Consider the following 126,663-nt stretch of genomic DNA (forward strand, 5'->3'; position numbering starts at 1 on the left):
CAGCCAGGTTTTTCTGTCGAACCCTCTTTCACTAGGCCAATAGATCTCTCCCTTTCTCTGTCTCTCTTTCCTTCTCCCCTTTTTTAAAAGCTCACTATCAACATTCTTGCATTTAAATCCTTAATTTTAAGAATTATCTTTAAGATTTCATATTCTATCTCTGGCGCTATAGTGGGTGAGCAAGCGCTCATCTGCCGACGGCAAGGCTCAGCCACGCCCAAATATCGCCGCTTCCTTTCTCGTTTTAAGAATTATTTTAAGGTTTCATATTCTCTTTCTGGTGCGATAGTGTAGAGGAGCAAGCGTTCATCTGCCAATTGCGAGGCTCTGCCACGCATGTATATTCCCCTACAGCATGAAATATTGCTGCAACGTTGCAGAAATATTGCAATAGTGCATAATATAACCAATATTGCAGAAATATTGTAGCAATATTACAAATATAATATTCCCTAGCAAATGTTGCACAATATTGCAGCAATATTACAAATGTAATATTTCTTAGCAGATGTTGTGCAATATTGTAGCAATATTACAAATGTAATATTTCCTAACAGATATTGCACAATATTGTGGCAATATTATATTGCAACCGTGCAAAATTTATTTCCGTATAATCCGTATTTCTTAATCTAGAACTAACAATAAGTAATATTTTACATAGTTTTAAGGGACAAATAAAAAAATAGAGCAGGATATTTTTATTTTAAATTTTTATGTAAGATTAGAGCTAAAAGATACATAGATGTGCAACAAATTCTGTAATCACGACAGCGTTGCGTCCCATACTAGATTGAGTGAAGCAAGTCCAGAAGATGTTCACTCTGACTTATACATATATATAATACATTAATTAAACATGTGTGAACCATACATGCATGTGTAATTCTAGCGTATAAATTGATCAGGATGGGCATTTTCTGGACTTGCTTCATTTTAATGCTTACTTAAATCTAGAATGGAACGATATTCGATATCCGTTGATGTATGTTAATTTAATTAATTACTTTTTTAATTAATAATTTTTTAAATTATTGTGCCGTAACGGTATGACAATAAATTCATTTTCCGTTTTTCGTATAATACACATCTTACATATTATTTGATTAATTTAACCACCTGCAACATTTCCTTCATATTGCGCATTAACGTTTCAGAAATATTACAGCAATCTTACAAGAAATATTGCAGCAATATTGCTGAAATATTACAGAAATCTTACGGGGAATATTGCAGAAATATTGCAGACATATTGCACAATATTGTTTTGGAGCGGACATAGGAATATTGCTGCAATATTGCAGCAATATTTTCTGCAATATTCCAATCTTGCAAAATAATATTTCTGCAACGTTGCCGCAATATTTCATGCTGTAGGGGTTGCCGCTTTCTTTTTAATTTTAAGAATTATTTTAAGATTTCACATTCTATCTCTGGTGCGATAGTGTAGGTGAGCAAGCGTTCATCTGCCAATTGCGAGGCTCTGCCACGCATGTATATTGCCGCTTCCTTTTTAATTTTATAAATTATCCTTAAGATTTCATATTCTATCTCTGGTGCGATAGCGGGTGAGCAAGCGTTCATCTGCCAATTGCGAGGCTCTGCCACGCATGTATATCGCCGCTTCCTTTTTAATTTTATAAATTATCTTTAAGATTTCATATTCTATCTCTGGTGCGATAGTGGGTGAGCAAGCGCTCATCTGCCGACGGCGAGGCTCAGCCACGCCCGAATATCGCCGCTTCCTTTCTCGTTTTACGAATTATTTTAAGATTTCATATTCTATCTTTGGTGCGATAGTAAATGAACAAGCGTTCGTTTACCAACTGCGAGGCTCTACCAAGCACGAATGTCGTTGTTCCACATTAACTTTAAGAAATTACTAGTCAAGCCACTCAATATTGATCTTAAGGCCACAACTTTCTTTCTCCCGCTTCCTTCTGTCTTTATCTCCTCTTTGCCCAAATAAATAAAAATGAAATAAAACAAGATAGTTGCAAACACCATTTCCCCCAGATTTAATTTTCGAGCCGATACTCATAATTGTTTCCCTCTTTTCCTTATCAATGTAGATCAAATGGCTACAACATCCTTTAATTCGTCCAGGCTATTGACGCGAAGCGTCGCCAAGTAAGGACTTAATTAATTAAGTTCCGAGAATATCAAAATATTTCCTCTCTTCCCTCAACAAAAAGGGTTGATGAAAATCATTCCCCTCAGTAGACGCGCAGCAAACCGCGTATCATCAAGGTCCTTAACAAGGGAAGAGCTTAAAGATTTTGACCGAGAAATCCAAGAGTTCCTCAATTTGGAATTGCCTCCTCCGCCAAACGAAGAGGTCGAAGAATTTCACACCTCGCCCCCTCCCACTAAATGATTGAAACTTGCTAACACTCTCAAATTCATACCCACGGATATCTACAGTTTTGAAGACAGTTTTTTCCCAAATTTAGATAAAATCCCTGATATAGACGATCCGACCGTTCCTATAAACTTTTTGATATCCCCCATAGACAAACATTCCCGACCCTTAGACGATCCTCTCCCAGCTAACCCTACCAAACCCCGAACATTAACGTACCCCTTCAATCCGCAAATTTTTACCTTAGAGGAAATAGATGAGTACATCGAGGAACAACTGCTCGACGAAGAAGTGGAGAACATCTTGAGGAACGCGCCTCCACCAGGAAAATTTATATTCAGATAATCATTATTCGTCATCTTCTGTTGCAACTCCTAGCACCGCCATTATATTAAAACCCATATTATCAATTCATAATCTGGCCTTATTAGGGTTACATAATTGTCAATTTTCTGTTATAATTATTGTTATCCAATCATTACCTCCTAATTATTGGTATCTATGATTCTCTACTAAAGGAACCATAATTGCTGATTTTGTTACGATTGTCATTATTATTCCCAGCAAACACCAATATATAACCATTACATTGCTGCAATAAAACGGAATGTAACAGGTAATATTACATGAACGTTACATGTAACATTCCTGTTAGTTATAATTTCCTACTCATGTGATGTTGTAGTTACATAACATAAATATAGCGTAGAACTGAACTGTTATATAACTATAACCGAGATGTTTTGTAATGGCAATATAAACTATTATATTGCTGTTATAAAAAATAATTACAGTGTTGTTATATATGTACATGTATATATTTTAGCACATAATTCCCAGGAGGTTAAGTACTTAAATTAAGTTTACATAAAACAAAAAATACTTTTGAATGCAATTTCGTTGTTTTATGTAAAATTAATTTAAGAACTTGACTTCCTGAAAATTGTAAGTTCTAAAATTATAAAGGATAGATATAATTATAAAGGAAAAAGATAACATTAAAAATAGTCTTTTCAATAAACTTCTTAATATATTTAACACATATATTTATCAACAAAATAAACTTATATCTAAACAAATGTATACATATTGTAAGAAAATTTGTAGTGTTCAAACATCGCGCCTATAATGTTACAGCGCTTGGCGACTACTCTGCTTCACTAACAGCGCCACGTGTCGTAGTTGTTTTGATCGACGCTATGCGAACGAGGCGTCGCTAGTTTTTAACTAGGCCCTGCGACGCGAGGCCCTGTCTTGTCGAAAAAGGCAAGGCGAGTAGTATCACTCCTACGAACGAGACGTGTGTAAAGCTAGCCTGCAAATAAAAAGCAGTTTCTAGCCTGCAGCAAGAGTGATTATTAGCCTGGTATCTCCTCCTGGACAATTTTCCTTCAGTTTGAATATCTCGCGGGTCACGCCTAAACCGGTCGTTTACAATATCAGAAGTGGGATAGATCCTGTGGATAATTCTGAACCGTATGGAATCTTAACCAGGATCCTAGTGGATTATCAAGGATTATACATTTATAGCTGTAATCAAGAAAACTACTCACAGAAGCGCGGAACGACGAGCAACGCCGATTGTTCGTTCTAGAACTTTCGGATCTGCCGCCATTTTGATAGTCGACGCGCATGAGCTTGTTCGAACAGGTCAGCCGGTTTACGCAATTCCGACGCGCGTTTTACGTTTTCACAACGGGATACGCTCGAAATTATTCATCTGTGATTTACGTGCCAGCGATCCGGACGTGTAATACGCCAAGCCGTCTAGCAGCGTGATATAGTTTTGCTGCATTTGCCAATTGCGTCATTGTCTTGAAACTGAGCTGTTCAGAGCTGAGGACCAGATTATATCGAAGCAAGCTGTATAAGATGGCTCCAAAGAAGACACCGAAGAGGATTTGGACGAGATCCATCGCTTCGGCTAATAAGCTGGAATCTATGTCGATGCAACAATTACAAGACGAGATTCGTACTCTTGATCTGGCCTGCAATATAACAGACAGAGACAAGTGCATAGAAGTTCTTACTCAATATTACGCGCGATCCGAGATGGAACAACCATTGGTGGATTTATCTGACCCGGGTCCGAGTACCTCCGTCGGTAACACGAATTTACATATGAATCAGCCCGGTGTTTCTTTCACGGCTTCTTCGACACATCAGCTTGAAATTCTCTTACAAACGGTAATGCAACTAAAAGACAGAGTTGATTTACTTTATCATGACAACAACAAGCCGTGTGGAGTATTTCCGGTGGAAGCTGAGTCAACCAGAAGTCGACCTCGATTGGGAATGCAACCGACGTCATCCCCCCGACACTCAGTGGATCCGGTGCAACATTCTACGCTTCCTAATGAAGATTTGAATATATCCCGTCGCACGGCGATTTCATCGGTATCTCCAGCACAAGCGGTACAACTGCTATCCTCGCAAATATCCGAGTTCGGTGGAACAGAGGACGAGGACGTTTATGTATGGATTCGCAGACTCGAACGAGTGGCGGCTATCCACGAAGTTTCGTCGGAAGTTACCTATTTGGCTGCTACAAGTAAGTTAAAAAACTCAGCTAAAAAATGGTTTCATTTATGTCCAGATTCAGTTATCGAGTCGTGGCAAAGCTTCAAGACAGCCATTCAAGAGCGTTTTGATCGACCAATATCACGGCATGCCACTATCCGCAAAGTGGAAGCTCGTCTATGGAATCCACAAAAGGAAACATTCCACGACTACGCCACGGATAAGCTCGTGCTCATGCAAAGTTTGCATTTGTCGGACAGCGAAGCTATTTCTTATCTAATTACAGGAATTGCTAATCGCTCGCTGCGTGGCACAGCTTCACTAATAGAGACGGACTCTATAGATAAGTTTTTACAGAAAATGCATCGCGTGGTTATAAATATTGGAGACCTCAATAAGTCCCCAACTCAAACGCGTAAATGGGATAAATCTAAACTTAATCCCTCTTCTCCAAAGAAAGATCGAGTCAAGGATCCCCAAGGAAAAGATATCTTCTGCGCATATTGTCGACATAAGGGACATTCCAAAGAAAATTGTTATCGCCTCCAAAGGAAGGGACAAGCGGCCGCAGTAACAACACCGTCAAAACCCATTGCTGCCGTTGAAACTACAACACAGCTCCAGAACAAAGAGGTCGTGCCAGATAAAGACGTCCCACCAACTATTGTTGCAGTTACGGGAGTCGAAACTTTTGGTTCACGTAAGCTGCAACTTTGCGAGACCGCTATTAAAATTAATTCATTAAATAACGACCCTTGTAATCTGACAGCGCTACTCGACACGGGAAGTCCTGTATCATTTATCTCTCCTAAAGTTTTTGAGAAATATTTTGATTTAAAGACTACACCTGTTAACCAACCAATATTAACTTGCAGGTCCATTTCAGGCAACCCAATCCCAGTAAGGGGTGTTGTTACGGCTAGCATCATGCTTGAACTACTACCTCATTTTGTAGGGGATATTGATTTGCTGATTTCGCAGAATGATACTTTATCAGTTGATTTAGTCATTGGGTGTGACTTCCTCGTTAAACATGATATTGAAGTTCGTTTTCGCCCTGCTAATAATGACTTGAACACCAAAATTCAGTTATTTAATGAAATTGCTTATGCTGAAATTACGGATATTTCTCAATCTAATGACCTTACGAAAATTTTATACGTTGAAACAGATTTTGGTCCTGAAGTGAACTTGGAAGTTAAAAAATTATTAAACAAAGTCTCTAATGTAGAAATTACTCCGGTTGAAGATGATCATTCTGTTAAAGTCTCTTTAAAGGATACGTCAATCTACTCTTATTTACCGCGACCAATGCCCTATCGGCAAAGAGTGGAAATTCGCGAAATAACCGATGATTTGTTAGCTCGTAATATTATTAAACCCAGTACATCTCCATATTGTGCGCGGATTGTACCTGTGCGGAAACGTAATGGCGCGCTGCGTTTATGTGTGGATTTGCGACCACTTAACCAGCGAGTTAACAAACAGCGATGTCCATTTCCGCTTATAGAAGATTGTCTGACCAGACTAAAAAACAAGTCCGTGTTCACAACTATTGATTTGAAGGAAGGTTTTCATAATATCAGAATACATCCGGATCATACGCATTACTTCTCGTTTGCTACCGCGGACGGACAATTTGAGTTCAATAGATTACCCTTTGGTTATTGCGAGGCACCGGCTGAATTCCACAAACGTCTCACATACATTCTTCAGCCGTATATTAGACGTGACTTAGTCATTGCCTATATGGACGATATCTTAATTGCTACACCTACCATTAAAGAAAATTTACAACTTTTAGAAGAAATTCTTATCCTACTTAAAAGGTATTCTTTGACTATTAACTATGAGAAATGTTCATTTTTAAAAATTAAAATTGAGTTTTTGGGGTATATAATTTCACCAGACGGTATTACAATGAGCCTAAGACATACAAACGCTATTAACAATTTTCCTAAACCTACTAAAATAGTTGAGCTGCAGCGTTTCCTAGGCCTCACTAATTATTTTAGGAAATTTGTACCTAATTATGCTAGCATAGCTAAACCGCTACATAAACTTACCAGAAAAAATGCACCTTTTGACTTTGATCAAGATTGCGTTAACTCTTTTGAAACATTAAAAACTCTATTAACGTCCTATCCGGTATTGCAATTATATAACCCTCAGGCAGAAACGCAATTGCATACCGACGCCAGCTCGATAGCCATAGCAGCCATTTTGTTGCAAAAACAAGATAACAATAAGTTCGCCCCTGTTGCTTACTACAGTCAAGCCACCAATGAGGCAGAATCTCGCTATCATTCTTTTGAGTTAGAGGCGCTAGCGGTAGTCAAATCAATCGAACGTTTCCATATCTACCTATACGGAATTGATTTTACAGTTATCACTGACTGCTATGCTTTAGTATATGCTTTAACGAAAGCGAATCTTAACCATCGTATATCTCGTTGGGTACTCCAATTACAAAACTATTCCTTTAAAGTCGTTCATAGGCCACACCCAAAATTACAACATGTCGATGCTCTTAGTAGAGTGGTTGCGTTAGTGTCTGCGTTACCATTGGAACGTGAACTGGAGTTCCGTCAGCTGAAAGACCCAGCTATCAAAGACTTAGCGTCATCCTTACAAGAGACAGATCATAAAAAATTTGAATTGATTGATGGACTTGTTTTTAGGAAAGGTCTAGACAAACCTAGGTTCTATGTACCCGAATCTATGATAATTCATATTATGCGTATTTATCATGATCAATGCGCGCATTGCGGTCCTGAAAAGACTATACAAGGAATTATTGCTACCTATTGGTTTCCTTCGTTACGAAAGCGCGTACACTCTTATATTGATAATTGCATTGTTTGTTTGTTAGCTAATATAGCTACGAATTCTCGAGAAGGAGAAATGCAGTTAACTGAATCCGCGAGTAAACCAATGGAAACCGTCTATATGGATCATTTTGGACCTATCGATCTGACAGAGAAAGGAAATAGACATATTTTTCTAACAGTTGATTATTTCTCTAGATTTACGTGGCTGTATCCTGTTAAAACCACGGCATCTGGTGAGGTAATCAAGCAATTGGCCACTCTGTTTAACATTTTCGGAAATCCACTACGAATTATTTCAGATCGAGGAAAGGCATTTACTTCTCAAGAATTTGAAACTTTCTGTAAAAAGCGGAGTATTAAACATGTACTTGTTGGAGTTGCTGCACCATGGGCTAATGGTGTTGTTGAGCGAGTTAACCGATTTATGTCTACTTCATTGCAAAAAATAACGGATGAGCTACAGGAATGGGACGAATGTTTAGAGACAGTGCAGTATGTTATTAATAACACATACCACGCGTCACTTCGGAATACTCCGTCTAAATTACTTTTAGGGTACGATCTTCGTAATCACCCCGATATTCAATTAGTTGACTATTTAAGAAATATTGCCAAGTCCGAACTGACATGTGAAGATCAAAGATTAACCAGTCAGCAATTAGCTTCTCAGGCTGCGGTCCGAAATGATTTCATGGCACTTACAGCGCTCAAGGCGCTCACGGCCGGTCCGATTCAAATATGACGCTATAGACACTTTCGTTTCGGACCGGCCGTAAGCTCACTTACGTGCTATGTAACCTAAAATACTGTTTGGTTTATTAAAAATTATATTGTCAACATTGTCTAGAAGCCTTAAATCTTAGTATAATATACGAAATGGAGAAGAAACAACAGAAAATAATATTGTCGCAATATTTGGAATTTTGTTTGGAAAGCGATAGTGATTTAGAATTTGCAATTGATATATCCTCAAGTAGTGACGACGAAGAGGAAAAAACACAAAATTTTATACAAATAATGTGTTTGTATTTAAATGAACGAAGAAGTAAAACCCATATGAGACCTCGCATCAAGGATTACATTGAAAAAATTGTTCCCAATTATACTGCAGAAGAATTTAAAATGCATTTTAGGTATGTAAAGTTTTGGCTTAAATTCGAAAAATATTGTAATTGGAATATAAATATCAACTCTAGCGAGTGTGAAATATTATTTCTTTCTTTACAGATTACTACCTGAAACTTTTCAATTTTTATTGGAATTGATAGGACCTGCATTAAGTAGCACAAGGTCAATTAGTGGTAGGAAACCAATATCTGCACAAAAGCAGTTGTTGATGGCTTTGTGGATGATGGGAACACCAGATTCATACAGGTATATTATTATACCTAATTATTAAAAGCATTATACAAGCCTTGCATAAAACGTCGAATTAAAAAGAATTAAAAAATATTGACTTTTTGCAAAAAGTAGAATTCAGAAGATATTTAATTGAATATTCTAAATTCTGAATTGGATTCTGTTCTTTGAGGATTCAATTCTTCGCATTCAATCGCAATAAGAGGCATTCAAATGAATGCGAACCCTCACATTAAAAAAGATTTATTTCTTCTGCTAATTGTTATCGGATTCAGAGGCAAATAAGATTTACTGATTCTATTCTCAATATCGCACTGAAAAGTATTGACCACGATCCAATCCGAGATTTCTGCAAAGCAGAATTTATAATAAAATCTCGTGAATGCAAAACACTATGTTTGAATAAGACATTTTATGCAAGGAATATTATGGGACTTTTTCAAGAAAGTGAAAAGAGAAAATTGTCTTAAATTGTAACAGGAATTACATTAAGTCTGACTTGCAGATCTGTGTGTACAAAATTTAACTTGGGAAAAGCTACAGCAATTCGTACAATGAGAAGAGTTGCTTATGCTTTGCACACTCTAGCTCCTCGATTTATTAAGTGGCCTGTGGATGAGAGAGCAGCTAAAGTAATGATAGAATTTGAAAAAGCCAGTGCATTTCCTAATGTTTTAGGAGCCATTGATGGAACTCACATTAAAATAAGAGCTCCACAACAGGATAAACAATCATATGTGAATCGTAAAGGATACCATTCAATCCATGTGCAAGTAAGAATATCAAAATATGTCTAAAAAATAATTAGACACTGTTTTTGTTTCCTTGTTATGCTTATTTTTGTGTTTAATTTTTTTCTTAGGCAGTTTGTACTCAAAACTTGCTTTTTACGAGTGTCTTTGCTGGAAATGTTGGATCAGTGCATGATGCACGTGTTTTTCGACTTTCTCCTGTCAGTCAGTATGTTCAAGATCCAGAGATCTATTTTCCTTATAATTCTCATCTTGTTGGAGATTCTGCATATGGCATTCATCCATGTATAATGGTACCTTTTAAAGATAATGGCCATTTGACGAATAGACAGAAAAATTTTAATTTTTGTTTATCCTCTGCGAGAATTGCAATTGAGAGAGCCTTTGGGTTATGGAAAGGACGATGGAGAAGCATTTTGGATTGTCTACCTATGGTCACTTTGGAAAAAATTCCAGAATACTTAATAGCTACTTGTGTATTACACAATATTTGTATCTTGAAAGGCGATTTAATAGATTTCAATGAAACACATGAACAAAACAGACACCGTGGAACACTAATACCCGGTAGAACAGAGGATGGTAATGTTAAACGACAAGCAATTATGAATAATTTAATTATAAGGATTAATGGTGCTATATAACTATTCTATATCTATCTATATATGTATGTACATTTACCTTTTTTATATTTTTAAGCTAAATAAATTTTGTAAATTAATTTTGTGACGTTTTAATTTAAGAATATATATCCCTTTTTAGCAATAAGGTTAAAGTAAAAATAATTAAACACTTTGTTACAAGTGATATTTATTTATTAAGATTTCATAGTTTGGTAATTGTATTGTATAAATAATATAAATTATCTGCAATATCTATATATTTGTATAACAAATTTAAACTATGTTTGTACTATAGATAATACAAATATATATTAAATTTTTATTTAATATGTGTAAATAACAAATACCTTTTTTTTTGCGTACCTTTACAATATCAAAATTTAATCAACTTAAATATAAAACAAAAATAATGTTTTTACTAAAAATAAAACAAAATAATATTATTTAACTGTAAAAGTAATATTTTAAGTAATATTAACCAGTCTTTCAACAGCAGTATCTGCTTTTCTAATGGATTAAACTAAACTTTCCTAATGGAATAAACAAAAAATTAATTCTATAATAAGCAATACAATTAAATAAATGTAATTTAAAAAAAGTAAATAGAAAAGAATATAATAGAGAATAAGATTTTTTAAAATCGTTGCAGAAGTAAAAACTAAGAATTTAGAATATTACAAGAATAATTAAATTACTTCTTGTTAATGCTTTCTAATAACTTTTGCATCAGTGTTATTTTTTCCTGGTGTTGTCTTTCTCGTTGTTCCTTCAGTTCTTGAAACCATCTTTCTTTAGCTTCTCTCTTTTTCTCTTTCTGTATTTTTTCCTTTTTTATCTCTGACATAAAGTCATGTAAAACAGTCTCAATTTTCCTTTTGGGTTTTCTTTTATTATCATCATTCGCAGAAGAATCAGATACACTCGCCTGTTCATCACATGGTCCAGCTTCTGAAGCAATAGCTTTAGGAGTTGCCCATCCTGTTTTTCCAAAAATTTCATGCATTCTCTGAAAAAAAATAATGACAAAAAATATTTTGTGGATCTTCAAACATAATTAAAAATTGTAAAAATTAATATTATGCACTTACTTCAAAATATGGCCACGTTTTTCTGTCATTCCCTGACACTGAATTATAGTCCAATATTTTTTTGTATGTTTTCTTTAAACTATTAAATTTTGATTGACATTGTGATCCACTCACAGTATATTCAATATTTATTTTTTTTATTTCATGAGCAATAGCTTCCCAAATTTTATTGTGACGTTTCATACCTCCTGTAAATTCTTCTTTTCTTTCTTCATATTTTTCAAGCAACAAGTATATACATTTAGATGGCCATATAAACAATGACTTTTCATTCACTGTAATTATTAGGTTTTCAGGAGGAATAAAAATTTTTAATTATAAATAATAAAAATCTAACTAAAAAACTTAGGTGCTTTTCAGCAACGACACTGTGGCTGTTTCCAAATTGCTGTCAGTACTGAAAATCTATAGTTTCCGTTACGTACATTATAGATTTTTAGTACTGACAGCAATTTTGAAACACAGCCCACGTAACACAATAAATCATTTTATTTTTTTTTACATACGGCAAACAACAAAGATAAAATAATCACTTTATTACGGTGTTGCTAGAAAGCATTGCTTGTTATATTTCCTTGAAACTCACCTACATCTTTAAGATCATCTTCATCAGAATCTTGTTCTGGAGATGAAGTATAAGATTTATCATTGCATGAAGACTGTTGAATTGAAGTATTTATATCATTATTTGTCGAAGTTTGTACATTCAATTGACTATTTAATTTTTTACTTCTCTTTTTATATATTTCATTAACGAGGCTTGTCATATAATTTATATCTAGAAATAATTATAAAATTACTATAATTATTTTATATTTTTCTTATATACTTCTCTAGTATAATAACAAATAGTTTATTATAAAAATAAGTATACAATAAATTCTAACCTCATCATTACACAGACATTATTTCTTCTTACCTGTATTCACTCTCTCTGCATCTTGTGGCGAAATTTTCAGTATTAATGTCTCATTTGCATCTTCCACGAAGACAGGAACAGATATCAATTTATTCGACATTATAATGCAGTTTTTTACTTTTAATTGCTATGTCCTTTTTTAAATCCTCACTTTTTCGCGCATTCTGACGTCATGCGGCTACGAGACGCTCACAGTGACCCATCTTCCATCCAGGGTCACCATGAGCACTGAAACGTCACGTATTGATAACGTCATTATGCTCATGAAAACACTGCAAGCGTGAATCGGACCAATCGTGAGCGCGCTAATAGCGCTGTAGGCGTGTTTCGGACCGCAGCCTCAGATTAGCGACAAAATCAAAAGCTATAATAAGATCTATTACGATAAACGTCATTCAACTCCGTCGCAATATAAAGAGGGAGACTATGTATTAATACGAAATTCAATTGCTCCCGGTTCTTCTAAAAAGTTTCAGGCCAAATACAAAGGTCCATACTTAGTGTCTAAAGTATTAAATAAAAATAGATATGTAATCACCGACATTCCCGGTTTTAACATCACTCAAAAGCCATATGATTCTATTTTGTCGCCCGATAGGCTTAAACCATGGATAAAACCCGTTATTAAATAAGCTCTAGTCTACGATTAGTGTTACTTTTTAGATATTAAGAGCATTACTTTGTGTCCATTATGTATCTTATTTCCTCTTAAGTTAGGTAGTGCTCGTATTAATTTTTATATTTTACGATAATCATAGCTATCCATGCTTAGTTGTTTTGTATTTTATTATTCATTCGGGTCGAATGAACTCGCAGGATGGCCGAACTGTAAGAAAATTTGTAGTGTTCAAACATCGCGCCTATAATGTTACAGCGCTTGGCGACTACTCTGCTTCACTAACAGCGCCACGTGTCGTAGTTGTTTTGATCGACGCTATGCGAACGAGGCGTCGCTAGTTTTTAACTAGGCCCTGCGACGCGAGGCCCTGTCTTGTCGAAAAAGGCAAGGCGAGTAGTATCACTCCTACGAACGAGACGTGTGTAAAGCTAGCCTGCAAATAAAAAGCAGTTTCTAGCCTGCAGCAAGAGTGATTATTAGCCTGGTATCTCCTCCTGGACAATTTTCCTTCAGTTTGAATATCTCGCGGGTCACGCCTAAACCGGTCGTTTACAATATTATACTTTATGATTATTAGTAAATATATTTTAAAAATCATTTTTAAAAACATAAAAAACGAGGGAAAATAAGAGAAAAACATTAAATAAACTTCACGTAATGTTGAACTAAATTATAGCTTTGCTCCAGCTGTCAATCACAATCTCAACGTCAATCACGTCTCCTATAGTTTTATAAAATCCGAAATTGTCAGGACATGATAGTGACATGAGTGCAAGCGCTTCCATTTGAGTTCAGTTTTCTGTAAAAAGAAAATAATAAATAATATTATATAACGCTCACCAATACACTAATTCATATATAGAACATTAAATACGTATTTAGAATATTCGAGGATTGGTACGAATAAACCGTCATGCGCATGTACGCATCTCGCTATTTTGTACGCTGGTGCACGCGCAACCGACGCAACGCCGCAACATGATGACGTGCGCGAGGTTAGCAGCGAGTCAGTTTTTAGTTTTATGCATAATTTGCATATTTTACATCGTGAAGGAAAATACGACTGTGCTTAATTTGAAGTTTAGTCTAACACAATGGGTTGTATAATCAGATAAGTCTCACAAAATTTTTATTTTTTTGTATGGAGTAAGTATTCTGAGATAAGATTAATACTTTGTGTTATGTTTTATTTTTAGTTATATTAAAAGCAAGAAAGGAAGAAACACTTTATTTGAGCGTAAAGTAGAAGAAAGAATAGACGAGTAAGGAAAGAAAGATATAAAAGAGAGATTAACCTCACAGCTTGGAATTTACAGTGTGCCGAACAGAATATGTGGACTTTGAAGGTATCAAATAACATAATTTTACCAAAAAAGTTATAGGATGAAGTGAACAGTTTATTTTTTTGTGTGAGAAAATATCTATATTACAATCTAACTTGTTTCGAGAAAACCTTCGCAAAAGATTTAATAAAGAACAAGCAATTTGATGAGATTATCATTATTATCATATTTATTATTCAAATTTTAAAGAGAAGCAGTAAGAAATTTTATTAATACATTATTAAAAAATTGTTGGCTGTTACACCAAAATTCTCTTTCTTGTAAGCTGGTGTATGCTATTGATAAAAAATTCACCGAAGTTTGTCTCTGTTTAAGCTTAGCGAACCATTATATAAAGAATTGGCAGAGCAATTCATATCAAAAGGATTATCCAAAGGTGTACCTCCTAGTTTTTCAAGTATGTCATTATCTTATGGCAGGCTAGGTAAGAGAATAATGACAAATGTTATAATTTTATTTTAATATTGTATTGCAACTATGTGACTCTTAAAGGTATCGTACAACCATCTTTTTTAGATTACTGAAATAAATAAAAAGCGAAATCTGATCTGAAACAATTACAACAAAGTATACAGACTAATGTCACTCAACTAACCTGCCGATGATGTGGTCGCAGGCTGTAATATAGGAAATATGTTTATGAATGTCAAATATTATCTGTAGGTCTTAGTCATTTAGTAACTGTTATGCATTTTGTGTCAGCCAGATATACGCCTCAGAATTATACTGATAAAGCTCTTAATTACATTAAAAACTAAAAAGTAAGTATTTAAATACTCTGTTGTTCCCAAAATAATTTATTCTAATTAATACAATTCTTTTCATACATTCACAATGATCACATTCAGAATTTTTATTTATATTTTTGATTCTCTAACTTAATTGTTTGTAAATTGAGGCATATATAAGACGAAAGACTACAAAATAGGCATATATGAGACGAAAGACAAAATAAGATATTTTTATTTATAGAATAATTTAAGAATGACCAGTGAATGTGCGTATGATTATTCTGGAAATGTGCACAAAAGTGGAACTTGAGAAGGAACATTTGATTATTCCTATCTCTAATTTGCTGGGTTTTATTCTAAAAACATATAATGGCTATAATTTATTCTTACCTGTTCTAATCCTTGTGAAAATTTCTTCAACTTTTATAAACTTCAGTTATTCTTTGCGTTCTTTTAAATTTTAAGAAGAACAGTTGTCCGAATGATGTAAGAATAATTGGCAGAATCCTGTAATATAAAATTAGTTTTAATATGATACGTCTTTATAAATTATATTTATAAGTTTATAACTGCCTTTATATATTGTATGATTTACACATATGCTATGTGACTTTTGCAGAAATGTATGTAAAACTAGCAGCCCGAATAATAAATTATCTTTAAATTTACTTAAGAAATACATTATTTAAATATAAAAATATGTAGTTGTGCAGATCAAAACAAGAAACATATCGCTATATATTTTGTCAATAATAGATTTGATAATATACATATCTGTTAGTTTTAACTTTAACGATAAATTTATTGCTTCGCAAGATAGAGTAGAACTTTTATCTGCCATACTTTTTTGTTCATTTTGTGCAAAAATGCATCGAATAAGCAGCGTATACAATTTTATCGAAATTGTATGATGGATCTAAATTGTATAATTATCAATGTACCGTCAATTCCAATACATGTTGCATCGAATTAACATGTAATATTAAAAATAAAAAATATATAAAGGCGGTTATAACTTATAAATCTACCCACCAAACACCAAGTTACATGTAACGTACCTGTTAGTTGTAATTTCCCACTCAACAATGTAATTGTAATATAACACACGTGTTATATTGCAATTACATTGTTGAGTGGGAAATTACAACTAACAAGCACGTTACATGTAACTTTGTGTTTGCTGGGTATATTGTTGTTGCTGACTAAACATAACCTACAAAACATGTAGGAAAGATTATAATAAGTTATCTATGATGTATGTTATATATAAGAAAATTAATATATGTTAATTAAATGCAGCAACATTTTCTACACCTTTTTATATAATCTTTAATAAATGTTGACTTAAAAAACATAAAGGATTACCTGATTAAAGTCAAGTTGCAAGAAAACAACATCTCTCTTTCGTCATTATAGCATCCACTAGGGGAAAGCGCGCCTAATGCACGAGATGTACGTTGTGCGATTGAGGTTAGAGTCTCACAAGATTCAAATTTTATAATATTTATATAACATAAGTGAAACAATTGTTGTGTAACCACGCAACATTGTGGTTACATCACTGTCCGGTTATTGTAACATACAAATAACGAAGTAATATTATAGCTTCATAACTTTGTTACATCACATATATGTAGTAAAGTTTCGTAACTATAATATAAATAGAGTGTAACGTCTGTTATATTACATGTTACTCTCACGTTATATTGCATTTATATTTGGTGTTTGCTGGGTTATTACTATTATTGTTTCCTTTTTCTAATGAACTCTCTTGTCATCATCACTATTTACTATTTCTCTAAGTTCTTGCAATTGCTAACTTCGTTACTATTATCATTACTGCTGTTCAATTATTATCTTATTATTATTATAGATTTACAATTTTATTATTATAGATACTAACTTGCGGTTACCATTATTATTATTATATTATCAAACAGTTATCTTATTGACATTATTATGGCTAGTTCTGTTACAAGTATTATCATTACTATTTAATTGCAATATTATTATTATTATTGTTTTACATTATTATTACTGAATTATCATTATTGAAGATACCAACTTTCAGTTATTATTATTATTATTATTGCTATTTGATTATTATCTTATAACTATTGTTGATTTATAATCTTTATTACTATAGTTGTCGACTTTTAGTTACAACCATTATTGTTCGACTACCAACTAGCTATTTTACTGCCACTATTATTTATGATTTTACGGAACTCTTGTAGTCGCTAATTTCGTCGCGATCATCATTATTATTTAATTATCATCTTATTATTATTATTGATTTACAATCCTTATTATTTAAGTTATCAACTTTCAACTATTATTATGATTATTATTCAACTATCAACTAATTATTAAATTGTCATTATTATGTGTACGATCTTACTAAACTCTTGTAACTGCTTCCATACAGCACAAAAGCTTGCAGCAACATTGCTGCAACGTTGCAACATTGCATATTGCGATGTAATATTTCAGAGATATTGCAAAGACATTATTTTACAATATTACTTCAGCAATGATGCAGCAACATTTTAAAATATTATTAAAATAGTGAAAATAGATAAAATTAATATTCAATACAGTTTGAATAAATTAATATATTACAGTAACTTTTCAAAAATAATGTAAAAGTGATTGTTCTATATTATTTAAAATTTTTCATCTATAGAGATACATGCATTCTGGAGTAGTTTTAATTTGTGTGTAAAACTTATTATGTAGATTTGTGTATAATAGAGTACAAGGTTATTCAAAATTATTTTAAATAACTGTATTTTTTAATTTAACAAATACAGAGTGATTATAGTGACATTAACTAAACAATCATCCGATTAATTCATTCGGTTTTAAATAACTATATTTTGAATTTAACAACAGAGTAATTACGTCAACTAAAAGATAAATTTTGTAAGTTTTGTCTCTCATCTTATAATGTACTTACCCCTACAGCATGAAATATTGCGGCAACGTTGCAGAAATATTATTTTGCAAGATTGGAATATTGCAGAAAATATTACTGCAATATTGCAGCAATATTCCTATGTCCGCCCCAAAACAATATTGTGCAATATGTCTGCAATATTTCTGCAATATTCCCCGTAAGATTTCTGTAATATTTCAGCAATATTGCTGCAATATTTCTTGTAAGATTGCTGTAATATTTCTGAAACGTTAATGCGCAATATGAAGGAAATGTTGCAGGTGGTTAAATTAATCAAATAATATGTAAGATGTGTATTATACGAAAAACGGAAAATGAATTTATTGTCATACCGTTACGGCACAATAATTTAAAAAATTATTAATTAAAAAAGTAATTAATTAAATTAACATACATCAACGGATATCGAATATCGTTCCATTCTAGATTTAAGTAAGCATTAAAATGAAGCAAGTCCAGAAAATGCCCATCCTGATCAATTTATACGCTAGAATTACACATGCATGTATGGTTCACACATGTTTAATTAATGTATTATATATATGTATAAGTCAGAATGAACATCTTCTGGACTTGCTTCACTCAATCTAGTATCCCAGACAGCACATGTAGATTATGAGAACGATAATAGGATATTGCGAAAGTATATTGCAATATTCGTATAATATTAGAGATACGTCTGTGATATGGCGAGTATATACTCATAACGTACTATGTCCGCGTTGCCTTATCCCATAGAATTTCGCTGGCAGTTTATGAGAATATACCGAATATATCTTAAGAATGTTATACGTATGTCTAAAGTATATCTTCAGTATATTCACAATATGTCTACAGTATGTTCACATTATATGGGCTCATGCATAATGAGAGGAATAAGGAACAAGGAATTAAACATACAGAATTAGCAAGAAGAAATAAGAAGAGGAATTAATCATTTCGCACATCAGGAAGCTATCGCGAGAAATGAAGCGTAATATCTGTTGAATACGCTGGGGTGCTTTGGGAAATTATGCTCAGATAATTGTAGGTTATAACCTAAATAATATATGTATATATATATATATATATATATATATATATATTATTATAGTTTACGTTACTATATTATATCTTATGTGCATACCAGAGTTATCTGGGCGTAATTCCTGAGAAAACCACGTTGTCCGTGAGTTCGTGTTTGCACATTCACACCCTACACTTCACCACGTGTCTGCATCACACGGCAGACGAAAATGCGTAACGTTACAGATCATAGATAGCGTTGACATGATTCACTTTTGATATTACGCGGATATTTTGGAAATATGTGATAGATATACATGAGATATATCATAGGATATTTTACGGACGTTTTGAGTATATTAGATATAATCTCAGTATATTCAGTAGGAGTTGCGAAGTTCAGTCGCTATATTCTAAGTTTATCTTGAGGATATATTAAAATGACATTCTACTGAGACGTTATATGAATGTTTTACGTATATTCGGTACGATCACAGTACATTACGTATGAGAGTATAATATTCGTACGATATCTGGTGCTATCTGGGTATGGGACGCAACGCTGTCGTGATTACAGAATTTGTTGCACATCTATGTATCTTTTAGCTCTAATCTTACATAAAAATTTAAAATAAAAATATCCTGCTCTATTTTTTTATTTGTCCTTTAAAACTATGTAAAATATTACTTATTGTTAGTTCTAGATTAAGAAATACGGATTATACGGAAATAAATTTTGCACGGTTGCAATATAATATTGCCACAATATTGTGCAATATCTGTTAGGAAATATTACATTTGTAATATTGCTACAATATTGCACAACATCTGCTAAGAAATATTACATTTGTAATATTGCTGCAATATTGTGCAACATTTACTAGGGAATATTATATTTGTAATATTGCTACAATATTTCTGCAATATTGGTTATATTATGCACTATTGCAATATTTCTGCAACGTTGCAGCAATATTTCATACTGTAGGGATATATAAGATAAAAGACAAAACTTGCAAAGTTTATCTTTTGGTTGAAGTTTCACTAATCACTCTGTATTTGTTAAATTCAAAATAGTTATTTAAAATCAGATGAATTATTTTGAATAATCTTTTTCTGAATAATATTGCATACATATTTTACTGCAATATTGCTACAATATTACGTAACAATATTTCTAAAAGCGGACATTTTACCATTGCTGCAATCTTGCAGCAACCTTGCAGCAACATTTCACAACGTTTATGCAATCTTGCGTTGAAATGTTGCCACAATGTTGCTGCAATCTTTCTGTGCTGTATGGGCTAATTTTGTTGCGACTAGCTTTATTATTATCCAACCACCAATCAATTTATCTCGTCATTACTAGTTACAATTTTATTGAGCTCTCACAATTGCCAACTTCGCTATTATTATTATTATTATTATCGCTATTCAACTGTTATCTTATTACCATTACGGCCTTATAATCTTTACCATTGGAGTTACCAATTTTCAATTGTCATTATTATTATTCAACTATTAAACAGTTATCCTATTGATATTATTATTTATAATTTCACTAAGACTTTGTAACTGCTAATTTATTACAATTATTATTATTATTATTATTATTATTATTATTATTAGTATTATTACTCAATTATCAGTTTATTGTCATGACTATTTTATAATCTTTATTAAAAGGTTATCATATTGTTGCCAGAATTATCCATAGTTGCTACTACCTTACTACTATTCTGATTTTATCGCCCTTATTACCACTCTTGTTACTCGTAAGTGACGTAAGTCATTGTCACTCTTGCTACTATAGAGTAAGCTTACCCAAGACCTTTGAGTAAGAACTCCGCATAGAGGAGTAAACAGTTATTTTGTCCAAATGTCTTACAACAGCTAATAATTGAATCAACCCTAGCTCTCATATCCCAGGGTATTGCCGGCCCAGCAGGTAGCCCAAAAAGAGAGAGAGCGCCCCTTTATCTACTGCCGAGGTAAGTGGAATAAAGGAAGGTCCGTCGTCCAGGGCGCCGATTCTTGAATTCATTCGCAAGAGAAACGTATTCGCAAATTCTGTTCTTACAGAAAAGTTGAAAATTTATTGGCTATCGTATGGCTTTCAACCAATAAACTTGCAACTTTTCTGTTAGAGCGGGTATTTGCGCATACGTTTTCTTGCGAATGAATTCAAGAATCGAGCCCCAGGGGCCCGATTCTTGAATTCATTCGCAAGAAAACGTATGCGCAAATACCCGCTCTAACAGAAAAGTTGCAAGTTTATTGGTTGAAAGCCATACGATAGCCAATAAATTTCTAACTTTTCTGTAAGAACAGAATTTGCGAATACGTTTCTCTTGCGAATAAATTCAAGAATAGAGCCCCAGGGCCCCTATTCTTGAATTCATTCGCAAGAAAACGTATGCGCAAATACCCGCTCTAACAGAAAAGTTGCAAGTTTATTGGTTGAAAGCCATACGATAGCCAATAAATTTTTAACTTTTCTGTAAGAACAGAATTTGCGAATACGTTTCTCTTGCGAATGAATTCAAGAATAGGGGCCCAGGACGTTACAACGCACGTTCTATTCCGCAGCTCTATTCCGCACCATGTGATTTCGGCCTAAAAGTATCATTCTATCCTTGTTGCTCAATGAATGTCAAAGAAAGATGGAGCACGTTCACAGCATCAAAAGCGTGGTCTCCGAACCCAACCCATGTATAGAAGTATTTATGGTTATCTCAAAGAGTGTTGTCAAACATCAGGTTATGTCGCTCAATGTCGCTCACGTCGTGCCGTATACATATACTTTGATGCGTACATCAATGTAAATTAGTAAATTAGGAAATCATTCCATCGCTCCCTCTAATGTAGAGTGAAACTTCAACGAGATCTCATCGCTCGACGTGTCGACTGACTGGGAACTTATTTGTAACGAAAGATACGAGATAACATATATAAAAAGGTATTGTATTTATACAATATTTCATGTTATTGAATTGCAATCTATATATCGGCATGTATTGTATCACATGTTATAAAATGACATCGTTTACAATTTTTCCATTGAGTTTTTTCTCGCACAAAATTTAAGTTATCCTGCAGAATATTCAACTAATTTTTTTTTATTTTACATGAAATTCAAATTATATGTGAGTCTTATTCCAGTGTATTTTTTTTTTACTAAAATTCATATTATGGTAATTCTAGAAAGCAAATTTTGTATTTAGCAAACTTTATATCATTTTTGAAATATTTGCGACATGTCGCGAACTCACAAGTTGTTCTTTCAAGTAGTAATTCTGATTAATTTTGGGATTCTATTTTATAGAAAAATATATGAAAAAAATAATTATACTTTTATATTTTTATCATTAAAATTTTGCTAAACTTTATTTAAAATTACATTTAAAATTAATTGAAATAAAATTTATGATTTTTATCATATATTTTCTAAAAAGAAAAAAATCTCACTCATAAAAAAAATTATAAAAAAATTAGACCGATTTTCAGGAATTTACATGATGAATTTAGGGTGAATTTCATCCAATAAAATATATTTTATCACATCGAGATATTCTATTGTTGAAGTTTTATAATTTTACAATTTTTTAGTTGGGGACATTTTCTTATTTGTGTTAGTAAAAAGTTTAGTTAAAAATAAAAATATATAGATGAATGAAATATCGAAGTAAACAGAATTGGTAACAATTTAAAAAGTTTAGAAATTAAATAATAAAATTGAAAAATTTATTGTAATTTATAATTTATAAGGGAACCTCTTAGGCTGAGTTCGGGAAAACGCTGTTAGCACTAAAAGTATCATTCTATCCTTGTTACTCAGTGAATGTCGAAGAAAGATAGAACATGCTCACAGCGCCAAAAGCGTGCTCTCTGAACCCAACCTTGGATGTTGTAATGGATTTTTTGATAAAGCTTTTGTGGATAATTAGGACTTTTGTAAGAATAATTCTAAGCTAGGAGAAACTTCTATATGATTCTTAGTTTATGAGATATTTTATGTTTTATGTCAAAATATGTCAGAATAAATTGTAAAATATCTTGCAAATTATTGATTTGTCGACAATTTTACTTTAATATTTTTTTATGCAGAATAATCAGAGAAATTTTATTATCTAAAAAAAATCATATAGTTTTATTTAAAAAATAGCGATGACCCTGATCTTAAAATATAGATTTTTTCACATTTATCTGGGATATCTTAACATAAAGCATGAAATATTTAAACTATAAATCATAAATCAGAAGTTTCTCCTAACGTAGAATTATTCTTACACAACTCCTAATCATCCACAAAAGCTTTATCAAAGTGTGTTACAACACCTAAGAGGTTTCCTTGTTAGTTATTTTCAAATAAGTTAATTTAACTAGTTAACTTTAACTAATTATTTTTAATATTTAGACTTTGTAATTTATTAATTTTTTCTAATAAATTAATTTTTTTGTTTTTTTAGCTCATATTCTTTCTTTTATACAACTTTGAACATTAAACGATGTTAAATAAATGTCTGTCAGCTTTCATGTATTTCATGACTGTCATTACATTATGTTTACGGCCATATAACTTTATTACTTTGAATAAAAAGAAACAAAGATTTTATTAGAGTAATTGTAATAATTTAAAAGGAAATCTAAACGATAACAATTTTGCAATAATATTGTTATTAACATTCAATATTTATAACATGTATTTTATGCAAATTATAATTATTTTTATATTAATGCTATAAATAATTTTTTTCTACAAAATTATATTTTTTAATTATTTTATTTATACCTCATTTAAAAATAAATTATTAAATTTATAATACATTCCATATTATTTTTTTATTATGTTTTATTTTATAATAAACCTTATAATAAAGTTAATTACAAAAATTATAATTAATTATAATTATTTGGATTTAAATAATACTTTTTAAAATTAAATTTTATAATTTAATTTAACTTTATCTTAATTTTTAAATAAGTTAATTTTATAACTAGCTTTAACCTTAATTTATTGTTAGTTAGGATAAAACTATCTTACTCGATTTTAAAAGTAAGTGCATATGATTTATAAAAAATATTAATAATAAGAAATATTTTTATTGTATATTTTGCGATTATAAAATTTTTTCACTTTATTATATTTTTAATTACAATTAATTCTTGGATTAACATTTTGTATGAAAAGTTTAATTTTAAAGAATTTTGAGTATAGAGTTAAGAATATTGAAAAAATTATGAAATTATTAAATTTTATAACGAGAGCTTTACATGCTCGTCAAATTTAACGTAATATTAAAATTATATAGGGTGATTTCTAAGAAAATATAAAAAAATTCAAGGAAAAATCTGTTTTATTTTATAAAAGAAAGTATATACACTATGAACAGTGTCCCAAAATGTTTTGTTAAGATAAAAAATTGCAAATATTATTCTGAACATTAATAATATTAATTCGTAAATAACTGCAAATAAAAAAACCAAGATACAGTTATTTTAGAATTTTAATTTAAAAAAAAATTAAACTTTAAAAAATCGTGATACGATTTTTTTTTTAAGACTTAATGTGATTACTTATCTTAATGAATCTAAAAATGTTTTATCAATATTGACAAATATTTTTTAATATTATATATATACTAAATTTGAATAAAATATTTTTCAATATTTTCTAGAGTTTTTAAATTTATCTTTTTTTTCTTAACTGTGACACCCTTTGAAAAATAAAGCACTTTAAAATATATGTTTATAGAATTTTTTCTTTATGAAATAAACCAAGATAAAACTTTTATTATTTTATTTACTTAAAAATTACCTTGTATGTTTATTATATAACTTTAATAATTAACTGATATTGTATTATTACAGAAAAAGAGGAGTAATTGAGTTCTAATGTCAGTCATTGGAAACGCAGAATGGACCAGCCAGAAGTAACAGGGATTATACTAAGATTGTGCCTGCTGAACATTCTAACGATAAATTGGAGCAGCGCAGCTGTAATAAATCCTAAGGATCAGTATCAAAGTTTGATTAGTCTTGGTGGTCCTGGCTTATATAATGCTAGCGACGACGTAGTAATACTCAATGCCACAAATTTCAAGGCAAACGTTTACGAGAGCAGTAGGAGCTGGTTAGTCGAGTTTTATAACAGCTGGTGTGGCTTTTGTTATAGATTCGCACCGACGTGGAAAGCTCTGGCGAGTGACATTTTATGTAAGTTATCCATTGCGAGCAAATACTTAGAACAGACTATTTATATAAATTATTTATTAAACTATACATCTCTCTAAGTGATTCTCTTGAAGAATTAAAGGTCTTTTCCATTTCAATGCGCAAGAGAAAGAGAAAAAGAATTGTTTTTACGAATATTTTTTAACTACTAATGGATCGATTTCAAGTTTTGTATGTTTATTGCATCTTTGACAATATATAAAATAAAAATTGTTAAAAAATATCAATTTGTTAAAGATGTAAAATAATGATAAAGACGCTTTTAAAAAAACTGCAAACGCGATATCTTAAAAACTTTTGGACCAATTAATTTTTATGTTATCATATATTTCAGTATGTTTACCTAAGGTATAAATCCTGAAAACTTCCAAATTTTTAAAAATATAAATATTTTTATCATACAAACTGTGATAAAAACTTTTTTTTAAATGAAAATATGTCAGTAACTTTAAATCGACGCACAGTGGATCGAATCAAGGACATGAAGTCATCAGACTAAAAAATGAAGTCATAAATTTTCTACTCAAGCTATGTACAATGTATTGAATGATTCAAAAGACTCTTTGAATGGATTAACCTTTTTTTATTAATTTTTTTTTCCATCATCACTCAAACATGAACAATTCTGTAATTTTAAAATTACTGATAAAATGAAGAACGTTACTTCTGTTTGCCTTAAAATAATACTCTTATCTATAACCTTCACTTTTTATGCACGTTCAATTTAACACATTTGATATTTTTCGTGTATAGTTATAAAATCTTTTTGATATATATTACTTGTGCGCTTATCCTATTGAAATAGAAAAACGTGTCGTCTAATCGTAACTTTTTTGAACGTAAAAATTGTCCACATTTGATCAAATAATTCAAGCATGAGTATCATTATATAACTTTTTACTTCAAGTTTCTGTAAAGATTAAAAATAAAATATATAATTGAAAATTAATATCTTTAACCATTTTAATCATTTTTTATTGAAAATTAATATCTTTAACCATCTTAACCATTTTAACCATTATTTATTAACAAATTTTTGTTGCTCCCAAAGAAACTTTGGACTCAATTAAATTCGTGACTTATATAAATGTTTTATGAACACATACGCATACCTATAATGCTATAATATTGTATTATATGTATATTGCTGTAAATTCTTTTTGTACAATAATCATCTCTGTGATAATCAAACTTGGATGATAACATAAAAATTACAGTTTAAAATTAAATAAATATTGAATATTATTGAGTTCTAAATATAGATACACATATCTACGAAAAAAATAAATCATAAAATAATCACTGTCTAACAATATCACTGTCTTAATCATTTAAATATTAATAGTGACGTGAACATCCATAAGTTTTAGCGATCTTTAATAGTGTCTTGTCAGTGAATATAATAATATAATATAATATAATATAATAAAAATAAAGAAAAAAATAGAAGAAATACCATAAATAATAACTTACTTGCTTAGAAACATTCAAATCTTCTGCAGATTTATTCATATTTATATAAATAATAATCTAATAACACCACAATATGACAAATTTCAATATATGATAGATGTTAATCCATAGATTAAACCTAATTTATTATTCCCGCTATTATCAGATATCTATCTCAACTATAAATTAATAATACTTCCAATACAGATGTTTAGGACGAATCTTATTGGTAAACCATTTTGATTTTTATAATCACTCGGCAATTAATGGGAGATTGTATAGACAAAATAATATTATTTATCATTTTTTATTTAACAAAATAAATTATGATAATTATATGTATACTATAAATCTTCCTTAGCCCTTTGATTGCTTAATTAAATTTTTTTTCAGCAAATTTTCTTGAAACTTTGCATATCTACGTTTTTTGAATCGCTGATTCCGAATCTATAAAATTCAGATTTTGTAAATTTAATATGATATACTATGATTTCAGATTAAGCGTAGGCGTCTTAATAAAAAAAGATACACATTAGTAAACATTTCGTGTCTTAAAAGAGCAATCTGAAAAATTTTTTTTAATTTTTGGTATGAAATTCATTAATAAGCTGATATTAATACATAAACTTTAATTCTGAAAAAGGATTTCTAAATCTATAAAAGAAATACATACAACATTTTGTTAATGACGTGCACAAATGACTCTACATTATCGACTTCGATCAAGTTTGATGATGAGCAGTTTGAGCCACCGCACAAGCTTTTTCGTAACACGTTACGTTACGTTAAGTGCTCCATAAACCTAAGTTTGTACTTAAAATTAAACTTACATCAACGCACAAAGAAACTTTTAACGTTCTTAAGTTCTTACGTTAAGAATTTCTTTGTGCGTTGATTTAAGTTTAATTTTAAGTACAACTTAGGTTCGTATGGAGTACTTAACGTAACGTAACGCGTTATAGAAGAGTTTGTGCGGTAGCCCTTTAGCATCAGGAGGATGCTAAACAGCCCGTCAAACTTGATCGAGGTCGATAATGTAGAGTCATTTATTTATCCTTGTTCATAAAAATATTTGCTTCAAAATACAAGTTATGTAGGCTTATGACCTAGTTTACACCGAGCACTTGATACGCGTAGTAAGTGCTCGGTGTAAACTAGGTCTATATCTACAAATGAATGGTACACCGCAGTTCAGAATAGATTGAGGAATAAGGCTATATTAGTTAAATTACGATTATAAGCCGTAAAAAAGTTATTTTTTTTATCAAATTTTGTTTTACGGCGCTTTACTATAATACAGATTTCTCAGTGAAAGCGCTTAAATGAACAAAATTTGATCCAATAAATAACTTTTTTAAAGCTTGTAATTGTAATTTGACGAATATAGTCTTATTCCTCAATCTATTCTGAACTGCGGTGTACAATAATTTGTACATATAAGCTACATAATTTGTATTTTAAAGCAAATATTTTTATGAACAAATGAACATTAAAATTTTTTTTGCATTTTTGGTCGTGATCTAATCGTTTTCGAGTTTATTTGTGTACGTACTTTAAACGTATAAAAGGATTTTCAATTCTGTAAATTCAATTCGAAACTAAATGGTTGAATGTCGGTAAAACAGACGACTTTATATAAAGGATCCCTTTAAGAACGATACATTTAAGCGAAATATTATGAAAGAATTTATATTGTAAATTTTGTGTAGAATACGACTATATTTTTCTAAACTTAAAATTTTCAGTTTTTAATATTTCCATCCACCGTGTTAGATCCGCCATTAAAAAATTTTGACTGTCAGACATACAATCTTAGACAAAAGTGCATGAAATTTGAAATACTTAAATATCTACGCCTAACGCATTGTAAATCTAGATGTAAGAAACTTGAACGATAGTTAGAGTCTTATTTTTACTCTTACAAAGGTATTTTTTACGTATTTGCGATTTTTTTCACTTATGAGTTTAAACTTTTGACAGTGAAAATGCACAATTATCTCAAGTTATATTTTATTTCTTTAAAATGGTGTAGTGAAGACAATTGAAACTTGGCAGATATTTTCATCTATTCATATACTAGATGTACAAAAAAATGCAAAACATTGGTACTATTTCTTCTATATTTTTTTAGCTGTTTTATCCGTCAAGATCGTCCTTTTCCATAAGATAGAAAAGGATACCATGTAAAATCAATGAAAATTAAAATAGTTATAACTCAGCAACCGTTTAGTGGATGCGTTTTCAATTTTTTGCAGTACATTAGGGAAACTAAAAGAACAATTTCACAAATTTTTAGCAACTTTGTACCATTTTGAACTTCAGTCCGATACATCCTTAATAATCAGCGACCCCAAAAACTCTTTATAAAATAGTTAAATTTAATATAAAATTTGAGGAGAAATTTTTTTTGAAAGTTGCTCGTTTCACATTTAAATTGTTATAAACAAACACTAAGTGCAAAAAATTGGAAACATGTAAATTAAGTATTTTTGTACTGGAAAAGTCGAACATTATTATTATCCTAAAACAATTTTTATAATCTAAAATAAAAGAAAATAAGTGAGAAGTATACTTCCCATTGGCGATGAAAAGGTTAATTAATATTAAATATACAAAAGATGATATCAAACCATGCTGTAGTTATCGAGAATTAAGGTAACTACTGATTCGAGCTTGGTGAAACATATACTCCCTTCATTTTTTCATGCCAACCTGAGATTGGCAGCAGTCAGAAGTAATAAATATACAAAATTTAAAATCGTTCTATAACATTTTTAATTAAAATACGTACATAAAAATTAACCTAATATTTACGAGTCAAAAAAGAAATACCAGTCTTTAATTTGATTAAAATAAAAAATAATTTTGACGAAATTAGTTACATTTAATTTCTTTATTTACGTACAGAGAGAGATTGTAATAATTAGATAAATAAAAATGTTTCAGCTTGGAATGACATCGTCGTCGTTGCGGCTATAGATTGTGCCGACGACGACAACAATCCAATTTGTCGCGAGTACGAGATCATGCACTATCCAATGTTGAAATATTTCTCTATAAATGCACATCCACCGTCATTAGGTATAGTGATAGAAAAGGGGGATAGCGTTGATTCAGTAAGGCACAATTTAATTAACAGGCTCGAAACGGAACAACAAGAAGGACGGGGATTTACATGGCCTAATATTGCACCGTACAGGTACGTCATAAATTTTGCACAACCAATGAACCTTCTTTTCAAAGTAAAGTAAAATTAGTATTATTAAATTTAGAACAAAACTTTGTTCTTTTATAGTTTAATGAAGTACTAAAGTACTGTTATTTTGATAATAATTTATACAATAGGTATTCATGATAATGAAATATATACGTCTCATGAAATAAAGCCATGCAATTTAAAAACATCACTATTGTAATTTAATTCACTTTGAATTCGAACTATTCGTATAGGTACCTCTAAATTCATTTTTTTTATAATTTTTGTGATTTACAAGTTAAAATTAAAGACAGATTACACTATAAAATTTATTTGTAACTCCTTGTTTATTACAGTCCCTAACATATATTATCAGACACAGAACTATTTAATGTTTGTAAACAAAACAAATTAATTTTTTCCAAAAAATATTTTTTTAATGATTATAAATTCGTCAAGAAGTTAAACTAAATTGCTAAAATGTTTACCAACTATTTTATACTAATGTCAAATTGATAAGAAAAAAATTGATGTTTTTTTATTAAAAATTTTATTGAAGACTATTTTTGTTATATTTTTAAAAATCATTTATGATTTACCACTTACACATATACATATACGCATACAATAAATAAATAAAATATATACCATTAAATAGAAATTTTTCTAAAAACGTTAATAGAAATTTTGATTTAATTTTTTAGGAAAAATCTGTAATAAAAAATAAACTATTTTGATAAGATGTAAATACATTTTTTACACACTATTATTTAGAAACGCGTTATTTATTATTTATATATTTTAGTTTTGCGTTACAAAAAATACTTTAATACACTTTGTTGTAGAAACGTCGAAATAACGGACATATGGAAAACGGCATCTAATAATGTAAAGCATTTCTTCCTGATCTTCGAGAGCACGAATTCACATTTGGGCGCAGAAGTCATTCTCGATCTCCATAAGATCAGCAGCTTACAGATACGGAGGGTGACCTCTGATAATGAACTATTGTGCGTGATGAACAAGGTTACTAAATTTCCAACTTTAATAGTCTTCGGCCGCAACGAGTCGCAGAGAGTCGTCAGCATAAGAATCCCGACAAGGCAGGGAGTTCGACGAGTCATCAAGGATTACGTAATTGCAAGAGGAGTTAATATTGACGAGGTGAGCACGACACTGTCCCGCGGCATTGTACAGAATGTAGGAAACGTACATCAAACAACGATCGCAACGGTTGTGAAGGAACGTCACGAAGCGATAGAGGAACAACTACAATCGTCATCAAAGAAGACTGACGATGATTATTTGTATCAGCTCGATCTCGAGAGCGCATTGCGTTATTCGATCAATCACGAGATACCTTTAATGAAATTAATGGACGGTGAGAAAATGCAGGCGTTACAAAAATACCTCGCGGTATTGGCGGCATATTTTCCTCTGCAACGTAACAACGTATTGGAAGTGATACGAAATGTCATCGAGAAGAAGAATACTATAACCGGTGAGGAATTCAGCCAACTGACGAGGACAACGGAGGAGGAGATGTCACCGGTGTATTCGGGAACACCTCGTCACTGGATAGGCTGCAGGGGCAGCAAGGACTTGTATCGCGGATATCCTTGCGGACTGTGGACCATGTTTCACATGCTGACAGTAAATTTCGCAGTGGAACGCGACAAAGATGTTACCCGAGTTCTCTCGCAAGATCCCACGGCGGTACTGCGGGCGATGCACGGCTACATTAAGAATTTCTTCGGCTGCGCCGACTGCGCCGCGCATTTCGTAGAAATGGCCAATAGGAATAGGATATTTGATGTGCGCAACAAGGACGAAGCCGTGCTCTGGTTATGGCGGGCGCACAATCAGGTGAACGCTCGGCTATCGGGTGACAACACGGAGGATCCCGAACACAAAAAGATACAATATCCCGCGGCCAAGCACTGCCCAGCGTGTAGATACGTTAACAATAGCTGGAACGAGGACGAAGTTTTACGATATCTAAAAACGAAATATAGTTACAGTAACATTAAGTTCGACGGGATCAGCACTTCTGACGATATAGGTGTGAGCAATAGCAACCATTCGAGAGTGAGGCCAGAGAGACTCGCCAAAGAGACGAAGCGCTCTACAGCTTTCGGTTGGGACTTGAACATATTTGACATTAGTATCTGTGTAGTGCTATACGTTACCTCAGCTGCAATACTCGTACTAGTATGCATCAAGTTTGCCGTTAAAAGGACATATAAGAAAAAGGGTCACATTAATCTACTGCCCAAAGTATAATCTTCCTTTCATATACGGGTTAATCGTACGTAACATTCCTGGACCAGCAAATATAACTCAAGCATTTGAATTCTAATCGAGAGAACAGTAAGTCTCAATTTTTTATGTCGTGATAGCTTCCAATTGTAATGATTATTCCAACGAAAATGAAAGTTGAACTTGCATCTGAGCGAATGCAATTTAAGAATGTTTCTGCATAAAACCAGTGGCGTCAGTAATGATAGAAATAGTATCAATAGTATCCATCAAATCAAAATGAATTTTTTAGATAGATAAAGCTTTTAGATAAATTGAAAAACATTCGATTTCAAATTAAAAAATCTTTAATTAAATTAGATAATTTTTTTGTAGATTATAGTAATTAATTTTTTAATAAATAACAATATTTATTTTTATGTTGAATATTCGCAAAGCGGAGATATATTTTTTGTGAGTTTTTTTCAAATAAAAATTTAATTCTCGAACTATTGTAAAATGTTTCCTCAAGTTTTGAACTAGTGATTTTATTTTGTAACGTTTTCTTAAACTTATTTTAAAAAATATCTTTATTAATGAATTCTATGAGAGATAATTTCTATTAAAAAATTCGCATTGTCTATTAAAGGATGTAGAAATATAGATGTTTGTCTGATAATATATATATATATAGATGACAAAGAGTGGATCAAGTAAAAATACATTTATAAGATAAGATACATTCGCTTGTTTAATAGGCTTCTTTTTTTAGTTGATTTTCTTGTATTGTTTCTTTTCTCTTTTTTTCTGGGAAGAAAAGAAGAAGGAAAGATAAACTATGAAAGTTCAGCTAAAAAGAATATGCCTAATATATTCCTATATGCAGAATAATGTTCGCTCATTATCTTTTTGTGGCGCATCAGAGAATATCTGCATTCATAATCATCATAAAATAAGGCATCAAAGATAATCGGGATGTTTATGTATACTACTACAAAAACTAAAATTTTTAGGGGAATTTTTTCTTTCTTAAAATCATGGATTTTCATAAGATTTTATTGATATTCAGAGAATTTTTTCAATTTTATTTTTAAATTTAATTTAAAAAAAACTTTTTTAATAATTATTTCTTTGATTATTTTTTAATAATAATAATAATAATAAATGTAAAATGTTAATAATCTGTTAATAATAAGTATAATTGTTTAAAGTTAGTATAATTGGATATACATTCGCATATATTCAATATTGTTCAAAAATTTGAAAATATCTGCAAAAGTTAAGTATTTTAGTAAAAAAATCGTAATTTTCTCAAATGCATAAAAAAAAAAGAAAAATAGAGCTTTAAATACATATATCTTTTAATCTTATATTTTGTTTATACATAAAATCAATATTTTTCCCAACTCTTTTTTTTTTTTTTTTTTTTTTTTTTTTTTTTTTTTTAAGCACTGTAACTTGGTGATTTATCAGGCAAAAATTAATAAAAAATTATTTTAAAATAGGCTTTCTCTAAACTTAAAATGCTGTTTAAAAGAAATTGATGCAATAATTTTTCGCAATATGATATAAAACTTTTTAAGGTGTAAAACTTTATTACTTATTAAATGTTTTTTTCTACTTTGAAACTAAAAATTTATAGAAGAAAGAACAAAGAAAAGATATTGATTATAATATACACGATTCGCAAATTAACAAAATTTTTTTAAACTTTTTGTACTTAACTTTTCATGAAATATGCGAGAGAACCTCATATTTTTGTTCCCAAATTTATGAACGATATTTTCATATTACGAATTTTTATTTAAACAAATTAAGATGATACTAGAAGACAATATTATACTGTAGAAGGCTTTGCTATAGATTTCAGCTTTAATTACAAAAAAGGATAAATATAGTTTCGTGTGAAATCCTTGTCTTTTATTAATATATGTATGTTTATTTGTACTTTATACTTCTACGTATTTCAAAATTCTATTAAACATTTCTTTAATCTTATGTGGAATTTGGAATAAAAAAGTCTGGAAAATCCAAAAATTTTCAAGAAATTTTTAAGAAAATAAATAAACACCTCCATAATATAATGTACAACGCAAATATTTAGTGCTTCTTTATCTGATGGCGGATTACGACACGACTGAAATAATTTTCTATCTAAATTATATAATTGTTATTATTATAATATTATTATAGATTGTATCGAAAACTCTAAACAGTATAAAATCACAATACAATTAATCAATTATCATAGGATCAAGTATTATGAAAGATATTTTCCTATAATTATTTTATTCTATAGCTTCACATATAGCTGTTTTCTGAAATATTTGCATACGCCTTCCTTTTACATTTTATACAATTTTTTAAATACTTTTACATACTATATACCGTTTGAGGTGTACTATAGCGGCAGATGTTCACACAGATGAGGAAAAGAATCGTACATCCAATAATTGTTGATATTTAATTAAATATTAAACAAATGTTAAATCACATAAAGTATATTGTAATACTGTGGTCAGCACATCATAAATTGCAAATTCGAGAAGCCAGAGAGATTGTGTGAAAGATATGGTTGTGATCATCCAATTACAAATATGCGCCAATGAAAGTCAATCTTTTGTGGATATTTAATTTGTAAATAGGCACCTGAAAAAATTACTCTTTCTTGTACTAATTATGTATATTATATAAGCCACTGTCTTTCTTACATATATGTACAGTTTTTTAAATAAGATATGTACAATTAAATGTATAAATTAAAAAACAAATCTTAAATATAAAATTACATTTTTTTCGAAGAGGAGAATTTTATAGATGCTTGCATCAGAATCATCAAATTGCTCGTCAATTTAATTTGTGATATTATATATTCCAGCTTTAGGTAAGAATCATGTTTCAAAACCAACTATGCGGTGCGCAGTTGGACATTTACACAAAAATTCACAAAAATTATTATCAGGCACCAAGAACTGCCTCGATCAAGAAATGGTACTTTCTCTTATTTCTTGTATTAATAACATATTAATAACATATCAATTTAATATTCTTAACTTCAACTTGTTATCATTTAATATAAATTAAAATTGTGTTTAAAAATAGGAACAATCGATTTCAAAAAATATTTTAAATAATTAATCAAAATTTTTTTAATAAATAAAACATCGGCTAATTACTGAAGTTCATTAGCTTAAAAGAGTCACGTTTTTTCAAAACTTTATTTATTAACCTTTTGTAATAAAAAAACTTTTAGTATTGATATTTTCAAAATAAATACAAATTAACAAAATTTAATTAAAAAACGATAATCGTTATGTTTAAATATTTTTTATAACATTAGAAAATATTAATGTGGAAAAAATTTGTTTATGATTTAAATATAGAAACGAGTGTTTTTGTCACATTTTATTTTGTCACAATTTTCATTAATATAATGAGAATTGTATATAATTCAAGAATGTACTTTTACATGAAATAATAAGAACTTTTATTTTTATTTCTAAAATGTTCTTTATAAATATATTTTTTCTTACGAATAGTTTAAAAAAATTTTTATATTTTGCGATAGGGGAAAGGAGGATAAGACGAAATGGGTGAAACAACGAATTGCTAATTTCTCTAAGCTGATAACAAATGGGTTGATATTGAACTTAAGACTTTAGATAATAGTAAATCATCTGTTGTAGTTGGATTTCAACCTGTCCACAAAAATGTATGATAAGAAATATATTTTCTGCATTCATATGTAATTTTTTGGTAAGACTAATAATTCAAATAATATGTCAAGGAGAAAATTGCCAATAAGAGCCAGCCTGGATATTAGTGTATAAGAAATGTATTTCATATAAGTATTTATTATAAGCTGATGTTAAATACATTGCAACACGAACACAAACGAAATTATGTACATTGAGTATGCAAACGATTTGGCTCACAATTTGACTCCTCCTCAGTGCAACAGTATAATATCGCAAAACTGTCTGTGGTTGTAGTTTGTGTCATCTTCTGTGTAAAAATGAATATCAAAAGCTCTTCTTCATAAGGCTTGTTCTTGGTAGCTGTACTGCTGTACTGGTGCAATAAGTTAGAATGAGAAAAAAATATATTTGTCTCATTCTAACTTATTGCACCAGTGCAGCAATGCAGCGACGAAGAATAGGCCTATGGTCAATCAAGAATGAAAAATAATCCGACGTCACAAAAATAAAAAATTTAAAAAGGTGTAAAAAGAATGCTACACTAACATATTCATATTTTTCATTTCTCATATTTGCAACATTTTTATAAAATATACATGATGATTGTGGGTAAGATGACATTCTACATAATTTTTTTTCTAATTGTGATATTTAGTTTTAATTCTAATATTATTCTTATAATCTTATTCTTAATAATTAATTTTTTTTAATTTTCTGTCACAGTAAATAAATATTTTTTTATTACATATATCTATGTCTAATTATTCTATATTTTTATAATAGTAGACATCACAGATGCGCACATGCTATTTGACATATTTTTTACCTTTTAAAAATAAATTACAATGATAATTGTATATAAATAACTATCTATACAAATTTGGCAGCTGTCAAAATTCAATCCCAATAATAGTTACTCTCGCAACACGAAGTAAGTATGGTAAGAGAACCAATCAGCATTACAGAAAACTCAACAAAATCATCACAGAAATTTGGAAAAATCATCAAAAAATCTTATCTTTTGTATATATATAATCCTCTTTTTTCCCATTTTTATATTTTCCTTCTCATAAGACTCAATGGCCTTGTTTCCACCAATCGTTTGATATGCTATCAAATAGTAAATAACTAGTGAAGTATCAAACAATCAATGTAAACAAGGCCTATGCTATTTTAGAAAATTATATGTAATGTTAAGAAAAGTTATATAGTTGAAAAATTGAAAAAATTAAAAATGTCTATAAATCTATTAATCAAGAATTTATATATGAAAAGACTGAAGAATTTCCTTAAGAAATTTAAAACATTCTTAACTACATTTATTTAGCTTTAACATAGACAATATTTATAATTGATGCTAATTTTAGATGTGCCAAAGAAATATACAATTTCTATATATATTATATAAAATTATATAATATTACCTGTTTTGATATAAATCTTATGTACAACAGTTATACAGAAGAAATAATATGCTTGATAGTAAATTATTAATTAACTCGACTCTAGTTCTACTGATTAAAAAAGTGTAATTCTTTCAGCTTGAATTAATCCTTGTTCTTTGGTTATTGAGATGTCCAACAATACTTTTTAACAGACAAAAAGCTTGCCTCGAGCATATTTCACAGTTCGAGAAGAGTTAGGGCAATCAATTGAAGTAATTCAATCTTTCTTCGAAGACAAGTGATCCCACAAGACTCCATCGTGTGGTAACTGCGATTTTATATAAGGAAGCAACCACGTCAGGTACCACCGTTCTCCAAACACTTCTCTAATATTGTCCTTCCAACCCATATCATACGTGAAATCCTTCTTGTTACTCTCGTTCCCCACGACGCCCCTGAGAATCAAGTTAAAGTGATAAATGCATAATATTCCAGTGTACAAGGTACCCACTGCTGAGACGTCATACAACATCAGATAGAATTGATCCATGGACATGTCAAATCCAAAGAAGATCACTGGAAAGAGCATCTTGAGGATCGACATTGGGAACTCGAAAGGTATTCTGTTCCAGATGAAGAGGCTGCCGTAGCAGAAGGCATATGCTGCTCCAAAACACAGATAGCATAGGAACATGACAAAGTACCTATGGTTATAGTAACCCACACAGCAACCAGTGAACACGCAGTGATGGTCACGTTTGAGAATGCAGGTATCGCAGGTACTGCAATGCCAAGAACGCGGCGGCGCCAAACATTCACAGATTGTGCACAGTCGCCAACCGTCTGCTACCTTCGCGGTGCTCACCGGTATGACGCGCCCACTGCCACTAGTACTAGTGTCGCACAGCACCGTGTACGTAAAGTTACCTATAATGTTCAGCATAATAAAATTGCCGAGAATGAAGTGGAACGCGTACAACACGGGGTACTCATCGCCGTACAATCCTGGCAGTACTATCCATAACCCGAACCAGTACAGGAGAGGCGATATGATTAGAACGAAGACCATCGACAGCACATCACTGACAGTTCGTGGCCACACTTTCTTCCGGATTATCATTGTTGCACGTTCGCTGCTCTCGAGTTATACAAACCGCCGCTTCTTCGCCTTTATCATCAAGATTTTATTATCTTTTTGGAGCTGATTGGCTAAGTTTACGTGAGCGAGGTTACGCCATTTTGAAAACGCGCCGTTTGCGACAGCGATGGGTACGTTCGGGGAGACACTATTAAGGGTGCGTTCCACTTAAAGCTCGCAACGACCGTGGAATCATTTCATCCTTGTTGGTTATCAAATATTAAACAAGGATAAGCAACGCTCGCGAGCGTTGCGGGCATTAAGTGGAACGCACCCTAAGAGCCACCGCACAAGCTTTTTCGTAACACGTTACGTTACGTTAAGGCCCGGTTCCACAACTCACGGTTAAATTAACTGGCCGATTATTCCATTGGAATTGACCAATCGTATTTGTTAAGCAAAATTAACAAATACGATTGGTCAATTCCAATGGAATAATCGGCCAGTTAATTTAACCGTGAGTTGTGGAACCGGACCTAAAGGACCATCTACAATGGAGAGTCGTAGGCCGTAGCAGTAGTCGTAGAAAATGTCTCCACTTCGTATTGCTTTACTGTTTACAGCCTACAGCAGACATTGAGCCAATTCATTGCGTGCTTACGATGAGCGTTTTGGGGCATTCGGGATTAGTTTTTGGTCGCCTTTCTTTGATGGCCGGCTTGTATGTTATTGCTACGTCGTTTTTATTCTAGACAGCATTGCCGTAGTTTTATGCCCAGTCTACAATGAGTCGTTGGTCGTTGGTCGTAAGAAATTTAACCAATCACAGTTGATCTTAGAGAAAAATAACCGAACATAATTGGTTAAATTTCTTACGACCAACGACCAACGACTCATTGTAGACTGGGCATTAGTGCTGTTACGGCTAAAACACTCCATTGTAGATGGCCCTTTAGTGCTCCATAAACCTAAGTTCGTACTTAAAATTAAACTTACATCAACGCACAAAGAAACTTTTAACGTAAGAGCCACCGCACAAGCTTTTTCGTAAGGGCCACCGCACAAACTCTTCCATAACGCGTTACGTTACGTTAAGTACTCCATATGAACCTAAGTTGTACTTAAAATTTTACTTAAATCAACGCACAAAGAAGTCCTTAACGTAAGAACTTAAGAACTTACGTTAAAAGTTTCTTTGTGCGTTGATGTAAGTTTAATTTTAAGTACGAATGGAGCACTTAACATAACGTAACGTGTTACGAAAAAGCTTGTGCGGTGGCTCTTAGCTGGTGTTGGAAAAAAAGGTTAAGTTGGTAATATTGAGAATTCCCAACGTTGTGTTCGTTTTCTCCCAGCTGGAAGAATAGTTGGAGATCGATCGAATAGGTGCATTTAATGCTAATGGCAACGAAATATCTTGACAAGCGATAACGTACGCATGTGTTTTATATAATTAACTTATACCTACGATTGTTGAAATTTAGCAAATTCAATCCTTTTTCTTTGTTTAATAACACTTAAATGTAAAATAAAGTAAATGTAAAATAACATTATTAATAAATAAAAAGCAAGAAATAAGAGGAACATTAAAATTCTCTTAATATCTTTTATTGTTATGTGTGGTTGTGACGCAGCATACAATTTAACAAATTACTTGAAATAAAATATTTTCTTAATGCAAATTCATAAATTATTACTTTTTGTAAATTAACTAATCAATATAAAAAATTACTGAATATATAAGTAATTATTTAATATAATGAATTTACAGGCTCTTTCTTTTCGTATTGTTGAACAAAAAACAAAAGTCAATAAAAAGAATATACAAATTTAATCAACATTATTATTATTATGGAAAAGTTATTATTGAAGAATATTTTACTCGAAAACATGTTTGATTCTTCTAGTATAGTTTATCGTCTAATAACAGTGATGACGACGATGAAGAATTACAAAATATCTTGTTCAGTAACAACATAGATGAAAAGAGAAACGTACCAAAAATAAAAAATTATTTGGAACACATTGTAGCAATTAAGTTATAATACATGAAGAATTATCGAACTATTATTCGCATACGGTTGTACCTTCTATTTTTGCTACCTGGGGCTCGATTCTTGAATTCATTCGCAAGAGAAACGTATGCGCAAACATCCGCTCTAACAGAAAAGTTGCAGTTGCAAGTTTATTGGTTAAAAACCATACGATAGCCAATAAATTTCTAACTTTTCTGTAAGAACAGAATTTTCGAATACATTTCTCTTGCGAATGAATTCAACATCGACATATAGAATGGACTGAGCATTGCGATGGGCAAGCGCGCGCCTGCTTTGAAGTGAGAGGTACTACACCTGAGGCCTATGTTTGTCTCTCTTGCAAGCTTCTGATTTGTTATTTCGTCCTCCTCCGTGAATGGAGGGGGACGAAATAACAAATCAGAAGCTTGCAAAAGAGACAAACATAGGCCTCAGGTGTAGTACCTCTCACTCTAAAGCAGACGCGCGCTAACCTATCGCAATGCTCAGTCCATTCTATATGTCGATGGAATTCAAGAATCGAGCCCCTGGGCAACCATAGACCTAGACGGCAACCATACATTATAAATAAAAAATATTAATAAAATTTAATGTTCCTTTCATTCTTTGCTTTTTATTTATTAATATAAATGTTAAATTTTATTTTATATTTAAGTATTATTAAACAAAGAAAAAACATTACCTTGAATTGACTGATAAATTTTGGTTATATAAAACATATGCATACGTTATCGCGCCTGACATAATGCTCTAGTTTATACCAAGCACTTGGTACGCGTATCAAGTAGTGAATTAAACTGATCAGCCAATGATTAAACACATTCACTAGTTATTTACTATTTGATACTCGTACCAAGTGCTTGGTGTAAACTAGGTCAATATTTCATTGCTATTTGCACTAAATGGTTACACGACATTTTCCCGAAAACTAGATGAGAAAATGTTGGTACTAACCAAATTCTCTAGGCAATACACCGTTTCAATTTCTGCAGGTTAGTAACACTGTTAAAGTAGTAAATCCAAGGTTTGCAGAGTCGGTTTTGACGTATGCGCGCGTATATGTCAAACAATAAATATTATATAAATGATTTATGACATTTGATTTAATAAATGAATAAAAATTACACAAATAACTAAAAATATAGTGCATAGAGATGAACAAGGTGAACAAATGTTTTATATATTTATATGCAAGAGAAGAAATTTTAATATAATATATTAATATATTAATAAACTATACTAAATTATATTTTTATTATATTAAATTAATTAGTAATATAATAATTTTCAGTTTCTTTGATGTGCCTTGACAGACAAGATTTATGATTGAAATCTGGTTTTCCATATTAAAATCATTGTCAGCCGAGAAACAAAATCTGTGCAAAATAAAATAGAAACATAAAGAAGGAAGAGGGAAAAAAATAAATGGAGAATAAACAAATATATATCAGATAAGTAGCTAATATCTTTATAAAAAATTATGTATTCTATATGTGCTTTTTGTAGATGAACCGATTCTTTTCTTGAATTAATTTTTTGTTTCAGCTTCTTAGCCAATTGTAGAATGTTGACAGCTGGACCACCAGAGAACAATTTCTTGCCGAATAAAGCTGTCAAATTCTAAGCCTGCTACTTCTTCGAGTATGTCAAAATTGTGAGCAAAAAAGTTGAAATTATATTGTAACATCAATTAGATTTATCAATGGTGGAGTAACAGATTGATACAACAAACTGAGAGCAGGTTTGTCGAAATTGTTTGTTCTACAAAGCATATGTGCTGTTTGTCTCAGCAATGTACCGACATTATTTAAACTAAAAGAGATCCCAGATAGCACGGAGAGTTTAAAAAGAACTCAATTGTACGTCACCAATTATGTTACCAATTATGAATTCTTTTTGAATCTCTGTGCTATCTGGGATACTATTGTGTTTATCGTCAACCTGTCATGAACGCTTTCGATAGACCTGCTCATTGTTTACTGTTATTTTGTTATATAGTCTGCTGATCGGTATACACCTTTTATCTTTCAGCAAACAGAAAATGTGCTACCTACATTGGCTTTTACAAGAATGGGTTTAGAAGTAGCGACGGATGCTTGTCCAACAATCGAAGATCATTTCATAAGTGAATACACTATTTGATGTAAAATAAACCAAAATTATCTTTTTAAAAACGATAAAAAAGACGCCAAGTGTATGCTGTAGAAAACACCTCTTAAATCTAAGATAGTCTTCATCTAATTCAACCCAAGTAATATCACGAGCCTTCTTATACTATAACTAAAATGTAACTTTAATTATTAAACTAATAATTATTTTAAATGAATTATACTCACAAACACACACACACACACACACATTAACTACAAAAATAATGATATCAAAATATTTCTTTAACGATAATTTGTTTTACTCCAAATAGTATATGTTTACTTACGAAATGATACTCGATGTTACAATGTGATATCAACTTTTTTGCTTACAATTTTGGCATACTCGAGGAAGTAGCAGGCTTAGAATTTGACAGCATACTCGGCAAGGAATTGTTCTCTGATGGTTCAGCTGTCAACATTCTACAATTAGCAAAGAAGCTGAAACAAAAAATTAATTCAAGAAAAGAATCGGTTCATCTACAAAAAGCACATATAGAATACATAATTTTTTATAAAGATATTAGCTACTTATCTGATATATATTTGTTTATTCTCCATTTATTTCTTTCCCTCTTCCTTCTTTATGTTTCTATTTTATCTTGCACAGATTTTGTTTCTCGGCTGACAATGATTTTAATATGGAAAACCAGATTTCAATCATAAATCTTGTCTGTCAAGGCATATCAAAGAAATTAAAAATTATTATATTACTAATTAATTTAATATAATAAAAATATAATTTAGTATAGTTTAATATATTAATATATTATATTAAAATTTCTTCTCTTACATATAAATATATAAAACATTTGTTCACCTTGTTCATCTCTATGCACTATATTTTTAGTTATTTGTGTAATTTTTATTCATTTATTAAATCAAATGTCATAAATCATTTATATAATATTTATTGTTTGACATATACGCGCGCATACGTCAAAACCGACTCTGCAAACCTTGGATTTACTACTTTAACAGTGTTACTAACCTGCAGAAATTGAAACGGTATTGCCTAGAGAATTTGGTTAGTACCAACATTTTCTCATCTAGTTTTCGGGAAAATGTCGTGTAACCCACTAAATGCACCCATTTGATCGGTCTCCAACTACTCCCAGTTCCCAACTGGGAGAAAACGAACGCAGCGTTGGAAATTCTCAAAACTACCAACTTAACTTTTTCTTCTAGCACCAGCGAAAGCTATTTTCGAACGCACCCTCTATAAACGTTTCGAAGCATTCTTTGATTGGTCAATTTGTAAAATCTTTGTTTCGATTGGTCAATCAAACGCTTCGAAGCATTTGTAGCGTCAAGTGGACCGCAGCATACTCTAGGGGTCTGTTCGCGTCACATGCTCCGACATGCTCCTATTCACCCCAACGCACTCCAATACGTTGATTCCGATGACGCCAACCTATTAGAATGCGTTGGAGTGAGTAGGAGCATGTCGGAGCATGGCGACGCGAACAAACCATAGTTTACACCGAGCGCTTGGTACGCGTATCAAATAGTAAATAACTAGTGAATGTGTTTAATCATTGGCTGATCAGCTTAAATTCACTACTTGATACGCGTACCAAGTGCTCGGTGTAAACTAGAGCTTTGTGTGTGACAGCCCTTAAGGTCAAACCAATGGTTTGTTCGCGTCGCCATGCTCCGACATGCTCCTACTCACTCCAACAACGCATTCTAATAGGTTGGCGTCATCGGAATCAACGTATTGGAGTGCGTTGGGGTGAATAGGAGCATGTCGGAGCATGGCGACGCGAACAAACTACGGGTCTGTTCGCGTCACATGCTCCGACATGCTCCTATTCACCCCAACGCACTCCAATACGTTGATTCCGATGACGCCAACCTATTAGAATGCGTTGGAGTGAGTAGGAGCATGTCGGGGCCTGGCGACGCGAACAAACCATACAAGTCAAACATAGGATGAGGTTAATTCAAAGTTATGAGATTTTGGCATGTCAAATAAAAAGCACATTGCCGGATATCAATAAAATTTAACATTTTACACTCAACATGCACAGGTAATGTATTATTTTGATTCAAAATTTTGCATAGCATTTTGAGGTTATCGAAGTTACGTAACGCGAATGATATCGGGTGCTTTCCAGTAACGTACACAGACAACATTAATACTGTGCACGATTCATTGTCAATATTTTCCACTTTTTCTGGGCCTTTGCAGGACGACTGATTTATAATTTTCGGACATTGTTTTATGCTTTATATCTTTGTTTTTAGTAACGCACAATAACTGTCTTGTACTTAAACTAAAAAGAATTTGTTAAAACTTGAGACACAAGATAGTTCCTAGATAGCCAAATGTCTTGATGTTGCAGTTGTATTGCCAACAATTGTTGCAGCAACTAATTTAGACTAACTTGGAACAAGGTAAGACAGCATTATGTCTGTCAGGTTGAACTCATATGAATTTTATTTTTAACAATTTCTATTTATCAGTTTCATTTTCTTATCAATTATTTGTTGTTGTCATGATGCTGTTATATTATAAACAATATAATGTATTTATTGTTGACTGTTTTCTTTTTAAAATGTCTTTAACCAATAGTATATATAAGTAATCGTGTTGCTAAATTTGTAATATGTTTTATTTCAATATCAACAAATATATATCAAATCTATAACAATACATGATTACATGTGTTGTTATAGATTAGTTTGCCCAAAATGTTATCATGCTTGATAATCATTGTAGATTACAAAAAACAAAGATTTAAAGCATAAAACATTGTCTTGAAATCATAAATCAGGTGCTCTCTTAAAATTTTTTTAAGCTAAAAGGTAAGTCTGCTTGTAATTTAAAATCTTGAAATGTAAGACAATTATTATGCATTACTAACAAGGGAACCTAGCAAACTCAAAATTCTGATTTTAATAAAACTTGGCATAAATGTAGAGGGGTAAATACATGAATTAAAAAATTTTTAGTTGGTGCTTATAAATGGTTTAAAGGGTTGAAACCATCCTTCAAAAATTGAGGATTTTTGCCTTTTCTCGATATATCGTAAACTAAACAAAATATCAAAAAATGTTTTATACAAAAGTTTTACAACTTTAATACTTCTATTTAACTATGCTGTTCATTAAAAAATTTTTTTTTTAATTTTTACCTCTTTTTATCTCTCCTATGTTGAATATTTATTGCATCAAAATTTCAATTTCAGTGAAATTCAGCACAAATGTAGAGGGGGGCAATACACGAATTCAGAAAATTTTAGTTGGTGCTCAAAAACGAATTAAAGAGTTAAAACCCTTCAAAGATTGAGACATTTTTACCTTTTTTCCATATATCTTGTAAACTTAACAAAACATCAAAAATGTTTTATACAAAAGTTTTACAGTATAAACCTCCATTTAATTGCGCTATTCATTTTTTGAAAAAAAATTTAATTAAAAAACATTTTTTTATTAAAAAAATGTTAAATAAAATTAAATTTTATGTATCCAGCATTTATAAAGTAATTAATTATACTATTGTATACTACGTATTACTTCACGTATTACTACGTATATCATCTTTGTGATACATTTTTTTGGTGTAAGCAATATCTTTGTCTCCATCATTTCTTTGAGCAACATCATGATTGCAAACATTATGAGGAATAAAAATAATGTAAGTATCAATAGTAAAAATATTTGAAAAAAGATACGAAGATAGATAATTGTAATAAGTTATTTAGACAATTAGATATTTATAACAACTACATTTATGTTACAGAAAAAATCTTCAAATATGTGGCATAATATTTCTTATCAGCACGGTGAGAATGTCAGTCATAAAATGCATGCATATATATATATGGGCAAGAAAAATATTTCTACACATGAAAAATATTAATATCAGTACAATATTAATGTGAAAATGACGCGTCATCATTTAAATAGGTACCAATCTTATATTAATACGTGATTTTCATTTTATACAACATATATGATTCATACGTAATATGAATATAAAACATGAATGTAAAATATGTGACATTACAGAGAATGGACATTATGTGAAAACAATGTGACTACTCTAATATTGCGCACTGTCACATAAAAAAATACATACAGGAATGCAGTTAATATAAATATATAGTATTATAACAGATAATATACACATAGATGATATAAATAATACGTAGTATGCGATAGTTTAATTACTTTATAAATGCCAGATACATAAGAGTCAATTTTATTTAATATTTTTTTTAATTAAAAAAAGTTTTTGATAAATTTTTTTTCGAAAAATGAACAGAGTAGTTAAATGGAGATATTTATACTGTAAAACTTTTGTACCAAACATTTTTTGATGTTCTGTTAAGTTTACAAAATACACTGGCGCAAAAAAACGAAACAAAATTTTCGACCGATTTTTAGGCAATCTTCAAAGTGATGCAACTTTGCGAAAAATTATCCAAATTACATGTACTTTTTTTTAAATTAAAGGGCAAAGATTCTACTTTGAGAATCCCTACGCAAAAGTTTGATTTGTTAAGTGCGAACCTTTTGTATCCCATGAAAACCAAACATGTGTTTTTTAATTGAAAAAAGTAAAAGTTTGTTATCATTTTGCACAAGTTTCTCGTTAAAATCTTGCTAATATTAATTCAGATTCTTAAAGTTGATTCTTTTCTAAGCAATTTAAAAAAAAACATGTTGATACGATGTTTATACGTGAGTATGTATATATGTATGTTTACATATAGATGAGTATAGATGAGTATAGATTCTATACTCATAAACCCACACAGACACGTAAACATACATATATATATACACATACTCATACATAAAAAATAAAAGTTCAAATTTTATTTTAAAAAATCAGCCTTTTCAAGGCCACATGATGTACAAAATCCGATCGTCATTCTCCACGTGGTGCAGATCGGGTCACTTTGATGACAGCGGTATGATTGAGTTCAACACGAATAAAATCAATGTGCAATCATATTGATATTCAAAATTCATGATATTCAAAAAATACCGTATTTATTCGCTAAAATACCTTAAAGTGCAGTGCAAATTTCAAACTCGCGTGCAATCAACAAAAAACATCGTATCGACATGTTTTTTAAATTGCTTAGAAAATCAACTTTAAAAATCTGAATCAATATTAGCAATATTTTAACGAGAAACTTGTGCAAAATGATAACAAACTTTTACTTTTTTCAATGAAAAAACACATGTTTGGTTTTCATGCGATACAAAAGGTTCGCACTTAACAAATCAAACTTTTGCGTAGAGATTTTCAAAGTAGAGTCTTTGCCTTTTAATTTAAAAAAAAGTACATGTAATTTGGATGATTTTTTGCAAAGTTGCATCACTTTGAAGATTGCCTAAAAATTGGTCAAAAATTTTGTTTTGTTTTTTTGCGCCAGTGTATATCGAAAAAAAGGCAAAAATGTCTCAATCTTTAAAGGATTTTAACCCTTTAAACCATTTTTGAGCACCAACTAAAATTTTCTAAATTTGTTTATTGCCTCCCTCTACATTTGTGCCAAATTTCACTGAAATTGAAATTTTGATACAATAAATATTTAATATAGGGAAGGTAAAAAGGGTAAATTTTTGAAAAAAAATTGTTTTTTTTTTAATGAACAGCACAGTTAAATAGAAGTATTTATGATGTAAAACTTTTGTATAAAACTTTTTATATTTAGTTTACGAGATGTATCGAGAAAAAGCAAAAACTCTCAATTTTTGAAGGGTGATTTTAACTCTTAAACCGTTTGTAAGCACCAACTAAAAAATTATAAATTTATGTATTTACCTCCTCTACATTTATGCCAAGTTTCATTAAAATAAGAATTTTCAAGTTCGCGATTGTCGCGAACTTAAAACATTGTCTTGAAATTATAAATTAGTTGTTCTACTAAGGCCCTAAGATTTGAGACACAAGATAGTTATTGTGTGTTACTAAAGACAAAGATTTAAGTCATAAAATTTGTCTTAAGATTGTAGATCAATCATTCTGTTAAGTTAACACAATTAAAACATGATGTGATTATGGCAAAATTTTATCAAATTTTATTTCAAGATTATCTCAAGTAATGTTTTAAGATGCTAATATTCTCTTGTGATTGGTTGATGTTAAGATATTACTTAATATGATTTTAAATATAAAACTCGATTATGAGTATTGATATAATCCTATTATGTTGTTTTATATTATTTTCCATTGAACACAATTATAATAATGTCCTAAGGACATTGTCATGACTTAAGCTGTGTTTGCTTTGGTACTTACAGTTTTAAGCATTATTTCACCCTTGTTGACTAAATATTAAAGAATATAAATCAAGTTTATAAATACTTGAAAATTTCATCTTTGTTGTTTATGAAATGTTAAACAGGGACAAATGATGCTTACAAGAACTTGATGATATTACGATAATAAATCTTGACTTATTCTTTAATTGTTTGTTATTTGATAATATAATATGAATGATATTCTTATGATAAAATTATGATATATATATATGATTTCTATGTTCTGTCCAAGTCCATGGATATTATCATTACATTTTTAGTGGTAAAATGTAATGTTGAAATAGAAAAGTGAAATAAAGAAGTTAAGCAGTTAGACAAATTGATACTGTGTTACATAGTGGATAATTGTGTTCCATTACTGGAAAGTATTCACTGAGAATTTTCCAACAAGAATTATAGAAAAATATAGTGCAATATAGTTATTTTGTTTGTTTGTCAGTGTTAAACATGAATAAAATAATTTATTGTATTGCACTGTATCTTTTTGTGTTTTTTGTTAGAAAATGCCCTATCAAATAAAATTAAAATTTAATTTTTTTGTATCACAAATGAATAATTATTTCTAATATATTTTTGAACACAAATTATTGTTCAAATTTGAATATTGACTCACAATTTTTAAAAAAATGATGTCAAAAAAACAACGAAAAAAAAGAGTTAGAGGGTTATCATAACGTGCACTGGCAGCATTTTTCTAAAATTTTGTTAATACCATGTGAATTATTAATTTTTATCTTTAAAATACATTCCGTTTTGTTTTGATGATTTTTGTATGTTTTAAGATACAATAATTTGATAATTTGATAGTTTTTTGAAATAGCTCTTTTAAATATATATTATTTTTTATTATTATGTATAATTTGTATAATTTATAAAATTATTTTAACTAAATAATGTTTTTTATTGTCATATACAGTTTATTTATAAATATAAATAAATGAAAATATTTTAAAATAAAGCAACTCTGGAAATATTTTGATAATAATTTTATTGAAAATCTTTCAATTGAAATTTATTAAGATTTATTAGAATAGAATCTTTATACACTTCAGCATTGCACTTGCCAAGAAGAGGACTTACTTTACAATCTTTTTTAGCACACTTATTTCTCCATCCATCCATTTAACTATCTTTCTATTCTAACTGGTGCGTCGCATGGCTTTCTTTAATATTATATAACATAACATATCTTATTGCTCCACTACAATTGCAAGAATCCTACATATATAATAATCTCTATTCTGTTCAGTACACAATAGCCAAGAAGAGAATCCTACATAGAATACACTATAATCCTATATAAACGTTTTTTCTCGCCACTATCTTTCAATCTTTACTCTGTTTAGTTTTTTTTCAACTTATACTTTTTTTATCTATATATTACTATATATTACTTTATCTATTAACCTTTCTACATATACCTTTTCCTCTACTTTCTACAACCTCTATTTCTTTTCTCTGTCCTCCCTCTTTTCTCTAAACATTCTTTCTACCTTCCATTATTAAAATTATTTCTACAAATACTAACTCTTAGACTTTATACCATGTTAGTTGCCTCCTTTCTTTTTTCTAGCATCTTTAACATAACATAACATAACATATTGCACCGCATCTTATCGCACCGCACAAAGCCTACCTATAATATAATCTAATCATATCTCATTATTTTTCTTTCACTTATCTTTCCATTTTTTCTCTGTTTACAATATTTCAACTTATAATTATATTTCTTTACTATATTGTCCAACCTTTCTATTTAAACCTTTTCTTATTTTCTATTATTTCTACTCTTTTTCTTTTCTTCCTCCTTTCTTTCTCTAATCTTTTCCTAAAATTATTTTTACCATTTTTTCTCCTAGACCCAGACCTTGTTAGCTGTCACCTTTCTCTTTTCCTAGCTTTTTTATGTGCTCTTTATAATCCCCTATCCCTATTAAACGTAACGGCAAGTTTATCCCCTTATCTTCCTATTTTTATGTTTCTAAATTTTCTTCTCATTCCTATTAATTACTTTCACCTTTACTTTTTTCTCCGCATTTAGCTCTAACTCTTTTTCTCTATGGATATTACCATACCAGGAGGAGGGGAACGCAGTCCGGGGAAGCCGGGGGTTCAGTCGCGCCGATATGCCTCCCCCCCGCGGCCCCACCAGCCCAAGGGAGGGGAGGGCGGGGCGAGGGTCCGGTCCTCCACGGGCCGGTGTCCTACCGCCTCGCCCCAATCCCGTTTCCCCCCCCGGGAGGGCAACCTTACGCTCGGCTCCCTCCTGGGGCGGGGGGGGGCATCTCTCCTCCGGATAGGGGAGGGCCAGTCACCCCTTGCATGCACGCGTTGATCAAATCTGTGATCCCCTCTGCAAGAGGTGAAAGAGGGGGGAGGGGACGATAGGCCCAGGACTAAAGCGGGTCACACACACTTTCCGTAGAACGTAACAGTAAGGTTTTGACCAATCACGTACTTGATTTAGTCGCTTACTGTTACGGTCGCCCAATCCAACATGTCGAAATCTTACTGTTACGTTCTACGGAAAGTGTGTGTGACCAGCTTAACCCGACCGCCCGTCGCCTCCCCGCCATTGTCATCCCTCCCGGCCCATCTGTGGGTCTCCCTTTAGGCGTCCCACAGATGGGCTGGGACGCCCGGAGGGGGCGTCCTTTGTTGCGCATCGCGGCGCTCCCCCCGGAGAGGGAAAGGTGGGGGGACGTCTCCTCCCGTCTCACCCTCTCGTCCGTCTCCCTTCGCACCATAATGGCAATGCAAAAGGAAGCAAATACCACCCACCTCTCCCGGCTCACAACCGCCGCCCCCACGGCGACCAAGGACAAGTCGATCGGCCCGATGGCCGCCGCTCTCACATCACTTATTTTAATTGATTTTAATAAATTTTAATGTATTTTAATTAATCTTAATTTTAATAAAAAGTAGTCAATTGAAATAAATGTTCAGTAAACATTTTAATAATATATTTTTTTTATCAGGGGAATACAAATTTTTATCTCAAAATTGTTAATCAGTGTATTAATATTTGTGTATTAATACTAGTAAAACTCAGATTCAAGTTTTAATTTTGTTTACTTATTATTAACACTACAAAATCAATAAGAACTGATTGTTTTAATATACATTTTTATTATTAATTAATTACTCATATAATTTAAAGTTAATTTCTGCATTAAGTTATGTGTAAAAACATTTTAGGCACACATTTGTCTTGGCACAATTGCCATGGAAATATGATTCTTCCAAGCAAAACTTGTGGCGAATGTATAGAACAAAAGCAAGTCATAGAATCAAAGAATATGAAGGTCGCAAATTAGTTGGGTAATAAAAATAAACAGATATAAAAGAAAGACTTTAAAAATCTGTTTTTTTTTTGTTTTTTTTTTTTTTTTTTTGTTATATGTGCGTCGAAAGTGGTCCCTTTCATTTTTTTTGTGAATGAAGTCATCGACTTTTTAGCATTTTAACATTATTGCACAGTTCTTATCATCCGATAGATGGCGTGAATTGTGGCGAAAAACATTCCAGCACGACTTTTTCGACACGTTTGATTTTAGCATTTACATACGTGTCCTCTCGCAACACGCATATAGTAACTCTCGCAGAATTGACCAACGCTATGTCGTTTGGTCTTAACTTAACCTAACCTAACCTAACTTAACTTTGGTTAATCTGTCAATTTGCGAGAACGTAAGATACAAGGGACTACACAGCGGCGCACAGATAACAAAAAATATGGTATGCAGTACGAGTATAACAGTTTTTTGTACTCTTGTACAAAAAGCTGAGTGTTGTATTATTTTTTATTGTCTTATATCACTCTCTGAATAGTATTTAAACAATGTTTTATAGTATTATAATATTATAGTATTTGAACATTACTGCAAACTATTTAATTTATGTTGTAACGCGCGCGCGCGCACGCGCACACACACACACACACACACACACACACACACACATTGTATAAAATTTTATATAAAATACATGAATTGGTGCGTGTGTGTGTGCGTACTCATACGAGAAACACGTATAAGTCAAAATTTTCCAAATAATTTTTTAAAATTAGTTTTATAATTAGACATAGTGATAAATTCTACTCGATGTATCAGATAATGACACTTTTACATTTTTTAATTATTTTTAGTGCTGCTTTTGGAAAATCTTGATAATTTTTTTCATCTGAAAGAGAGATTTGTTGTGAGAAACTGTGTTGTTTCTCAAATGATCGATTTACATTTTTAACGTAGCATGCACCATTTAAATAAATATTTTTTTTTGTAGCTTTTCAATGGAGAAAATGTACTACGTGGTTGCCGATGTAGAAAATTACAAGAATTTTTTACCTTTTTGTAAGAAATCTGAGATTACTTTAAAGACCAAAGACTTTCTAAAAGCCAATTTAGTAATTGGATTCCCACCTATAAACGAAAGTTATACTTCGAAGGTGACTACGGTGTATCCAAGAATAGTTAAAGCTGAATGTAAGGATGGAAGATTATTTGATCATTTAGATACTCTGTGGTTATTTAGTCCTGGACTGAAAAACAATCTCGAGACATGCGTGATTGACTTCTCCTTATCTTTTGAATTCAAATCTGCCATTTATTCTCATTTATCAAATTTATTCTTCAATGAAATTGTAAGGCAAATGGAAAATGCCTTTCTTGATGAAGCCGCGAGAAGGTATGGCCAGCCATGTTTAAAGACAGTACGATTGCAAAGGTGACAAGAAATACTTACAGAAATCATTAAATATAAAAAAATATTTATTTTTTTGTAATAATAAATTTATTATTAATTAACTCTTTAAAATAAATATATGCGAGTTGCATACAACAGAAGATAATATATATATATAACTCAGGGTGATAAAAAACCATGAACCATATGCTTACATTAATACATTTATTTTTAAATTCATGGGTTTAAATATATGAAATAAAAACACTTTAAGAATTTAGCCTCCTGTCTTTGACTCAATATGTATATTTTTTATATGTAAAAAGTGGTTCCAACATATATTGTTGAAAAATACCAATCAATTTCATTAATGATACCCATCTCTCTCGCAAGAAATTGGACGACTAAGAAGTAAAAAGATTACTGGGATATGTCCAAGAGGTAAATGTGAATAGAAAAAATAAAATAGAGAAAAATATTGACAATAAGACACAATAAAATTACTAGAACACAAAAGATGGGTGGGATGAAATATAAGGACGGCCAACTGCGTCACGTTCAAAAATTACACTAATCAATAGTTATAACTTCCACTTCTACTACTACTCACTCACTCTTCTCGTACAACCTTTGAATATATATAAATGGAGGAGGAATTGCTTTGTTCCATGTAGACCGAAAGTGTGTCCAAGATCTGTGCGAGAGAGAAAAGTATAAGGTGATATTCGTCCTCTCTGCGCATGCTCAATATCATTACCTGCACCGCAGTTTTAACACTTCATAGACCTGTTCTTTTTAGCTGCACTGCTGCACTGGTGCAATAAGTTAAAATGAGAAAAAATATATTTGTCTCACTTTAACTTGTTGCACCAGTGCACCAGTGCAGCTAAAAAGAACAGGCCACTTGTTCACTTCTGTACGAATTGTATGTGTGTGTGAAAACCTTTGAGTATATATACATGGAGGAGGAATTGCTTTGTTTTATGTAGACCGAAAGTGTGTCCAAGATCTGTGCGAGAGAGAAAGGTATATAGGGTGATATTCGTCCTCTCTGCGCATGCTCAATATCATTACCTGCACCGCAGTTTTAACACTTCTTGTGCATTTCTGTACTTAATGTATGAATTGTATGTGTATGTGAAAACTATAGACATAGTAAGTATAGACCGAGCATTCCGCTGTATAAGCGTTGATGCATATGAAAAGAAAGAGAAAAGATATGAAGAATCTCTTTCTCTTTTTAATGCCGGAGAAGTGGGGAGCTTCTCCTCATCTCCTCGCGTCGATCCATCATTTCCTCTGTCAGGCTCTCCCTACTACGATGATGTCAGAGAGAGAAAGAGATTCTTCATATATCTTTTCTCTTTATTTTCGTATGCATCAACGCTTACAGCGGAATGCTCGGTCTATACTTACTATGTCTATGGTGAAAACATACAATGCCAGCCATTGTAAGAGCCACCGCACAAGCTTTTTCGTAACACGTTACGTTACGTTAAGTGCTCCATAAACCTAAGTTCGTACTTAAAATTAAACTTACATCAACGCACAAAGAAACTTTTAACGTAAGTTCTTAAGTTCTTACGTTAAGGATTTCTTTGTGCGTTGATTTAAGTTAAATTTTAAGTACAACTTAGGTTCGTATGGAGTACTTAACGTAACGTAACGCGTTATGGAAGAGTTTGTGCGGTGGCCCTAACTTATAGCGTCTATAATACTGCGCACGCATGCGCAGAGAGAGCAAGTATCATGCTATACTTTTCTCTTTCGCACAGATCTTGGACACTTTTAATGCTGGCATTCCTTCTCCATGTATATATATTCAAAGCGTACAACACACACATATTTTGTGACTCCAAAATGGCGTCCATGCGAAGACCCTTCCCCTTCCGTCGTTCATCTACAGGGTATCAATCGTATAATTTTTCCCCTAAAGCGGAAACGTGAAAAATGAAAAGTTTTAAGTTACTGTCTCTTTCTATTCAACATCAATAGAAAGAGATAATTACATGAAATTTTTCATTTTTCACGTTTCCGCCCTAAAGAAAAAGTTACGGGGTGTTTACGATAATGGCTATCCGAATAATTTTCTCTAGAACCGAAATATATGATAAGTACAGCCATCTACTACCATCATGATTCGTGACAACTTAATGCTGTCTGGTATAGCCAAATCAACATCACGAGCGTGTTGCAAGTTCCGTGAGTTTATAGCAGGTAACCTAAAAAGTACGATATAAATATTAGACAATATTTTAAAAATACATGATTGTGTTACATAATTACTATTTTAATAAAGTTAATAATTTTACCATACATTAAAAACAAATTATTTTTAATTGTAATAATCAAATTATTCATAATATTTATATCGTATTTTTTAGGTTACCTGCTACAAACTCACGGAATTCGCAACTCACAACTTGCTCGTGATGATTTGGCTATACCGGACAGCATTGAGTTGTCACGAATCATGATGATAGTAGATGGTTGTGCTTATCATATATTTCGGTCCTAGAGAAAATTACTCGGATAGCCATTATCGTAAACACCCACTGTTTCACTTTTTACAAAAGTTCACGCTAGGGAAAAGATTTATGATTGACCCCCAGGCACAGTATATTAAGTATATACAGTAGCGACAGTGAGCATCGGCACCTTTGATGTAAGTGGTAACCATAGATAAGCTTGTATTAATGGAGGGGTCATTGCTATATGCCGGAGTCCGCGCAGGGAGAATCGACAGAGACATAAATATATTCTCATATATTCTGTCTCTTTTCGTATTGGACTCCTCACCACTCCGTTTTCTAGAAGGAAAGAAGTGTCACATATACGAGCAGTACGACAGGTACGAGCCTACTTACTTGGTGTCTACTTGAGTCTTGGGCTGTTATAATTAGTACAAAAAATTTTTACATACGAAAGTAATACTGTGCATTCATTGATTGGCATGCATCTTTTAGATTCTGAATTATGTACCACTTAATGAATGCACAGTGTTATCTTTGTACGCAATTTTTTTTCGTACGAGTTCGAGAATCGGGCCTCAGATTGTATAGTTACGAACCTGTTCCCACACAAAAAAAGACAAAATATATCCACCTCTCTGTCGATTTTCCTCGCGCGCGTCGCGACTTTGAGTATATATACATGGAGGAGAAATGCCAGCACTGAAAGTGTGTCCAGGATCTGTGCGAGAGAGAAAGGTATATCATGATACCTGCTCTCTCTGCGCATGCGTCAAACGCTATGCCCTAGTTTACACCGAGCACTTGGTACGCGTATCAAGTAGTGGATTTAAGCTGATCAGCCAATGATTAAACACATTCACTAGTTATTTACTATTTGATACGCGTACCAAGTGCTCGGTGTAAACTAGGGCTATATGTACAATGGCTGGCATTGTATGTTTTACACACACATACAATCCGTAAATAAGTACAAAAGTGCACAAGAAGTGCACAAGAAGTGTTGAAACTTCGGTGCAGATAATGATATTAACGCATGCGCAGAGAAAGCGAGTATCATGATATACCTTTCTCTCTCGCACAGATCTTGGACACACTTTCGGTCTACATGAAACCATAGCAATTCCTCCTCCATGTATATATACTTAAAGGTCGCGATGCACCAAGGCTCCCCTCCATTAATACAAGCTCTATGATACAGTAGCGACAGTAGAGAGAAATTGATGGTCTGATTTTCTTTTGCGCATGCGTTGGTTGTACAATTAAGAATATGGCGTCCATGGCGAGCTGTCATCAGCTGTTAAGACCCTCACACATGAATTGACATAACCGTAACAGTAAGGTTTCAACCAATCACGTACTTGAATTAGCCGGTTACGGCAGGTTACGGTTATGGTCGCCCAATCTGATGCGTCAAAACCTTACGTTATGGTTATGTCAATTCATGTGTGAAGGCCCTTATAGCGATTTTGTGGCAATAGTAAAAAAAATAAGCTAAATATAGCTAAAATAAAAGGCGACGCGCGATGGCCGTACAGAGATGAGCGGAAAGGCGGTCGTTCATTGGACATCGCGCGTTGCGCGCAACAGAATCGCGCTGGTCTGCTGAAGCCATAAGAGGTCTAGGCCAATAAGCATCTTATGTATATCAATATGGCGACTTTATGCTGAGAACTGATTGGTTCATCGGTCTTACGCTAATGCTTATGCAGCTTATGTCATTTTGTGTATGATGGTCCTAAGGGCCCCCGCACAGACTTTTACATAACGCATAGTGCATGACGCATAAGAGAATTAAGGTGGAAGCACATAAAATTACAGGAGCCATAAGGCAGAATGCAGAAGCCATAGCGCATGCGCTATAGTATTACATTTTGCTAGAGATATTATAACAGAGATTCGCCAATGCGTTAACGATTTCTGATTGGCTCCCGTCGCTTGGGGTATAACCGGAAGTATGAGAGAGAAAGATAGATATAACTGACAGAGAAAGCCTAGCCGACCTAACCTATCACCTGTCAAAAGAAAACAGAGTGTCTACGTGTCTACCAAATAGAATATAAAATCAGAGAGAAACCTGAGGTTGCACATATTTTTCTACAAGTCTAAATACAATGCTTAAATTATATTTATAATACATAATGTGTATATAAACATAATATGTATTTATATATAATAAAATATAATTTCTTAATAATTAATTTATATTACTTAACCTTACATGGGAAAATTAATGAAATATGCCTAAACCTTTTTTTTTAATATATTGTGTTTTAATATTTATTTTGTTCACGATTATTAAATATCAATAACTACAAATAAAAAAATATATATATTGTATTCTTGCATTTACAATCAAAATAAACCGCCATCGAAAATGTCATATCCGATATCCGGTTTTACCCCAAAGACGACACATTGGCGAATCTCAGTTATAGGACGGGATTCATAGACCGATCTTAAGCTCAAGCATTGTCTTAAGTCTAGCTTCGAGCCAACTTGAGACTTACTTAACCAATGAAATAACAGCATTGACGTCTCAAGATCGTGCTTAAGCTGGAACTTGAATAAGATTCGACTATGAATTCCGGCCTTAGATCGATCTTAAGCTCAAGCATTGTCTTAAGTCTAGCTTCGAGTCGACTTGAGACTTACTTAACCAATGAAATAATAGCATTGACGTCTCAAAATTGTGCTTAAGCTGGAACTTGAATAAGGACGGGATTCATAGACCGATCTTAAGCTTAAGCATTGTCTTAAGTCTAGCTTTGAGCCGACTTGAGACTTACTTAACCAATGAAATAACAACATTGACGTCTCAAGATCGTGCTTAAGCTGGAACTTGAATAAGATTCGACTATGAATTCCGGCCTAAGATTCGACTATGAATTCCGGCCATAGTATCTCTATATTTTGCCATAACAGATAAAGTAATACCATAGCGCATGCGCTATGGCTTCTGCATTCTGCTTTATGGCTCCTGTAGTTTTATGTGCTTCCATCTTTAATCAATTATAGCGTTTTCGATTTGATGACTCGACCTGACTCCGAGTCAATGGTTTGTTCTTTTCCACTGCAAAAAAGTGATAAACTGTGCAAGAAATGAAGATAAAAGGAACAAACCATTGACTCGGAGTCGGGTCGAGTCAGCAAATCGAAAACGCTATTAGAGTCGTCTATTTTCTTCCCCAGGATAGAAAAAAGACCTGATTGGTTAATTCTTTTATGCATTATGCATTTTATGTTATGCAGAAGTCTGTGCGGGGGCCCTGAATGTCTATAATATTTACTGGGGCTGGATTCTTGAATTCATTCACAAGAGAAACGTATGTGCAAATATTTGCTCTAACAGAAAAATTGCAAGTGTATTGGTTAAAAGCTATATATAATAGCCAATAAATTTTCAACTTTTCTGTAAGAACAGAATTTGCGAATACGTTTCTCTTGCGAATGAATTCAAGAATCGAGCCCCTGGTCTATAATAGTTACTAGTGCAAAAAATCAATTTTTTTCATTACCAATCAACAAAATTACAATAGAAATGGAATGTAGAAATGTTTTTAAGGAGGGGCAATGCTTCAATAACAAATTATAGGCTTCGTCCTCCCCCTACATTCTCTCATTAATTTTTATAAAGCACGCATTTTACGTGCTTTAAAATAAGAAAATGTATTAATTTATGCGTGCTTTATAAAAATTACTGCGGGGATGTGGAGGAAGGGCAAAGAACTGCCCTTGTACCCCGCCCACGCATTCTCTGCACTACATGGATTGCGACTTTGCATAAAAGATTAGGATAATAATTAAATTAATAGATTTTCTTATTTCAAAGCACGCATTTGTGCATGCTTTATTTTAATAGTGACTTTATTATTTATTAGAGCTGGATTCCCTTTTGTTAAGATTTACCCATATTTCTTTATAGGATTCAGATTAGGGCTGCTTTCCTTTTAGCAAACACAATTGACACAAGCATCGTTCTATCTTTTTTATGTTGAATGAGTAACAAAGATAAAACGATACTTGTGTTGATTGTGTTCCCTAAAAGGAAAGCAGCCTAGGACAATAATAATTAGGTTTAGAGTAGGTTTAGAGTAATAATAAATTGATTTTCTTATTTTAAAGCACGCAAAAATGCGTGCTTTATAAAAATTAATGTGGGATTGTAGGGGAAGGCCTTCGTCCCTTATATAACCCTACCCACGCGTTCTCTACACCACGTAGATTTGTTTTAAGTAAAGCAGAGATATATATATTATGTAACTTCTCAAGAAAGACTTGCCTCTCCCTAAAAACATTTCTACATTCCATTTCTGTAGTAGTTTTGTTGATTGTTAATAAAAAATATATAAGTATTTATTTTTTAAACCAGTAGCTATTATAAACATTTACCTTGTTGAGAAATAACTATGTCAGTTAAATCGTAATTTATCATCAACCAGGGCACCTCTACCAATGGGGTGGGTGTGGAAGGGGGAGCGAAGGCCCACCTTGCACCTTCCCCAGCGTGCGTGTGGCCGGAATTCATAGTCGAATCTTATTCAAGTTCCAGCTTAAGCATGATCTTGAGACGTCAATGCTGTTATTTCATTGGTTAAGTAAGTCTCAAGTCGGCTCGAAGCTAGACTTAAGACAATGCTTGAGCTTAAGATCGGTCTATGAATCCCGTCCTGTGTGTGTAGCCACAGCGAAAAAGTGTCGATTAAGTTTTTTACAAATAATTCGTAAAAACTTTCTGTGTTAATAACTTTTTAATAAATACCGCGCGAGCGCGTCCTAAAACAACATTACTCAGATTGATGACCTTGATAACATATGTAAAGGACATTAAAATCAAAGGTGGCTCCGTATAACTACATAATTATTTGTATCCGAATTATTATGCAAATCTGTTTGAAAAGACTCAGGGTGCGGTCCGATGAAGCGGATTATGCGGAAGCGAAACGAGCGGATCACCAATCGCGGGATCATTCTGATAGAACTCTTTCAAAGATTCCGTCGAAATGGTCCTGTGATTGGTGGTCCGCTCGTTCCGCTTCCGCATAATTCGCTTCATGGGACCGCACCCTCAGGCCCGTATTCAGAACACGCTAACAAAAATGTTGTTATCCAATAGAAAAATATGTTTTTTATAATACAGATTCTTCTATTGGATAACAACGCGCTAGCATTTTTGTTAGCGCGTTCTGAATACGGATCTCAAAGTATAACTAGGTTCGACCAATCAGAATAAAGAGTTCTCTATCAGTTTTCAATTGGTCAAATCCCATCAACTTAACCGTAATCTCAATCTTTGATGCGGACAGTCTGTTACGAGCTTTTTAAACCGAAACTTAATATTTTGTTTTACTATAAATTACAACTTGCATTAAATCTCGGTTGATATATATGTTTCAATTCTCGATATATTCGGTTTTTTCTCTTCGTCATATTAAAATTTGAGTTATATTTAGTGCGGTACAAAATTCTAAATATTCTTTTCTGCATCATCACACGTTCTGCTATGTTAATCGCGTGAAAATCATTCACGTTAGGATTCTCGTGTCGCACGAGGCCGCGGCGATCCAGTCCGAAATGCGGACTTTCGTCCGTGTGTTCTAAGGTTAAGTGTCGCGTATATATAATGTTCTAGTATCAACTACTATATACATATGCCGACGTATCTCCGCGCGTTAGGAGCGTGCGATTGAAGTGTCGCGCCTTGCGTCACGTCAAAGTACATACATCAGTTAGGGGCATATACGCGCATTGCGCGCGCTCCTTTCCGCGAAGAACGTACGACACAAAAACGGAGCCACGCGGCAGAGACACCGTTCACGGTCGTCCACCGACCGATGCACCGTCGGAATAGCAATGAACTGCGCAACGGGTGATAGGTGTGGCATGTGAATAAGGAAAGGAAAGCGCACAGAGTGCCGCGAGTGATCGGAGAAAGAGAGTGTAGCGTAGTGCACACATGTGTATCCCGAGAGAAGGATGAAAAAGTGCGACATCGTTTCGTTTCATTATTATAAATAAATCGTCACCCTGAGGAAATTCTCGCTAAAGTTTCAACCCGCGTGGGCGATTCCTTGGAAAGGAGATCTCCATTGATCTTCACATCCGTCGATCCTGATCGATCCTTCGCGCGTATACTTGCGTGTACCAGCAGTGGCGTGTATCGTCATGTGTCGTCGTATCTGCGCCTATGCATCTCCATCCATCGTCGCGCGCCGATCTACGTAGAGTAGGGGTAGTGGAAGGGAGGACAGCGGCGCCAGGGTGGTGATGCCGATGGTGGTGGTGGTGTCTGGTGACGGCAGCGGCAGCAGCAGTGACGGTGGAAATTGGAAATAGTGGGGAGTGACGCGGGACGTTGAGGGGGTTGTTTCGTGCGGCACGAGCGAGAGAGTGAGGTTAGCTTGTGTATGCGTCGCGCTCTCGCTTTCTCTCTCCCTTTCTTTTGCACACGCGCGCGCGCGCCTGTGCGATTCGCCCGATCGTGTCTTGCTCGTTCTTGTCCCAATCTCGCGCGCGCGCGAGGCCATCGTGCTCTCTGTTCTCGCGCGCGCGCGCGCGCGCGTGTGTGTTCACTTGCTTGCTCGCTCGCTCGTTTGCCCGCCCGTCCGTCCGTCGGCTGGCGCGCGCGCGCGCGCGTTAACGGAATTCGCGATCAAGCACGCAGCAGGGACCACCGACTAATGTTTAAATGGACGCATCGTCCATTATCACCCAAGTGTCGCGGGATGACGAGTTAGGCGCGTTCAACAGCGAGAAAGGTGCGTATCCGCGTAAACGGACTCGCGCCTCCTTCCCGTCTTCCTTCTCTCGCCTCCACCCCTGCGACATTCCCGTAACGCTCTCCAGATGCTGCACCGGAGGATTCCGTTTCTCCCTGCACCTGTTACGATGTCTACACTCGCATTCCTTTCCTTGTTCTACATCGCCGAACTTTATCGTTTGCCGTACGCGAGCAACTTCACGCGGATCGTTTTCCGTGCCCGTATTTCCCGCCCCCTTGCACTCCGCTACATCCGATTGCCATCCCTTTTTCGAACATCCCTTGTAACGTGTCCGTATCGTACGTCTTCCGCGATGTCACAAATCTTCTTACTTTCCTGTGCTATGTCATGCCCTTTAACCTTTTACGAGAGGCTCTCTAAGGGCAAGAAAACGACAAAAAATGCTTGCTGCAAAAGGTTAATTGCAGCAACACATTATGTTCCATAATTGTATATATGTATGTACGTATGTCTGTATGTTGTATGTGTGTATGTATGTATGTATGTGTGTATGTATGTATGTATGTGTGTATGTATGTATGTATGTATGTATGTATGTATGTATATATGTATTTGCATATGTGTAAAAGGTACAATTGCTTGTTTTGAACTTTTTAGGTTGAAAATATCACAAAATGAGTCTTCAAATTAATTCTACAAAGTGTTCTTTGCTTCATGTTTCTTGTTTGTTGATTTGATTATCTTTTTCTTTTTAAACACACATACGCAGGTACATATACTGTTATCAAAAATGACAAGATAAAAGTTAACTCCGAAAGGACAAGAAACATAATTGTGGATAAAATAGTATGTAAAAATATGAAAAAGATAAGCAAAAACAGAAAGAAAACATAAATTAATCTTTTAAAGTAAAATTTGGAGTTTACATCAAGTATCAGGTCTGATCAGTGTACTTTTTTGTTGGTGAAATTGAGAAAATGTACCTTTGTTACATATGTAATAAAATATATATATACATATATACTTGTTTATTTATATTTTATATAGATAACAAGCATAAGATGCAATAGCATCTGCTCTAAGCATGTTTAGAATATGTAATTTGGAGATATATAATTTGCAACTAAATCTTTTTTTTAAATTCAATTTGTCTAATATGTAACAGTAATTGATGCAGTAGTAATTGGTCATCTTCTTGCAGCCCAATTACCTCGAGAAAATGAAGCAGCCAATAATACTACGTCGAGTGGCAAGAAGCCGAGGGGACGTGGGCTCTTGCGCTCACTGCTCTGCTGTTTTGGAAGAGGTCGAGGTGGTAGTTCAAAGAGCTCTAAGGCTAGTTCTTTGCAAGGTGATGGCCGTGGCTCACCACCACCTGGCACCGGATCACCGAGGTTTCTTCTACCACCAGTCAGACATCAAGACATGCACAAAAAGTGTATGGTAATCGACTTGGACGAGACTTTGGTGCATAGTTCTTTCAAACCGATCAACAATGCAGACTTTGTTGTTCCTGTAGAGATTGATGGAACGGTACATCAAGTGTATGTCTTAAAGAGGCCTTATGTAGACGAATTTTTGCAAAGAATGGGTGAATTATATGAATGTGTACTATTCACTGCAAGCTTGGCTAAGGTAAGTTTATTTAAAAAACTGAAAGTAGAGTAAAGAAATAATTAGCCTGTGTTCTTAATAAGTACAAAATAAACGCATTTTACAGTTTGATTATTATATGTTAATTTAATTAAAAATGTTCTTGCAATAATTGATTGTTTGTGTTGTATAGTGTTATCTACTTATATAAGATCTAATTTACTATAAATTTGAGAAAAATAAAAGATTGATACAATAGATTTAAAACATTCTATATATGGAACATAGATTTTATTATTCAATTATCTATATTATTATATGTTCACAAAAAAATTATCTTGTTAGATAAAAAAGATTAATTTCTCTTTATGTAATTATTATAAAATAACTTATAATATTTTTATTAAGGCAAATTTAAATTAATTTGTATTATTTATTATAAAATAAGACTTTATAAAAAGATTTCACGATTTACAATTATTTATTTAATTCACAATTATTTATTTAATATTTATAACTATATTGTAACTTAATATTTACAGTATGCAGACCCAGTGGCGGATCTATTAGATCGATGGGGTGTATTCAGAGCAAGGTTATTCAGAGAATCCTGTGTGTTTCATAGAGGAAACTATGTTAAGGATTTGAACAAATTAGGTCGGGATTTGCAACAAATTATTATTGTAGATAATAGTCCTGCCAGTTACATTTTCCATCCAGATAACGCAGTAAGTTATAATAATGATACGTGAAAAAGATGAAAATCTCACTGTTAAATAAAATTTATACATGTTACTTTTATTTTCGTAATTGAATAATGTTTTCTGAGTTCTAATGGTGGCTAATAATAAAGATATAATTCTCCTGTAGGTTCCAGTGGCATCCTGGTTTGATGACATGACGGACTCCGAGCTCCTGGATCTAATCCCCTTCTTCGAAAAGCTCAGCAATGTGGAAAATATCTACACGGTACTGTGTAATAGCAATCATCCTTACAATCAGATACCTGCGCACGCGGTGCAGAGCAATCAGAGTCTGCCGACATCAATTTCAATGGCTGCTTCCTAGCCCCACCTGAATCCTGGCAACTCAGCCAGTCTTGTCGCTCAATGCACCTTCCGGAGGATTTTAAGGGGACTACTCCACGTGACCCACTCGCTTTGTGGTGAAGGATCCCGAAGTGCTCCTCGTTGATCTTTGGAAAAATCGCTCCGATTCAGCGGAGCTAAATGTCATATCTTGAAAGAGCGCATCATTAAGTTGACACACACAGTCATAGCTGCTGATATCTTTCTTCCTGGCGAGCAACGCAATGAAGACTGAGTCAGTTTTGAAGCGCGAGTGTTCTTCCATTTTGCACCAAGCGTTAAAAGCGACGAACTATATCGATCCTGTCCGCATCGGGCAGACTGAAAATACGTCTGTACTCAACAAAAGAATCTAGTGAAGGATAAAATCAGGAATCTCCATCGAGTGGAAATTGTTTATAGAAACAATTGTTGATCGATCGAGAGAGAGAAAAAAGAATAATTAGAGTGATTGCCGGTGATTGTATACTGTAATGTATACTAAAAAATGTAGTTTTACAAGAAAGAGAGAAAGTATGAAGAGAGGAAAAGATAGGAAAAGAAATCGAGTCGTTTGATGGGCCATGCTGTTGCCGTAGTTTTTTCTTTAATTCAAAATGAGACATTACAAACTCTATTCACTTAGATTTGATTACAGAGAGAGCATCAATGTCCTGATTACGTTTATGAGTGCTTCTGACCCAACTTACAGAATATTGAAAAAAGGGAGAGTAACAGTAGCAGGTAGCCATTTAAAGTCTTTTATTTGTTAGAAATCTAAGATGGAAAAATTTTATTTTAACTGTTATTTTAATTATTTAAAATAATACTGTAAGAAGATTCGAAAATTTTTAGAACTTATATAATTTTATAATTCGTGGATACAAAGTTTGAAACAAAAATCTATAATAAATATCAATTGAAAATTTAGATAAGAATCTTGAAATTAAAATATTTTATAGTGCTTTAATTATTTTGCTTTAATTATTTGAGAAACTATGAAAAAACAAATATGCAAGCTTAATCTCATTAAAGCCCAAACAGGTTTTTTTTAACATTTTCAGAATGTAATTCAAGACTAAGAAGTTCAAGTTCATAAGAATATATTATCACTGGTAGAATACTACTCGCTTTACATTGTCGAGGAGTAGAAATAATAACTTTCTGTGCATTCTCGGTTAAATTTTCATCATCTATATTAAAGTGTCATATAAATTGCTTTATAAACATATGCTAAAAGATATTTTTAAAGTCTTTTATATTCTTGTAGTATGCAGTGAATAGTACAATTAGTATATTAACAAAGTTTATTATAAAATCTAGCAGTCATAAAATATTAAAATTATAATTATTCAATTGCTGTTATTAAATGTGTTACATCCAACAAAATTATTGGCTGTTGAAAAATTTACATGCAAATTAAGCATTTCATTGATATTGCATTTGAGTATTGTGTTAAGTATAATATTTCCTGCTGCTGGTACACACCTTTTGTAGAACGCTGTGTATGCGGCATTTAAGACGGTGACATTGAAATTTTACAGGGTATGTACTACTTTTTTTATTCACTTTGATATTTATAAGCATTTTAATTTTTACCTTTACCAGTTTTCATTATTAAGTAAATAGTTTTATATTTTATATTTGTTTCTAATCTATTGGAATAAAATATTTTAATTACACTGATATCTCTCTGAATATTATTAATTTTTACTTTTATTCAGCAGCTAAATTTTTTTGTCAAACTGTCAAAAAAGTTTCAGAAAATTTAAGATAAAAAGTACATGATTTTTAAAAATTAAGATAAGCTTATTGAAAAAAAATATTGATTGTTTTACAGAAATTAAAGAGGTCACATCAAAACTAAATTAAATGTGCTGTTGAAAGAAAAGAAGAGGATGATAAATTAAATATTCGAAAATAATCGTGAATCAAATTATTGTCAATAATGATAAACTGAAAGCTGGGCCAATGCATATCATTCTTTCCCTCCAAGCTATGAAGTTATGTCATGTTCAACTATTTGTTTTTTTGGAGCAAAAAAATGATAATAAATTCAATTTCGAATCAAATTTTGTAATTATAATCCAGGCATTTTTTTATTCGATGAATGTATATACATGTAATCTTTTGTGTATATGTTAATAACATTTTTAATATACATTGTTTAATGTGTATATGTGTGCGTATGTGTGTGCGTTTGTGCGCATGTAGACATATGTCCATATACATACATACAAAATTAATGTTATATTCAAATATTATATTATCTCACATTTTTTTATCGTAAATTCGCTAATGTATTTTCATCCCGTTATACTACTAATAACTGCCAATTTGAATTATCAGACATACGTAACTGCCAATCTATGTGAAATATATCGAAATAAAGAAATAAAGGGAAATTTGGAAAGGAGAAGAAATTACTTTGTAAAATTCTAATTTTACAGTAATTTCTGTAATGATTAAGAAAACATTAACTATTTAATATTTTTTTTCTAAATTTTATAACTTATTTGCACACGCACACACACACACACGCGCGCGCGCGCGCGCGCGCGAATCTATGTAAAAAAAAAAAGAGATGTTTTAATGGATTTTACGAATTTAACAATTACCAATTTTTTGCTTCAACGAAACGAATTGCACGGTAATGTTTTAACAAATTAGAATAATTTAGATATAGCCCAATGTGAAGGGCAATAGATAAGCAGCAGTATACCCCTACGCGTATATGCATATATTTACTAATGCGTAATTTGTAAACAATCACGGCTGCTTGATCGAACATAATGAATGTACAAAGTGCATGGTACTACCATAATTAATTCATATTGTTATTTTTTTCGGGTTTTTACTTCTGTTAATATTATTATATTATATAATATAATTATATTATTGTAAGTATCGACGGTGATGTCGTCACTTAGATGCAGAAGACGTTAAATTTTTACTTTGCACATCTTTTTACTAAAAAATTATGCGGCTGGATTCTAATCAGAACATCTCAATTTTAAGTGAAAATGGTGAAAATTTTCGAACTTTTGCATTGAATTGACGATATTATAATCGATATATTTAATGTATATTGATATTCATGAAGTATATTGATTATCAATATCAGCTTGTAACAAACTCAGCTGCGTCTGTTTTATTTTTTTCTTCCTTCAAATACAGAGTAGTTCAACAATCAAAATCACATCAATGATAACTGATAAAAAGATAATTTCTTGTCGACATGTACAATTCAGAAGACCAAAATTTTCCAAAATTGCAAAAAATTTTTTTTAGGAAAAGTAAAAAAATTATGAATATCAAGTGTTCTATATATTCAAATATGATAGTACAAAATCATTTTTAATCTCTGAATATGACAGATATACATGAGAAAAAATGCAAAACGTGATTTAAATATGATATGATTGTATGATTAATGAAAAAATTCATATATATGATATGCACATACACATATGAGAAATTACTTTGTATATACGAAACTACTTTGAAAATACCAAAACTATCGTGCAAATTTTTTTTTAATTTTATCAGAAAGTTGTCTTCCTTCATGCGCGCAATCGTGATAGAATTTTTAGACTACTCTGTATTTTGAAATGTTTTATTAATTTTTATCGATATATATATATATATATATATATATATATATATATGTATATATATGTATATATATATATAATGGTAGCTCGGAAACATCCGACCATTTCGAATTATATTATTTCTACTTAAACTAAGAAAGAGATTTTAACAAAGAGATTTTTGATGTGGCTTCCAATTCTTCCATCCTTCTGTACTTAGTAAATGTGCCGTTGTTTCTCTTGTAAACGTTACGCGCGAATGTATATCATAATATTCTCTTTATAATAACGCCCATCGAAACGACTCCGTTAACGTAAGTAATGACCGACATATATCCGTTCCGGGACAAATCTGTGCACGATCCGAGGATCCGAGAATCTATAGGTCGTCCAAGCATCCAAAAAGTTGAACGAAATTTGGCGGAATTAAAAAATCCATGGATCTCTGCTCAGTAAAGGAAAGTTGACGGTATTTAGGAATCTAAATCGATTATTCTAAAATCCGAGACTGTAAGGATGTAAAAATCCACGAATCCATCAATATATCTAAGTGTGCAATGATCCAACACTGTTTTGTGATACTTAAAAGAAAAATTTACGTTAGCGTAGTAAATCTATGATTTAGAAGCTAAGAATAATCGAGAGGAATTTTATCTTTGAGATATCAGAAGGATTGAAAGCTATCAAAAATTTGGCATCTGAAATAAATCAGCTAGTAAGAAATCAAAAGTATATTTAGCGGCGTTTGGAAATCTAACAATTTGAAAGCTCGAGCAAATTGCAATTTGGATTAGAATTCCAAAAAAATCCAGGAACTTGCTATGTAGAGTCGAAGAAATCACGGATGCACAGATGCATAGATCAAAATTATACACAAACGCGAAGAAGAATCTAAGGATTCAAGGATCTTAAAGCATTTTAGCTACAGCACAGAATTATTACGTTATTGCGTATGAAAAGTCCATTTTTACTTTTTATCGATATGATCTAGAAGGAGTTGAGCGAAGTTTATATGCGAAGATATATAAACTATATTATCAATTAGATAAAATGGAATCTTGTAATCGAAAAAAGTTGTGAGAAGTATGTACAGTTTTTAAAAGACCGTGCAATTCGAGCGTCCATTTTATTTATTTATTTACAAGAGATACATACGCTGAAAGTTTTTTTTAATACTTGCGGACTTGATAATTCAATGTTTCGTACGCAAACACGTGATATCTTAACATAGTTTGAAGCAAGAAAAAACGCGAGTGAGAAAGTTGCCAATAATGTTCTCCCTCTTGAAATCGCAATCATGATTTCGGACCGCCTTGCTACGCATAATGAAGCGACAAATTTATAAAATAATTGTGTGTGTGTGTGTGTGTGTGTGTGTGTGTGTGTGTGTGTGTGTGTGTGTGTGTGTGTGTAAATACACATGTACATGTGTACAATGTGTGTTGGCGTTTAACTATATATATTTTTTTGAAGTAATAGAATATCACACATTTTTGAAAAGTTATTTTGTTTAAGAAGATTTATACATGTGCTTAATTTAAACGTTAATACTTCGGGAGCGTGTAAAAAGAATTGATAAACTAAGAAAAAAATCTTTAGAAATTTGCTCGTTTTGCTTCACTTTGAAGAAATTGCAATTAAAAAATTATTTATATCATCATTTCGTTATACTTTTATTCCATTAAAAAATAATTTTGTTTAAATCATACAGATCTTTATAAATAAAATGAAACTTTTTTAATAACTTAAAAAAATGGTTGAATGTATACACTTACACACACATACAAACACACACACACACACACACACAGATATATACATCCAAAAACGGCAAAAATAGAAAATGTGCGTATGTATGTGTATGTATGATGTGTGTACGTAGTATGTATTGTATGCATATGTGTGCATTGTGTATAAAAAGAAAAAATAATAGCGTTCGAGGCTTTCGCCGAGCGACGGCCACTGCATTGATTCAAGTTGAGCTCTTTTTATATACCTACGGAAATCAGAAAACAAATTTCTTAACAAAAGAAAAACGCGAAATAAAAAGGAACTAAAAAAACGAGAGCGCGCGGCTTTTGCGCGCCTTGTAAAATTAGGAACAATTGTATTATTATTATTATCATTGCGCAAATTGTATAAAGGTACTTTTTGTTAACCCGTTGAAGGCTTTCGTTATCTTTCATTGCAATAAAGTAGCATGGTTCTGTGTTCGTGCAGACGACGCTTCGGCACAAAATGCGGCTATCTGATTATGTCCCAAAATAGAATCTTATTATATACATGCGCATATAGTTGTATATATCTTTTCTCCCTCTCTGAATTGAAAACTTGTAGAAATCGGATAGTCGCATTGGGATGTGTAACTCTGCACGGAAATATGAATACATACTTTTCGAAATTACTGGCACGTATTTACATTGCGTAATTAGCGCTAAATGTGGTTATTCACACTTCAGCTTCATACATGTGATTATTCATATTGGATCTCGTGTTTTTGTATCGGACAATTAGAATCATAAAATCAGCAGATGATCACACCGAGAAAAACATAATTTTTGAAAATTTTAAATGTATTTAAACTTTTTCACATTTCAAGTATTCACATGATATATTTAAGTAATTCACATATGTAGTTCACATGTTATTTAAATACACAAAATACCTACGTTTTAAATAAGTATATTTATGTATTTAACTTAAATACACGTATATTTGAACTGGAAAAATTATATCAAATTGAAAAATTATATATAAATTAAAAATATACTGAAGTTTTATGTATTCAAGTTAAATATATAAATTCTTGAACAAAAAAATTAAGTTAAAAAAATTTAGTTTAATTTTTTCTCAATGCCGTTATTCAGTGATTACTCGCAATTGCGGATGCGGGCTTGTTTGCAAAATAAAGAGTTATTTGCACTGCACATCTAGCGCTAAATGCGATCAGTCATCGATCGCGTTGATTGTAATCTTTGTATCGCCAATTAAGACAGCACGATAGCGGCTTTATCTGTTTGAAAGGAAATCTACCGAGACAATCTTACAAAAGCATGTACAATCATAAAAATTTAAAATATATTTTGAGATATCTTTCAGATATCTGGAGATGTCTTGAGGATATCTTGCAGAAATCAAAGACATTTTATGTGATTAAAGAGATCTTAAAGATATCTTTTACACGTTTATTTTTTTTAAATTCTATATAAAGATATTTTCAACGAAATATTTAGAAAATTTTTAGATAAACTACTGAAATTAGAGCAACAAAAGTTTGAAATAGCGCTAAGTTTGTAAAAATTAAGCAAAAAAGTGAATTTTTGATATGATGTAGCCCGAAGTGTTGACTTGACCTCTGCGAGGTCTCCCCGCTGTGGGTTCAGTAGTTTCGGAGTTACACCCCTAGAAGCAACCCTTTGTCAAAAAGTTGCATTGTTGCAGTTTAGAAGGTGCAGGGCAATGCGGAAAACGGAAGAAAAATTCGGAAACAAGATGGCTAAAGAGAAAACAAGAATTTTATTGTCTCAAATGCAAGTCGAATGTCGTGAAGCAACCGGGTAGGCTAGCGTAACCACGACTCACTGTCCAACCAAAGGGGTGGCAGGTAGAAGTTGAAAGGGGTTTCGTGTGTGGCCAGGGAGAAGTACTAGAGACCTCTACGAGTGCGGTTCAGCACATTTATGATTTTTTTCGAGTCATTTTCCGTATTAGATTGCCTTGTACCTTTCAAATTGCAACCTTGCAACTTTTGTTTTTGACAGATGATTGCTTCGAGGGGCGTAACTCTGAAACTATTGGACCCACATCGGGGAGACTTTGCAAGTGTCAAGTCAACACATCGGGCTACATTATATAAAAAATTCAGATTGTTTATTCAACTTTTACTAACTTGGCGTTATTTCAAACTTTTGTTCCTTTAATTTTGTCCAATAGTTTATCTACAGTCTTGGCCATATGTAAAAAAACCATTATACATAAATTGAAATATGCCAGCAAACATTTTATATCTAACAAAAAATATATTTAAAAACAATTTCATTAAAAAGTAATATATATTTTTAAAACAATTTAAATATTTTGTTAATCCTCTTTTGCTTTTTATTATCACCTTTTTTGAAAAAAGTTGAGAGTGCTTTATACTTATAGCTAAGGCTGTAGAAATACCATTCTTTTAATCAGATATTTTTAAGATACTTTCAGATATCTTAGATATCTACAAAATCTCGATGCCTTCTGGATTTTTATTCTTTACTGTAATAATACGGAAAAACAAGTTTGAAGAAACTTTTTATATAATATTTATTAGTTTATTTGAAAATAGAGTATACAGATTAAATAGTATACATAGAATAATTGATTTTAAATATAAAGGAGTTTTTTAGTTTAAAAAATTTAATAAAGGAGATTATTTTTTCAAGGATTTTTTTAAATCTATTTTTGGAACGGATTTTTATCGATTTTTGTAGATTTATTATATATCGCTCATTTTGCTACAACATAACCCCCCAAATTTTTTTTTTACTTATAAAAAAATAGAACTTTGATAAGAATTTAATGCGTTGAATGAAGAGCTAATGATACTTTATTCCTTTCTAATCAATAGATTAAATATTGAATCATTATATTAAAATTGCATTTAACTCTAAAGTGTTATTATGTACGAATTTTTATCTAAATTAAAGTGGTACAGTTTTTATTATTATAATTTTGCTAGTTTACCCAGACAACCAAGCGTGATGTAGCATTTTGAGCAAACTAATGCATTGCATGTGTCGTTATAGATTTGCTATACATTTGTTGACATCGAAATAAAACATTACGAATTCAGCACCATGATTACTTATACATGCAATCAATTGACGATTTAAAGAAGGAAACGGTCAGCAATAATAATACATTATATTGTTTGCAATATAACAGCAACATAGCAACAACAAATTAATGCTGACATGTTGCTATCAATTTGCCATTGTTAAAAATAGAATTCAACCTAACAGACATAATGCTGTCTCACCTTGTTCCGAGTTTGTCCAAATTAGTTACTGCACGATTGTTGGCAACATAACTGCAACATCAAGACATTTGGCTATCTGGGAATGTTATAAAGTAATATTTAATAAAATTTTGTTTACATTAGTGTAATGTAATGTTCAGTTATAGTTCAGTTATTCTAACATTTTGCAACTTATAAAGAAAATATAATAGATTTATAAACATAAAATACGAAAAGTTTTTATTAAATTATGAGTAAATTTCTACTCGGAATAGTGTTAATATAAGAAAAATAGAAGTAGTATTTTAGTTAAATCAAAAGTAAAGCCTTCGGCACACGATACGATTTTTCATGCTAGATCGCATACGAGGCGTCTTACTATGTATCCTCATTGGCTTACGACTTACGATTGGTGACAATCATCCGAACCAATCAGGACATGTAAGATGCCTCGTATGTGTAGTATGAAAAATCGTATCGTGTGCCGAAGGCTTAAGTTTTCTCACGTAAAAATTGATCTTTAATATAGCAAAAATAAATATTGGAATTTCTACTTTTTGTATTGTCCAGAACTGAAATATTATGCAACTTTTTTGTAAAAGGTTGAAACTTGCTTAAATGTTTGATAACTTTAAACTTAATAAAGATATATTTATAACAAAATTTTAACCAAAAATAATTTAATACGTACAATAAGTTTATAAAAATTTATGAAATCCGTCGCATAGATTAAAAAAATATTCGAAGTCTTTTATTAGATTTTCAAAAATCTTAAATGCTAATACCTGGAATATTTTTTACCGCTTCCGAATGTCGTTCAAGCAAGCAAGAAAGAAACTAACATGATTATATTAATAAGACTTCGAAACTATCCTATGAGAGAAGAAACTTTTTTCATATCAAGAAACTTCGCCTTCGAAATCCTATAAGTATTTTAAATGTTACATAAAATGTAATAGTTTATTTTTATCTTTAATTTCTCTATTTTATAATTTTTTATTTTACTTCTTAAATCTTGCTTGTCAGATTGTCATGATTTTATATGCTTTTATAAGAGTACAGGTCACTATGAAAGAATTTCTGTAGATTCTCTTGTCTCTCTGACGTCATCGAACTATATATATAACCAAATCGATTATTATGCCGCTTTAAAGTTCAGGATCAATTGACCACATTTAGCGCCAAACGCAGGTCGCAGTGTTAATCTTAAAATACTAATAATTATATTTTTAAGACATTAACACTAATCATACGTTAAATTTACGTATGTTGAGAATTTTTTCTTAAAAAAACTCGAGAAAAATAAACTTATTACAAATAAACCATGCTATTTTTTAATAAATAAGAAAAAGGAAAAGAAAAATTATTAAATTTAAATGCTATTTTTTTTATTACGTATTATTAGTATTCTAAGATTAAATGGAACTGTGAGTGTAAGGATCTCCTCGACGCGATACCATCGGTGTAAAGTACATTTGGCATATGAGACAATTGAAGGTAACTCAATGAAGAAAAACAAAGTAAAACTTGTGGAAAGAGCCTTTTTCATATTTTTATGACCTTAAACGGGTTAAAGATTTTAACATATGAGTGAGAGTAGAGGACAAGAAGCACGTGTGTGAATATAAAATTAATGCCTTGATTTGTAAATAAAACATCATTACTTCCTTTAAATGCTGTTTTTATTATGTACTTTTTGTTGTTAGTAATTTAATCGTTTTAAGTAATTTAATCACTTATTATTTATCTTATAACTACTTCTGAAAAACTCCATTTTAATTAAAATATATTACAATTAAAAAATACATAATTAAGGCTCCGTAAAATACAGTTAAATATAAATCATTTGTTTAATTAAACATTCATAATGATTGTTACTACATATGTTTGTAATAAAAATTATTATTTTATATACCAAAATTTATATATTATTGGCAGTAATCTGAACAAGTTTGAAAACTAATATGCATTATATATATTATACAATGTTAAGTTAATTACTTGAGACACATATACGCGCGCGCGTTTGTAAACTATATGTATATATAAACTAATGTTACGTTTCACACGCACGCACGCACGCACGAACGCACGCACACACGCACGCACGCACGCAGTGTATAACTATTGCACTTTCCCCAATTTATAAATACCAAATTAAAGATAATGGGTATTAAATTGAAAAAGATACAAAGAACTTAATTTCCGACTCTCACAAACAGATAACCATGGCAACGAATATTGTGACTTTGAAAAGCTAAAAAGAAAGCTTGACATTTCTCAATAAAATTTACAGTGTATAACGATTCATTTTATTTGATAGAAAATGGAACATGATAAAGTTTTTTTGATGGTTGCGGGTACAAAGGAGTTAGCTATATTTTAATTGCGTCATGTAATGAAATAAAGAGTAAAAATGACCATATATGTATATACACACATACACACAACATATACATATATTCAACACAGGAGAATAATATAAAGTTAAGATCTAACTAAAATCTTATAGACCTAGTTTACACTGAGCACTTGGTACGCGTATCAAATAGTAAATAACTAGTGAATGTGTTTAATCATTGGCTGATCAGCTTAAATTCACTACTTGATACGCGTACCAAGTGCTCGGTGTAAACTAGGTTATAGAGAACAGAGATAAACGTGTCTAATCGCAGATAAGATATATTAACCCTTATCCAGTATTGTGGGTTAATCTGACTCTAACTGAATTCTGGTTTAATTAACTATAAAAAATTCACGAAAATCGTACTTGGCATGCTATTTAGTATTAGTTTGGCATATCTTCTTTCATTCTCAGCTCGGAAATGCCACTCACTAAGCACCAGTGACATTCGAGAGGTTTCGAGTCTTGGGGTTAAGAGAGACCCCAGTGTACCGTTTGTGATTCGGAATATTGTTTTTTGAATTTTTTTGTGATTTTATTCTATTATTTTCAACTAAAGGTAAGTGTATTACAAAAAGTGATTTAAATTTTTTTATAAAGTATTTATAGACGATTTTCCTGTGTTACCAGGATCTTTTTTGAAATAGTTTAACAAAAACTCGAACAGGATAATGCGAAGGTTTTTTGTGAGAAAAATACAAAAGAAAATTGAATTATTTTGAAAGTAAATCATTGTATTTTGTGAAAATTGATTATTACCTTTTCTCTAAAATTAATTACTTCCATTACCAGAATTAATACCTTTTTTGGAATGCGTACTATTCTACTGTTTTTTTTCAAGTCATATCTTGAAACTTACAAGTTAAATTTTTAGCTTAAAATATTGAAAATTGTATGAGTTATGATTTTTTCTTAGCAAAATAAGTGATTTTTTGCTCTTTTTTTCTTCGGGAAATTTTTTCACATCTTCAAAATCAATGTTTAACTTAAGAAAAGTATTTTGTCTCAAAGTAAGATGTTTGAAAGATAATCTGTAATTTTTCAAGTCATTAATGTCAATATCTTTTTTGCAATAAACATTTTTGGGATCTATTGAAGTCTCAACAGATCCCAGTGTATCAGTTATGAAATTCCACTGAAGTGTACTCGGTAAGGGTTAAACTCTTCTTTCCTCCTCCAAAAATGACACATGCTTCTTCATTATTTGAAAAAAAATTTAAGTGAAATTCATTGATTGCTCAGTGGAGCTTATGATGCCACTCCACTAAAAACAATTTGTAAAGAATAGTTTCAACAATTTAAAAGTAGTGATTTTATCATGAAAAACAACAAGGTTAAAATTAAAAAAGGCAAAAAATGTACCATAAGATTAAATTTAACAGCTGACTACAATTAGAACTAACAATTAGAACATTTGAAGAATTGATACAAAAAAGGTCATCAATTGTCAGTCATTAACGAAAAATCATTCTTTCGTACAACAATGCTCAGATAATGTTGCCAGAACCATTCAATAAGCACTGAAAAAGCCTGACATCTCTCTCTCTCTCTCTCTCTCTCTCTCTCTCTCTCTCTCTCTCTCTCTCTCTCTCTCTCCCTCCCCCCCCTCTCTCTCTCTCTCTCTCACTGATGATAATAAGATTTCTCAATTATTTCTCAAAGAAAATTTTCCTGCACTCAATCTATTCTCCAGACCTGGCCTCATCAGATTATCACTTGATTTGGTGCAATACGTTCTTCATATACACTTCTTTAATTTTTAAAATGTGTAAAAATGGGTTAATGACTAGTTCGGTTCAAAAAATAAAAAGTTATATCAACGCAGAATTCAACTTTTACCGAAAAAAAAGAAGAAAAAATCTTAGAAAATAATAAAAATACATTTTGATTGATGTATTCATTTTGTCATTAAGACAAATGCGTTTTTAATCAGAAAAGTCGAAAATTAAATTCAGTACCTAATATTTTAAACGAAGAGAGATAGCTTAGAATCCCAAGTTATGTTATTAAAAAGTAGTTATAAATTAATTATATCAAAGTACTTGCAGCTTCCAAAAAGTAGCTTTAGTAAACTTTATAGAGTTTACAACGGAGCAAATTATACTTTTTCTTTTAATTAACGTTAAGACAGATATAAGGCAGATATAAGGCACTACAAGCGTGAATGAGTATTAATTATGTCCTTTTTGAAATCCTTTTTGAAAGATTTATAAGGAAAAATCCGGATCTTTGCATTTATGCTGATGGAATCCTCTTAGGATTCAGATCGTACATACGTCGCATTCGTTTTTTTAATTCTTGCGGAAATTTGTCATAACACTTCTTGCACGCAGGCTTTAGATCAAATTCGAAAAATTTTGTCTTCTGATTCATCTTCTGATCGCAGAATGCACACGCAAAGTGATGGACGCACCATGCCTTGTTTAACGCCGTAAAAACTAGGAAAGACAAGTATTATATTAGATTAACAATACTCTTAAAAAATTCGTATAATTTTTTTGCTTTTGACATTCCAAAGAAATTGCAATAAAAGGTCAGAAATATTAAAAATTCGAAAAGTTCGAGACATTAATAGAGAAAGAATGTTAAGAATTGATTCTTATGGAAATAAGAGTTTTAAAGATTTTAGTAATCGCAAATAAAATGTAAGAATTTTGGGAAAATATTCATAAAAAAGAAGTTAAAAAAAACATTTTGAAATAAAAAAAATTAGTTTTATCATTATTTTTATGTGAATCAAATGTTTATGAATTACAACAATTCTTTCCATAATAATGTTATACTAATCAAAATATGACAACAACAATGCTTGCTATTATATTATGATATAGTTATCGAACTTAAAACGCAATCATAAATTGAAGTTAAAAATATCTAAAATTAATTTGATTATCAAATTTAATAATATTATAGGCATCTTAAGAGCTAAAAGAACTTATTACAAATTTTTTTTTCAATTTTTTACACATTAATATTTATTAATATTAAAAAACAAATATTTTTGAATAACAAATTATTTTTATTGCTTAAATTTTGCTCATTACTTAGAGCTCCTTTAAAAGGTATAAATGGAGGAAAAGCCGTGTGACTTCCTTTCATTTTTTAATCTGAAAATCTATGTATAAAGAAAGAAAATAAAAAATTGAAAAAAAAAAATAAAAAGACAAGTCCTTGTTTTAGAAACCAAATCTATAGATTGTAATTAACTTGTAATATCACTAATAAGTTAAAAAAATATTCATATAACATTCGTATAAACAATTTTTTTCAGTAAATCTGGAATAATATACAAGTACATACCATCACCAGAAATAACTTGATTACAGACGAAGCAGAGATTCCCAAATAATTGATGATAATGAGTTTCGCAATAAGCGAGACCTTTTTTCTCATAATGGCGATGACCTAAGAAGGGTTTTTCGCATTTAGCACATACGAAATGCTCTACGTGCCAATGTTTGCCGAGCGCCGTTACCACGCGCTCTTCAATGGGGCGCCGACAGGCGCCGCAAATCGGGATTCCCATTTTATCGTGACACCGCAAACAATACAATTCGTTCTATATAACATAAAATTTGTTATTACACTGTAAAAACATTTTTGTAATTACGAATTTAAAATAGTTACAAATACGAAGTAAATAATAATCATATATTAATTTTGAAGATTTAAAATTTATTGTTAAAATTATGCTTAAACGGTTATATTTTGTTCACTAAATATACACTACAGTTGAAAACGTTTGTGATTTTCTTACACTTCACAAAAAGATAAATATCTCAGTTAAATCATAAAGAATCATAGGAGAAAAGGATCCTATTTCAAGATCGTCTCAAATAATATCTTAAGATGCTAATACTGCTCTGTGATTGGCTGATGGCATCTTAAAACAATTCTTAAGATGATGTTAAAGAACATAGCAGGATAAGCATGTGTGTGCTGCCCCCGCACAGATTTGATTGAGATTTTCACAAAAAGTTGGCATTAATGTGAGATTAAATTTCCTCAAGTATTATATCTGAAAATTAATTTTTATGGGAGTTATAGAGAAAAGAAGAAAAATCGAAAAAAAATTTGTTCTTAAAAACGGCTAAACCGATTTTGATAAAAAATATATATTATGGGTTTCAATCCCACAATGTTATAAAAAATTACGGAATTTTTTTTTTAAATATAGGTCAAAAGAATTGTCAAAATTTGTTTGTATTTTTTTCTATGGAATCCAGATGGGTTACTATGACCATTTTTTGTAGAAAAAATTTACTGACTAGTATGACATTTAAGTTTTAAAGTGATCAGAAGGATACTACATATATAAACATAAATAAATATATATATTTTTTTTATTCTTTATATACATATATACATAATGTATACATATGTATTATTAAATATATATACAGGGTGATTGACTATAAACATACAAACCTTATAAAAAATGGAAAGCATCGAGATAAGTACAACGAACAGGAAACAATCAGAATTGACTATACATAGTTTTGAGAAAAAATTGCTAAGATGTGCAAATAAAGGCGCAGTGGACGGACATCGTGGGCCTCAATTACCTTGTATATACATTATGTATAAACTTTATGTAGTCGATTCTGATTGTTTCCCGTTCGTTGTACTTATCTCGATGCTTTTCATTTTTTTATAGAGTTTAAACATTTATTGCCAATCACCCTGTATATATATTTAATAATATATACGTATACATTATGTATATATGTATATAAATAATAAAATATCACATGATCACATGATGAGCAAAATCCGACAGTCAACCTCCACGTGGTGCACATCGGGTCACTCTGATGGCGGTATGATTGAGTTAAACACGAATAAAATTAATGTGCAATATCATATTGATACTCAAAATTTATGATATTCAAAAAATACCGTATTTATTCGCTAAAATACCCTACAATGCAGTGCAAATTTCAAACTCATGTGCAATCAACAAAAAACATCGTATCGACATGTTTTTTTAAAATTGCTTAGAAAACAATAAACTTTAAGAATCTGGATTAATATTAGTAAGATTTTAACGAAAAACATGTGAAAATGATAACAAACTTTTATTTTTTTCAAATTTTTATTTAAAAAAAAAAACATATTTAGTTTTAATGCAATACAAAAGGTTCACACTTAATCAAACTTTTGCCTAGGGATTCTCAAAGTAGAGCTTCTGCTCTTTAATTTAAAAAAAGCACGTTTAATTTGGATGATTTTTCACAAACTTGTATTATTTTGAAGATTGCTTAAAAATTTGGTCAAAATTTTTGTCTCGTTTTTTTTGCGCCAGTGTATGTCATACTAGAGAAGTCACAGATTTTTTCTATAAAAAATGGTGATAGTACCCCATCTAGATCTCATTTTTAAAAATTCAAAAAAATTTTGACAATTTTTTTACTCGTATTTAAAAAAAAATTCCATAATTTTTTTATAACATTGTGAGATTGAAACCTATAATATGTATTTTTTTAAATCAAAATTGGTTCAGCCATTTTCGAGAAAAAATTTTTTTTCAATTTTTATTCTTTTCCCCATAACTCTCATAAAAATTATTTTTTAGATATAATACTTAAGAAAATTTAATCTCACATTAATGCCAACTTTTGGTAAAAATCTCAATCAAATCCGTGCGGGGACAGCACGGGAGCGCACAATAATAAACGGACACAGCAGGCTGAGTGAAACGGACACAGTAACAAACGGACACAGACCAAACGGACACAATAATAAATGGACACAGTAACAAATGGACACAGTGCGAAACGGACACAATAACAAACGGACACAGTAATAAACGGACACAGTAATAAACGGACACAGTAATAAACGGATACAGTACCAAACGGGCACAGACCAAATGCGCACACTGCACATGCGCACGGACCAAATGCAATCCATGTACATTGCAAGCAGAGTAAAGTCCACATAGGTTAGCGACTTGGACGGGGTGGGTGCGGGAGGGGGGCTGAAGGTCCCCCTTGCACCCCCCCGTGTGTATGTGTGTGCGTGCGTGCGTGCAAAGCATTCACTGCATCACATGGGTTTGCGACTTTCCGTGTGTGTATTTGGTCCGTGCGCATGTGCAGTGTACGCATTTGGTCTGTGTCCGTTTATTACTGTGTCCGTTTGTTACTGTGTCCGTTTGTCACTGTGTTCGTTTGTTACTGTGTCCGTTTGTTACTGTGTCCGTTTGTTACTGTGTCCGTTTGTTACTGTGTCCGTTTATTACTGTGTCCGTTTATTACTGTGTCCGTTTATTACTGTGCGCATCTGGGACTCACTCGACAGCACACACATGCTTATCCTGCTATGCCTTATAAGACTTGACTATGAATACCAGTCTAAAGCCGCCTGTTTTATTGACATTTTTTATTTTAACTAGGGTAGATGTCCCAATTACTGCCACCTTAAGCTTATAGCCGAACTTTATTAAACCATTTTGGGCATTGCTGAAGCTAAAAAAATGTTTCACTTTTAATCATAATATTACTTAATAACTCTATTATCATAAAAAAAATTATTATGCATTAAATATAAATACTCGATTAATAATAAGTAAAAATATACAGAAATCTGCAATGTCCCCATGATTGACAGCCGCTTTCGTATTACTGACACCCAATAACTGCCAGTCTTTTTCACTGTGACCAGATAACTGTCAGTCCCTTTCATAGAGTCTCGTAGATGTCAGTTATACGTAACACGTTTCTTGTCCCGAACACTGACGGCAGTTTAACGGGCAAACCAAAAAATATTGTCCCTATTACTGTCAGCATTAATTATAATTTAAGATAAAATATCACCTATTTCATACATTATTTCATTAAAATGATTCTTATATATCTCATTAATTTATTTTACATGTGTGTGATCAATGTAGGTTATATAATAAAATTAGTGCCCTTTCTTTAATATGACTTTTGCATCGCCTCTTACTTACGTAATCGCACTTTTAATATAAAACCAAATTAACATTAATTTTTAAATATTAAGTCTAAACAAATATGTTTTATTTGTTTGTTTTTCTATAAATTAAAGTATTAATTTAATAATAAATTTTTTGTTTAACACGTTTATTTACAAATTTATTTTTTCCAAGTACAATAAATAAAATGGCAGTTATTGGGACACTGGCAGTAATTGGGACATCTACCCTATATTTTTAATTGGCTTTATAGAATTCAAAATTCTATTACAGAATTAAAGAATTATAGATGCTGCTTTCCATTTACATCAAAACTCAGGTAATTCTCACTTATGACGTCATAACTCAGTTAAATGCACGTTCTTTTTGCATTCTCAAAAGTGAGATTCAACCGAGTTTTTTCCTACAATCTGAGCAATTTCAAGACCGTGTGCTTTACTGAGTCTCGCATACTCACTTTAGAAGTAAGGTTATATATTGAAATAATTTTGTTATTAAAATAAACGTGATCACTTACATGTTTTTAAAAATTACTGAGTAATGACGTCACTATCTGAGTATAAAATATTCATTATTGAATGACTCAGTCTCACTTTCAGATAAATGGAAAGCAGCAAGAATTACGTACAAAAATGCAAGGATTGAAGGTCAAGTTTATGTAAAAAATGAAAATAGTATACATTGTGTAATAAGCATAGAAAGTCGGTTATTGCCTACAAATGCGGTAAATGGACGAGCCGAGGACGAATGCGTTCACCCACACCAGTGGGCAGTAGCCAAATCAAATAAGTTGCACATACTATTTTTTGTAACACAAGTGCATAGAAAGTGGCGGAACAAGTTCAGAGCAGAAGGCGAAGGATTTGCGAGGGAACGGAGTCAAATAAAAAAATGTTTAAATAAAAGTAATTAATAAATAAAAAAATTTTTTATTTACTTTTGTATATATTCAAATATTTTTTCTTTGACTTTTGTGGCAAAAGATTCTCTGCAGTCACTTTCACAATTTAAACGCTCTTTAGAGATGTGAATTTGCTATCATTTTCGGGTTATAAAGATATTCAGATTTAGGAATTCATCCTTAATATTAATTGTATCACCACATATCAACTTCTTTTATGCAATTTTGCTATGACGCGATCTGATGTCTTTGAGTGACACAAATTGATAAATAAGCTAAGGCTAGATGCGAAAGCAACTAAGCATTGATAATTCTGTGATAATTCATATATGTTACCGTATGCCTCTCACCGCACTAGTTGCACAAATATTATAATCTATTGTCATTCTTTTCGTGTTACTTTCGTGTTGCAAAAGGATATCGATTTTCAGAATTAAGAAATTTGAAGTTGCAAGTAAAGAGAATAAAGGGGAATTTCATATTAATAACAAAAAATTAACATTTAAAAATTAATAAAATTTTTTTTATTGTTAACATAAAATGCATTTTCTCTTTATTTTTGTGCGTACTTTGATTACAGTTTTAAATGTTTTAATTTTATCTGTAAGACATTTTGTCCTTTTCAATTACATACATAAACTCTAAAAGTGGTATTTTTTCAATGCCTTTGTGTTACTGTAAAGCTTAACAATCAAGCATTAGTGAATAAAATTTCACACAAAAGTATTTTAAGTTTTTTTAAGTTTTACTTGCTTTTTAAAAAAATTAGTACAATAATTTTTACAATATATATCAAATTTATTTATTATTTACTAAAATTTATTTTTATAAATTTTTTAACTTTGAAACTAAAGGATTAAAATTGAAAGAAAAAACTTTTCATAAAATGCAACAAAATCCCAAGTGTTTTCAAATTTTTGACCTGCAGTATATTGGCATTATTTTTTAAATATAATTTTTTATAAAATCTTAAGTTTAAATAATCATATCTGATCTATATAATATAAAAAATCATACCATTTCGTTAGCAGCATAACCAGGTCGAGAGCGAACTTCCCTGGCATCGGAATTGAGTTCCACACCACAAGTTGTACAATTGAAATGATATGGATGATAGAGTTCACCGCGGAACCGTAAAGGTTTATCATCAATTACTCCACTGGAAAATTTCGAAAATTATCTAAATATTCGATATCAATTAAGACTTTAAGACAAGTATTCTTGTATTACATAAATTATAATTTAACTTCTAGATGCTTTAGAATAATTCTTAGAAATTCTAAAAAATACCTTTTTATCATGATATATAATATAAAAAAAAAATATATATATATATATTTATTATTATATATTTATTATAAATAAATATAGATATATAATAAATAAATAAATAATTATATATATATATATATATATATAAAATAAATCAATAATAATCGGCAAACAGTTTGCATGAACTAGAAATTGTGAAAATTCCCACAAATATTATTAGGCATCAAGATTCGCCTTGATAAGAAATGGAATTTTTTTCGCTTATTAAAATGTCTAAAATAATTCTTTTAGAGATAAATTGTTTTAAACTATATGTAGAAAGTGATATTTTTTAAATTAAGTGCTGTTATATATAGTATATATATATATATATATATATATATATATATATATATATATATCATTTTCTACATAAAGTTTAAAATAATTTATCTCTAAAAGAATTATTTTAGACATTTTAATAAGAAAAAAAATTCCATTTTTTTATTAAGGCGAATCTTGATGCCTAATAATATTTGTGGGAATTTTCATAATTTCTAGTTCATGCACACTGTTTGCCGCTTATTATCGATTTTAAAACACCATTCTAAACTAAAGCTAGATTAATACAAATAAACACCTTAAAAAATGTACTGTAAAAAAATGTATTGCTATAAGTCCCTTACGGAAAAAACACTCTAATTTTAAGAGTTTACACTCAAAATTGAGTGTTAATACTCGATTTTGAGAGTTTACTCTCAAATTCAGGTGTATACGCTCAAATTTTGAGTATTTACACTAAAGATTGAGTGTTTATACTCGAACATTGAGTGTGTATACCCAATGACTGAGTGTTCATACTAAAGTTTAGGTTTAAATACTGAATATTTAAAAATATACTTTCAACACTTGAGTATGACACTCAATAAATGAGTGTATACTTCCAACATAAAATGTGAACACTGAAACGTTGGGGATGTACACTCAATATCTATCGGTTGAAGGTATACACTTAATATTGAGTGTGCACTCTCAAACATTTGATTAGGAAATATTAAATAAAAACAAAAGCAAAAAAAGCAAGTTTAACCAAGATTAAAGTTAATCTACATTGGTAAAAATGAGCATAAGACGAATATCTAAAATAAACATTCAATTAGAGTGTTCAGCTGGCTTTGAGTATTTTATTATAATTTGAGTATTACTTTCAACTTGGATGTTTGCCATCTAATTGAGTGTTAATTTTAGTGTTATTCTTCTCAAATTTAGGATTAACATTAAAATTGACACTTGATTAGATGGCGATCATCCAAGTTAAAAGTAACACTCTAATTAAAAGTAAATTAAAGAACAAACACCCAAGATGAGCGTTTACACTGAATTGAGTGTTTATTCCTTGTCCCAAATTATACTCAACTTGAGTATTTTTTTAAGTGTTATTAGTAGTGTTTTTTCCGTAAGGGGTATCACACAACATACACGCACGCACAATATCAAGATTTGAATCTAAATTTCTCTGTATTCCAGTTTAGAACTTTCAAGATCAATCGAAATAATCGACGCACAATTTACATGAATAGAAAATTGTAAAAACTTACATTATATTATTAGATACCAAAATCGGAAAAATTGCTTTCTTCTTAGCTTAGTTATATTATTTAGATTATCATTTCATTTATTATTATTTAGTAAAATACCACTTATGTTTTAAAAAGTTTTTATTAACTTTTAGAAAAGTAATTAAATATTTCCCAAAATTTTTGTCTTTGACTCATTCCTACCAACGTAGATTAACTTTAATCTCGATTTAACTTACTTGTTATTTTATTCTAGTTCTAAAATTTAAAAAAAGATAAAGAATATACTGAGATTAAAGTTAGTCTATGTCGATAGAAACGGGTCTTAATTTTTTATTTACAATTGTTTAAAAATTAATGTCCTAGTTTTTAAAATATGAATAAAATTATCAATAATTCCACTGATCTCTGGGTGTTTTATTGGTGACTGTAATTCCAGATCTTTCAATGGACTAGAAAATTAACTCTCTTACTTGAACATACGAAGTTAGAGATAAAAATAACAATTACTAATTGAAGCTGCTTGTCTAGCTAGCTTGCCTCACTCTCCTCTCCAAAAAAGTAGATGATAGGAGGAATTTAAAGTTCTAGAGATTTTCCTATTAGAAAAAACAAATACAGTGCTAAATAAAGTCTCACACGGATATATTAAATTCACGTGTGACTTTTTTTATAAATAAGAATTTTACTAATTATTAATAGAAAATGTTATTTTGATCAAAATAATATCTCCTTCAAAGATTTTGATAAATCGTCGCTTTCTTATTTAGTTATTGTAAAAAAATAGAATACTAGTATAAAGTTCGTTACACGCTTTAAAATTTATTAAAACTAAAATATTCAATAAACAATGTTTATCAAAATAACTGTAAATTTTATTACAATATTAACAGGTAAATTTTTTCGTTTAAAAATATTTTATGAAAAAAAATATTGAACATAGCAGATCCACGTGTGCAAATTATGAGTACTAAAACATATTTAAGTGGAGGGTTAAAAATTCAAATGTGACTTTAATCACAAGAATAACTTGCAGCTACCGTCAGAATCAGAACTTTTATTTTTAAATATACTTGTTAAAAAAGTTTCAATTTTTACTTTACATTGTAAATGTTTATAAATTTCTAAAAATTAAGTTATTAAAATAATTCCAATAACAGTCGCAAATGTTCCAAATCTACTGAGAGACAGAAATTCAATCATGATTCCTGATAAATCATGCAGAGATAAAAAAAATCCGGATTGTTAATAAATTATTGTTTACATTTTTTTTAAACAGAAAATAACCTTCAAAAGTAATAAATAAAGGACAAAAAATAATTTTGAAAAATATTTACCTATTTAAAAAAAAAATTCTTAAAATGTATTATCGATGATACTAAAAATACAACTTTTAATAACAACTGCAATAATAAAAACATACTGGCATTGATGGCATATATGTTTTCCAAGCACACCGGCTTTCACATTGGCATTGCATGTGTGACACAAGGCTCTGCCTTGACATTTGATGAAGCCCGCATCCGCCAATTCACCATTACACTCTTCACAGCGGAAGCATTGCGGATGCCAGTTCGAATTCATCGCCTTAATCACACGGCCAATAACAAACTCACCTAAGTAAAGATAATAACTCGGTCAAATACATTAAAATATTATCTCACATTTAACTATCCTAGAATTAATAATGATAATTTAAGCAATTAACAATATTTAAGTCTAGCTTACCACACTTGCCACAGCATGGTGCAAACAGAACATGGAAGTCATGTTCGCAATACTTGTAGCCTTCAAATTCGTAAAAGATTCCATCTGGAAATGGTCGAAAGCATTGTGCGCACCTATCAAATATATTAGACATAATATTAACTTACATGACTTAAAAAGCCACAAAAAAATTTTATGAAAAATAACAAAGAAGTTCAAAGTAAAGTTAAAACTTTATTTTGAAGTTCTTAAAATTATGATTTATTATACAAAATAATACAATATTATAACCGAGTATTTAATATAATAAGTAAAATAATTTATATATGTTAGAAATATAATTCTTTTTTTTATAGCAATGTATAAACATGGCAAAAAATTAAGAAAAATGTGACTGAAAAAGAAACAACTCGTTACTTTTTAAATAACGATAATTATAACGTGTTAATTTTCAGAATTAACAACTTGTAACTAGTTGCTTTTTGAGAGACAAAAACTGTAACTAGTTACTTCTACAAAATAATTTTCCCAGTCTTGTATAAAATATACTTATAATGAGATGAATTAAGAATAAATAACGACCAACAACTCGCCTAATTACATAACTCAGAGTTTTTGAATACATTTACCTGTATTCAAAATAATTGAGGTATTTTGAAAACTATTAAATATAATTTTCAAAAATAGGTATCTCGATTATTTTGTTTTTAGTATCAAAATCTATGCTTTCTAAGAAATTTTAAAGCCTTCAAATTTCTAATAATTTTTTTCCTGAAAATGTGTATAATAAGTCTATAATCTATCATATAAAAATCTATCATTGAACAATGCATTCAACCAAATTTTTGTATTTTTCAAAAATAATATTTATAAACTCATAATTTACAGAATAGTTAATTTATTTCATTCTATCTATTTTTATTACGAAATATTATAGTTACTTAATTTCAGTAATCTTTTGGTTGTAATTTTGCACATACTAACATAGATATTGACATTTTCTTTTGGACTGCTTCAAACTTTGATATGTTTATTAGATAGCTATTTTCAAAGACAATTTTCACTTTATTGTGTTAAACATAATAGATGTAACATTTAAAAATACAGGATAACTATAAAAGAAAATTACTTACTGCTAAATTAGTTACTTTTAGTTAGCAAAATAATGTAACTAAATTAAGTTATGGAAAGAAAAAAGAAACAAAGTTTAAGTTACTGATAAAAAAAATAACTCTAACTGTAACTTTACCATAAGTAACGAGTTATTTTTCAACTTTGATCTCATATAAGTTCGTATTCTTTCGGATTTCTTTTACAGTACAATGTTTAAATCATTTTATTCTTTTATTTCATTTTTATCGATCAATTTCCATTAAATATTGTATATTTCTGCTCTTTTCATTACAAAATAACAGCAATTTATTTTTAACAACTTCAGCAACAATTCTTATCCTGCCTATACTTACACAAAACATTGAGGATGCCACAATTCACCATGTGAGTTAACGATTTTCTCATGCGCGACAAAGCCTTCTCTGCATCGAGAACAAAACATATGATCCAACGACATCTCTGTAACCCTGTAATATATAAACATATAACTTAGTGTACATTTTTACAAAGTGTTTATTGAATGTATTTTTATCAAGTATAACAGAAATATAAAAAAAACAATCGCTGAGTATTTCTTTTAGTATTTCTCATGTGAATAACAGTTTTGTAGATTTGATATTTAAGAAATGAATGCTTGACTAATATAGCATTAAAGAAAATTATCCTTTTATATCTGAATTTTGGTAAAATTGACTTGCCATTTTTCAAATAATGTTTCAATATTGTTTCAAAAGTTTTCTGTTAATTAGCTGTTTTAAATATGTATAATTGTTTTATATATACTTTTGCGAAAATTAACACTTCTTAAGAAGAAGATGATGCTTACCCTGGCATATTTTAACGGTGGAAGACAATTATTTGATGTTAAAAAAACACCTTTTCTTTCTACTCGTCTTGTGTTTGCTCAATCAGCTGTACAAGATTACTATTAAAATATAAAAAAATATTAAATAATAAAGACAAATAGGAATAATACAAAATTAATATATTTTTAATAATAAGTTTAACATAATTAAGGACAAAAAGTCAAAGGAATGGTAGGATCTTAGCACTTAGTAACATTACTTATGGCCAAATCAAAATAGCAGTTGACGTTGGTGTTAACTGTTGCAATTGCCATTGCATTTTGACCAATTAGGGAGAAACAGACAGCGTTGGCCATAATTTAATTAGTCAAAATGCAACTGCAATAGCAATTGCAATGGCCAATGCTAATGTCAACCTCAGCTGCTAATGTGATTCAGCCATTATGTGATTTTATAATTTTCTTCAAATACATTAGATTTAGTCTTGTATGTTGAGTCCTATTTATAATAATTTACATTGCTTATATTATACATGAAAGACTTATGTAAACATAATAAATTTATAAATAATTCATATAGATATAATTTTAAAATTTAAGGCATAATTGCAAATTATACTTCTCCTTTTTGACAAAATTTAGATTTACACATTATTTTAATTACAGAGAATATACTAGTATAGCACAGAAAGTATACTAGTTTAGTTATAAAAAGATCAACATTCCAATTTTCTTATTACACCATTTCAATTATTTATAAATCTTTATTTGTACTTGTACTTTTGTTTTATTCTTTCTTGGATTCTCTCTTTATTTGCTATAACAACATAATTCAAAAAGTCTTTGGTTACAAAGAAAAAATTTTAATAATTAATATAATATACTAATATAATATACTATTATTTTTATTCTAATGCAAAGGAGAAAAACACTCTAATTTTGAGAGTTTACAATCAAAATTGAGTGTTAATACTCGATTTTGGGAGTTTACTCCCAAATTTAGATGTATACGCTCAAATCTTAAGTATTTACACTAAAGATTGAGTGTTTATACTCGAACATTGAGTGTGTACACCCAATGAGTGAGTGTTCATACTAAAGTTTGAATTTAAATACTGAATATTTAAAAGTATACTCTCAACATTTGGATATAACACACAATAAATGAGTGTATACTTCCAACATAAAGTGTGAACACTGAAACGTTGGGGATGTACACTCAACATCTATCGGTTGAAGGTATACACTTAATATTGAGTGTGCACTCTCAAACATTGGATTAGAAAATATTAAATAAAAACAAAAGCAAAAAAAGCAAGTTCAACCAATTAAAATTAATCTGCATTGGTAGAAATGGACATAAAACAAATATCTAAAATAAACATTCAACTAGAGTGTTCAGCTGGCTTTGAGTATTAATTTGAGTATTACTTTCAACTTGGATGTTTGCCATCTAATCGAGTGTTAATTTCTTTGTTATTCTTAAATTTAGGATTAACATTGAAATTAACACTCAATTAGATGGCGAACATTCAAGTTGAGAGTAATAACACTCTAATTAAAAGTAAATTAAAGAGCGAACACACTCAAGTTGAGTATTTACACTGAATTGAATGTTTATCCCTTGTCCCAAATTATACTAAACTTGAGTATTTTTTTAAGTGTTATTTTTAGTGTTTTTTCTTGTCCGATTAGTTGCGTTCATTGGAGAGTTAAGTATGTCATTAATAGTAATAGCGGTCAGAAACTCTTAAATCATTCCTACATTATAATGCACAAATATTGAAACATACAACATTCCATGTTTCAATATTTGTGTATCATAATTTAGGAATAATTTGAGTCTTTTGTGCACAATTATATTTCTAAATGTTTTAAATATGTTACGACTGAAATATTTTTCTCAATTATTGTGCAATTTATTTCTAAATTGAATTTTGCAAATATGCTGTTAAGATGATTCGCCATATCACTATTGTTATGCCAACATATTTCAAAATTTAATTGCGCAAACATTTATTAATGTTTTATAAAAAGTTAATGTTTCTACATCTATTTTCTCAACTATGCCCTCATAATGATGGATTATAAATCTTTTGCAATATTTTGTCATACAATTTTATAAATCTTTTCCTATCGGGATAGTTACAGGGTGTTAGAAATAATATTACAGAATTTAAAAAATTATTTTTTAACATTAAAAAATTGTTGATTAAGTTATTTCGTGGCTGTAGTAAATTTTATCACTTTTAATAATGGCCAACAATTTACTAACTTCTATACATTTACTGTATTGAACATTAATTTTGAATTGATAGAACTTTATTATTTTAAAACTATAACTTTATTTCTGAAATATTAATCATTACCTAATTTTACAATTTTTGTTTAATCAATCAACTATTAATCAAAAGTAGAAATCGCAATAAAGGTAAATATTTAATAAGTAAATGAAGGAATAATGTAATAGAGTTAAAGCACTACCTACTGCAACTGTCACAGCCATATTTCTACCAGATTTTAAGCCGAGATAACCAATCCGATTTCACCGAATGTGGCATGACCTTTTATGAAAGAGGCATGTATTACATGTATCCCATGAAGTCTATTCACATTCTACATCACACCGCGCCACACCCTTCACACACGTACAAAGTAGAGAGCCTCTGAGGGAGAGAGTAGCAAACCACGTCTCTTCTGATTTGATGCGAGCGTAAAGCGGGTCACACACACTTTCCGTAGAACGTAACAGTAAGGTTTTGACCAATCACGTACTTGATTTAGTCGCTTACTGTTACGGTCGCCCAATCCAACATGTCGAAATCTTACTGTTACGTTCTACGGAAAGTGTGTGTGACCAGCTTTAAGCACGCGGTCACATGATTGACATGATCAGTTTGTCGCTCTCTCTCTCTCTCTCTCTCTCTCTCTCTCTCTCTCTCTCTCTTTCTCTCTCTCTCTCTTTTTCTCAGAGGTTCACTAAGGGCCACCGCACAAGCTTTTTCGTAACACGTTAGAGCCACCGCACAAGCTTTTTCGTAACACGTTACGTTACGTTAAGTGCTCCATAAACCTAAGTTTGTACTTAAAATTAAACTTACATCAACGCACAAAGAAACTTTTAACGTAAGTTCTTAAGTTCTTACGTTAAGGATTTCTTTGTGCGTTGATTTAAGTTAAATTTTAAGTACAACTTAGGTTCGTATGGAGTACTTAACGTAACGTAACGCAAGGGCCACCGCACAAACTCTTTCGTAACGCGTTACGTTACGTTAAGTACTCCATATGAACTTAAGTTGTACTTAAAATTTAACTTAAATCAACGCACAAAGAAATCCTTAACGTAAGAACTTAAGAACTTACGTTAAAAGTTTCTTTGTGCGTTGATGTAAGTTTAATTTTAAGTACGAACTTAGGTTTATGGAGCACTTAACGTAACGTAACGTGTTACGAAAAAGCTTGTGCGGTGGCTCTTATGGAAGAGTTTGTGCGGTGGCCCTTACGTTACGTTAAGTGCTCCATAAATCTAAGTTTGTACTTAAAATTAAACTTACATCAACGCACAAAGAAACTTTTAACGTAAGTTCTTAAGTTCTTATGTTAGGGATTTCTTTGTGCGTTGATTAAAGATAAAATTTTAAGTACAACTTAGGTTCGTATGGAGTACTTAACGTAACGTAACGCGTTAAGCGGGTCACACACACTTTCCGTAGAACGTAACAGTAAGGTTTTGACCAATCACGTACTTGATTTAGTCGCTTACTGTTACGGTCGCCCAATCCAACATGTCGAAATCTTACTGTTACGTTCTACGGAAAGTGTGTGTGACCAGCTTTATGGAAGAGTTTGTGCGGTAGCTCTAAGGCTACATTCCAAAACATCCTTTCCGAGGAAAATTTTACTCGAAATATATAGTACACGTAACGTATCCTATATTACATCGAGTAAAATTTTCCTCGAAAGGACGTTTTGGAATGTAGCCTAGACAAAGTAGTGGTGTAGTAAAGGCCCTCACACATGAATTGACATAACCATAACGTAAGGTTTTGAGGGCCACCGCACAAGCTTTTTCGTAATACGTTACGTTACGTTAAGTGCTCCATAAACCTAAGGGCCACCGCACAAACTCTTACATAACGCGTTACGTTACGTTAAGTACTCCATACGAACCTAAGTTGTACTTAAAATTTAACTTAAATCAACGCACAAAGAAATCCTTAACGTAAGAACTTAAGAACTTACATTAAAAGTTTCTTTGTGCATTGATGTAAGTTTAATTTTAAGTACGAACTTAGGTTTATGGAGCAGTTAACGTAACGTAACGTGTTACGAAAAAGCTTGTGCGGTGGCTCTAAGTTCGTACTTAAAATTAAACTTACATCAACGCACAAAGAAACTTTTAACGTAAGTTCTTAAGTTCTTATGTTAGGGATTTCTTTGTGCGTTGATTAAAGATAAAATTTTAAGTACAACTTAGGTTCGTATGGAGTACTTAACGTAACGTAACGCGTTATGGAAGAGTTTGTGCGGTAGCTCTAAGGCTACATTCCAAAACATCCTTTCCGAGGAAAATTTTACTCGAAATATATAGTACACGTAACGTATCCTATATTACATCGAGTAAAATTTTCCTCGAAAGGACGTTTTGGAATGTAGCCTAGACAAAGTAGTGGTGTAGTAAAGGCCCTCACACATGAATTGACATAACCATAACGTAAGGTTTTGAGGGCCACCGCACAAGCTTTTTCGTAATACGTTACGTTACGTTAAGTGCTCCATAAACCTAAGGGCCACCGCACAAACTCTTCCATAACGCGTTACGTTACGTTAAGTACTCCATACGAACCTAAGTTGTACTTAAAATTTAACTTAAATCAACGCACAAAGAAATCCTTAACGTAAGAACTTAAGAACTTACGTTAAAAGTTTCTTTGTGCATTGATGTAAGTTTAATTTTAAGTACGAACTTAGGTTTATGGAGCAGTTAACGTAACGTAACGTGTTACGAAAAAGCTTGTGCGGTGGCTCTAAGTTCGTACTTAAAATTAAACTTACATCAACGCACAAAGAAACTTTTAACGTAAGTTCTTAAGTTCTTACGTTAGGGATTTCTTTGTGCGTTGATTAAAGATAAAATTTTAAGTACAACTTAGGTTCGTATGGAGTACTTAACGTAACGTAACGCGTTATGGAAGAGTTTGTGCGGTAGCTCTAAGGCTACATTCCAAAACATCCTTTCCGAGGAAAATTTTACTCGAAATATATAGTACACGTAACGTATCCTATATTACATCGAGTAAAATTTTCCTTGAAAGGACGTTTTGGAATGTAGCCTAGACAAAGTAGTGGTGTAGTAAAGGCCCTCACACATGAATTGACATAACCATAACGTAAGGTTTTGAGGGCCACCGCACAAGCTTTTTCGTAATACGTTACGTTACGTTAAGTGCTCCATAAACCTAAGGGCCACCGCACAAACTCTTCCATAACGCGTTACGTTACGTTAAGTACTCCATACGAACCTAAGTTGTACTTAAAATTTAACTTAAATCAACGCACAAAGAAATCCTTAACGTAAGAACTTAAGAACTTACATTAAAAGTTTCTTTGTGCATTGATGTAAGTTTAATTTTAAGTACGAACTTAGGTTTATGGAGCAGTTAACGTAACGTAACGTGTTACGAAAAAGCTTGTGCGGTGGCTCTAAGTTCGTACTTAAAATTAAACTTACATCAACGCACAAAGAAACTTTTAACGTAAGTTCTTAAGTTCTTACGTTAAGGATTTCTTTGTGCGTTGATTTAAGTTAAATTTTAAGTACAACTTAAGTTCGTATGGAGTACTTAACGTAACGTAACGCGTTATGGAAGAGTTTGTGCGGTGGCCCTGACGCGTCGGATTGGGCGACCATAACCGTAACCTGCCGTAATCGACTAATTCAAGTACGTGATTGGTCGAAACCTTATTGTTACGGTTATGTCAATTCATATGTGAGGGTCTTAAGGGCCATCTACAATGGAGTGTTTTAGCCATAACAGCACTAATTAAAAAACTACGGCAATGCTGTCTAGAATAAAAACTTCGTAGCAATAACATACAAGCCGGCCATCAAAGAAAGGCGACCAAAAACTAATCCCGAATGCCCCAACGCTCATCGTAAGCACGCAATGAATTGGTTCAATGTCTGCTGTAGGCTGTAAACAGTAAAGCAATACGAAGTGGAGACATTTTCTACGACTACTGCTACGGCCTACGACTCTCCATTGTAGATGGCCCTTTAAAGGCCTTCACACACGAATCTACTTAACACGTAAGCCCTAGTCTACAATGAAGGATTTAAGCTTTAAGCCGTAAGAAACTGGCCAATCACAGTAGATTTTTATAAGAATACTCGATTGTGATTGGTTAATTTCTTGCGGCTTAAAGCTTAAATCTTTATTGTAGACGAGGGCTAATACGTAAACCGTAAGGAAATCCTCCAATCAGAGTCAACTATTCCCTTCTTGTAGAGGGGAATAGTCGGCTCTGATTGGAGGATTTTCTTACGGTTTACGTATTACGTGTTAAGTAGATTTGTGTGTGAAAGCCTTAAAGGCCTTCACACATGAATTGACCGTAAGGCCGGATCTACAATGAGTGTAGTAAGCCTTATGCCATAAGAAATTGACCAATTATAGTTGAATGTGAGAAGAATAATCGAATATAATTGGTTAACTTCTTATGGCTTAAGGCTTACTACACCTATTGTAGATTCGGCCCAACAGTAAGGTTTCGACCAATCACGTACTTGAATTAGCCAGTTACGGCAGGTTACGGTTATAGTCGCCCAATCCGACGCGTCAAAACCTTACGTTATGATTATGTCAATTCATGTGTGAGGGCCTTAACTGGATTTAGGGAAAATGTAGCGGTGGGACTGTTGTAAAATTCTTTTATATGATTGGTTTATACATTTAGATCCAATAGGAACTAAGGCAAGAACCAATCGTTGGAGAATTTTACAAATCCATCGCTACATTCTTCGCTAAACGCACTCAATGGGTGTTTACGATAATGGCTATCCGAGTAATTTTCTCTAGGACCGAAATATATGATAAGCACAACCATCTACTATCATCATGATTCGTGACAACTCAATGCTGTCCGGTATAGCCAAATCATCACGAGCAAATTGCGAGTTGCGAGTTCCGTGAGTTTGTAGCAGGTAACCTAAAAAGTACGACATAAATAATTTGATTATTACAATTAAAAATAATCTGTTTTTAATGTATGATAAGATTATTAACTTTAAAATAGTCATTATATGTAACACAATCATGTATTTTTAAAGTATTGTCTAAAGTAATATCAGAGATTATTTTATTTACAAATATTTATTTTGTCTATCAAGTTTCTATTATAACGGTATTATTTCAAAACCTAATATAATATTTTAATTAAACATTGATTCTCAATAAATGTTATTATTTATTATTAACTAACATATATATTAGAAAAGTCATCTTTTATTAAACGGATGGTGTTAACACTTTGAAACAAATGAGATAAATTATGTAAAATTACTAAATAAATCATTATTAATAATTTTTTAGATTACAAGTAAAATAAAAATTTAAGTATAAATATTTTTCTTTCTTGTAACAACTGTTAATGATAAGTTGCATGGTGTAATCATTATTTTAAAAAATTATATATCTTTATGTATAAATATTATGCATGAATATTTCACTAATGTGAAACTAATAATAATGTTTACAATAAATTTTTTTAATTTGTAATACAACCCCTACAGCATGAAATATTGCTGCAACGTTGCAGAAATATTATTTTGCAAGATTGGAATATTGCAGAAAATATTGCTGCAATATTGCAGCAATATTCCTATGTCCGCTCCAAAACAATATTGTGCAATATGTCTGCAATATTTCTGCAATATTCCCCGTAAGATTTCTGTAATATTTCAGCAATATTGCTGCAATATTTCTTGTAAGATTGCTGTAATATTTCTGAAACGTTAATGCGCAATATGAAGGAAATGTTGCAGGTGGTTAAATTAATCAAATAATATGTAAGATGTGTATTATACGAAAAACGGAAAATGAATTTATTGTCATACCGTTACGGCACAATAATTAAAAAAATTATTAATTAAAAAAGTAATTAATTAAATTAACATACACCAACGGATATCGAATATCGTTCCATTCTAGATTTAAGTAAGCATTAAAATGAAGCAAGTCCAGAAAATGCCCATCCTGATCAATTTATACGCTAGAATTACACATGCATGTATGGTTCACACATGTTTAATTAATGTATTATATATATAAGTCAGAGTGAACATCTTCTGGACTTGCTTCACTCAATCTAGTATGGGACGCAACGCTGTCGTGATTACAGAATTTGTTGCTCATCTATGTATCTTTTAGCTCTAATCTTACATAAAAATTTAAAATAAAAATATCCTGCTCTATTTTTTTATTTGTCCCTTAAAACTATGTAAAATATTACTTATTGTTAGTTCTAGATTAAGAAATACGGATTATACGGAAATAAATTTTGCACGGTTGCAATATAATATTGCCACAATATTGTGCAATATCTGTTAGGAAATATTACATTTGTAATATTGCTACAATATTGCACAACATCTGCTAAGAAATATTACATTTGTAATATTGCTGCAATATTGTGCAACATTTGCTAGGGAATATTATATTTGTAATATTGCTACAATATTTCTGCAATATTGGTTATATTATGCACTATTGCAATATTTCTGCAACGTTGCAGCAATATTTCATGCTGTAGGGGATTAAAAACAGATTATTTTTAATCGTAATAATCAAATTATTTATGTCGTACTTTTTAGGTTACCTGCTACAAACTCACGGAACTCGCAACTCGCAACTTGCTCGTGATGATTTGGCTATACCGGACAGCATTGAGTTGTCACGAATCATGATGATAGTAGATGGTTGTGCTTATCATATATTTCGGTCCTAGAGAAAATTACTCGGATAGCCATTATCGTAAACACCCAATGATGATACAATAATGTCAGTGCACAAAGGACGGAATTTATAAGGCCGGATCTACAATGATGAAAAGTAATCCTTATGATTCGCACATTTGACCGGAAGTGAACGTTTTTTTCAATAATTGCTATGTGTAATCGTTTGTATTTCGTATGAAGAGGTTTGAAGTGCAATTAACAAGGTTTGTGAGTCATTCGTTTATTCGTAATTAATTAATTATTTTTTCACCCGACACTTAGCCGAAATATATTAATTGAACAAAGTTATTATACGGAATCGTTTGAAGTTTGATTAAAAAGGTTTGTGAGTGATACATTTTATCCAAAATACATTTTATTTAATTGGTAGAAGTTGGGGATTTTTGGAGGTTATAGGAAAGTGAATTATAATTTAATAAAAAAGTGACAAAAGTGTAAATTAAATCTCTAAGAAGCGTAGATTAAAACGTCTAAACATTATAAATTTAAGAAAGTACACTTATCGAAACAATGTGGCATTAATAATATTAAAAAATTATAAAAACGACATAAAAAATGTTTTTGATTTTATATACGAACAGAGCAAAAACAGACATTTTAATAAATTATTCAACATGCTATTTTGTGCGCATATGTACAAATGAGTAAAAAAATTATAAAACTTTATGGCTACATTCCAAAACGTTATTTCCGAGGAAAATTTTACTCGATGTAATATAGGATACGTTACGTGTACTATATATTTCGATTAAAATTTTCCTCGGAAAGGACGTTTTGGAATGTAGCCTTGCATTATAAAAGTATATTTATAAAAATATAAGTTAACTATACATGTTTTATCCTTTTGACATCTATTGCAATGATTTATAACAAATATATGTAAACATAAACAAGAAGTGTTCATGGATCATCACGAGGCGTTAGGACGCGTACGGTCTTCGAAATCAAGCAACGTCGGCGATGGTTGACACTTGGATGGGTGACCGTTTTTTTAGATATAAAGATTATAAACATGCTTTAACAGGTACGACTGTAAATTGACTGAAACATGTGGGACTGGTTACACGACATTTTCCCGAAAAATGGAGGCGAAAAGGTTGGTACCAACGAAAACTCCTATGGAAACATCATTTTATTTTTTGCAGGTTAGTAACACTGTTCAAGTAATAATCTGTTAGTTTGAGTAACCTTTTTGACATATGCGCGCGCGCGTATATATAAATAATAAAGTAATAATAAACAGGACTGAGTAAGAGAGGTTAATATTCTTTATTAACTAAATTAAGTTAAAGTTAATAGCTCATAAAATTAATTAAGTTACGTTAAAAGTTACATAACAAATTAATTCCAGTTAAAAATTATTTTAGGAAAACATTATTTATATTTATTAAATTAGGAAGTTATAACTTTTTAATTAGTTACTAGCCAATTCTGATAATTAGACTTCGGATTATATGCAAATTGCATATTTGTTATTTTTTGCATATTTTATTACAGCATTAATAATGTGAACAAATTATGTTTTTAATTAATTAATGTTAATTAGTTAAAAACATAATAATTTGTGCACATTATTAATGCTCTAATAGAATATGCAAAAAATAACAAATATGCAATTTGCATATAATCCGAAGTCTACTGATAATAAATTATATTATAGCCGTTATATTTTATAAATGTAAATGCAAAATACTTTGTAGCATTGAAATTAAATTAAATGAAAATGACAAAAAAGTAAAAACATAAAGTGCATATATAGAGATGAACAAAGTGAAAAACTATGATTTATATATATATATGAGATGTATGAGGAGATTATTATATGTGATTAAACAATTTTAGTTTTTCAGTGTTTATACGTGTTTTGATAAATAATTAATATCATTCATAATTGTAGCATCCTTCTTCGCACTGGGATCAATGTACCATTATCGTCAACTGCGGGATGAAACCTGTGCAAGATGAAAGAAGCATAAACAAGGAAGATAGAAGTAAATGAAGAATATACAAATATATATCAGATAAGTAGCTAATATATTCTCATAAAATAAAAGATTATGTATGTATGTGTTGTCTGTAATTGTAGATGCTGTTGAACCGATTCTTTTCTTTCATTAATTTGTCATCAATGTTTGAAAGATAAGAAACATACATCAGTCAGCAGACTACATGACAATACCTGTCGAAAGGATTGATGAAAGATTGGCGGTATATAAACATTGATTTTACGAACCAGCTCTCGGTTTGTTGCGTCAATCTGTTATCGCACTGCTAGTAATACAGATCTATTCTGATATTCGCTGTTAGGATGTGACTTCATCTTTTGCTTACAACTAGGGCGCATTCAATGACACAGTAAGCTCAGAATTTGGAATTGATCTCCAACTATTAACATTTTGCAATTAATTAAAAACATTATAATTTGTTCACATTATTAATGCTGTAATAAAATATGCAAAAAATAACAAATATGCAATTTGCATATAATCCGAAGTCTAATTATCAGAATTGGCTAGTAACTAATTATAAAGTTGTAACTTCTTAATTTAATAAATATAAATAATGCTTTCCTAAAATAATTTTTAACTGGAATTAATTTTTTATGTAACTTTTAACGTAACTTAATTAATTTTATGAGCTATTAACTTTAACTTAATTTAGTTAATAAAGAATATTAACCTCTCTTACTCAGTCCTGTTTATTATTACTTTATTATTTATATATACGCGCGCGCGCATATGTCAAAAAGGTTACTCAAACTAACAGATTACTACTTGAACAGTGTTACTAACCTGCAAAAAATAAAATGATGTTTCCATAGGAGTTTTCGTTGGTACCAACCTTTTCGCCTCCATTTTTCGGGAAAATGTCGTGTAACCGAGGGACTGTTCCGATTGCGCACATAAGCGATTGGACACAATAGTATTTCCCGATTGGACACAGACCCGATTGGACACGGACCCGATTGGACACGGATTCAATTGGACACAGACCTGTTTGCACACGGAAGCGATTGCGCACCGACCCGATTGCACACGACCTGTTTGCACACGGACCCGATTGCACACGGTCCCGATTGCGCACCAACCCGTTTGCACACGGACTCGATTACGCACCGACCCGATTGCACACGACCCGATTGATCACGACCCGTTTGCACACGGACCCGATTGGACACAGACTCGATTGGACACAGACCCGATTGGACACGGACCCGATTGGACACGGATTCAATTGGACGCAGACCCGATTGGACACAGACCCAATTGCACACGGACCCGATTGCACACCGACCCGATTGCACACGGACCTGATTGCGCACCGACCCGTTTGCACACGGAAGCGATTGCGCACCGACCCGATTGCACACGACCCGATTGGACACGCACTCGATTGGACACAGACCCGATTGGACACGGACTCGATTGGACACAGTCTCGATTGAACATCATCCCGATCGAACACAGTCCCGATTGGACACGGACCCGATTGGACACGGATCCGATTGCACACGGACCTGATTGCACACGGACCTGATTGCACACCGACCCGATTGCACACGACCTGTTTGCACACGGACCCGATTGCACACGGACCCGATTGCGCACCAACTCGATTGCACACGGACCCGATTGCGCACGATAGGATTCCGCATCGCAGAATAATGCAAAAACAACCTAGATAGCACAGAAAATTTAGAATAAATTTTTATAAATATTTTATGAATTTATTTTTAAAAAATATTTTTTAAGTTATATAATTGTTGTAGGATCGATGATAGTGAATATAACTCAGAAGTGTATGGAATATGTGGTTTATTGGTAGTTACACGAGATGTGAGCCCTTCGGACGGCTAGCAACGACTGACTTGGGTGTCGCTCTGCTCTCGGTTTTATAGTCGCAAATTCGGAAAAACAGAATACCGACAAAGAATAATTGCGCAGTTCGGAACTTTCTTTGTAGCGGCCCGCTAAGAGATCGCGGTCGCCGACGCGCCGCTAAGATCCTGCCGCCAAATGGATCGCCGTCGCGACGCACTTCTATGATCCTGCCGCTAAACGGACCACCGCACAGTGGTCCAAACGAACAATATACTGTTCAAAATAGGCTACAGGTCGTATTTTTTAACCGATTTGCATGATCCTTGGACAGAAATACTCGGAAATAAATTCTAAAGAAAACTGTGAGAGCCGATTTTTTAATTTCTTTGTTTATGCAAAAATATTTAAATAAATAAAGTGATAAATTAACATTTTTCAACTCAATTATTCTTTATCTGGCTACAAACGAGATTTTGTGTTTTGTATTTGGTTTGTGTGTGTGTGCGCGCGCGTGTGTGTGTGTGTGTGTGTAATGGAGATCAGGACTCTGAGGTTCGTCAATTCCCCAGTATTTTTTGACTCCAAACCCTCTCCGTTACATATATGTGTGTGTGTGTGTGTGTGTGTGTGTGTGTGTGTGTGTGTGTGTGTGTGTGTGTGTTGTAAACAATTTTCTAACTTATTTCTACAAAAGAAATGTTTTTTGAAATATTTCTATCTTATTGTATTCAACAATATCAAATAAAAACTGGCTGATACGAATCAGCCTTCATTTGATATTGTTGAATACAATAAGATAGAAATATTTCAAAAAACATTTCTTTTGTAGAAATAAGTTAGAAAATTGTTTACAACACACACACACACACACACACACACACACACACGCACGCACGCACGCACGCACGCACATACACATATGTAACGGAGAGGGTTTGGAGTCAAAAATACTGGGGAATTGACGAACTTCAGAGTCCTGATCTCCATTACACACACACACACACACACACACACACACACACACACACACACACACACACACACACACACACACACACACACACACACACACACACACACACACACACACACACACACACACACACACACACACACACACACACACACACACACACACACACACACACACACACACACACACACACACACACACACACACACACACACACACACACACACACACACACACACACACACACACACACACACACACACACACACACACACACACACACACACACACACACACACACACACACACACACACACACACACACACACACACACACACACACACACACACACACACACACACACACACACACACACATGTAACGGAGAGGGTTTGGAGTCAAAAAATACTGGGGAATTGACGAACCTCGGAGTCCTGATCTCCATTACACACACACACACACACACGCGCGCGCGCACACACACACAAACCAAATACAAAACACAAAATCTCGTTTGTAGCTAGATAAAGAATAATTGAGTTGAAAAATGTTAATTTATCACTTTATTTATTTAAATATTTTTGCATAAACAAAGAAATTAAAAAATCGGCTCTCACAGTTTTCTTTAGAATTTATTTCCGAGTATTTCTGTCCAAGGATCATGCAAATCGGTTAAAAAATACGACCTGTAGCCTATTTTGAACAGTATATTCTTTGTTTGGACCACTGTGCACCGTCACGACACACTCTTATGATCATACCGCCGATATTACTGCTGCGACATGACACATCAAACGCACGAGCAATTATCTTAGAACTGATTTTCCTACATACTCTGCCGTCCTGACCTGCGCATTCGTCCTCGAATGCTTGACGTTACAATTACTTATTAAGCGTGTTCTTCGTCACTTTCCAATTCATCAGCATCGTCGGAGGATGGCTTCATATGATCAGCTGATGTGGAAGTTTCTTGAGGTCCTTCGTGTTCTCCTATTTTCACGATTGTATATCGGTCATTTCGCATTACTCTAGTTATACGATACGGACCTAAGAATTTATTACGGAATTTAAGCCCGGGACCTAACTGAGTTCGCTTGATCGCGACAATATCTCCGTTTGTATATTTTAATGCCGCTTTACGTTTTTTATTAAAATTCTTCGCATTTTCTCTCTGAACTTCCGCGATCTTTTCTTTAGCCTCTTGTCGTATATTGTCACGCTCTTCTTCGAACATTTGCATCCATTCGGTTTCAATCATTTCACGCACCTCTGGATTTTCTTTCAATCGCATACAAGTACCGAACATTAATTGAAACGGCGTACGACTCGTACTTCGACTTGGCGTAGCATTTAAATACTGCTGAGCAACATCGAGAAATTTAAACCATTCTTCCGGTTTTGAAGCTGACAATTTCGTTAGAAGTGGTATGAGAGTGCGATTCACTCTTTCAACTTGGCCATTACTTTGAGGCACTCCCGTGGTTATTAGAATATGCTGAATTTTTTCCTCAATACAATATTCTCTAAATACACCGGATGTAAACGCCGTCGCGCGATCTGATATAATCCTATAAGGGTTTCCAAATACAATCGATTGCTTGCGTAAATGCTTAATTACTTCAGCAGTATCGGTCGACTTAGTTGCGTATAACCATACAAATTTGCTAAATGCATCAATTATAACAAAAATGTGACGGTAACTTTTTTTTGTACTTGGTACTGGACCCAAATGGTCCACGTGATACGTATGTAAAGGGACATCACCCTTGTCGATTGTATTTAAAAACCCTTCTTGCCTTGTTTGCGTTCCGCTAAAATGCAAGTTACGCAATTCGTGATAATTTTTTCGATTTTCGGTCGCATACCTTTGAACCAATAATCTCTCCGTACAAGCATTTCTGTCTTACTTACACTAAAGTGTCCTTGTTCGTGTGCTTGTCTAACTATCGAAGCTTGTAACGCTCTTGGTACAACTAACAACAATTCGCCTTTATCGTCTCGGTACAGCAATTCATTTCTTAACACATAATTTTCGGCTTTGCCAAGTGTCGCTAATTTGACAAATTTTTGCAGATCCTGATCGGTGCGCTGAGCTTGTCTGAATCTAGCAATTAAACCGTCGTTATTTTCGTCGATAAGTAAGGCTTCTGGGATAGGATTTCTACTTAATGCGTCTACGTGCGTCATGTTTTTCGCCGATCTATGCTGGATCTCATAATCGTATTCTTCTAACGCGAGAGCCCATCGAGCTACACAAACGCATAGATCGCGTTTGTTCATAGTTAAAGTAAACGCTCTACAGTCTGTAATAATCTTAAAACGAATGCCTAGCAAATACACCCGAAATTTCTTTAGTGACTTAATAATTGCGAGTACTTCTAGTTCGTAACTATATTCGTAACTAGTTCGTAAAGTATATTTCTCCTCAGCTGGAGTGGTTTTACCGCTCGCGTAGTAAATTGGGTGAAAAGCGTTATCCGAATCTTTTTGCAATAGAATTGCGCCATAGCCAAATTTAGAAGCGTCTGTATGTAACTCCGTTTCGGCTCCGATTTTGTATAACTTTAAAACAGGCTTATTGCTCAATGAAAACTGTAAATTTTGAAACGCTTGCTGTTCGTCTTTTCCAAATCGAAACTCTACATTATTCTTTGCTCTACATTAGAAGATTTGTAAGTGGTCGCGCTATTAATGAATACTGGAAAATGAACTTACGAAAATAACCCGTGAGACCGAGAAAGCTTTGTACGTTTTTAATACTTTTAGGAACGGGGAACTTCATAACGGCTTTAATTTTATTCTCGGAGGGTCCTATCGTTCCATTCGTCACTGTTCGGGCTCTAACGAGTATATTGACGCGCCTGGAAAGGCCAGCGCCGATGTGGCGATCACTCTTATTATTATATTTACTTGTATTTTCGACAACGACCTGTGAGTCAGTCGGCATCTACGTTTTGAGAGGCAAGCACGCAATAAAGAGCACATTTTAGTAAGATACTGTGATAAATAATTTTGGCGGCATTTCCTTAACGGAACGGCTGCATTAATCCTGTCTTTCCACTCGATATAATTTATTATATTTTAATAATTTTTAAACAACGACGGGATAAAACATATGGTCCTTCGAGCCGGATGTGTTAAATAATTTTAACGGATTTAATTCTTGGAACACACGTAATGGAAGGTGCTGGATGTGCGTGATTGCAGCGGCATAATGCGAATGTAATAAATACGGACAAGAGATATTGTGGATGCCGACTCATCAGTGTTTTAATTAGTATAAGCGAGTATTATTTAAACGACGCAAATTTGTTGAGATATTCATTGTAGATAGCGGTTGCTAAGACTCGAACTAAGGCTAATCGGAGTTAAATTATAAAAATATTGTAACCATCGTGATGGCTGAAGAAATCAGGATTCTTGTACAAAAACGGTCAGTCATCAAAGCTAAATTAACAAGATTTAGGACATATCTCGATTCGTATACAGCTAGACCCGATATACAGCAGTTGAGAGAGCGTTTAGCCAAGGTCAGAGAATTATGGGATAAGTTCGATGACATACAGACGGATATAGAGCTACTTGAGCCTGACGGTGAGTTTGAGGAAAGAAGTGAGTTCGAGCAATATTATTTTGAACTTGTATCCAAGGCCGAACAACATTGTGTTTCGTCGACTGTTACACGACCGACAAGCAATGATAATATAGATACGAACGTACGTAGATCGGAACGCACCGTAAAGTTACCGACGATTAATCTGCCTAATTTTGATGGGACTATAACGCGTGGTTATGCTTCTATGATAATTTTAAATCAACTATACATGACAATTCTGATCTTAAGCCTGTGCAGAAGCTACAATATTTGAAATCGTGTTTGAAGGGCGATGCTGCACAAATCATAGAGTCACTCGCGACATCAGCCGAAAATTACGAGATTGCTTGGAATCTGGTCGTGGAACGGTTCGACAATAAGCGTATAATAATACAGAATCATGTAAGGTCTTTATTTGAATTATCAAACATAGCCAAAGAGTCCTTGACAGGTTTGCGAGCGTTAATGGACTTGAGGCACTTGCGAGCACTCAAAACTTTAGGTTTGCAGACCGAACATTGGGATGCGATGCTGATCCAGTTAATAATTTTTAAGGTAGACAGGAATACGCACAAGGAGTGGGAGCGTTCAATTGATGGAACTGAAATGCCCTCCTTGGAGGATTTATGGAAATTTCTAAAGAACAAATGCTATGTACTAGAAAATGTTGACGCTGGATTTGTATCGCAGTCCAAAGTTAGTGGAAGACTGCCATTGATGCGGGATGCAAGAAATAGTAATGTTAGACAATCGCAAAATTGCATGACCGTCCAGGAGAGGCAGCAGTGCCCGATATGTAATGGATCGCATAATGTATATAAGTGTGAGCAATTGTTGCGTGCAAATTGTGACGAAAGAATATCATTAGTAAAAACAGCGCGTTTATGCTTTAATTGTTTGCGTCCTAATCATTCGGCGAACTTCTGTAGATTTAGACCTTGCTCAAAGTGCAGACGCCGTCATAATGATTTGTTACATCGCAGTGAAATTCGAGCGATTTCGAACTCAGAAGAGAAACATGAAAACGATATTGCATCACAAAAGAGTCTGCAGGCAGTAGTTGCTTCACACGTACTTTTATCTACTGCATTAGTAAAAATATTTGACAAGTTTGGCAATGCGTATAATTGTAGAATTTTATTGGACTCTGGTTCGCAATCTAATTTTATTGTAAATTCTTTAGTAGAGAAACTAAAACTGACAAAACGAAAAATTAATGTGCCGGTGTCGGGTTTTGGTCAAGCTCTTACGCATATTGAGCATGCAGTAGATGCAGAGATACAGTCTAGGGATGGTCGTCTTAATTTAAATTTGACTTTTCTCACGATAGATGAGATAACGGAATATTTGCCAGCCAAGTATATTGATAAAAGCAAACTAGAGATACCGCGTAACATAAGGCTAGCTGATCCTGAATTTTGTAAACCATCGAGAATAGATGCGCTTATTGGAGCAGAGACTTTCTTTCATCTGTTGTGCGTGGGGCAAATAAGGCTCAGCGGAGGCTCTATCGTATTGCAGAAAACTAAATTTGGTTGGATTATTGGAGGTAGAATTTATGATAGAGTACGAGATGATAAAGAAACGGTTTGTAATATATTGATTGATAAGACGTCATTACAAGTAGCTAAATTTTGGGAGATAGAGGAATTAAGTGATATTAAACATTTATCAGAGGAAGAAAGGAACTGCGAAGCGCATTTCAAAAAGTTTACCGTTAGAGATGAAGAGGGTAGATATTGTGTCAGATTACCCTTTAAAGGAAATGTAAATAAATTAGGCGATTCGTATAAAATGGCGGAGAAAAGATTATTCTCGATGGAGCGACGACTATTGTCAAACGAAGCTCAGCGTGCGGAATATTCACGTTTTTTACGCGAGTATTGTGAATTGGGACACATGATTGAGGTAACGAATTGTAATGCAGAGAAGTTGACAGATGGTTATTTCTTGCCTCATCATGCTGTGTTAAAAACTGATAGTCTTACGACAAAATTGAGAGTAGTGTTTGACGCTTCAGCCAGGTCAACCACTGGCGTTGCTTTAAACGACGTGCTTATGTCGGGTCCGGTATTGCAGGAGGATGTATTCTCTATTGTCACGCGATTTCGTTCATATTCATATGTATTAACTGCGGACATCGAAAAGATGTTTCGACAGGTGCGTTTTCATCAGGAAGATACCAAATATCAAAGGATATTATGACGAGAGAATCCTATTGATTCCTGGAATTGATCAGGATGTATGGTCTTCAAACTGTAACCTACGGCACGAGACCGGGAAATTACCTAGCAGTTAGATGTCTACATCAATTGGCAATGGATAAAGAAGAAAATTTTCCCCTAGCATCGGAAGTTTTGAAGAGAGATTTCTATGTGGATGACCTTCTCACGGGAGCAGATAATTACGAGAGGGCCTTGCAAATTCGTAACGAATTGATTCAACTGCTTCGTAGAGGTGGATTTCATCTGAGGCAGTGGGCTTCAAATACTAGCAGCTTGATTGATGATCTTGGTGAGCGATCGGACATTGAACATCTTTGTTTGGGAGGTGAAGACAGCGTTAAAACCTTAGGCATACAGTGGAGATGCAAGGACGATACCATTATATATATCATGAACACTCGAATAAATGGTAACGAGCGCCTCACTAAGCGAACATTGCTATCACAGATCGCGGCAATCTTTGATCCACTTGGACTGTTGGGACCAATCATTGTTAAAGCCAAGATTGTTATGCAACTGCTCTGGCAGCTGAAGCTTGAATGGGATGAGACAGTGCCCATGGATATATTTACATTATGGAACGAATATAAGACACAACTTAATTCCATAAATGGTTTTAGTTTTCCGAAAAGAATAATGCTTGGTGATTCCGACCTACAACTACATGGATTCTGCGATGCAAGTAAGAAGGCCTTTGGCGCATGCATATATCTGCGTTCAACCAGTCAAACGGGAGATCGAATGGTGAGGCTAGTGTGTGCCAAATCTAGAGTGGCTCCTTTAAAAAAGGTCTCTCTACCGAGGTTGGAGTTGTGTGCCGCAGTCTTACTCGCTAATTTATATAAGGTTACCAGTGGCTCACTGAAACGAGATTTCAGGAGTATACATTTTTGGTCGGATTCCACCATTGCGATTCATTGGATACATTCATCGCCTCACAGACTAAAGACGTTTGTGGCAAATAGAGTAGCACAAATACAGACTACTACGGAGAAGTCATATTGGAGGTATGTTCCGTCTCAACAGAATCCTGCTGATCCATTGTCACGTGGACAAATGCCTGAAGCATTTGCGCAAAACCAACTGTGGAAAAATGGACCGGATTGGTTGATGGCGGATGAAGATGAATGGCCCGCAAACTTGGTTGAAGAAATTGTAGTGCCGGAGCAGCGATCAACTGTTAACTTGCAAACTGCTATATCGGCTGATTTTGTTGAGAGATTTTCATCAGTATTCCTATTAACAAGAGTAATAGCATATTGCCTGCGCTTCGTACACAACTGTCGCAAGAAAGAGAAACGAACAGGATCTATCACAACAGAAGAACTGCGGGAAGCAACGAATTGCGTGATTCTGGCGGTACAAGCGAACGCTTTCGCTAATGAATTGTATAATTTGCGTCACGGCAGACCTCTGCACTCAAAAAGTAGAATTTTGGCATTGAATCCGTTTATAGATAACGTGGGAATATTGCGAGTGGGCGGAAGACTTCAAAATGCTGATATGAGATATGCTCGGAAGCATCCCATATTACTTCCCAATAATAATTTTACTAAATTAATTTTTAAATATGTCCATATTAGTAATTATCATTGTGGTGTTCAAGCTACATTATACGCTGTTAGACAGAATTATTGGGCAGTTAGAGGAAAGGACATTGCTAAGTATACTGTTCGTACTTGTATGAGATGCTTTCGATTTGCAGCACCCGCACCAAAGTATCAAATGGGAAATTTACCGATGGATAGAGTAGTGAACGATCGCCCGTTCGAGAAGGTTGGTGTCGACTATTGTGGCCCTTTTTATATAAAGGAGAAGCGTTATAGAAATAAGAACCCACCAAACACCAAGTTACATGTAACGTACCTGTTAGTTGTAATTTCCCACTCAACAATGTAATTGTAATATAACACGTGTGTTATATTGCAATTACATTATTGAGTGGGAAATTACAACTAACAAGCACGTTAGATGTAACTTTGTGTTTGCTGGGAATAAAATCAAGGTTTATGTGGCCGTATATATTTGCTTTGCTACGAAGGCTGTTCATTTGGAGGTCGTTTCTGATTTAACTACGGAAGCGTTTATTGCCAGTTTGCGACGATTTTTTGCCAGGCGTGGGAAGGCCGGAATAATTTATTCTGATAATGCGACTAACTTTACTGGAGCAAATAATAAAAGATTTGCATAAATTATACAATTCAAAAGAACATATTAATAACCTTCAGCGGTTTTGTGTTGATAGGGGAGTCAAATGGAATTTTATACCGCCACGTTCACCGCATTTTGGCGGATTATGGGAGGCCGCGGTGAAGGGATTTAAGCATCACATGCGTCGAACACTCGGTGAAACATTATTTACATTTGAAGAATTTAACACATTTGTAATTGAAATAGAAGGTGTATTGAATTCGCGACCGCTCACTGCTCTGTCCTCGGATCCAAATGATTGCTTGGCTTTGACGCCTGCACATTTTTTGATAGGAACGTCGTTGTCAGATATTCCTGAAGTCGATCTCACGGATGTGCCCACTAACAGATTGTCTATATGGAAACACATACAAAAAATTAAGCAAAACTTTTGGCGTCGCTGGAGCAAGGAGTATTTAAACGAGCTGCAACAGCGAACCAAGTGGTTGAATTCACACGCTTCATGTATTAAACCAGGAATCTTGGTTCTTATTAAAGATGACAACACTGCTCCTTTGCAATGGTCGATGGGCAGGATAGTGGTCGTGCATCCGGGAGACAATAACATTGTGAGAGTGGTTACCGTAAATACTCAGAATGGTACATATAAGCGAAATGTAAGAGCTCTTGCCCCGCTACCCATTGAATAAATCGTGCTGTTATTAATTATAAATTAAAATTTTATCATTAAATTATCACATTGTTGAGAAAATCTCAAGGGGGGCAGGATGTTCGGGCTCTAACGAGTATATTGACGCGCCTGGAAAGGCCAGCGCCGATGTGGCGATCACTCTTATTATTATATTTACTTGTATTTTCGACAACGACCTGTGAGTCAGTCGGCATCTACGTTTTGAGAGGCAAGCACGCAATAAAGAGCACATTTTAGTAAGATACTGTGATAAATAATTTTGGCGGCATTTCCTTAACGGAACGGCTGCATTAATCCTGTCTTTCCACTCGATATAATTTATTATATTTTAATAATTTTTAAACAACGACGGGATAAAACAGTCACAATGTGTCCCAAGTATTCGATTCTTGTTTGTAAAAACTTACATTTCTGCCAGTTTATACGCAAACCAGCTTGCCTGCATATTTCCAATACACGTTTTAAATTATTTATCGCCTCTTCTATAGTTCGTGAAGGAACGATCAAATCGTCCATATATGTCAAGACGATTCCTTCGGTAATTAGCTCTCTAAATACGGCATTGATAAATTTTTGAAACACGGCCGGTGAATTACAAAGCCCGAACGGCATGCGTAAAAATTCATACTGTCCCGTAGGAACAACGAACGAGGTATATTTCCTACTTCCCTCGTCTACCTCCACGTTTTTGAGATCAAGCGCACTGAAAAATTTCGCGCTTTGCAACTTATCTAACTGATCTTCGATCAGTGGCAACGGGTAGCGGTCTTTTATAATCTTTTTATTCATCTTACGGAAATCTACACAGATTCGCGTATCACCATTCTTTTTTTTCACTAAGACAATAGGGCTTGCGTACTCGGAATTTGACGGTCTAATAATGTAATCGTCTAACCACATCTTTAATTGTTTTTCGACTTCTTCTTTATCTGACGGAGATAATCTGCGCGCTCTTTGATACACCGGAATATCATCTTTTAAAATTAAGGTCATCTTAACATTGACGTCCCGCCCCTTTTCAGGTTTATATTCTCTCGCGATACTTTCTACTTCCTGTCGAGCTTTCTCATCGGGGATGTGTGAAAAATCAAACGGGTCGATCGTTTCCACAACATCGACTTTAAATACTTCCGGAACATCTATTTGCGTTTACAGACTTCTCAGGAATTTTTCGAATCGTTACTTGTCCTTTTACCGAGTGCAATTCAACCAGATTCAGAAAATCAGCACCGATCAAGATTGCATATCTCATTATTTCATTATCAACGACGTGAAGCGTGACTTTATGTATTTCGCCATCAATAATAACATTCGCTACAAAAGAGCCGTACGTTCGATTATTTAACGCGCCTAGTCCATCAAAATTAATTCATTTAATTTCGGACGACCTATCTTTTTGTAACAGTCTTGATTTATCAGACTCAAGTCACTACCGGTATCTATAATACTAACAAAACATTGATTCGCGATCTCTATTTGTTTTATTTGTTTTTGATGCGGACTTTTAGCAATTATACATGTTTCTTTGGTCGTACTTACAGCTTCCTTGCATAGTTTAGCAATGTGTCCATACCCATTACACTTAAAACACTTAACGCCTTTGTCTTTCATCGGGCACGCATTACTCATATGGTCTTTATCACCGCAGTTGAAACACCGTTTCTTCTCTGTCGCACTCGTGTCTCCTCGGATCGTCTTCTTCTTTTCTTCCGGCTTCCACTGCTTCGACTTCGATTTTCCTTCTTCCTTAATAGCTTCGTACTCCGCAAATTTTTTTTTTAATTCGCGTATCGTCTTCGCTCCACGCAATATCGTCTTGTTAACCGGATCATCTTGAATTCCCTCAATAATATATTGGATGGCTGATCGTATATCAACATCGACTTGCGCTGCAATTTCGAGCATTTTATATATATAGGCCTGGTACGACTCGTCAGATGTTTTCTTCCGTCGTGCTAGTTCCTGATGTACCGCGTGGCTGTCCACAACATCTGCGAATTCTTCTATTAATGCTCGCCGTAGTTTTCTCCATGATTTCATGCATCTCTCGTAATTGACAAATAACTTCGCCGAACCACGAAGGAGACGCTTCGCATATGCCACCTTTTGAATGTCAGACCACTCGCATAATACAGCCATTTCTTCAAAATCTTTGATCCATCTTTTAATGTCGACTTTGTCATCTCCATTGAATGTTTCTAAGGATTCTTCTACATCTCTGATTGTCAAGAGTTGACTTCTTCTGCTTCGTCTTCTTTCGGGAACTGGCTCATCTTCATCGCTCGAACTATCGTTCTCGCTATCGTCTTCGTCATCATGCTTCTTCTAATCGTCGTGATGTTCTGTTTGACCGTGTTCACGCTCGAGTTGCATAAATGGTAACAGTCTTGAAATTAGCTCATTCTTCAGTCCCGCCGTCTTTAGTCTTCGTCTTTTTAGTTCCTCCTTTAATTGCACCGTCGTCATGTTTGTCAACTTTGTCTTCAAATCGTCGTCGGTCGCGCTAGCACTAACACCTGGTTCCGCCATTATTTACTTCTTAACTTTACTTCTTAACTTAACTCACACTCGCGCAATCTTTCTTAGGATGCCACTACACTTCGCGGATCTGATCCCGGACGAGCCCCCAAAAATATGTAGGATCGATGATAGTGAATATAACTCAGAAGTGTATGGAATATGTGGTTTATTGGTAGTTACACGAAATGTGAGCCCTTCGGACGGCTAGCAACGACTGACTTGGGTGTCGCTCTACTCTCGGTTTTATAGTCGCAAATTCGGAAAAACAGAATACCGACAAAGAATAATTGCGCAGTTCGGAACTTTCTTTGTAGCGGCCCGCTAAGAGATCGCGGTCGCCGACGCGCCGCTAAAATCCTGCCGCCAAATGGATCGCCGTCGCGACGCACTCCTATGATCCTGCCGCTAAACGGACCGCCGTCGCGACACACTCTTATGATCATACCGCCGATATTACCGCTGCGACATGACACATCAAACGCACGAGCAATTATCTTAGAACTGATTTTCCTACATTGTTTTCATAAATTATTTAGAAATTATTATTAGCAATATATAAAATATATTTTAAAATGTACAAAAAAATATTTATGATATATAAACTCGAAATATTTTTGTATTTTTGAATTATAATAACATAAATATTTATTTTTAATATTTTCATAAATATTTATCATAATTATTTTATACTTGGCAAACTCAGACATAAAAATACGTACAAAATATTTATTATATTTTTCTTTTTTATACATATTTTATAGTCGCAAACCTATGTGATGCAGAAAATGCTTTGCGCGCGCGCGCGCGCGCACACACACACACACACACACACACACACACACACACACACACACACACACACACACACACACACACACACACACACTTACGGGGAGGGGCTGCAAGGGGGGCTTCGCCCCCCTGCCATACTCACTCCGTCTAAGTCTAACCAATGTACTATTTGAATTGCGGAATCGTATCGTGTGCAATCGGGTCCATGTGCAAACGGGTCGATGCGCAATCGGGTCCGTGTGCAATCGAGTCGGTGTGCAATCGGGTCCGTGTGCAATCGAGTCCGTGTCCAATCGGGTCCGTGTCCAATCGGGTGTGTCCAATCAAGTCCGTGTCCAATTGGGACTCTGTCCGATCGGGACGGTGTGTAATCGAGACTGTGTCCAATCGAGTCCGTGTCCAATCGGGTCCGTGTTCAAACGGGTCGGTGCGAAATTGGATTCGTGTGCAATCGGGTCGGTGTGCAATCGGGTCCGTGTGCAATTGGGTCTGTGTCTAATTGGGTCTGTATCCAATTGAGTCCGTGTCTAATCGGGTCCGTGTCCAATCGAGTCTGTGTCTAATCGGGAAATACTGCTGTGTCCAATCGCTTATGTGCGCAATCGGGACAGTCCCATTGAAGACAGACACTCTTCTTTTCCAGTGAAAGGAAAGAGCGTGCACGCGGTAGTGAGAGGGCGATCCTCCGGTGGCCGCCAGGACGGATACTCTCCGGTAGCCCCAGGTAGAGATACCCGTCGCTGGTTGGACCGCCATCTTGCCATGCGCAAGAACACGGCGGAAAGTGCGGGCGTACTACTTAAAGATAAACGTGTGTTCCTACAGCCCTAAATTAATTCAGAAGTGGGATTAGGACGCGCGTGACAGAACTCGCGAAGGGCCATCGCGATACCAAGAGAATTCGAAGACACCGGAACGCGGGAAACGACGTGCGACGTGCAACCGCGCCGGGTCGAACAGTGTGTGATAGGCGCGTGATCGGGTCATGAGAAGGACACGAGTTTGTTTGCATCAACGTCAGGACGGAGCCCAGCCAGTCAGGGAACAACTAGGGTCTCGGAGACAGTAATAATATAGTGTGTGAGTGCGTGTGTGTTGGTCGGGAGAGAGTTGGAGTATAAAAATGCCTCCGAAGTCGCGGTCCATCCCACGAGGAACCGACTAGAAGCTATGTCAATGGAGCAACTCCAGCAAGAGGCTTCAAATTATAGATTAAAGACTACGTCGGAGAAGTTGGCGCTAGTCGACGCAATCCTGAAACATTTGGATAGGAGCGGGCCTGCGGACCTCTCGGCAGAGGCGCGGGGCCGAAAAGCGGGACCCAGAGGAAGGCCCGGACAGCCTCTGTCTCCTCTTTCTCAGATGAAGGTCCCCTAACGGCGGGAGCTGCAACAGGCGCTAAACTCCGTCATGAGCAGAGTAATGCGACAGCAACAGAAGATGCTGCGTCAGCAAGCCGAAATAATGAAGCAGCAGCAACAATTTCTAGCACAGCAACAGCGGCAGTTCCGGGATATGCTGCAGCAACAGACGAGCAGAGCGGTCGACGTCTCGAGGGACACGACTTCCGCATGGGAGACCGGAAGCATCTCGGAGCGTCCAGGTCGAACTTCGCAATACTGGCGGTTCCTGAAGGTGCCGGCCTGAATACGCCGGGAGCGTCCCATTTGCCCACGTCAATATTGGCCACGGTTCCGATTGGCCACGTCATTATTGACCACGATCCCGATTGACCACGGGGTGGATTGGCCACGTCATTATTGGCCACGCATCATTGACCACGTCAATATTGGCCACGCGTGATATTGACGTAGGCAATATCACTCGTGGCCAATAATGACGTGGCCAATAATGACGCGTGGGCAATAATGACGTGGCCAATAATGACGCGTGGGCAATAATGACGTGGACAATAATGATGCGTGGCCAATATTGACGTGGCCATTATTGACGTAGGCAATATCACGCGTGGCCAATATTGACGTGGTCAATAATGACGCGTGGCCAATAATGACGTGGCCAATCCACCCCGTGGTCAATCAAGATCGTAGTCAATAATGGCGTGGCTAATATTGACGTGGTCAATATTGACGTGGCAAAACGAGTGCCACTTGAATACGTTACCGGCCCTGAGCACCATTGGCGGGAACACGGTGTCGTGGCTCGCCACATTACTGCCCGAGTTCAGCGGAAGCGAGGAGAATGTAAACGTGTGGATTCGAAGGGTCGACAAAGCGGCACAGGTCCACGGAGCGTCGGACGGCGTCACGCTTCTTGCGGCTGCTAGCAAGCTGAAAAAGTTTGCCCGTAAGTGGTTCGAGTTAAAAGAGGACGACGTCTTCGAATCGTGGGTAAACTTGAAATAAGAAATGAAGAGAATGTTCGATAGGAAAACGCTTCTGCATAAAATCTTGCAAAAGGTGGAAGCAAGAAAGTGGAACACGCAGAAAAAAACGTTCGAACAGTACGCCATCGCTAAGGTCGCTTTGATGAGACAATTGGATTTCCCGGCACGTAAATAGATTCACCTGCTAATGAGTAGAATTCCGATAGGCTCCTTGAAAACCACCGCCTTATCGGTAAAACAAGGCACCATTCCGGGATTTCTGGACGAGGTGAGGTCGATCCTGGAAGCCAGCACGGATCTAAATAGAAAGCCGACGACACGGACGCCGGCGGGGCAGCGGAAGGATGAAAACACCTGCAGGAATTGCGGGAAACAAGGACACACTCACCAAGAGTGTCGTGGCGAGCTTAGCAGCTTCTTGTGCAAACAGAAGGGGCATCGTATAGCCGAGTGCCCCAACGACCGAAGAAGCAGCGGCGGACAGGCAGCGAGGAAACAGCGATCTACGGCGCAGACGGCAGCAAGCGTTTCGACGGAAGCGGCAGATGAAGACGTGGCAGCGGCGGTGGTAGCGGACCCGGAAACCAGGCTCGAGCTTACCGACTCGTTGGTCACGGTGACGCAAATCTGCGAAAAAGAATGTGAGTTAGTCGCGCTCGTGAATACGGGGAGCCCCATATCATTTATTAAAGATAGTTGTCTGGAGAAAATAAATAACGATAGAATCCGCGCACTAGAACCGTCCGACAAGCAACTACGAGGTGTAGGAAATAATACGTTGTGCGTATTAGGCGTGTTCGAAACGAAAATCTCGTTGCGATTACTAGGTGATAATAAATTTAGTATTAGATTATATGTTCTAAAAAAAGGATCCTTCTCGGGACATGATTCTGGGACGTGAATTTTTCAAAAATGAAAAGGTTACGGTTGTACATAGGCTCCACGAAGAGAAGCGCAGTTAAATGTAGGGATAAATCTATTTGCCGAGTTACCTTTGAGCGTTGACGAAGAAATTGAAAATGAATTCCAACGCATGATTAATGAGCTGGAAATAGACTTTGATATAGAATCGTGAAATAGGTTACAAAATGTATTATGCAAAATACATGGGATGGATATTCCAGAAGTTAACGACGGTTACACCGTGCAAGTCAGGCTCAAGGATAGCTCTGTATACTCATACGCGCCGAAGCAATTCGCCTATCTTGAAAAACATAAATCAGAGAGATCACGGATGACCTTTTGCGTAGAGGCGTAATAAAGGAGAGTATGTCTCCGTATTGTGCCAGGGTCATCCACGTGAGAAAGAAGAGCGGCCAGATCTGCTTGTGTATCGACTTGAGACCATTAAACGCGAGGGTCGAAAAACAAAAATACCCGTTCCCCGTGATTGAGGATTGCTTATCACGTTTGGGAAATAAATCTGTATTTACGTTGTTAGATTTACGGGATAGCTTTCACCAAATCAAGGTTCATAAGGACCACACGCGATACTTTTGTTTGCCACTCCCGACGGACAATTTGAGTACACCTGTCTACCGTTTGGGTACTCAGAAGCCCCAGACGAATTCCAAAAACGGTTGTTACAGATCTTAAATCCGCTGGTGCGTGCAGACAAGATAATCGTGTATATTGACAATGTATTTATCCTGACAGAGACAGTGGAAGAAAATCTCGCGATTCTGGAAGAGGTATTAGTCACACTGAAACGATACCGGTTCGAGCTCAACTACGGCAAGTGTCAATTTCTCCGGGCCCGAATAGAATTTCTGGAGTACGTGGTTTTGGCGGACGGGATTTCGCTGAGTGCAACGCACACTGAAGCGATCGCGAATTTCCGACGCTCGAGAAACGTACATGAGGTCCGACGATTTTTGGGCTTAGCGAGCTATTTCAGAAAATTTATACGGAACTTTGCTCTTAAAGCCAGACCGTTACAACAACTCCTGAAAAAGGATGTGGAATTTAAGTTCGACGAAGCGTGTGTCGAATCACTTAAAAGTAGTTAACGGCCGCGCCGATTATAGCCGTTTACAAACCGTCGGTGGAAACGGAGCTTCACACCGACGCGAGCCGCGAAGGTTTGGGGGCGATCTTGATGCAGAAGCAAAGAAATAACACGTGGTGCCCCGTGGCATATTTCAGTCGAGCCAAATTCTGCGGAACGTAATTACCACAGTTTCGAGCTTGAGATGCTCGCAATAGTTAAAGCGATCGAAAGATTCCTCGTATATTTGTACAGTATTGATTTCTTTTGGTAGTAACCGATTGTAACGCACTTGTTTATGCGGTCAATAAGGCAAACCTTAACCCGCGTATCGCCCGTTGGACGCTAATTCTGCAAAATTACCACTTCAGAATGACACATAGGCCGGGAACGAAGATGGCTCACGTAGATGCGCTGAGTAGGAGCATAGGCTACGTAAATGCGCTGCCATTGGAGCGCGAATTGGAAGTGAGACAGCTCACCGACCCTAGAATATTAGAAATAAGTAGAGAACTAGAACATAATGATAGCGAAAAATTTACATTAATAGACGGGCTAGTTTATAAGAAAAAGAGCGACGGGCCAAAGTTTGTCGTGCCGCAACCGATGGTAGCCAGCGTGCTGCGTGCTTACCACGACGAACTTGGGCATGTCGGACTTGAAAAGACTTTACGTGGAATTACTCAGACTTATTGGTTTCCGTCGTTGCGAAAACGAGTCGCGGATCATATGGAGAATTGTCTTACTTGTTTAATGACCAATGATGCGCTAAATAGGTTAGATGGCGAGACATCACTATATCCTGCAGCAAAGAACGTGATGGACGTCCTTCATATGGATCACTTTGGTCCGCTAAAAGGACGAAGGACGGTTATAAACATACTAGTCGTTGTGGAAGCATGCACGAGATTTACATGGTTATTCGCATGCAAAACAACTTCTACACGCGAGATTATAACTCACCTTGATACAATCATACATACTTTTGGGAAGCCGCACGTTATTGTAAGCGATAGAGGCACAGGCTTTACCTCAGCGGAGTTCGATAAATATATTTACAAACGGCAAATTGGTCACAGACAGGTCGCCGTGGCAGCCCCTTGGGCCAATGGTACCGTAGAAAGGGTTAATCGTTTCATAAAGAGCTCCTTGACTAACAAGGGAACCTCGCGAACTCGAAAATTCTGATTTTAATGAAACTTGGCATAAATGTAGAGGGGGTAAATACATGAATTTAGAAATTTATCGTAGCTGCCCATAAACGGTTTAAAGGGGTGAAACCACCCTTCAAAGATTGAGACATTTTTTGTTTTCTCGATATATCTCGTAAACTAAATAAAATATTAAAAAATGTTTTATACAAAAGTTTTACAATAAAAGTACTTCTATCTAACTACAGTAATTAAATTGAAAAAAAATTTTTTTTTAACAATTGTTTTTTAATTTAAAAAAAAATTTTTTTTTTTTAATTTTATTAATGTAGTTAGATAGAGATATTGTTACCATAAAACTTATGTATAAAACATTTTTTGAAATCTCCAATACTTTTCGAGATATATCGGAAAAAGCAAAAATCTGCTCTACACTATGCACTGAAAAAAGCATGAGAGAATGCGATAGCACCGCGACGGAGAGCGTTCAAAAATATTTTTAAAAAATTTTTTATTAAGGTTTATTTATGATATTGAATATAATATAAGATACTAAAAATGTAATAAAAAAATATTAAAAAATTAATAAGTAATGCATTATTTTTTAATTTGCATTTTCATTACCCTGATTCAAAAGTATATTGTTGTTCAATGTATAATGCCACACTAAAATATGTTAATTTTGTATCTAGACATGGATATATCTCTATAACATCCACATACATGGATTTATCAATATAAGAAAAGATTTTGGACGCGATACTTTTGCAAGATCGACAGAGAGCGAAATAATGACTTAATTGACAAATCATATAGCCGATTTAGATTGGCAGATGTCGTCGATCTGCGTCGACTCTTTGGCATGTCACCGCTAATGGATCCGGACCAAGAAGTCTGGATATAAATATTTTATATTATATTATATTATTATATTACTATATTATATTAATATTATTTACTCTTTCTCTCTCACTCACATCAGCATGCATTCACGTGCGACATTATTATATTATATTATTACATATTATATTATACAAAATATTATTATTTTATAATACTTTATTTTATTATATTTTTAGTATCTTATATTATATTCAATATCATAAATAAACCTTAATAAAAAATTTCTTTAAAATATTTTATAACGCTCTCCGTCGCGGTGCTATCGCATTCTCTCATGCTTTTTTCAGTGCATAGTGTAGAGCAGATTTTTGCTTTTTCCGATATATCTCGAAAAGTATTGGAGATATCAAAAAATGTTTTATACAAAAGTTTTATGGTAACAATATCTCTATCTAACTACATTAATAAAATTTTGAAAAAAAATTTTTTTTTTAATTTAAAAACAATTGTTTAAAAAAAATTTTTTTTAAATTTAATTACTGTAGTTAGATAGAAGTACTTTTATTGTAAAACTTTTGTATAAAACATTTTTTAATATTTTGTTTAGTTTACGAGATATATCGAGAAAACGAAAAATGTCTCAATCTTTGAAGGGTGGTTTCACCTCTTTAAACCGTTTATGGGCAGCTACGATAAATTTCTAAATTCATATATTTACCCCCTCTACATTTATGCCAAGTTTCATTAAAATCAGAATTTTCGAGTTCGCGAGGTTCCCTTGTAAGATGTTAGATTCCGCGGAAGAGTGGAAGGAGCACCTTGCAAAGGTTCAATACGTAATCAATAATACTTACCACAAGGTAATTAAAACGACGTCCGCCAAGTTGATGTTCGGATACGACCAGGGATGCATCCGTCACCGCCACCGATCTAATTAAGCAATACAATAAGAAATATAGGGATGCAAAATTAAGAAAACCGACTGTGTATCGGGAAGATAAATATGTCCAAATAAGGGACAGCCGTTAAGGATGTATCGGACTGAAGTTCAAAATGGTACAAAGTTGTTAAAAATTTGTGAAATTGTTCTTTTAGTTTTTCTAATGAACTGCAAAAAATTGAAAACGCATCCACTAAACGGTTACTAAGTTATAACTATTTTAATTTTCACTGATTTTATATGGTATCCTTTTCTATCTTATGGAAAAGAACGATTTTGACAGATGAAACAGCTAAAAAAATATAGAAGAAATAGTATCAATGTTTTGAAATTTTTTGTACATCTAGTATATAAATAGATAAAAATATCTGCCAAGTTTCAATGCCAAGTTTTAGTCTTCACTACAGCGTTTTAAAGAAATAAAATATAACTTGAGATAATTGTGCATTTTCAATGTCAAAAGTTTAAACTCATAAGTGAAAAAAATCGCAAATACATAAAAAATACCTTTGTAAGAGTAAAAATAAGACTCCAACTATCGTTCAAATTTCTTACATCTAGATTTACTATGCGTTAGGCATAGATATTTAAATATTTTAAATTTCATGCACTTTTGTCTAAGATTGTATGTCCGATACACCCTTAAGACGGGGGAAGAAACGAAGTTGAAGCCTAAATACCGAGGCCTGTACCAAGTCGCCAAGGTACTTGGAAACAACCGGTACTTAAGCGATGGGTTACGGTGGACCCTCCCTCGGAAACATGAAGTTTAGTTATATATAAGGAGAGAGAAACCGATAGACTGGAGCGAATAACGTTATGCGACCGTGCATCTTTGTTAAGTTAGAAAACATTGTATTTAAATACTTACGATTTTACTATCCCATCCGAGATCTTGTATAATCTCGAATACACAAGCGGAAGTTCGAATGCACCACCACTTCGGGACGAAGCGGAAGTCAGGAGGGCCGAACTGTAAGGTATCCGATAAATACCTACCGACAAACGTTGCCTAGTAATTTATCGAAAGGGGCGATAGGTGACTCTAACCGTCTGGGCGGTGGTGACGCCTACGCCGCAGCTGTCAGACGAGCTGTCAAACGCGGATCTGTCAAACGCGCATACGCGGATATGACGTTTAGAGTAGGAAAATTGAATGTTCTCGAAGATCGGAGACCGGCGATCGTCTTCCGGAGAGAAACCGATTCCCGAGTCTTCGGCACTCTCGTCGAGCGTAGTAGAGAGCGGACGTGATCCCGCGTGCGAGCGCTATAAGTCTAATCTAGAGATTCTCCAGTGCAATTGAGAATATATATATTAGTGCGTTGATTAATTCAGAGTTATTAAAATTCCTGCCACCCCTCATCCTCGGGATCAGAATATTTCAGGGGAGCAAACCGGGTACATATCGGAATCGGAGCAGTGTGAGCACGTGTGCGCAACGTGCTCCCGCGACACCGATTTCAACGGAGCTGTAGTATTGGAGACAGACATCCTTCCCTTCCGGAGAAAGGAAAGAGCGTGCACGCGATAGTGAGAGGGCGATCCTCCGGTGGCCGCCAGGACGGATACTCTCCGGTAGCGCCAGGTAGAGATACCCGGGCGCTGGTCGAGCCGCCATCTTGCCGTGCGCGAGAACAAGGCGGAAAAGTGCGGGCGAACTACTTAAAAATAAACGTGTGTTCCTACAATACAAAATATGACTAAAAACAGCTCCCTGCGGGAGTCCCCTACCAACATGTTTCTTAACATGATTTTGACTATTTATAACAAACTCTGTTTCATAGGGTACAAGCCAATTTAGCATAAATATCATAATACTTGACGGACATCTAATATTTTTTAACTTTTGTAAGAGAATATCTAAGTCTACATTGTCATATGTCGATGCAATGTCCAAAAAGGCAGCAAGGGAGTAATTACCAACTAGCATTATAGAACTCTTAACGTCCGCAAATAATTAAATTCTCCGCACAAGATTTGCCTCTTCTAAAACCGTTTTGCGTAGGGGATAATATATTCTCCTTTTCTATCCAGGTAGCAAGCCCACGTCATTTTGACGTCCCAAAATGGTCATATCTAGTCATATGTCGTCAAAATGACCATTTTTTTACATGACCTAAAATTGACGTCATGATGACGTCCTTTCGAAGTCATATTTCAGTCATGATCTGACGATTATTTTCCCAGACAGCACACACCCAAAATCGGGACATAAAGACGTCATTAAGACATATTTTAGACACGGTCTAAAGCAGTGTCTATACAATGAGATTTAAGGCGTAAGGCATAAGCATATTATATAAGCATATTATATTCAACTTTAAGAGAACTTTTTTAAGAAAACATTTAGATATCTTGGAAATAATTTCAAAATGGTTAAATTAACCATTTGAACGCTTCAAAGTCTTAGTGCTAAATAGATCACAATTTCCATCAAATTATAAAGGTTATAGAAAAAGTTAAATTTAACAATGAAATTAATAAGTAAATAAGTTAATGCTATTTATTTTTAATATGTTTTGCAAAATTTAATTGCTTTTATAAAAAATAATATAATTGCGACAGTTTATAACATATAGGTATATGTAGACAATAACAAGTACCCATATCGATGATTCAAACTGGCGTAGCAGATAGAGTACAAGGTTTGTAATCCTAAGGTCCCGGGTTCAAAACCTACCAGCGGCAAGTAAGAATAAAATAAAATAATATAATTTAAATTTAATTAATTAACAAAAATTTGTCCCAAATTTAGTACGTACTGTTGATAAGAATAATAAAAAAAAATGAAATTTTTATTTTATTTTTTAATCTCTAATTGCATTTTAACGATATCCGATTTAAGAAATCTTTTAGATATTAGTTTCATGATATCTTTCTGTTCTCAAAAAACGACGCATTTGTTAACATTCTGACATTAT

General features: G+C 33.2%; 9 protein-coding genes and 1 long non-coding RNA gene across 20 annotated transcripts; 7 read left to right on the top strand and 3 right to left on the bottom strand.

The window, feature by feature from the left end:
- Window positions 1-8,442: 8,442 nt before the first annotated feature.
- Window positions 8,443-10,545, top strand: LOC118645313 (putative nuclease HARBI1). The gene is made up of 4 exons (XM_036286175.1): window positions 8,443-8,846; window positions 8,941-9,087; window positions 9,578-9,845; window positions 9,935-10,545. The coding sequence occupies exons 1-4, from the start codon at window positions 8,590-8,592 to the stop codon at window positions 10,466-10,468; spliced, it is 1,206 nt and encodes a 401-aa protein (XP_036142068.1). The 5' UTR covers window positions 8,443-8,589; the 3' UTR covers window positions 10,469-10,545.
- Window positions 10,546-11,093: 548 nt separating this feature from the next.
- Window positions 11,094-62,152, bottom strand: LOC118645314. Of its 6 annotated transcripts, none has more exons than XM_036286188.1 (7): window positions 62,047-62,152; window positions 15,538-15,654; window positions 15,012-15,033; window positions 12,455-13,872; window positions 12,122-12,313; window positions 11,536-11,810; window positions 11,094-11,453 (listed from the first exon to the last, which is right to left on the bottom strand). In XM_036286188.1, exons 4-7 carry the CDS (start codon window positions 12,552-12,554, stop codon window positions 11,139-11,141), a joined length of 882 nt encoding a protein of 293 aa, XP_036142081.1. In that variant the 5' UTR covers window positions 12,555-13,872; window positions 15,012-15,033; window positions 15,538-15,654; window positions 62,047-62,152; the 3' UTR covers window positions 11,094-11,138. The 6 variants fall into 6 exon arrangements, with proteins under 6 accessions (XP_036142081.1, XP_036142078.1, XP_036142082.1 ...); XM_036286185.1 differs by lacking the exon at window positions 62,047-62,152 and adding an exon at window positions 16,513-16,898; XM_036286189.1 differs by lacking the exon at window positions 62,047-62,152 and adding an exon at window positions 14,659-14,836 and having other exon boundaries at window positions 15,538-16,130.
- LOC105830717 (sulfhydryl oxidase 1) lies at window positions 21,723-32,566 on the top strand. Its single transcript, XM_012670223.3, has 4 exons — window positions 21,723-22,070; window positions 24,983-25,327; window positions 29,744-29,996; window positions 30,839-32,566. Exons 2-4 carry the CDS (start codon window positions 25,030-25,032, stop codon window positions 32,274-32,276), a joined length of 1,989 nt encoding a protein of 662 aa, XP_012525677.1. The 5' UTR covers window positions 21,723-22,070; window positions 24,983-25,029; the 3' UTR covers window positions 32,277-32,566.
- LOC105830718 (probable palmitoyltransferase ZDHHC24) lies at window positions 36,051-38,587 on the bottom strand. The gene has a single exon (XM_012670225.3). The coding sequence runs from the start codon at window positions 38,432-38,434 to the stop codon at window positions 37,592-37,594; it is 843 nt and encodes a 280-aa protein (XP_012525679.1). The 5' UTR covers window positions 38,435-38,587; the 3' UTR covers window positions 36,051-37,591.
- On the top strand, window positions 41,344-43,038 carry LOC118645316. The gene is made up of 2 exons (XR_004963067.1): window positions 41,344-41,591; window positions 41,720-43,038. It is a non-coding gene; the product is annotated as an uncharacterized LOC118645316 (long non-coding RNA).
- Window positions 44,435-53,831, top strand: LOC105835465 (coenzyme Q-binding protein COQ10 homolog B, mitochondrial). Its single transcript, XM_012678766.3, has 3 exons — window positions 44,435-44,611; window positions 52,065-52,187; window positions 53,151-53,831. The coding sequence occupies exons 1-3, from the start codon at window positions 44,604-44,606 to the stop codon at window positions 53,593-53,595; spliced, it is 576 nt and encodes a 191-aa protein (XP_012534220.1). The 5' UTR covers window positions 44,435-44,603; the 3' UTR covers window positions 53,596-53,831.
- A 486-nt stretch (window positions 62,153-62,638) lies between the features above and the next one.
- LOC105830300 (carboxy-terminal domain RNA polymerase II polypeptide A small phosphatase 1) lies at window positions 62,639-68,657 on the top strand. Of its 2 annotated transcripts, XM_036286182.1 has the most exons (5): window positions 62,639-62,778; window positions 63,944-64,377; window positions 64,878-65,063; window positions 65,206-66,947; window positions 67,243-68,657. In XM_036286182.1, exons 1-4 carry the CDS (start codon window positions 62,709-62,711, stop codon window positions 65,401-65,403), a joined length of 888 nt encoding a protein of 295 aa, XP_036142075.1. In that variant the 5' UTR covers window positions 62,639-62,708; the 3' UTR covers window positions 65,404-66,947; window positions 67,243-68,657. The 2 variants fall into 2 exon arrangements, with proteins under 2 accessions (XP_036142075.1, XP_036142076.1); XM_036286183.1 differs by lacking the exons at window positions 62,639-62,778; window positions 67,243-68,657 and adding an exon at window positions 62,797-63,198 and having other exon boundaries at window positions 65,206-66,079.
- Window positions 68,658-74,987: 6,330 nt separating this feature from the next.
- Window positions 74,988-93,396, bottom strand: LOC105831113 (LIM and senescent cell antigen-like-containing domain protein 1). 5 transcript variants are annotated; one of them, XM_036286177.1, is made up of 8 exons: window positions 93,175-93,395; window positions 90,708-90,806; window positions 90,235-90,348; window positions 88,790-88,902; window positions 88,485-88,677; window positions 85,251-85,392; window positions 79,693-79,951; window positions 74,988-78,830 (listed from the first exon to the last, which is right to left on the bottom strand). In XM_036286177.1, exons 2-8 carry the CDS (start codon window positions 90,713-90,715, stop codon window positions 78,628-78,630), a joined length of 1,032 nt encoding a protein of 343 aa, XP_036142070.1. In that variant the 5' UTR covers window positions 90,716-90,806; window positions 93,175-93,395; the 3' UTR covers window positions 74,988-78,627. The 5 variants fall into 5 exon arrangements, with proteins under 5 accessions (XP_036142070.1, XP_036142071.1, XP_036142069.1 ...); XM_036286178.1 differs by having other exon boundaries at window positions 93,171-93,395; XM_036286176.1 differs by having other exon boundaries at window positions 93,056-93,395.
- A 14,499-nt stretch (window positions 93,397-107,895) lies between these two features.
- Window positions 107,896-110,297, top strand: LOC118645384. The gene is made up of 2 exons (XM_036286261.1): window positions 107,896-108,213; window positions 108,342-110,297. The coding sequence occupies exons 1-2, from the start codon at window positions 107,896-107,898 to the stop codon at window positions 110,295-110,297; spliced, it is 2,274 nt and encodes a 757-aa protein (XP_036142154.1).
- A 35-nt stretch (window positions 110,298-110,332) lies between these two features.
- LOC118645385 lies at window positions 110,333-113,157 on the top strand. Its single transcript, XM_036286262.1, has 2 exons — window positions 110,333-112,093; window positions 112,546-113,157. The coding sequence occupies exons 1-2, from the start codon at window positions 110,333-110,335 to the stop codon at window positions 113,155-113,157; spliced, it is 2,373 nt and encodes a 790-aa protein (XP_036142155.1).
- Window positions 113,158-126,663: the final 13,506 nt, after the last annotated feature.

Source organism: Monomorium pharaonis, chromosome 4 (genome assembly GCF_013373865.1).
Source record: "Monomorium pharaonis isolate MP-MQ-018 chromosome 4, ASM1337386v2, whole genome shotgun sequence".
NCBI classification, from domain to species: domain Eukaryota; kingdom Metazoa; phylum Arthropoda; class Insecta; order Hymenoptera; family Formicidae; genus Monomorium; species Monomorium pharaonis.

What these genes read in the sequence shown, in the direction of transcription:
- LOC118645313 (XM_036286175.1), top strand. Translation starts at nt 8,590, where the DNA reads ATGGAGAAGAAACAACAGAAAATAATATTGTCGCAATATTTGGAATTT. An exon ending in GGAACACCAGATTCATACAG is followed by an intron (nt 9,088 to 9,577) that starts GTATATTATTAT and finishes TCTGACTTGCAG; the next exon opens with ATCTGTGTGTACAAAATTTA. An exon ending in ACCATTCAATCCATGTGCAA is followed by an intron (nt 9,846 to 9,934) that starts GTAAGAATATCA and finishes TTTTTTTCTTAG; the next exon opens with GCAGTTTGTACTCAAAACTT.
- LOC118645314 (XM_036286188.1), bottom strand. Translation starts at nt 12,554, where the DNA reads ATGTCGAATAAATTGATATCTGTTCCTGTCTTCGTGGAAGATGCAAAT. An exon ending in AGATGATCTTAAAGATGTAG is followed by an intron (nt 11,811 to 12,121) that starts GTGAGTTTCAAG and finishes TAATAATTACAG; the next exon opens with TGAATGAAAAGTCATTGTTT. An exon ending in AAACGTGGCCATATTTTGAA is followed by an intron (nt 11,454 to 11,535) that starts GTAAGTGCATAA and finishes ATTTTTTTTCAG; the next exon opens with AGAATGCATGAAATTTTTGG.
- LOC105830717 (XM_012670223.3), top strand. Translation starts at nt 25,030, where the DNA reads ATGGACCAGCCAGAAGTAACAGGGATTATACTAAGATTGTGCCTGCTG. An exon ending in TCTGGCGAGTGACATTTTAT is followed by an intron (nt 25,328 to 29,743) that starts GTAAGTTATCCA and finishes AAAATGTTTCAG; the next exon opens with CTTGGAATGACATCGTCGTC. An exon ending in CCTAATATTGCACCGTACAG is followed by an intron (nt 29,997 to 30,838) that starts GTACGTCATAAA and finishes ACTTTGTTGTAG; the next exon opens with AAACGTCGAAATAACGGACA.
- LOC105830718 (XM_012670225.3), bottom strand. Translation starts at nt 38,434, where the DNA reads ATGATAATCCGGAAGAAAGTGTGGCCACGAACTGTCAGTGATGTGCTG.
- LOC105835465 (XM_012678766.3), top strand. An exon ending in GAAGGTCGCAAATTAGTTGG is followed by an intron (nt 52,188 to 53,150) that starts GTAATAAAAATA and finishes TTTTTTTTGTAG; the next exon opens with CTTTTCAATGGAGAAAATGT.
- LOC105830300 (XM_036286182.1), top strand. Translation starts at nt 62,709, where the DNA reads ATGGACGCATCGTCCATTATCACCCAAGTGTCGCGGGATGACGAGTTA. An exon ending in CGCGTTCAACAGCGAGAAAG is followed by an intron (nt 62,779 to 63,943) that starts GTGCGTATCCGC and finishes ATCTTCTTGCAG; the next exon opens with CCCAATTACCTCGAGAAAAT. An exon ending in TTTTCCATCCAGATAACGCA is followed by an intron (nt 65,064 to 65,205) that starts GTAAGTTATAAT and finishes ATTCTCCTGTAG; the next exon opens with GTTCCAGTGGCATCCTGGTT.
- LOC105831113 (XM_036286177.1), bottom strand. An exon ending in ACCATGCTGTGGCAAGTGTG is followed by an intron (nt 88,678 to 88,789) that starts GTAAGCTAGACT and finishes ATCTTTACTTAG; the next exon opens with GTGAGTTTGTTATTGGCCGT. An exon ending in TCAAGTTATTTCTGGTGATG is followed by an intron (nt 78,831 to 79,692) that starts GTATGTACTTGT and finishes TGTCTTTCCTAG; the next exon opens with TTTTTACGGCGTTAAACAAG.
- LOC118645384 (XM_036286261.1), top strand. Translation starts at nt 107,896, where the DNA reads ATGGCTGAAGAAATCAGGATTCTTGTACAAAAACGGTCAGTCATCAAA. An exon ending in ATGATAATATAGATACGAAC is followed by an intron (nt 108,214 to 108,341) that starts GTACGTAGATCG and finishes TCTGATCTTAAG; the next exon opens with CCTGTGCAGAAGCTACAATA.
- LOC118645385 (XM_036286262.1), top strand. Translation starts at nt 110,333, where the DNA reads ATGTATGGTCTTCAAACTGTAACCTACGGCACGAGACCGGGAAATTAC. An exon ending in ACGATCGCCCGTTCGAGAAG is followed by an intron (nt 112,094 to 112,545) that starts GTTGGTGTCGAC and finishes AATAACCTTCAG; the next exon opens with CGGTTTTGTGTTGATAGGGG.